The sequence below is a fragment of the Mercenaria mercenaria genome, chromosome 18, assembly GCF_021730395.1.
Source record: "Mercenaria mercenaria strain notata chromosome 18, MADL_Memer_1, whole genome shotgun sequence".
Lineage (NCBI taxonomy): Eukaryota > Metazoa > Mollusca > Bivalvia > Venerida > Veneridae > Mercenaria > Mercenaria mercenaria.
The window spans coordinates 18,661,448-18,780,854 of NC_069378.1; the positions used below are offsets into that span (position 1 = coordinate 18,661,448).

General features: G+C 35.8%; 5 protein-coding genes across 11 annotated transcripts; all 5 read right to left on the reverse strand.

Annotated features, from left to right (window-relative positions):
- Positions 1-4,894: 4,894 nt before the first annotated feature.
- Positions 4,895-13,943, reverse strand: LOC123538333 (innexin unc-9-like). 2 transcript variants are annotated; one of them, XR_006683684.2, is made up of 7 exons: positions 13,465-13,943; positions 11,473-11,746; positions 10,552-11,081; positions 10,176-10,287; positions 9,495-9,634; positions 6,104-6,783; positions 4,895-5,541 (listed from the first exon to the last, which is right to left on the reverse strand). XR_006683684.2 is itself a non-coding variant. In XM_045322353.2 (6 exons), exons 1-6 carry the CDS (start codon positions 13,473-13,475, stop codon positions 6,585-6,587), a joined length of 1,266 nt encoding a protein of 421 aa, XP_045178288.2. In that variant the 5' UTR covers positions 13,476-13,943; the 3' UTR covers positions 4,895-6,584. The 2 variants fall into 2 exon arrangements, 1 of the variants encoding a protein (XP_045178288.2); XM_045322353.2 differs by having other exon boundaries at positions 4,895-6,783.
- A 138-nt stretch (positions 13,944-14,081) lies between these two features.
- On the reverse strand, positions 14,082-19,327 carry LOC123538334 (innexin unc-9-like). Its single transcript, XM_045322354.2, has 6 exons — positions 19,089-19,327; positions 18,468-18,750; positions 16,802-17,331; positions 16,364-16,475; positions 15,299-15,423; positions 14,082-14,787 (listed from the first exon to the last, which is right to left on the reverse strand). Coding segments are annotated over exons 1-6 (1,245 nt in total). The 5' UTR covers positions 19,091-19,327; the 3' UTR covers positions 14,082-14,594.
- Positions 19,328-19,553: 226 nt separating this feature from the next.
- On the reverse strand, positions 19,554-34,251 carry LOC123538772 (innexin unc-9-like). Its single transcript, XM_045323135.2, has 6 exons — positions 34,093-34,251; positions 33,631-33,913; positions 32,559-33,088; positions 31,809-31,920; positions 23,348-23,475; positions 19,554-22,556 (listed from the first exon to the last, which is right to left on the reverse strand). The coding sequence occupies exons 1-6, from the start codon at positions 34,101-34,103 to the stop codon at positions 22,421-22,423; spliced, it is 1,200 nt and encodes a 399-aa protein (XP_045179070.2). The 5' UTR covers positions 34,104-34,251; the 3' UTR covers positions 19,554-22,420.
- A 19,805-nt stretch (positions 34,252-54,056) lies between these two features.
- LOC123539455 (innexin unc-9-like) lies at positions 54,057-79,566 on the reverse strand. Of its 5 annotated transcripts, none has more exons than XM_045324086.2 (7): positions 79,427-79,566; positions 77,651-77,703; positions 63,725-64,007; positions 61,439-61,968; positions 60,791-60,902; positions 58,080-58,207; positions 54,057-57,634 (listed from the first exon to the last, which is right to left on the reverse strand). In XM_045324086.2, coding segments are annotated over exons 2-7 (1,260 nt in total). In that variant the 5' UTR covers positions 77,653-77,703; positions 79,427-79,566; the 3' UTR covers positions 54,057-57,429. The 5 variants fall into 5 exon arrangements, with proteins under 5 accessions (XP_045180021.2, XP_045180025.2, XP_045180023.2 ...); XM_045324090.2 differs by lacking the exon at positions 63,725-64,007 and adding an exon at positions 64,057-64,339; XM_045324088.2 differs by lacking the exon at positions 63,725-64,007 and adding an exon at positions 64,789-65,071.
- Positions 79,567-84,942: 5,376 nt separating this feature from the next.
- On the reverse strand, positions 84,943-95,266 carry LOC123539456 (innexin unc-9-like). 2 transcript variants are annotated; one of them, XR_008368458.1, is made up of 3 exons: positions 95,002-95,266; positions 85,116-89,051; positions 84,943-85,077 (listed from the first exon to the last, which is right to left on the reverse strand). XR_008368458.1 is itself a non-coding variant. In XM_045324091.2 (2 exons), coding segments are annotated over exons 1-2 (1,248 nt in total). In that variant the 5' UTR covers positions 95,004-95,266; the 3' UTR covers positions 84,943-87,805. The 2 variants fall into 2 exon arrangements, 1 of the variants encoding a protein (XP_045180026.2); XM_045324091.2 differs by having other exon boundaries at positions 84,943-89,051.
- Between the last annotated feature and the right edge of the window lie 24,141 nt (positions 95,267-119,407).

The following is a 119,407-nucleotide window of genomic DNA, read 5'->3' on the forward strand; positions in this document are numbered from 1 at the left end:
GCTGGAAGAGATATTGTCTCGTCATTTAGATCACATTGTCAAGTATAGTTTTGCATAAAATCTTATTATAAACGTCTTTGGTTATCAGAGTCAAACCTCTCTCTTATAGCATACTACACGGAAGATTGACTTTGACACCACTGTTTATTTAGTTCTTTTTAATAGAAATAATAAAAAAACAAAAAACAACTTAAGTCTTGTTACACTGGAAAAAGGCTAGAAAGATTTTCTTGATTTTATCTTCATTTTCCATGTAACTGAATTCAGATTACCGGATATCAATGGGTATTTCTACAAAAATCTTCCACGGGCTATTGCGTGCAACTTTTACAGTTTAAAGAAAACTTGCCAGTTAAATTTCAGTAACAATTTTTAAATTATATTCCAGTAAAAGAAAAGAAAACAGGTTGCAACCAGATCGGGTGTTCTTGAAATCAACTCTCAAACACAAAGATTCTCCAATCATACTTTCCTATCTTTTCGAAATGTTTTTACCCAAATGAACCTTGGGCCATCTCTTGAACCTATCTACTTATCTATCTATCCTTTGTTTGTTAGATATACCCGAATCATCAGGTATGCATGTCTGGGCAGTGATACGTCAATTTATTTACACAGACCATGGGCAACAAGCGAGTGTATTTGTTTTAGGGTGCGATAAGCACTTGCCTATATTTTTGTAGTGGGCTTTGATAGTAAATGACGTCGATGAAATACTTTATTGTTCTTACATAAAGATTATATACTCAATACATTGCGTAATTTGGAAACAAAAGGCCATTATCCTTTAAATCCATATAGAACAATGCTCTACAATTTTGACTACAACTAGAACTATCAGAAAATTTTGACAAAAAAATTCTTTTATATAGCTACATGCGGTGTTTCTCATCTTGTAGGATTTGATTAAAAATCAGTCAGTGTTCGTAAGGCTTTTGGAGAAATTGTATGGAAAAAATCACTGTGTGGCTTGTGTTCTAAAATGGTACACCATTTTTCACGATTTCGGTTTATCTTTCGAACTCGAGTTTTAGCTTGATCGGCCTCGAACCTAACCACAGTGCCAGAATGACCCAGTAGAACTAAAATAAATATACTGTTTTGCTCCACCATAAACTGTAACAGGGTATTTCGTAACATGTGGTTTTATCGTGCAAGATTCAGATATAAGTTATTCTAAAGTAAAAGTAGTGGAACTTCTTTTTGAATTTTACAGATGTTTTAATGGCCAAAAATAATGTTTCCCTGTGTAAAATTCTGTACCCTGTAATTATATTTTGAAGAAAAAATGTTTAAGGTTCTCATTAATACCAGCACCGGAAGCGATGCTAACGTGACGTGGCTGCACTGAGGTGCACGTAGACAAGCGTCAACCCTTTAAAAATGTTCTTTTTTTTCTCTCTTGGAGGTGTCGGTATTAGTACTGGTATTGTTTATTCTTGCTACGCCCCTGTCCGGCTGAAGACCTCTAAATGCAGCCACTTCCGTAGTCTGGCTACCGACTAGATAATCTTTTTCATTTAAAAAAAAATAATTTCTCTTATATATTCTGACCAATCTTTCTTGGCTCTGATTATCTAGTGTTTTGAGAAGGAAATGGACATAATAATACAAAATTTGAATAGCCCCAGAAGTTATCTCCTGTGAACAAAACACAGGATCTGAACACACAGCTACCACTCCCGAAGTAGTCCTGCTTTTTTCGTAAACAAAATGTAAAACTAGTAGACCGTTGTGCAGTATTTACAGATCAGACATATGCTTTTTGAATGTAATGAAGCAAAGAATGAAAACTCTGAAATATGATAGTTTAAAGTTTATTCATCATTACAGAAAAATAAGCTTGGAAAGAAAACTACACACAATATTGCCACGAAATTAGGCGGAACGTAATAAAACGTCTGGGCTTTTGTACGATGGTGATATTGTCAGAAATGCAGCTATACAAATGTTATCTCATGATGCGAAGTATTTCCTATAATACGTAAACATTACATTCACCATTCTTGTAAACACTTTTAGTGCATTTTAATCACAAATCATCTTAAATAGACCATTCAAACTATTCAAACCAATAAATGAAGGGTATTGTATGTTTCAGCGTAAAATTGAAATATCTTTCACGTGTTGATAACAGAATGATGCAATATTTTGACGAGTGTCACGAGCGAAAATTTAAGACACGGCGTTCATGAATGAAAGATATTTTCATCTTACATGTAAAACAAGCAATTTATGTCTTGACTACCCGGCATTTTATAGTTTCTTAATATTGAAAGATATATTTAATATTTTCGCTGTGAAAATACCAGATATATTTCACTCTAATATTTCGGTAATTCAGTGAAAAACATGCAATAAATACTAATATAATACAAATACATAACAAACTGAAAAATAGTTAGAGGTAAACAAAGCCGAAAAACAGTTGTACATAAATAGATAACTCAAAATACTTTTTAAGTCGAGCCCATGCTTAACTCTAATACAATTATGCTTGAATCCACTTATTATGTTAATAGTTATCTCGAACAGTTCTACTTGGTCCAAATGACTAAGATGTCGAATTTCAACTGCATTTATGTGACACAAAAAAACTTGAATAAGTTAAAGATGATAAAAACTTTAATGTCAAAAACAGAACAAAGACCAAAACAAGCAAACAATAGTAAATAAATAAAAAAATAAATGTCGCATAAAAGACACAGCATATAGATAAATAATACTGCCTACGAAAATATCACAGTTTTGCGTTCTGAAGAAAAGTGGCAATCATGACATTGCAGAAATCCTTTCAACCCAATCGAAATAAAACAGCATTATGATATCACACAACCAGTATTTTTCCGTTTCCTTTCTGCGTATGCACTGTGTGAACTTTGTAAAAGTGCATGATTACATGCTATTTTAAGTTAATCCTGTTAATAAAATCACCAAAAGGCCTTGTCCGTACTTTAATAAAGCATTGTAAATTCTTATGTAACTGTGATCTCAGCAACTGAATTGACGAATTCTGTACAACCCCGGAAGTTGACAACGCTTTTGATAAACAAGAAAACGTATTCCTGACGGTATAAAATCCTCCATCCAATCAAGTGTAATTGGATCAATGACTTACTGTTCTTTGGTAGATGCTTTTTGGCTGTTTTAGTGACGCAAAATATACAATGACGTCTTTACGCTTTTGCTTTATGTTACGGTGCTATAAAAACAAATTGAAAATTTAATAAGTCTATACATCATACTAGCAACTAGATATTTTCAAAATTATGTATGCTATTGCGGATTATGTGAATGAGATTATTTATTTGGCAAATATGGAGGTGCTTACGGTTAGATAAAGTTTACTTGTTACACTATTAATAGGTTATAGATCACTTATTGACATCATTTCAAAAGATTCAGTTCTTGCGTTGACTTCGCTGCGCTTCATTACCGCAAATTTTTAATTCATTAGAAGTTAAATAAATGATCTATTACCTATACAGATAGGTAACTGATAATGAACCGACACAGAAGTGATGTCATAAATACTTTACGTGATATGAAGACACCATGGAAACGACGGTATGCTCCATTACCAAAGTGACATAACTACATCGAAGTCACAACAGTAACGATACATGGTTTGCCGACATTGTTAAATATTAAGCCACAGAACCCATGCCGCGTGATTCACGGGCACAAAAGATGACGTTGCTAAGCATTCATTTATATAACATCAAAGGCTTGACGTCATGGTTGGTTTGCTTTTCATAATGACGACAGAAATACGAGTTGGAATAGAATGCCTTACCGTACATTCCACCATTAAACTGCTATTATAGGAGAGTAAGATATTCCCGCACTCATACTCTGTTAACACGCCTTTTACATATGCGACTTCCAGTGCAAAGCGTGGTCAAATAACGGAAAATTCAAAATTAAATGACGTCAACGTGACCGAACAACGATGAAATTGCCGTTCATTTCATAAAAATGGACAAGGTATTCATGTTTAGCCTTTTTTTTCACGTGTAAGCTTGAATAGCGTTAACGTATGCTCGTTTCGGGTTATAACAAAATCAGAATCCCTCGGGACATGTTGTTATCCTTACCCTAACGAGCTCGGAAACAACAAGTCCCGCGGGGATTTTACAGATGTTATAACATGAGAAAACATGCATTTTCCCCACATATTGCAATATGACGTCGCTAAAAACATCGTTGCCACTTCAAGACGCCGTACAACTACGTCATGGCAATTGTGCATAGTGTGACGATATGTACGCTCGATATTTGCCAATATGCCTAATGAACTGAACATAATACTATAATTATTATACCTCACTTTTGTCTACAATGATAAAATCCCATAACCCGAGAAAGATATATTTTGATTATCAAACTTTTTGACACGTGACCAAGCGAAAGTGACTGTCAGGTCATGTGACCGCGCTAATATTTTGAATGTCATATAAGGGCAAATAACTGCTTCTATCTTTTAGCCAAATGATTGCCACCCTTGTACACGTATAGTAGTGATGTCACTATTCAATGTGTACACAGGTGATTCAGACGATAGTATATAAATACCATATGGCAGCGTGTGTGACATTGATATTGTCAACTCGAGGGCAGAATGTCACCCGAGGCGAAAGCAGAGTGGTGACATTCTGTTCCGAGTGTTGACAATATCAATGTCACACACGCTGCCATATGGTATTTATTTTATTATACCGAACAAAACTAAACACATAAAAAAAAGTTTTTAAAATGTTCTTGATTCATTTAATTCAATACTTTCATCTTTAGCGCGGTAATCAGTTGTGTACACATTGAATAGCGACGTCATTACAATATGATATTGTGTACAAGGGAGGCAATCATGTGGCTAAAAACTGAAGCAGTTATTTGCCCTTATATGACATTCAAAATATCAGCGCTGTCACATGACCTGACAGTCACTTTCGCTTGGTCACGTGTCAAAAAGGTTGAAAAGGTTTCTGATAGTCAAAATATCTCCTTTTCGGGTAATGGGAGTTTACTATTGTAGACAAAAGTGAGGTATAATAATATCATTTATGTAGGCCTACTTACTTTTATGTACTTACTTTTGTTCGGTATAATTAAATAAATATCATATGGCAGCGTGTGTGACATTGATATTATCAACCCTCGAAACAGAATGTCACCACTCGGCTTTCGCCTCCGGTGACATTCTGCCCTCGCGTTGACAATATCAATGTCACACACGCTGCCATATGATATTTATATAGTGACATCACGCAACCAGTATTTGTAACTTCCTATTTAACGTCTCACGCGCAGTGTATGCACTGAGTGAACTTTGTAAGAGTGCATGATCACTTGCTAATTTAAGTTTAATACGTGCTTAAAAGAACTAAAAGGCCTTGTACTTTCGTTATTTAAACATTTTAAATTCTCCAGAATGTACAGGTGAGTCAACTAAATCTCAAGTTTGTTTCCTGAGACTAAATTGACGAATTCTTTACAACGTCTTATCCGCTTCGCTTAATGTTACGGTGCTAGAAAAACATCCTACTAGTAACTAAATAACTCACTTATCTGTATGTTATTCCGTGTTACAGTAAGTAAGCATTTATTTAGCAAATATGGTATTGATGTGATTTGAGATTCGAAACGGAAATGACGTCATAAATATTTTACGTTATATGAAGATACCATTGAAACGATTGTATGTTCCATTATCAAAATGACATAAATACAATAACAATACATGATTTGCTGACTTGATTTGAGATTGTTAGAGACAGCGTTAAAGACAACGTCACAAAACCGACGCCGTGAGATATACCGGCATAAAAGAAATGACGTTACAAAGCATTCAATTATATGACATCAAGGATATGACGTAATGTTAGGTTTACTTGGTATATTGACGTTACAGAAAAAATATCATAGTACATTCCGCCATTAAACTGCTATTTTGCCGTGGGGTGGGGATGTTTAACAGGAGAATGAGCTGTGTTAACAGAGAGATTCTCGCACACACGCGCTGTTAACACGCCTTACATATGCGTGTTCTGTGACCAAATAACGGAAAATGCAAAAGGAAATGACGCCAACGTGACCTAACAACGATGAAATTGCCGTTCATTTCATAAACTTTAAATGAAGTTGATGTACAATATTTTCATTTGTTAGCTCTTTACACGTTTTGTGCTTGAATAGCTTTAACATATGTTCGTTTTGGGTTATAACATCTGCAGAATCCCTCCGGGGATACGTTGTTATTCTTACCCCATCGGTCTTGGAAACAACCAATCCCCCGGGATTCTACAGATGTTATAACATAAGAAAACATCATTACTACATAACCGTAATATGACGTCACTAGAAAGAACGTCGTTAAGGGATGTAAAGACGCCATACAATGACGTAACGACAATTGTGCATAGTATGCCGACATCTAAACTCGTTGATGTAATATGTTCTCAATGAAATTGCTCATTTAGATGTGATATTGACTAGAATATCTTGAGTTCAAGTTAATAATATTCCGCGACACGTGACAGTTTTCAACCAATCGAAGACAAGCACTCATATGTTAACATGTAACATCATTGATCGTCAGTTTCTTGATCAATATACGGCATATCCGGGTACTCATCCACTTCCTCTTGTTTCTCCTGTGATTTTCTTCTCAGTTCTCTGTCTTTCTGTTCCTTGAACATTTCCCAGAGCTGTTCAATAAGATCAGCGACTATAACATCGGAGGAGTTCAGGGCAAGTATTCTAAGCACAAAACACCCGTCATCTCTGAAGAACAAGATGAAAATTACTTATTGCAGGTATTGCACGTGTGAAAACATCGGTAAATACCGTATTAGATCGTATAATTCCGTAAACGGCAAACACGGTGAACACCGTGAAACTTCGATTGTCTCAGTGCAACAGAATCTGGTGGTGACGTTAGAGAAGAAGGTATTTCGTGTGTTTTATAGTCTTATGAGGACATGAAGTGTCAAGATTAAGAGCAAAATTGGGGCTCGTTTTAAAATCATTTAGCGAAACATTCAGCGCTATTCAAATAGCTTACGGTTTTACTAACTTAATTGCAATGCTGCAATTTAATCAACAAAATTAGAATGTGTCGTCTGCTTTAAATCGAAGGTTGTTTCCTTTTATTGCACAAGAATAAAAAACAGTTGTATCTGCATACAATCATGCTTTTGCAATAAAATAAGTGATAAAATGCATTCATATAGAATGAAATATAGCCTTTCATTGAATCGTAACAGGAGATTGCTGTTTTAATGTATATAAAACAAACTGACGCAAATCGTAAAATTTAGATAAAGATACGGATACATATTTTCTTAATGTATGGTTGCCGAAAAGGTTGAATAAAATAAGAAAGGCATTTTCATAACAACAACAACGACGACAACGACGACCACAACAACAACAACAACAACAACAATAACTGATCAAACTTATCAAACAGGTAATGAACACACGTAGGACTTCAATAATATTCATAAGTGTCAAAATTCAGAACATCGATATTTTAATCAAATATTTAGACGGACACATTCATAAAACACTTGATAAATGAATTCTGCTGTTTAAAACAGCTTGCATTACTGTCTTACCAAGCATTAAATGAACGTTTTTTCAGCAGACGCCTCTTATTATATATCAAGAGTTACTGTGTAAGTACACGCACCCGTAAAAGTATTGAAATCTGAACCTTTCTATTATGAAAGATGTTCAAATTTCATGCTTATCCATGGGTGAGTGCTTGCGAAATTTAAATTGTTATTTCAATAAGCCCTAGGATGTCAACATTCACAACATTGTTTATATTGCAACAGAATTAAGACGCTCACTTTAACAAAACGCTTGGATAAGACATTTCTAAAGTTCAAATTTACCACTGGACGTTTGTCAGTTATCAATTTGCACAAGGAGACTGTCCATTTGTTTTCTTTTTATTATTTTACTGTCGCTTTTTCAGATGTCCTTAACTGGATACCATACGTAAATGTTTAAATATAAGTTTGATATATCATTAAAGTTCTCCTACAAAATAATATAAGTTTATATTAAAACGACTTCTAAGAAAAACCTGGTGAATGTCGTAATATTCATTTAAATGTAATGTGTGTGTGTTTTTCAATGACAACTGATGGCTTGCCGTAAAATTTGGGACTTGAAACTGTAACAGCTTTAAGGCATAGATCTTGGACGTAACAGAAAGGATTTCTGCTCCAAAAAAAAAAACAGTTTGGGATCTTGCTAAAGTTGGCGGCCTAGCGGCCTGGCGGTCTAGCGGCCCGGTACACTGGTGTATTTATTTTGAAATAAACATTTAGAATATACGATAAATATAAGAACACTGGGAATACAAACGTTAGAACTCATTATAGCACTAAAAGAAATGTTGCTTAGCTTTGAAAATTTGCAACGCAGCTTATTAGAAAAAATATTAAGAAGCAGCCAAGTGTTTGGTTAACTTATGCTCAATGAATTACATAAAACACTTTTTTAAATTATTCTGAAAGTTTCCACGAGTCTGCCAGACCGCCAACTTCAGGCCGCTAGGCTGCCGACTTCTGGCCACCAGGCAGCCAACTTTAGGTCGCCATGCCGCTAGGCCGTTAACTTCAGCAAGTTCAGTTTGGGGCTGATTACTATCAAAGTATCGTTTCAATAGACTGTCTTTGCATATTGAAAAGTCTGTCAGTCTACCTTATAACTGAAACTTATTAGCCCCTAATTGTGCCACTGAAGACTAAAATACTTCGGCCCATTGCCAAGATGTAGGCCTTTATAAGAAGAAGCTGCTTAGCAGTGGTCCAGTGGTAATACTGTCAGACTATGAAACCAGGGGTTGTGAGTTCGAGCCCTCCGCTCCTCCAACTAAAAAGTACCTAACATTGGGATAAGTGTCCCGTTTATTGATTTATGGGTTCTTTACACCTGGCACGTTAAAGACCCAGGGAAGCTTCTGGAATTGTATCTTGCACTATCCTCCCACTAACATTTATAAAAGTCTTCTGGAGGAGTTTGTGTTCACGGTGGCGACTATAAATAAGCTTACAAAAAAAAAAAAAAAAAAAAAAAAGATGGCTGGCATCAATGGTTTGTCCGTATGTAAGAAGAACTTGTTTTATTTATTTGATATGTGCATCAATATTTACATTATATTACGGCTGCTAGTGAGCATAACCAATTCGTTCGTGGATTTTGTATCAATACAGGCTTAATTTTCGCAAGTAGCTGACAACTTTTCCATATGAACCAAAGGTAGATCAAAAATGACTTTAGATACATTGTCTGGCATTGCTATTTTGGTACATTACTGTGAGAATTGTGTCACCAAACAAAAAAAAAAGCGTTTATTTTCTAAAAAAAGACTATTTCATATATTCTACAAACGGGCTAACCAAACTAATGGCCGCCTTTTATTGTTCACAATTTAATATACGAGTTTGAGCAAAGTTCCTTTATTATTAAATACATACCTAAGATAATATTCTGCAAATCTCCGACATAGTTTCTTTTCTCCGGCTGTCATCACTTTATCGTCTCCGGTTATAGACAACTTCAGGTACTTTCTGATGAACATATAATTGTTTTTCCTCATCACAAGCAGCAGGAACCACTGCAACCAATTATTAAAAAAAAATGCTGCAGTTAAATAACCAAAGAATTATGAATACCGTATGTAAACATATTTTTGCTTTACGACTTGAAACATGGGGGAAAGAATTGCCAAAACCAATAAAGAATGAAATGAAAATAAGACTTCAATGTGATGAATATGAATAGATGAAATTCTAGAAATACTTTGCCAAAATATGTAATACCAAACAAATACAAAAGGTATCAAGGTATTCATTTGTTTTAACCGTTTCTGCAACATTGTTTGTTTCATGAAACACGATTTCATTGACCTTTAACCTGCTGGCGGCAAGTGATTCCGCCTTTGCGACCAGTGCAGACCAAGATCAGCCTGCACATCCGTGCAGTCTGATCATGGTCTGCATGATTCGCTATTCAGTCAGTAAATTTTTAGTGAACACCCCTTTGCATAATTAATGGTACTGCCCAAATTGAATGATGGACCAGTCCATTTTAGAAACTTAGCAGGGTAAGGGTTAAAGGTGAGCGAGCACTGTCAAACAAATCAAGGAATGTCGTACCCTAAAGAGGTTAATACATGACAAGACGGCGATAAAGAAATACCAGAACCAGAGAAAGATGAAGACCTTCTCGTTGAAGAGATTGATGGGAAGCACACACTGGACAGTGAACCTGTAAAAAAGAACATGACTTTACATCTATATAAAACGCATATGTGCAATGCTTTAGAGTATTTGTACATTTGTATTATAAAATAATGCAAAATTTATGTGTCTATATTCATAAATGGTGATATTCATAAAGATGCTAGCTATAGTATAGAACATCAGCAAGATGGTCAAAATGTGGCGACTAATACACGTTTGTACATTTACAATGTATATCTGTTGCAAAATTAACATTCTGAAAAATGTTAAACTACAAATATGAGCACACCTTTGGATATTTTGCAATTGGCGAATTCTGAAGTCACATAATGTTACTCGAGGGAATCGTGGACTTTCCCGCCAATTCTCCGATTCTGTAATACCGTCTAGGACATTATATCCAAGCGAGTTATAGTCCATTCCAAGAAATCCATTTAGGAGATAAAATTGTCCTATTACATTTGCTACATACATTGCTTTGATATTAAAATATAAAGCTGTTAGATACTTTCCTTCTCTTTTATTACATACAAAACAAAGTACACGAGAAACCCGTGATTTTGCACGTGTCACAAAGTTATGCTGATAATAATGATGCGACCGGAACCACATATTAAGGAAAATTGCCATATGTTTTATATGCTCATTCCTTTCGTCTTTGGATGACAACATGGTCTTTTCAGCGATGGAAACCATCTTGATAAGGTTGAGGCCAGTGTGGGTGTTCATCATCTTCCAGAGTAGGTTGGGAAACTTGAACATGAAAGCCATGAAGGTAAGGATAAGTGGAACCCACTGGTAGTAGGTAAGCTCAGCATTCTGAAACAGACCATAGGGAAAATTAATGTTTTTTGTACAGAGTTGTCGTTCTTTAATTTTCGCGGAAGAATAAAACTGAAAAGAAAACAATAATAGATACGAGTCGTTTAACAGTTTCGAGAAGCAAATTTGAATACAGTAGGAGCAGGAGAGTATTAGTGTGAAGTTCATGTGACAAATCAAAGTACAGAAAGTACGTCATAGATAAAGCATACAAAGGAATGAACTGCACCAACTGGACATGTGTACAAAAGCATAAAAGGGAAGAAGCGTGAATAAAGAAAATGTATATCTAAAATCTCCAGTACAAGTTTGGGAAGGGATGCGCAAGGCATAGACTTTTGTTTGATAATGCTGTCACGGTAGAGTAAGCATTAAAACAGGTGCTTACCGATCGGACATTGACGTCAGTCGGTATAGTATCACTAATTGGGACAAAATATGTGTTCTTTATCCAGCAGTACCACTTTGTGTACGCTTCATACGAGCTTGTAAACTCCGCCGGGACCCAGCAGAAGATTGGGTCCCCTACAAATTGGTTAGTTGTGATCACTGTTGCGAGGATGATCAGTATTGTCACGGTGTACACGTGGTTCATTTTGTCGACCCAATCATCCGTGGTACTACTTAGTAACTTTTTGAAGGTAACAAGACCTGTTACCGCGCTAAAATAAAAAAGAAAATCAGTTAAATTAATTAAGTTCTAGTAAAAGGAACTTTTAACACTATAAAAGTCTAAAGAAAAGATCAAGATTTATTACAAATTGGTAAGCTGAAATACACTGTATTTTCTTTCATTCTATCTTACTGTCTCAATCCAGTTTAAAAAATGTCACACAAATGACTGAAGTGAAGAATGCAAAACCTAACGAATTTCATTATACCACAGGAGAATCATTAGAAAAACGAAATAATGTCTTCATCAGTATGTTGGAAACAAATCTAAATTTGATTTGCTATTTAACCATGTGTTAAGTGAAAAACCAGTATTTACAACTCTGTATCCTTATAGATGAAATTTACTTGTTATATAACACAATTACTTTTATGTGTACTTAGTTAGTTTTAACAGTAAAATAAAATGGAGAGAGGTCTGTGCAGAATTTGATATTGTTGAAGTCCTAAAGTTATTAACAACATATAAAAGTTTGTCTAAATTTCAGAGACATTTGATTAATGTATACTGTAAGAAAGAGGAAAGATAATGCTAAAACATTGAGGGGATGTTAAAAGTCTTCTGTTCTGCATGTCTTCCTTTTCGCGAATAAGGATGGTTAACGAACATATCGAAAAAGCCTACCACGAAAATTTCTGATTTAAAGTACATTGTATTTTGTTAATACAGCGCTGTTGCACCTCAAAATGGTAGCAACGCAATTTGGCCGAGTTTTGGTATTCACTACCAAAATGAGTTACACTCAACGCAAATTGGTAGTTTACAAAAATGTAGTACCAAAATGCGTTGGATATATACACATCCAACGCAAAACGGTATTAATGATAATCTCATGATTTATAAAGAGAATATTTTGTGACGAATGAACAATATTATTTCAAAGAGAGTCATGATGGAACTTATTCGCTCATCCTTGACCTTTTGACGTTGTAGTGAACAATTGTGCCAAGTTCCTTCAATATCTCTCGATGTATGTCAAAGTCGTACGTCGAAGCATTATTATTTTTAAAAGTTTTCAGTGCCATTTGACATTCCTCGTCAGTGCGGCCTTTGACATTCCTCCACTCTTCAATCAATAGACTGTAAAACGCAAGACACAAGTCAAACCGAAAAAAACAAAAAACATTTAAAGACCACTCTTGGAAACTTGGGTAGAGTGGTATGAAACCGCATGTAGTTCTTTCTAACAGAACGAACAATTTATACACCAATTGTTTCGTTCTTCTGCACTACACAAAGGCATATGCATAGATTCTAATAGGTTTGAAACTTAGCGTCGAAATAGCGCTTACCATTGCCGACGAGGTCATGAGCATTTTAATTTTTACCGTTTACAGGTACCACATACAAACAGATTTTGTATTTTATTGGTTCTCATTTGTCTGCAGTGCGTTTGAATATCTGTCCATTTCCGAACGTCCAAAGCGTTTTATCCTCAAACATTTTTAAAACGTTTAATAGATAGCCCCAGACACGCCCATTAAGATATTAAACAAGAAACAGAAACTCACAGTTGTCAAAATGATATATTGCATTACTTTTGCATAATTAAATAATTACATTTTGGTGACTTCTGTTTCCTGGATGTATGCATTTTGCTTGTTGTTTCGTATTAATACAAACAGGAGCATTTCAATGAACATTCTGAATTAATTAGTCATAAAATATGAACTAACAATCAACAATAGATGTATATTTTATACTTACATTATTGTCATTGTTGGTTTTTGTCTATAGTCTCTTTCACTGTTTTCGAAAAGTAAAAATATTATTTAGTAAAGTCCTTTTCATTTTTTGAAACAATAGCGAATATTTGTTGGTAGGTTAAATCACATTTTTGATACATCTACCAGTATCTATTTCACAGTTGTAATAAAACACATTCTGTCACATAAAGTATCAATTTAACTCATACAAAATATGTTAGACTTTCCTCAACTGAGTTCAAAAACACGCGAATAATCAAAAATAAGAGAAGTGCTTGACACAGCAAAATATCAGACGAGTTAACAGTACCATAATTAGCACCTAGAGATTCCTAAATAGTTAAACCCCTGATATTTCTTAATAAATGCATTGTTTTTATTAAACAAAAAGACAATATAAGTCTGATAAATGTCAAAAAAGAGCTTAGATCCAATACGCAGATTAATCACAAAGTATCCCAGAGTTAAATGCCTATAGAAAATGACTCCAGAGAACATGAAATGCACGAACAGAAGCATCCAGTAGCAATATGCACAAGTTAACAAATACATTTCAATATCAAATCAAATATTTTCTGAATTTTGATTAACATCTTCCAAAAATAAACAATACGAATAAATACATTTATATTTATTTGCTCTGATAATAATCATTTTATATACACTAATTGTATGACATTTTATTGTTTATGCGTTGGTTATCAAGATTGGATGCTTGACAGAGGATTAGAGAATCAAATATATTTTCGATTAGTATCTTCAAAAGGTTGTGATTTGCTATGTTTATCATTTATGTGCATACCTCTAAACCTTATAATGATAACTCAAACTATTGTGTTACAAATGAGGTAATGCGATACTTATAATATAAATAACGAATGCAATACAAACATGCAGCTCTAACAAGTGTCACGTGACAGTCATGTGCATAAATAAGAAACAGGACAAACTCAACGGCACCATCTACATTATATTCGGTGGCATTTTCATCTTAATCATCTACATAGTTTTCATCAATATCAACTTCAATTCTATCAAAATCATCACCGTCAATCAACAACAATCATAGCAAACACTTTCCCGCACCTATTAATGAAATATACAACTGCTCAATGTTTCATAAAGTTTATTTCAATTTTCATAATTTTCTTTTTCCATAAATGAGCCTTCATCAGTGTCCTCATGCATGCTCGGATCCTTTTCGTCTTTTTTCGTACGTTTTACTTTTTGCTTGTAACGGTCAAACATACAGTCTAAGAGGTCTGCAGTAACTAAATCTGTTGTATTGAGCGCGACCATCCTAGCAACAAAACAACCATCATCTCTGAAGAAAGAGGAAACACGTGAGTAGAATTAAAATATTATTGTCAAACATGAAAGTATATATGAGCCGTGCCGTAGGAAAACCAACATAGTGGTTTTGCGACCAGTCTGGTCAGGATCCATGCTGTTCGCTAACAGTTTCTCCAATCCCAATAGGCTTTAAAAGCGAACAGCATGGATCCTGACCAGATTGCGCGGATGCACGGCTCATATACTAAATTTGATAGATTAACCTCACATCATACTGAAATGGTGTCCTGTGATATTAACCGCAGTGACTAGAATACAGTAAATTGAAGTAATTCTTCATACTACATGTTCAATTTGCTCTTCAATGTAAGGGACTTTTTGTTGTTAGAAACCTTAGCATTCATCTTGTCCCTAAGTGATATCTGATTCTTAACAGTACTATTTTTTATTTTCAGAGACAGAACGCAACAGTATTTAAAGTACAAACAGCTCTTGTACTTTCGTTCGAATCATGACTGTTGAATTGACACTATGACAAACACCTTAGATAGTTTTCCGCAAATTGCTTGCAAATCTGTTTGTCTTCTGGTCCCAGCTTCCCGGTCAATTTCAGATACTTTTTCACATACATATAGTTGTTCCTCTTCAACACTATCAAATAAATCCACTGAAAACAAAAAACAAAACAAGTTCTATACGAATTAACACGATTAAAAGAAGGAAACAGCGCCACTATAACTTCGAAAGCAGAGCTGGGAAGAAAAGACATACATAACTTAAGAAGCTCTTTGAAGAAAATGTAAAAGCAAGAACAGAAGAAAGTTTAAAGAAGAAAGCTTGAAATTGCTTTAGTACTTTCTCTACGGTACAACTCTATGAAGATTGTGTAAACACTGGTAGGACATGATAAGAGACGAAGAAAGCTCAAAGGAGTTTAAAAGAAACTTGAAATTGCATTATTTCATTTTTGCGAGAATTACAAACTTAAGAAACTCGGTGTGAAGAAGTTAAAAGAACTAGGAAGACAGTAAAAGAAAAGGAGAAAAGCTTACAGAAGAAAACTTGTAATTGTCATTACTTTTTTTCAATAGTTTGTATGAAATATTCTATAACAGAGTATAACGATCAAGAATCGCCATAAACTGTTTATATCTTCACAGCCTTCTTAGCGTTTTAGAATTAAATAAACAAAATCAAAAATATAAGGCACATTCAACCGAATTACTAGCCTACAGTTTTATCATTTTTCAAAATGCACCAGATACCATTATCAGGTACATTGATTATTTAATACCATACTTAATCCAAAGGTAAACTGACGGGAAAAGATATACCCCCAAATAGGAGAATCTTAAGACGTCCAGTTTTAAGGTATTTGATCGGAAAATTATGTATTCTCCGTATGCAATTTCGACATTCGGAATGCCATATAGGCGTTAAACTATATCTACGACCGACGAATGCAAATTGTCTAACGATAGTACGTTGTCATACTGAAATAATCGAGTATCAATACGGGCACAATGCCTTAAAATGGAAAGATGAAGTTGTTCAGATGTTGAGATAAGAAAGTCGCAATGGAAAGTCAAATGTGCTGGTAATCTTACCTTGACAATACTGTAAGCAGCCACGACGGCCATAAGCAACAGCCAGAACCAAACGATGATGAAGATTTTCTCGTTGAAGAGGTTGATCGGAAGGACACACTGGACTGTATAGCTAAAGAATAAGTATAAAAAATAGCTATGAGTAAGGGAAATACATGTTGATATAAAGCATATTATATTTCATGTCGATTTTAATTCTATAGTTCTATGACGTGTGTAACATTTGTGATTTGTTCTATTTCAACATTTAGTGACCACATGTTTTGCATACTCTGTCTATTATTTGTTCTTGAAATTGGCAATAAGAGGGCGATCAGAGTTTTCGTTGAAAGACAGAACATAAAACATTGAAACTTTTGTATCAGTAAGCATTCGATACATTATTAAGGATTGGTTAATAAGAAATAAGTGCAAAGTGTTTAACAAACAATTTCTTACTCTTTGATATTCTGCAAAAGCCTTATCTTGAAATCACACAGTGTCACTTTTGGAAATCTAGGATTGACTTTCATATCTTCGCCAGTTTCCATCATATGAATCCAATGGAAACCGTAGTTGTTATAGTCAGTGGCCATGAATGCACTAAGCATGAAAAACTGTCCCACAATGTTAGCGAAGTACAAAACCTTGATACATATGTACAACGCTGTGAGATATGTGCCTTCCCTCTTATTACAGAGGAAGAAACAGATGCGAGTGAGTTTGGATCTGAAGCGGACAATGCAGTTATGTTCATATTGCTGTTCTGTATCAAGCCATTTGTCAAGTGAAAAGCTCAAGTTGTCAATCAGCTCATGCCTGTCTTCACGTGACTTGTAGTGTGCCCAATCAGCGTACTTTACGATGTTCCCTATCTGTATGCCACTGCCTCCATGGATGATTTCCCAGAATACATTGGGAAGTTTGAAGAGAAATACTTGAAAGAGTAGAATGATGGGCACCCATTGGTAGTAAGTGATCTCAGCTTCCTGGTTATTGCATAAAATACAGATGAAATGAGAAAGCATGTATAGATACAGTCGATTCTTCATAGCTTAACCACTGCTGAGAAAAAAGAAGACAGGAGGTACTACCCGAATGAGTAGCCAAGGAAAGGCATATATAGAAACTCAGCTAGTGTTTCTGTCATTTTTCTCAGCAGTGACCTTAATGATAATACGTAATTCAAGAATACTTCAAAAGCGACATACTTACCAGTCAATTGGGTGCGATTTGTTTTTCAATTTGTTTAAACGGCCTAAAGTACTCTCATTTTAGGAGCTGATTTTTGCAAGTTAGAAATTCTAATTGATACAAACAGTGTTTGTACTTGAAAATATCTACATTTTAGTACATGTGAGTATGTGTATATAAAATGTAGGAATCGGCGTATTTCATTAAAAAGGTTCAAATCTAATTAATATCAAGTTTAAAATCGAACTGATTAATTTTCAGAAATCACAAATATAATATTTAAAAGGTCACACACTACACACTGCATCGCTGAGACCAGCACCATAAAAGCAACTGTGGTTGGGATGACGAGGTAAAAAGAGACTAGCTACACAGATAAACGCCAATATATCATATTTCTTCAAAAAGGCGAAATGTATACCATAAAAAGGAAAAAAAATGATAAGATAATAACGGATTTTTGTTTGTTTATGAATGTTTCTCATCAAGAAGTTGGAGAATTTCTATATCTTTAACGACAGCGTAGCGCCATATTAACAAAAGCAGACATAATTTCTAATTGATAAAATTAAAAACAAATAAATTAACAAAATATGATGTGGATTATATTTCACTAATGAACACAGTATTTTATCAAAAATTGATATTTTCTGTACAGTTTAGACCCTTACTGTTTTCGTTGTAGATTTTACCGCGTGACATTACGAGTATCACTTTTCTTCCAAACACTTCAAAACGTTCTGGATCAAATTTATTGTACAAGTACTCAAATGAAAAAGTGGTCGCTCTTTTCATGGAAAACGGCCAAAATTCATGTGTTTTATATAATTAAAACATTTTGTAAAGGACCGAGGCCCATCTTGGGACGGACATATGGACTGAATATCCCATTCATTTTCATTGGACTGAAGGTTTATAACAAACTGCTAACCTGATGCAGCTGAATATCTCGTGGTATATAGTCGTGCTGTGGAATAAAATACGTATTCTTTATCCAACAATAGTTGTGAACATAGTCTTCATACGCCCCGGTGAACTCTGCTGGCGTCCAGCATCTTATCCTGTCTCCAACAAGGTGAGCAGTGCTCACTAATACAGCAAACGCTAGGAGGAGAAACACTGTATACACATGGCTCATTCTGTCTGCCCAGTCGTCACTCCGACCCCGGGTAAGCTTCTTTATGTGTGGGAGTCCTTCCCATGGTCCTACTAACCTATCGTACACAAAAAAAGACTTACCCAATTAAATTTCCTTTCAACACTCTATGCTTTTCAACTACGAGTAAAATGTTTCATCTTTATTCTTATTTTTATGTATATTGTTCAGAATATAAAATGTATGAAAATACCAATGCTGAAAGGTAGGCACTGATATATACCTCTTAATTCGCGGTTATCGTAACAATATTCACATGATCTTCAATAAATATGTTTCTCCAATTTCCGAATAAGATAATTCTATATTACCTTCTAAATGTTTCATGAAACTCAAGTCTCGTTAACATATTATTTCGACTGATTAAACAATTAAAGATATTTAAGATTTACTTACATTTTCTTATGTTGTTATCCTTTCGTTCAGACACAGATGATCAGCTTCAGTATCAGTCTATGGATCAAAATTAATGTCTTATATTTTACAGAAGTTTTTTATTTCAATTTTATTCATCTATACATAAGCTGAAGTCTAAAGTTTTAAAGGAGGTTCCTTTAGTTTCATGTTTGATTCATTTATTGCAGTCTTTTATTTATTTTCCTTTGGCTGTTTTGGTTTGTTTACTTCGGTTCATTGTTTTAGCAAGTGTTAAGTCTTTAACTGGTTTGATAATAGTATAATAGATAATTGTAATTTGGGATTGTTATTGAATTTTGTAATGTATTCGTCATACAGGAGTATTAATACAGGTTATTCAAGATATCTTTATCTAAACATCTGTTTTGTTGACAATATTGAATGCAGAAACAATGCTACAAACTTGCCAAAGACATTGGTCTACATGAACCAAAGAAGTTGGAATGCTTTCATCAAAATTTTATTTCAGCTCAACAATAGTATATATACAGTGATACGAGTACGTTTGCATTAGCTGCAAGATGGGTTCACCGTGTCTTTTTTCCTGCGTATGAACTGTTAATCATCAAACAGTTATAAATATATAACATTTCAGAATCAATCTATCTGATCAATACACTGTTGTTTAGTTTTGCTTTGAAAATATCTCTGACATAATCACAAATTGTTTTCTTTTGTAAAACAATCAAATAACGGATATTCACACAATTCTAATATGAAAATTTGGTTTGTCATAACTCGGTGGGCCATACCTTAAAAAACAAGACAAATAACCAAAGAGGATAATATAGATGATCAGCCTTACGTTAAAATACGTATGGTTCGCATTTGTCGTGCTAACAAGCTAAATGAAGCTTCTCCGATATCTATTGGCATATTTGAAATCTCAGGCAAAACACATCTTAAAAAATCATCAAACTAGGTCTGTTTTTTTCCCTACCATCGGAAGACAAAAATGTATTTGAGGTTACTTTACATAAAATTATGCGTCTAAATTAAAAATAAGAGATCTTGCATCAATTCTGAAAAGTTTTTTCTCTCCATTGTTTAATTTTGCCGCTTAAAGGGTGGATATACCAAGAGGGTCATGTTGGCCCTATACCACTCACCTATGTTTAGTTGCTTGCTTGAATAAATTCAAAAATAAAAAAAAACTAGGCGAGTAGGTAATGTTAAAAAATATTCAAGATAACAACTGAGATCTGTCAAAAATTATACAAGTGGTCCAAATCTCTTTGCAGTAGCTTCAAAAACAAGAAAGTAGGTCTGTGGGTCAGGGTTAAGAATATTAAATAAGAGTATTGAAATCTGTGTCAAACGTTATCACGTGGTCAAAATTTCTATGCTGTACCTTCAAAAGCAGGCAAGTAAGGCAGTAGGTCAGATTAAGACTATTCAAGATGAGTACTGACGTCTGTATCAAAATTATACAGGTGGTCCAAATCTCTATGCTGAAACTTCAAAAACAAGAAAGCAGGTCAGTTAGTAGGTCACGATTAAGGCTATTCAAAATAAGTACTGAACTCTGTATCAAACATTACACATGTTGTCCAAAATTTTGCTGCAACTTAAAAAAGAAGAAAGTAGGTAAGTAGGTCACGATTAAGACTTTTCAAGATGAATATTGAAATCTGTGTCAGACATTATACAGGTGGTCAAAGTCGCTTTGCTATAGCTTCAAAAAACAAGAAAGTAGGTCAATGGGTCAGGTTTTGATATTTAAGGTGAGTACTGAAATCTGTATCAAAAGTTATAAACGTGGTCAACATTTATATGCTGCAACTTCAAAAACGAAAAAATAGGTCAGTAGGTCACGATTTAGACTATTCAAGATGAGTATTGAAATCAAACATTATACTTGTACTCCAAATTTCTTTGCCCTTGCTTCAAAAAACAAATAAGTCTACGTAAAACTACTAGTGTTAACAAGCTTTTCCTTTGATTTGAGAGAATGGCCTAGTTTTTAACCCAACATGACCTAGTTTCGAACTTGACCTAGAAATCATCAAAATTCTGACCAAGTTTCATGACGATAGGATCATTAATGTGACCTCATTTAATTTGACCGTGTGACATATTTTTTGACCCGATATTACCCAGTTTTAAATTTTTCATCGGAATCATCAAGATAAATATTCTGGCCAAGATTAATGAAGATAGGGTAATAAATGTGGCCACTAGGCTCTTAACAAGCTTTTCCTTTAATTTGACCTGGTGATCTAGTTTTTGATCCAACACAATCCAGTTTCAAACTTGGCCTAGAGATCCTCAAGATAAACATTCTATGCAAGTTTGTTTCAGTTCAAAGCATAAATGAAACCTCTACATGGCTGAAAGGGCCAAATTAGAATAGAAAAAGTGGAAACTCCACAGGTCGCTCAACACAACAAAAACGAAAATGTTGCAGGCTCGGATCGATTGAGCCTGTTCATGGACGGTAGTGGAAATGCATGCTACCGTCCAAGCCCTCTAGCCCCGGGTTGAGCAGAATTCAACATTTACACATGTTAGAAGTACAAAAAACAATTTAGAGACATCCGCAGATGTGTTCAAACTTTTACCCCTTTGAGGGGTAGTAACTCTAGAATCCATGCTGGAATCTAGCCGGATTTCGAATTGAACCGAGCTCTTATTGTGTGTAAGTGTGGTTTAAATCAAACATGAAATGTCACGACTATTGTGTTTACAAGGTAAAAATTAACAAATTTTGGCTCTTTCAGGTGTCAGTCAGAGGCCGTAACTCCAGGACCTATGACTGGATCTGACAGATTCATCATGCAATCCAAGATCTATAGTGGTTAAAGATATTTTGCAAGTTTGTATCAAGTCAAACCATATATGAAATCTCTATATGGCTGCAAAAAGCCAAAATAGCAAATTTTTGCCCTTTAAAGGGCCATAACTCTGGAACCCATGACGCGGTCTGGCCAGTCTTCGAAAGGAACCAAAATATTATGCCAATACAAGTTGTGTGCAAGTTTGATAAAAATCGATTGCAAACGGTGGTCTCTATCGTGTTTAAAGGAAATTATGGACGACGACAACGGACGACGGACAACAGACGACGGACGCGGACGAACTGCGATCACAAAAGCTCACATTGTCACTACGTGACAGGTGAACTAAAAATGATGCAACATGAAAAGCGACTATGAACACAGATTATAATAACAAATTAATTTACAACATTCGCTACAGTAAAAGAAAACAAAAGAAAACATAAAGGTATTTTATCACACACAAAAGTTATAATCATTTTATCAGATATTCATTCATTATGCATATGTATTTTGTTCAATGTGTATGTTTTATCATGTGAACGAGTTTTCCGGGTGTTTCCGTTCGTCTTTCTGTTTGTAATCCCTCCACATGTACTCCAACACATCCATTACAACCATTTCTGTTGAATTCTTTCCGATTGTTCTAGCCACAAAGCATCCATCATTTCTAAAAAGGAAATTGAAAACAAAATGATATATCATTGGATAACAACCGTATCTTCATTAGTATTCTTAATTCTAGATGGGCCCCAAGCGTAATGTGGTACTGTACATTCGGTCAGATACATGAAACAAAATCTACTATTGTTTTGTTGGGTTGCGTCCTGCTCTTGTTATTTATCTGACATATACGCAATCGTGTCTGATATATATTTGAAAGATATGCGCCACAATGGTTTTACCTGAACTCAACATAACATGATGAAGCTTTAATATACACAAGCTGTTCATTTTCAAATACAGTGACAGCAGGAAACAACTCAGCTAGTGTTAAGTATGAAACGATTAAAAATTCAAAAACGAATTCTCAAATATGAGAGAAAATAAATTAAAGCTAAATTCAGACAACCTGTTTTTTCACTCGGAATACATAATACTATTCCAATATTCAAAGTAATGATTCAGCGAAGAAAAAACAACAACAACAGCAAAAAAGAACAAGAAAGTTACTCATTAATCAAATATGTTACAATATGTACTTTGTGCTTCTTTTATAAAAAAAATACTACTGCCATAAATATAGTTACGGATTTTATTGATATCAATAAATCATTGATAAAACCAGGAAAACGTACTCTTTAAGTACTACGAGAGGCATTTATTGTTAACATATTTGTTTTTGTTCTTTAATTCAATCATTTACCATTCCTACATCTTGGCGGCAGTCTATGTTACCTATGCATACCGAACACATTTTATGACTGTGAAATATGGGGCTACTAAATTATGTCAACCTGCCTGAGATAATCTTCAGCAAACCGCCTGCAGAGTTGTTTATCAGACTCACTGTTCATCTTTTTCGTCAGTGTCAAGTATTTCTTCACGTACTGGTAGTTATTTTTCTTTATCACTATCAAATATACCCACTGAAATAAATATACCAAAACACGCACGTAGATCCAAAAACTTATAGGCTTATATAAATACTGTTACCATACAGGTGTTATGTTATCAGTACTTTAATCACAAAATGTTTAGGATTCGAAAACAATTCTTTTTCACATATTTTCTAATTATTTATCAATATTCAATTATTTAGTTTAATCTTAAGCATGTAGGTCAATATTCTATGGCACATATTTAAAAAACAAACACGTTTGATCAAAAATATAAAAAATAGTATTGCCTGTATGAAGATTATATGATATATTTCGAGCTGCGTTGATTAAATTTATAGTTGAATATCTGTAAAACGAAAACATTCTAAAACAAAAATTGCTTCTACTTTACAAATACTCACAACTATGTTTTAAATCGACAAAATAATTGAATTAATAAAAACAACATCAACAGCAGAAACAAAATAGGTATTCGTAGCCCAGTTGGAAACTAGTAATAATTTACTCAGCATTTACTTATTAGTTGGATAAACGCCAAGGTTTTCAAGAATTTCAGAAATGCCAAAAAAAAAAAACAACAAAAAAAAAACAACAACCCAAAAAGCATGGATTTGCTAATCCAAATTAACTTATTTTGACAGACGAACGCTGATAACTGTGAACATAATTGAAAAGTGTTTTATGTTTGATTAAAAGTTATAGACCGACTAATTGACTAAATACATGTCACGCATAAAATGGTTCTCATCTTTTTTATATACAATTTCTGTCGTGTTTCATAAACAAACTATAGGAACTTGTGTGTTGACTGCAGTTGACTGCAGTAACTAAGCACTTCTCGTCAATAAGATTTTTTTTGTACTTTACCATCCGTAATGTTATATAATTCACAGACTTAATAATTGATGTATTGATTTTACTTTTTGACGACAGAAATATTCGCTTGTCCGCTATCATACGTTTTATTAAGCAATACAGGATAAAAGATATAAGAACGTAGATAAGAAGATAATCATGTTCAAACTTGAATTGAAGAACACTACGAAAACACTCTAAGTCTGCACAAAGGTGGGGAAAGAACGCCGAATAATGACATTGAGTTGTGTATTATATGTCTATATTTACAATGTGTCAATGATTATTCAAACATTTCCTTCGTTTGATATACATGTAGTGCGAAATTTCTGAGACTTTTTTTTACATGCATTAGTGTTTTCAAGTAGAGGTTTCTGTTCTTCACTTTGTTTTCCAATTCTAATATTACGAGGAAAGAACAGTAAATCTAGATTTTTCCAGAATGTATATTCAAGCGATATTTTTCCGCAACTGTAAAGTTACAAAATTATTACAGTATTGCTTCTTTCCTAGAACTACACCATAATTTGATGACAAAAGTACCAGTTTGTTTCTGAAATATCACTAGAAGCTGAAAATGTTAAATTCATCGAAAGGTATCTGTATGAGAAAGGTGTTTTTGGTCCTTTGGGAGTGGTGTCCATCCATTGCATACATATCAGAGTTCCGCGTAACCAGGTGCTGGGGCATTCTTCATTTTCTCTCATAAACAAGCGAAGTCAAACCAAGTATGGTATTCTTTTGTTTTACTGGATGTAAGTAAGACTGACAGAGCTTAAGTTATATGGCGACTTTCAAGATTCTATAGGTAGCAGAAGACACTAGGCGTCACTTTGGCTTTATTTCAGTCACAAACGGGCGTCTGTGTAAAAACCATGGATCTGCCGTGAGCCATTTGGATATATTAACATTACATGTGTTTTTTTGATAATGTTTTTCAGATTTTTTTCTAAATTTAAAGACAATACTTAAAAAGGAATAAAAGAACTGAGTCATTTGCCTAGATATAATTTGAAAAAACGTATGACAAGTACATGTCACTGTAATACAAAACTTATTTGAAACATCAAACAAAACAAAGCCATAAAGGTATCGAGCAAACACGTGAAGATCTTAGAGTACAGCGTTGATATATTTGAAGATGATTTTGAAAGTACCTCTGCACTCCAACATGCTAACACTTCGACCGTAATATTATATTTATTACATAAGGGGTCAGGCAGCAAACCAGGCATAAATACATTATGATGATGGAAAGATTTATGTATGGTATTTTGCTACATCATTATATACGCGCTTAACGTTGTTAGGTCACCGGCATTTTTTCTAGTGTGTTTTGCATTTATTTCGTTTTAATTTGATATGACACTTCCCAACAATCTTCTTTTTTTACATTTTTGATAAATTTCATTGACTACATGTGTGTTTATACTGCTTAAGTTCTGTTTTTTAGAACCATACTAACGCGTTCAATTCACGCTTGCGTTTTAAGGGTTCAAGTATATTTCTCTTCATGAGATTTTTTTTATCAAATTTTCAGAAAAAAAAAATGGGGAAAAGTTTTGATAATTCACTTGATGGTATGACAAACTGACATAATCCTTAGAGGTATACTAATCCCCAATGATAACGTGATTCCCGCCGAAACGCGAGGACGAGTCTAAGTCATGATAACTGATGAAATAACCATTCATAATGCTTGCACATTACTTGACAAGCAAATATTAGTATTTCTTTCATTTTAAATATCCACTAAGTATATGGCAACATAGCTCAGTTGGGTAAAATGCAGACAATAATTGGGTGTAAGCAGATCGTTTTGTGGGTTCGAATCCTGAGGTTTTTTTTCCAGAATTTTTTGTTGTTTTTCCTATTCGTTTTCGTATTCGTTTTCATTTTTGCTTCCGTATTTTTGTTTTTTTCTTTGATGGTTTGTTGTCGAGCACGCTTGCGGTGAGCTGATACGGTCGCCACTTTCGGTATATGTGTGTGCGTTCGTCCGTCCGATTTTGTCCGGATCATAACTTTGACATGCATAGACCAATCTTGTTTATATTTTTAATGTTTAACTCAATGAGAAGGCGTGTCATGTGCAAACCCATGTTCCTATCTCAAAGGTCAAATTGAAGTCTGTCCGGAGCATTTCTCCTTCTTACATAGGATTTTGATGTAACTTGGCATGAATGTTCACCATTATAAGACGGAGTGTCATGCGTAAGAAGCAGGTCCCTAGGTCCAAGGTCAAGGTCACACTTAGAGGTCAAAGGTGCTGGTGGGCTCGACATTCTGCCCGTGGGCATACTTGTATTTGTATATATGTCTTTATATAACACAATAGTCTGTTCATTATTTGCATTAATCAATATCATCTTTGTTATATAATAAACTATTCTGATCTGCCATGTCGCCTATAGATACCTCTCTGTCGTGTTGTCACAGAGCTCATGAAGGAATCTTAATTTTTATGCAAAGTGAAATAAAAATTTAAAAAATAAATAAATGTCGATGCTGAGTTTCGAACCCACACGACAAAGGATCTGTTGAACATGGACTGTATGCTTTACCACTGAGCTAATTCGTAACTGGTATAAAATCTAGAAATATTTAGATCGTAACATGTTAGGAAAATGTTGAATTCCCTATGTTCCATTTTAATCTATTTATAGTCATGTTTGTAAATATCAAGTTATCGTTGGGGCATAGTACTATGTGCATCCTTTACTAAAACATTTTTCCATAACATATTTAACATTAATTTTAGGAAATGTCCATCAACTGTATTTATCTATTTAGCTTGACTTAAATATAAAGACTAACTGTGTATATATACCTGCTTTCACAAATGTCATGTTCAACTGCGTTTACTATCCTGTAATATTCCGAAATTAATTGCACACCATATCCATTTTCTAGGAGTCATAACTTTACAACCAGAAACACACTGGCCATAGCTTTATCAGATCAAGTGGTTCCAACGTTGTTTGAGCGGTGAATTTTACGCCGATCAGATGGAGAAATATGGTCGATACTATAAATTTCCGGTATTGTAAGTATGATTTAAAGGAATTTCTACCCGTTAAATAACGAATCAAATGAAAACGATGGGTGCACCTGGAGCGCAAATGTGTCTATGTTTTAGCACATGTGTCCATTTAGCTGAGATTTGTGCCGTTTATTCAAACACTTCTGTACAGTCCGGCGGGGGAAGGAGATTTTTGACAGTTTTTGACAATATCGCATAAAATATAGTGTTAATCGGGAATAAGTAACTGTTAAAACACTTTTTGTGTAAAGGACTATCTCTTTAAACAAAGCATGTGTATTTTCATAGAATTATTCAGGGTTATTTCTGAAAAATCGGCCGAAAACCTAATTCAACGCCGTTTCGAGTGGGTCGGTATGCAACGCAATCAAGTGGATACCGTTCTGTGTCTTACTTGCGAAGTCTTATCCGTCTTAAAAACAGTCATTAAAGCCTAACAATGAATAAATTTAGAGAGTTTTATAGCATTATAATGATCCCGCCATTTCTAATATACTGTACTTATACATTTCATGTTAGCTTAACATTTAACATATTTTTGTGGACATTGTCAAAAAACATCAACACAAAATATAAAGCAAGGATGAACATCGAACAATATCATTAAGTAAATAATAGTAATAGTTCGTAAAAACAAGAACCATTTCACAGATATTTTTCTCCTCCACGAATGGTACTGAACTGCATACCAAAAGCGGGTTGACTCTTTAAATCAGTATAGTTACAGTTGGTTACTTTTTAGTCCCTTAAAACCAGTATATTGCGATTTCATTACTGCCGATTTGTTGTGCATTTAAGCTGTTCATACAAAATAAATAAAATTTGGTCCATGATAAAAGTATTGATCAGTTGTTTGTATATATTTTCATTCATATTGTCGGTGTAGCGTTAATTTATTTTCAGAGAGATAAATCACAGAGAACGTTAATATTGGCAAGGGAAAAGACAAGATTTTATTTGTCCTCCATAAAACAGAAACGACGTGATGAACCTCTATGGTCCCGTTCAAAAATTAAAATACAAATGAAATACAGACACCAATGAAAGAAAATAAACGGACCAGCAATACTAATAGAGACGTGTCATCAAGCAAACGATTAAGAGCGTTTTCTGCATGTCCTCAAAGTGAATAATAATAAAAAAAACCGAAAAGACTGCTAACTCCAACTTCAAGCACCAAAATATCAAGAAAAAAAGCTGGTCACAATAAGGTATTAAAAGAAAGAATTTTATGTGATGAAATGTTTGAAGAATTAACAGAGGAAGAAACAGATTTTTTAGACATTGCAAGCGACAAGGCTGTCCTGGGACAACTTTCTGAAGCAAAAGATACATTATTTTACAATATTTCTAACTCTTATCAAATCGAATAAGTACGCGTTGGAAAAAGCTGTGGCACATCTCTATTAGTATTGCTAGTCCGTTTATTTTCTTTCATTGGTGTCTGTATTTCATTGTATTTTCATTTTGAACGGGACCATAGAGGTTTATTACGTTGTTTCTGTTTTATGGAGGACAAATAAAATCTTGTCTTTTCCCTGGCCAATTTTAACGTTCTCTGTGATTTATTTCTCTGAAAATAAATGAACGCTACCACAGGAATATGAATGAAAATATGTACAAACAACTGATCAATACTTTTATCATGGACCAAATTTTATTTATTTTGTATGAACAGCTTAATTGCACAACAAATTAGTAATGAAATCGCAATGTATTGGTTTTAAAGGACTAAAAAGTAACCAACTGTAACTGTACTGATTTAAAGAGTCAACCCGATTTTGGTAGTCTGTTCAGTACCATTCGTGGAGGAGGTAGATATCCGTGAACTGGTTCTTGTTTTTACCAACTATTACTATTATTTACTTAATGATATTGTTCGATGTACAATATATTAGAAATGGCGAGATCATTATAATGCTATAAAGCTCACTAAATTTATTCATTGTTAGGCTTTAATGACTGTTTTAAGACGGATAAGACTTCGCAAGTAAGACACAGAACGGTATCCACTTGATTGCGTTGCATACCGACCCACTCGAAACGGCGTTGCATTAGGTTTTCGGCCGATTTTTCAGAAATAACCCTGAATAATTCTATGAAAATACACATGCTTTGTTTAAAGAGGTAGTCCGTTACATAAAAAGTGTTTTAACAGTTACTTATTCCCGATTAACACTATATTTTATGCGATATTGTCAAAAACTATCAAAAATCTCCTTCCCCCGCCGGACTGTACAGAAGTGTTTGAATAAACGGCACAAATCTCAGCTAAATGGACACATGTGCTAAAACATAGACACATTTGCGCTCCAGGTGCACCCATCGTTTTCATTTGATTCGTTATTTAACGGGTAGAAATTCCTTTAAATCATACTTACAATACCGGAAATTTGTAGTATCGGCCATAATTCTCCATCTGATCGGCGTAAAATTCACCACTCAAACAACGTTGGAACCACTTGATCTGATAAAGCTATGGCCAGTGTGAGAAAGGTAAATGTTAATAATTAATTATTTCTAAAAATGTGATACAAGAAACAAGTATTTTTCTTTTTTTGTTTTAATACCATGTACTTTTATAAGGCAATTAGGCCAGACAAAATGTTCAGTTTCTAATACTTTCAACGAAACGAATATTTAACTTCAGGCCCTTGGCAGGATGAGCCTAGCAGAATACGCATGTCTATGTTCTATAATTATCAAAAAAACACAAGAATAGTAGATACATTCATGATTCTATATTAAGTTGAAGTGTTCCATATATCCAAAGCAATTGGATTGATACAAATCTTCAGACACAGTTCAACATATTGGGACGTCGATGGTGACTGGAAATTCATCTACCGGCTCTGTGAAGAAATTTTAGTACGAAATAAGAAAATAAAATTGAAATTCTTCTTGGGGACTTCAGTAAATGGAATCCTCATACCACAGAGATGATTGATTTGAACGCAACAAAGACTGAATACGTCGCACTGTGTCCGTGAAGCCTCTATTAGGCAAAAATAATTGATTTATACTGCTGCAGAATACTTTGACGTACCATTTTTTGGTTCAAATGAGTTAGGCACACTGATTTAAAATCAAACACAATTACTTGTAAAATAGAAAATAGAATCCAATACCGTTGAAATTTCAAAGGATATAGATATTTTATAGCTTAGCTCACCCAACCAAGGTTGTAAAGTTTAATATTCGTTTTATTTGAGGTCACCAAATATAAAAAAACAACATTTTAACGGCCTTAAATTCAATATTAACATTCGTTATTTTTATAAAATGATGATATTTCTATTGCAGCAATAAATAATCTTTGTCGCTCTAAGAAAATGGTAACAGCGTGCAAGTTATTTCGAAATATTACTTGGGTTATTTATAACTCAATGCAGCTGTACTAACATTTGGTTATTAAATGTCAGTTTTAAAATCCTAGCACACAATGCTGTTTATACATACAACAAATTCATTTTATGTAAGTGTTCTTTTTTTCAAATAGACGCATGATTCTAAAGAAAAGGGGGAAAAGAAATAAGATCTATATAGCCTTTTAGACACCCTGAAACGAAGAAGTGCACCACACGAAGAAGTATATTGGATTTGTTTGGCTTAAAGTTTCATCATTGCGTCAAATTATTTAGTTTTGCTTTAAAATTGTAATCAAATTTCCTCAAACATAAATAATAAACAAATTGCGTATAATTCTAAAGAGAAAATAATTTGATATGAGAAATAGAAACCTACATTAAATGTAGTTATTAAACGTTAGCGTTCCTGGTGGGAACGATGCATTTGATATTTGAACTCAATTCAATTAAGTTTTATAAGAAATTTATACATTTTGTTTGCGCATTTTTTTTTTTTCAAAATGTCAATGCTGCAGCGGACTAAAACCACAATGATAAAATATGTTTTTGTACATTTTAGTTATTTACATATCAATACATACACTACTGTAAGCTTTAGTTCAACAAACCAATGGCATTTTTCAAGGAGAAGAATTCTATAAGACACAAGTCTTTCATCCTTATCCTTTCCTGCTTATGATGTACATTGTATGTATTTAATTTGTACATGTATTTACTGGGAATAAAATATATTTAAACCAATGGCATTTTAACGGATGGTCATATTTTGTTTTGTTGCACAGAATTGCCAATAGACCAATTAAGCAGACAGTTCAAGGATCTGCAAAATACAAGATGGTCATTTTTTGGTGCTGAGAATAACTCATAAATGTATTTAACCCTTAGCCTGCTGGCGGCAAATGATTTTGCCTTTGCGACCAGTGCAGACCAAGATCAGCCTCCACATCCGTGTAGTCTGATCATGGTCTGCACTGTTCGCTGTTCAGTCAGTAAATTTTCAGTAAAAACCCCTTTGAATTATAAGTGGTACTGTCCAAATTGAATTGTGGACCAGTCCATTTTAGAAATATAGCAGAGTAAAGGTTAAGACTCACCCTAATGAAACTCAGTCCGGTGAAAATGGCAAGGATGAAGAACCAAAACCAGAGGAAAATGAAGATCTTCTCGTTGAAAAGATTGATAGGTAATACGCACTGGACTGTCCATCTACATACATGAAAATGTAAATATTACAGAATAACAAAAATGCATACAGTTCTTTGGGCTTCCAACTGTTATATTGTTTTAATTCATGAAGAAAATATATTTGTTGTTAGACGAGTAAACGCCCAAATGTCATTGAATTTTATATTTGTATTTGGAGAAAAGAAATTTATTGAGTACTTGAAGCAAAACTCTTAGATAATATTTTACTTTAATTTATGAAATGTAGATAACAGATAATAGATAAACTTTTGCGTAAGCTATTACGTAGATATATTTTATCATCAATGTTTGATTCAGGTAAAATGAAAAAGGGAAAGAAAAAAGCTAATATTGCAAACGAAAGCGAAACAGTCTTTTCGTGCAACCATCCGCATCAGATTTCCCGAACAATCGGTTTTCAAAAGCTGAGAAACCCAAATAAAAAAAATATGCAAGCAACATATATTGTGCACTTTCCATTAACGTTCATGAACAGAATCAAACCGAATCTGCCATTATTTTTTTTGGTTTCTTGGTTGCATTCTATGCTTGTAAAGGGACTTTATACAGATTCCATCAACTATCACAACGGCAATCTTTAAGTGCCATTTTATTTATGAATAACATGAAACAGAAATAAGGCAAAATATTCACTTTACCTTTGTATGTTTTGTAGCTGACGAATGTCCATATCACAGAGGGTGATTCTTGGGAACCTTGGGCTTTCTCTCATTGGAACACCATCCCGCATCATTCTAATGTACTCGAATCCATACATTCCAAAATCTGTACTCAAGAAGGAATTCAACATGAAGAACTGACCAATAACATTGGCAATATACAGCACTTTGGTGCATAAATAAAGTCCCGTCAGAAAATTGCCTTCTCTTTTATTGCAGTAGAAACAAAACACGTGAGAAAACCTCGCCTTGGCGCGTGCCACGAAATTGTGTTTATACTGTCGTTGAATTTCAATCCAACGTTGTAAAAGTTTGGATATATTTTCAACGACCTTTTCTCGCTCTTTTGGGTCTCCACACTGTGTTTGGTCAGCTAAAGCTCGGATTTTTCCAAGGTTGAGTCCAGAATTCAAATTGAGTACGTTCCAAATGAAATTCGGGAAATGAAACAGAAATGCTTGAAAGGCAAGAATCAATGGCACCCATTGGTAATATGTTATCTCCGCTTCCTGGAATTTGTAAAAAAAAATGAGTAAGTCGTTAAATTTAATATGTAATTTGATTACTTTAAAAGACTGTTGAATATAACCATAAAAATTAATATACCTGCTCATAAATTTATCAACAGAAAATAAACCATGTTTTCACACATTTAGAAAAGAGAGATAGTAATTTTGATTAAGTACTAAAATGTGTTTGAAAAAGTTCGGTAAATTGTTGACATATAGTCAATATTCCATACTGATCACATAATTATTTGTTTATATTCACAAATAAGAATAATATAACTAGGTATGCATTCCTCGAGATTGTCAGGAGAATGGGTGAAGGGCTGGAGTAAATTGTAGCATGTACTGAAATTAAAACTGATGTTTCTGTTTGGCGTAGAATAGAAGTGTGTTGATGTTCACCTAGGTAAGGTTCATGGACTCCTGCACAGAGTATGAAATGTTGTACAATTATATTCGGGTTTAAATTGTTTAATATGATTTTGTTTCATTATAAATAGCTCTGCTAAATACATGTGACATTAAACCAATGGTAAACTAACCTGGCGTTTCGGAATATCCGTCGGGATGCTCTCCAACATTGGGATGTAGTATGTATTACTTATCCAACAGTAATCATTGGTGTACTTCTCATGGAAGTCTTTAAGTTCTGCCGGCACCCAGCATTTGATCCGGTTTTCACCTACAAATTGAGCCGTACTGACAAGAATGGCAAAACATAGCAGGAGGCATGCTGTGTACAGGTGGTTCATCCTGTCCGACCAATCGTCCGTACGGCATGATTCTTTGAATTTCGCGTGTAGCGAGGAAAACGGGCCGATATGTCTGAAATTGAAAACCGGATGTTAGAAGTATATCACTTATGTTATTATAATTTACAAATTTTGCAATTTCACTCATTAAAATCATCACAGTAAGAATATTACAACATTTATTTTGAACCAACGTTATAAATTGACTCTTTAAAATAAAAAAAAAGGAAATAAATTACTCAAATTACTTACTTAAGCACCATGTCTACTTTTTGTTTTGTAGCCTCAAATTCATAATAATTTTATCAATTTCATTCTTATCAGTCCTTAAGGTGTACTATCTGTCACCGTTATCAGTTTTAAAGGCCATAGCTCCCCTATAAAATCTACAAAACGATAATTTCCATAACTTCCATGAAATCCCGCCGCTCGCGCAAAAACAAATACCTTATGTACAATACTGTTGATATACGGTATATTGGATTGACCACGGTGATGAAAAATGCGATGACCATGTATTCTTTAAAAACTTTTTTTAAAGCTAAAAAATGCTGTCTCTATATACAAAATAAAGCAGATAGGACCTTATTGCTGTAATCTATCAAAATTTATCTTTAGGTACATATATTTTCGTATTAAAAAATTGGATACTTATATGTTTTCTGATATTTGGAGAACTTGTTTGGTTTTATATTGTTGCAAAAAGACTTCTTAAGTATATCTTCTGCGTGAAGATGATTTTATTCTATTATAAAGTGTTTGATGAGTCCCAATTATTCCAAAATAGTATAAACATAGCCGTGCAAATATATACTCCATGCCGAGTGCCATATTTGACGTTTAGCAAAATTCTTTTGAATCAGCCGGTTGTCTATTTCATCTTTGGGAAAATTAAGACTTTAGGCAAATTTTATGAAAAGTTAATCTCAGCTATGGCATGAGGTACAAATCGATAGTTTTCGGGTGTATGTGATCTAGTCATGAACAGTGAAAACTGAATTTTTATCCAGTTTCCTTTACATTTCTGCCTTTTTATGTAGAATGCATTTGGATTTGCATTTATGTAATACTGGTAATTATTTACAATAAAGTGAATGTCGCTTCGAAGAAATAAAATTGACTCAGCTCTGAAAATGGTTTCTTGCCCCTCTCATAAATAAAACTTGATTCTTCTACTGAAGTATTAAAGGACGTGTGTGCCCTTTTTGTGACTTTACCATTTTAGTGATGATGTCTATGGAAGTACAATACTCGTGCAGCTTTTCAATGTGTCACCGAATAGCAACACAATGTGGACGCCATTTTCTGTTATACCTCCCCCCCCCCTCCCCCCCCTCTCCCCCCCCCCCCCCCCCCTCTCTCTACCTGACTAGCTGCATGTTTGTATTGCCTGTACCTTTATCTTTCAATTTTATAAAAAAAAATATTCAAGGGCAAGTAACATATAGGTTTCCTAGAAGTAAACAATATGTATTGCTGAATGTATTATAACACCAGGATCTGTTATAAACAGACATATATTAGTCAGTCATTCAGAACGTAAACAACATGTACTAGAAAACTTAGAAAGTATAATATTATTGCGTGGGAAGACAACAAACACGCACATGTAAATAATATATAGTTTATATTTATACTGGCGATATCTTTTGTCTAATGAGGGGCCTCCGTGGTCGAGTGGTTAAGGTCGCTGACTTCAAATCACTTGCCCCTCATCGATGTGGGTTCGAGCCTCATTCTGGGCGTTGAATTCTTCATGTGAGGAAGCCATCCAGCTGGCTTACGGAAGGTCGGTAGTTTTACCCAGGTGCCCGCTCGTGATAAAATAATGCACGGAGGGGCACCTGGGGTCTTCCTCCACCATCAAAGCTGGAAAGTCGCCATATAACCAATAATTGTGTCGGCGCGACGTTAAACCCAACAAAATAAATAGAAAGGAAAACTTCCGATGCTTTCTATGAAGCTGTTCTCGTTACATCACGTTTCCAGCTACCAGAACATAAATGGGCTATAAATACGTATGCTCAAGGGCATTCTTTGTTATGGAAGGAGGAAAACCTTTTCAAGTCTGGTTGCGCAAAACGTTTAGTTATATCATGTTCCTTGATATTAGAACATAGACCGGCGATAGATACATGCATTCAGGACGTCCTATATTTTGGAAAGAGGAAAACTTTTTTCAAGTTGGCTGCGAAAAGGTTTGGTTACATCCTGCTTTTTGTTATCAACATCAAAGGACATTTCCTTATATAAGACGGAAAGCTTCTAAATTACCTTTATTTCTGTATGTCCGAATTTAAATCGGCAATATTTATAATAACTTTATTTGAATAGAATAACACATTTTGCCATGAATATAATTATGGTCCTCGGTTAATAAATTGCATCACAGAGAAAATTACAGATAAAAGTCAGAATGCATAAAACTGAGTGAAAACAAACACACAAAGTATGTCATAAAAATTTAGTGTCTACAGGAAAATACATTTACAGAATAGCATATCAACGTATCATAGCTTTTTACAAAGGAATCTTTTATATCATTATCAAAATCCTACATAAACACAATTTTAACAACAACAACAACAACAGCAGCAGCAGCAGCAGCAGCAGCAGCAGGAAAATGTAGGATTGTGTTTACTTGCCATTATTCAATAAGAGCACTCAACAAAACTTGATGAACCAATTTGCTAGTATTGACTAATTCATAATATACGAGTTCCTGGGGGACTAAAACATATAATATTGAAACTGAAAGAGCTGAAAATAAAAAAAATAACTTTTTCTAATCAAGAAACTGAACCGAGAGAAAAATTATTGTGTATATGTGTGTGGAGGTGGGGGACGGGCGGAATTAGGGTGTGTGTATATGTGTGTGTGCGGGATGTGATGACGGATACTAGCAATTAAATAAGTCAATGACCCCGACACCAATAGGGATCTTTCTCAAAAGGTAGTTTGTCGAAAGCTCTAGCTATTATTATGATTATACTTCCCTAACTTTCCTTATGTAGCAAATATTCATTTCTTACAAATTTCATCTAACTGACCACTGAAGTAAAAGTATGTATTTTATATAAAAAACAAAGTTTTCAGCTGAGAACCTAGGTTCTGCTTGAGAACCTAGGTTCTCCACTAAGATCACAAATTTGGAAATTATTGTGTAAACGGCTTGCCATGAAGGCTTCCTGCTTCCAGATGGTTTCAATAAGTTACATAAACAATGGGCAGTGTATACCACTGAGTTGAGATTTGACATTGATTGATAACATCCCAAAAATTTGAATTATAAGTACATGAAGACATAGATTGGCTTCGTTCACAACTTTGATAAAGCAAATAGAAAAAAAATATATTTAGGAAATAGTGTAGGTACGCAGTGTTTTACCCACAAAAATTGGGTTCTAACCCAAGACAGACGATTTAATGGCTAACACCTTAACCACATCCACTCCCCTTTTATCAACCACTGGAGATAAATATCCCACTGCCTAGACATAAATAAAATTTGATTTTAATCGAAAGGATGGTGATGTTCATTTTAAGATCTGTATATACTGAGTCAGTGAGGCTAGAAATGTCTTGTATTGTGTTTAAAGTTTCAAATTCACACTGAAATAATTTATTTCATATGGCGGTTTTCCTGTTTAATATATGTACATGGTGGAAAAAAACCCGGGCACTACTTCAAGAATGATGGGTAACCTGGGTAGAACCATCGACATTTCGTAAGCCAGCTAGATGGCTTTCTCACATAAAGATCTTTACACCTCTAGCAAGATGTCGAATCTACATCGGCGAACGGCAATAGATTCGAAGTCGGCGACCTTCACCACGCAGCCACAGAAACTAGAATTAAGATTGTCAGATAGTTTAATACCTTTAAAGTGCATTTCGAGTTTCTTAACTTTTTTTTACTAATCTTGATTGACACTGGAATGTGAGCTGATGAAATGGCATTGCAAGTCTGTTATTTGATAATTGTGAGGTTAGATTTAAGAATGCGCGGCTAGTGTATTGTTCAGCATACAAATATCAATGGCTTTGAAAAATGTTATCTAAAATATTGTCGTGATTTTAAATCCTAGAAAGTAAAAATAGCCACTCCTATATGTTATAGAAAACTTTCTAGATGTTGTTATTTTCATAAAATATTTTATATAGTATCTTCCTGTTGGCCATTGCGAACAACAACTCATTCAGTTGATATTACATTTGCTAAATATTCTATGGTTAATGTTACAAGGCATGTCTACACAATAAAAGTAATATAATAACATTTATAAATGAATAGATTGTGGAGCAGACCGTTCGCCGATGTTAATATAACATATTTCTGTCATGTTTTAAAAAAAACATATAAATTCTTTTCGTCTTAATGAAACAGCATAACATGAAATCATCATTAAAAGAACGAAAATAAATTTCACTGCAATATCAAACTTTACCAGCATTGTGGTTTTCAATGCACAATATACACATTTAAAATAAAGTCATAAATATTTATTACCACATTTACAAATGCATTTTAACAAAATAATTTTAGGACTGCATAAAACGTTTACTTGAGTTGGAAGAGATGTCATATTTTCAGTGGTTCTGGTTAGTTATGTTATTTTTGTTTTTGTTTAGTTAAGTCCTTTTCGAAGGATACGGAAAATAAAATAGTTCGATTCTCAAGATCATTGTCACGTCTAGGTAAGATCTAATTAAAATAAAGATAGAGCAGGAAACGATGTGACACACCCGTAAGTCTTGTTAATTAAAACTGATCATTAATTTACTTTGAACACTTTTTTTAAAACTCAGTTGCCTAGCTGAACCATTTTTTGAAGTCCTCATATAGGTAAACTTAGTGCAGTAGTTGCATGAGAAGATACGCAGTCTTTATCCATCCCACTCCCCGAAAGAAAAGCACGAACCCACGACCTCCCGGTTGAGTGGCAAATACCTTAATCACCAGAACACCATAACCCTTTTGTAAATCTTAAAAAGTATAAATATGCGCAACGGTGCAGGAATAATTTTTTGATCCCAATGGCGGTCGCTGTTACGAATCCTGATAGGGAGCCGAATCCACAATCCCTATCAATCAAAAATCAATAAGTATAGTTATTATCTATAATGAACCGATTTCAAGTACAAATATCTCACTGTCCAGGCACAAGTGTTGGGTCATAGAGTCAATATATATTTGTTTAACGGAATCTGGCTTTTAAATGTCCATCTAGGGCGTACGTTTTTTTTCCCTGCAAATTTCATTGCCCCAATCTTTTAAGTTTTACGTTTTAAGTTTATTGAAGTTTGACCTTGTGATGTTACTTGATGAAATTTTCGTTAATGCAGACGTGACATTTTACTTACACTCCATATATTTGTTCACTTTTGATAACTGAGGTTAAACTTGAGGACGTTTGCCTTGTATATTTTAACGTTCGCAAACACCGATATATAAAAAAACCTCGAAGAAAACATGTTCTAGTAGCAAGAAATACCATGAAAAATTTGCAGTTTATAGAGAACATGTTATTTTTTATATTATTTTCGTACAAGTAAAAGTTTATTAAGAATTAGCTACTCAGTCTAGAGTACATCCTCTTTGTTTTTACCGACTTTGCTATTTCATGGTAACTTGTCAGTAAGCAGTGCATAAATTCAACACCTCCTTCTTCAAAGTAATATCAGATGAAAGAACGTAAACATAAAACTTCTCCCTATCTTTGTCATTCATATATGAGCCGCGCCATGAGAAAACCAACATAGTGGGTTTGCGACCAGCATGGATCCAGACCAGCCTGCGCATCCGTGCAGTCTGGTCAGGCTCCATGCTGTTCGCTAACAGTTTCTCCAATTCCAATAGGCTTTAAAAGCGAACAGCATGGAGCCTGACCAGACTGCGCGGATGCGCAGGCTGGTCTGGATCCATGCTGGTCGCATACCCACTATGTTGGTTTTCTCATGGCGCGGCTCATATAAGGAAAATGTTGATGTAAAATACCCAATGTCAAGATCACAATGAAGCAAAGACACGAATCATTTATTAACTTGAACTTTTCGGGAATATGAAAAAATTAGTCATCAGTAAGGAGATATTTACGACATTCCGGTAGTCTTCCGGCTTAGTCAGTTGAGTAATATTATTTAGAAATCTTTAGTCTTATGAAAAGGAGCGCTATGATTGCTTGGCCACTTGACCATTTTGACCGTTTGAGGAGTGACAAATAAATAAATAAATAAATATAGATACAATAAGTAACAATAAGCTAATGTATTTACTTTCAATGAATAAGTGAATAATTTGGGCTAGAATGTTTAAGCAAAAACCCATAGTGACTCTGAAACTGAATGTGCAGAGGTGTTAAAACAAACACCCATAATCAGAAACTAAAAGAAGTTTATATCTAATAGAAAAGGCATTGATGCTCATAAACTCAAGCCAAAAAAAAATAATAAAAAAAAAAGCCAGCGTTTCTGATACAAAAGAAAGAAAGAGATAGCTAAAGAGTGGTTAAATTATTATAACCATAGTGATTCTGAAACTCTAAAATTGAAAAAGAAACGGGCTATTTACTGACATGACTGGCCTCCTGCAAATAATAAAAGCAAAATAATAGTATGTTACTCCAAGACCGTAAATGGTTTACAATCAATCAAGTATAGATGTTGGTCTAGAACTTTAACGCAAAATGATGAAGCTACTATGAGACAAAAATGCATTTACGTCTTACATCGCAAAATTGGACTCGAAGCTTACAGTGACTCTGAGACTGGATAGAGTAAATGAAACTGGATAGAGTAAATGACCAATAACTACACAGGGTGGACAAGAATGTTAGAGCTAAAAGCCATAGTAAAGAGTGGATACTCAATATATTCAGATTTTAAAAAGCAAAAGCACGGGTATGAAACGTTGCCTGCGGCACAAAATGTGCCGCACTGAAATGAAGGCATCGCGCTTCCGACGGCGCAGGCATTGCGCAGGATGTTTACAAAAAAAACGAGCACGGTGAGAAAAATTGAATGTTTTTGGTTATTGTCTTGTTACAGTAAACACTTTTTAGAAATCGGGGAATGCAGCGGGATGTAGTTATGTCTTGCCGACAAATCCATGCCCAGTTTGTGAAGAAATATGTAATATTGTTATTTTGCGCGTGTTTTTCATCGGATACAGTAACGTGAAAATTACAAAAGCAGTGCATATGCCGAGTCATTTCACATCCTGCAGAAAAAGGAATGATGTATTTCTGTAGTATATTATAAAAAGACATGATATCTGATCGATTGAGATAAAATACATGTCAAGAAAAAGGCATAACCCCTCGTTCTGCCGACTTTTCAGTCCAGTGCCGCAGGCATCTCGATGGTGCCGCAGGCATCGCGAGAGGCGCAGTCATCTTGAATACCATCGTAGTCAGTAGTACGTGTAATTTCGACCAACTTACATGTATTAAAGTACAATAAAAAATCAATAACAATGTTGTTCCTCCAGTTATTGTGTAAGACAAAATTTTCTGAACCCGAACTTTGTAATGTTAATAGCTATTTTAAGAAGTTTGCAATATTTTTCCGCGTTGTTTTGTGGGATGGGGTCAGATCCCTTTCAGTTGAGAAAATCACGTCATTTTATATCGAACTGGGATTATTTCTCCTAAAATAACAATATTCAATTACAAAACATTTCCATTTGTAACAATTATTGATAGTTAGTTCAAAGCAAGGTATGAAAGGTATGAAAACCAACATTGGAGCACAAAAACTGTCATAACTTTTGTCATTTTTCAACCAATTTTTTTTGCTTTTGTTTCAGCATCGAGTGTTTTTTCTTTACAGTTCGGGCGTACTTTTTTTATAAGCGGTGAGCTGAATCCCTCCCCCCCCCCAAAAAAAAAGAAATAAGGTATTGGTGAGAATCGCTGTTACTGCGTTCCAGCGTTCCAAAAGAAAGGAACGCAAAAACAAACAAAAAATCGTAAAAACATGAAACTTCTTTGGCTCATCTCGCGCCATGTTTTTCTGTAACAGTACATCAGCACCAAATTTACTGTTAGGTCAAAATATTTAAATACGAACGAAGAATATTTAAAACTACTGTTCCCAAGTTTTGTGTGGAAAAGAACCAATGAAGTTGAGATCTTTCGAAAAATTTGTCCAAAAAGGGGCTTAACTTGTTTTAATTATTTCTGAAATTCTACAAAAATATTAACGTACTTTACTCACTCTTTGTCGTTCAAATATGATTTAGGTCTGTGCAATGACTGTACACATAAAGTTTACGTCTGACCATAAGGAGTTCTAAATCATTTTCTTTTCCCTTTTAATACACACTGAATGCACATCCATCTGAAAATATAAAATTAACAAGATACTTAACATTCGATAACTTCATAATTTGCTTCTTTTCCACATAAAATTTGTGAACAGTATCATTTTAAGGGAAGTTTCATGTTTTTACGGGTTTTTTTGTCTTGTTTCGTTCCTTTTCTTCGGAAAGCCAAAACAGTGATTTTTTTGCCATTTCTTTTTTTCGTTTTTCTTTCTTTTTTGTTAGGGTGGGGGTGGGGGAACTCAGCTCATCGCTAATCAAAATAGTACGCCAAAACTGTAAAGAAAATAAGAACAACAATACTTGATGCTGAAACAAAAACATCAAAACTGGCTGAAAAATGACAAAAGTTATGACAGTTTTGTGCTCCAATGCTGGTTTTCATACCTTGCTTTGAAGTAAGCAACAATGATTGTTACTAATGGTAATGTTTGGTAATTGAATATTGTTATTTTAGGAGAAAATAATCCCAGTTCGATATAAAATGACGTGATTTTCCCAGCTGGAAGCGACCTGGCCCCATTCCCCAAAACAGCGAGAAAAAATACTGCAAACTTCTTAAAATAGCTATTAATATTACAAAGTTCGGGTTCAGAAGATTTGTCTTACACAATAACTGGAGGAACAACATTGTTATTGATTTTTTTTTTGTACTTTAATATATGTTAGGTGGTCGAAATTACACATACTACTGACTACAAATAGTATTCAAGATGACTGCGCCCCTCGCGATGCCTGCGGCACCATTGAGATGCCTGCGGCACTGGACTGAAAAATCGGCAGAACGAGGGGATATGCCTTTTCCTTGACATGTATTTTATCTCAATCGATCAGATATCATGTCCTTTTATAATATACTACAGAAATACATCATTCCTTTTTCTGCAGGATGTGAAATGACTCGGAATATTCACTGCTTTTGTAATTTTCTCGTTACTGTATCCGATGAAAAACACGCGCAAAATAACAATATTACATATATCTTCACAAACTGGGCATGGATTTGTCGGCAAGACATAACTACATCCCGCTGCATTCCCCGATTTCTAAAAAGTGTTTACTGTAACAAGACAATAACCAAAAACATTTAATTTTACTCACCGTGCTCGTTATTTTTGTAAACATCCTGCGCAATGCCTGCGCCGTCGGAAGCGCGATGCCTTCAGTTCAGTGCGGCACATTTTGTGCCGCAGGCAACGTTTCATACCCGTGAAAAGCACAATTTCAAGAATTAATGATTTGAAGGTAAATGCAAAAAGCACAAGTGACTCTAACATTGCAAAGGATAAATGAATTATAAGTGCAGGCTATAGGCTGAAAACTTAACCTATAATTACACTGTAACTGAAAGGGCTTTACGATCAGTAATTGCAGAAAAAGCCTAGGAACATAATGTGGGTTAAAGAGTGAGGATTCACGCTACTTCATATCCCCCAGTGGTAGTTTTATCACTGAACGTTCCAAATCCGGGTGCCTTGCTGCGTTCCTTTGTCATGTATGTTTGTATCTGCCTGTTACTTTTATGTTTTTATTATCGCATTCATATGTGTTTATGTATACATGCGTTCGGTCGTTGTACACGTGACGTGTGTTCATCTACACATGTAGAGTAATGTAGGGGCGTATGTGTTCTTTGAATATTTCTTTTTCTGTTGGACATTTGTTCTTGTTAAAAACAAAACTACCAATAAGTTTTGTGGCCAACTCCATTGACCCCTATTAATATTTGGATTAGAAGGTCGAACTTAAAGATCGCACTGGCAATGAGACTTATTAGAAAATGAGTACATAGAAACATTTCTGCCATCGTAAATCAAACATCACTCGCTGTGATTCTTATTGGTTATACTGCAACTTTAATTTACTCATTAAGACAACTGTTGTTTGTACATACTTTCTGATGCAAAAATGATTCATATCAGTATGTCGGGAAAGATAAGTCTCGCGTACAACTTGAAAACGTGCCTGTAGACAGTGCGTTATTGCTCAAAATTACATTCGGACCGATTGTGTTGAACGAATGTTTTCGAATTCTAATGAATTGTCACGAATTTTCACGAATTTCAGCTAACAATAACCAAACCAATATTATGTACATGACCTCCGCTGAAAAATAAAGCCAAAATGAAACTTGAAATTAAGTTGTAAAACTATAAAGTAGCTGCATCCATAGTCCTTAAACATTGAAGCATGATGCAACAGTTTTAGAAAACAGAAGCCCAATAAACCTATTAACTTATTATTAAAGGAAATTGAATATTGCATTATAATTTTCATGAATTTCTAAATTAAGTACAAACTGAGCATCTTCAGTTAGTGCCTGCACTGTGTTTACAGGGACTGAGTCCGTCAAATTCGGAACAGACAATTTCAGAAACATTTAAACTTGAAAACTATTTCTAACGAAACAATATAAAAAAATAGAACTTAATTCTCTAGACACGACTGTGATTTTAAAGCAGTAAGGAACATTTTGACATGTAGAGAGCTATTCTGCTTTACTTCATATAAGAGGGCGGTGACGGACGGTCTAACAGACGGACATGTGGAGACTTATTCAGTTTTGATTCCTATAAGAGGGCGGTGACGGACGGGCTGACTGACGGACATGTGGAGAGCTATTCAGTTTTGTTTCCTATAAGAGGGCGGTGACGAACGGGCTGACTGACGGACATGTGGAGAGCTATTCAGTTTTGTTTCCCATGAGAGGGCGGTGACGAACGGGCTATCTGACGGACATGTGGAGAGCTATTCCGTTTTTGTTTCCTATAAGAGGGCGGAGACGGACGGGCGGACTGACGGACATGTGGAGATGTATTCTGTTTTGTTTCCCATGAGAGGGCGGCGACGAACGGGCTGACTGACGGACATGTGGAGAGCTACTCAGTTTTGTTTCCTACAAGACTGACTAACGGACATGTGGCGAAGTATTTTGTTTCTCATAAGAGGGCGGTGACGGACGGACTAACTGACGGCTATCTGGAAAGGTATTCAGTTTTGTTTCTCATAAGAGGGCGGTGACGAACGGGTTCACTTACGGACATGTGGAGAGCTATTCTGTTTTGTTCCATATAAGAAGGCGGTGACGGACAGGCGCTGACTGACGGACATGTGGAGAGCTATTCAGTTTTGTTCCATATAAGAGGGCGGTGACGGACGGGCGCTGACTGACGGACATGTGGAGAGCTATTCTGTTTTGTTCCATATAAGAGGATGGTAACGGAAGGGCTGGGCTGACTGACTGACATGTGGAGAGCTATTCTGTTTTGTTCCATATAAGAGGGCGGTGACGGACGGGCTGACTGACGGACATGTGGAGAGTTATTCAGTTTTGTTCCATATAAGAGGGCGGTGACGGACGGGCTGACTGACGGACATGTGGAGAGGTATTCAGTTTTGTTTCTCATGAGAGGGCGGTGACGAACGGGCTGACTGACGGACATGTGGAGAGCTATTCCGTTTTTGTTTCCTATAAGAGGGCGGAGACGGACGGGCTCACTTACGGACATGTGGAGAGCTATTCAGTTTTGATTCCTATAAGAGGGCGGTGACGAACGGGCTGACTAACGGACATGTGGAGAGCTATTCTGTTTTGTTCCATATAAGAGGGCGGTGATGGACGGGCTATGACGGAAAGGTATTCAGTTTTGTTTCTCATAAGAGGGCGGAGACGAACGGGCTCACTTACGGACATGTCTAGAGCTATTCAGTTTTGATGGCTATGTGGAAAGGTATTCAGTTTTGTTTCTCATAAGAGGGCGGAAACGAACGAGTTCACTTACGGACATGTCTAGAGCTATTCCGTTTTGATTCCTATAAGAGGGCGGTGACGAACGGGCTGCCTAACGGACATGTGGAGAGCTATTCTGTTATGTTCAATATAAGAGGGCGGAGATGGACGGGCTGACTCAAGGACATGTGGGGAGCTATTCGGATTTGTTCCATATAAGAGGGCGGTGACAGACGGGCTGACTGACGGACATGTGGAGAGTTATTCAGTTTTGTTCCATATAAGTGGGCGGTGACGGACGGGCTGACTGACGGACACGTTCAGAGCTATTCTGTTTTGTTCCATATAAGTGGGCGGTGACGGACGGGCTGACTGATGACGGACATGTGGAGAGCTATTCAGTTTTGTTCCATATAAGTGGGCGGTGACGGACGGGCTGACTGACGGACATGTGGAGAGTTATTCAGTTTTGTTCCATATAAGAGGGCGGTGACGGACGGGCTGACTGACGGACATGTGGAGAGCTATTCAGCTTTGTTCCATATAAGAGGGCGGTGACGGACGGGCTGACTGACGGACATGTGGAGAGCTATTCAGCTTTGTTCCATATAAGAGGGCGGTGACGGAAGGGCTGACTGACGGACATGTGGAGAGCTATTCAGATTTGTTCCATATAACAGGGCGGTGACGGACGGGCTGACTGACGGACATGTTGAGAGCTATTCTGTTTTGTTCCATATAAGAGGATGGTGACGGACGGGCTGACTGACGGACATGTGGAGAGCTATTCAGTTTTGTTCCATATAAGAGGGCGGTGAAGGACGGGCTGACTCACGGACATGTGGAGAGCTATTCAGATTTGTTCCATATAAGAGGGCGGTGACGGACGGGCTGACTGACGGACATGTGGAGAGCTATTCTGTTTTGTTCCATATAAGAGGATGGTGACGAAAGGGCTGACTGACGAGTTTTGTTCCATATAAGAGGGCTGTGACCGACGGGCTGACTGACGGACATGTGAAGAGCTATTCAGTTTTGTTCCATATAAGAGGCCTGTGACTGACGGGCTGACTGACGGACATGTGGAGAGCTATTCAGTTTTGTTCCCTACAAGTGGGCGGTGGCGGACGGGCTGACTGACGGACATGTGGAGAGCTATTCTGTTTTGTTCCATATAAGAGGATGGTGACGGAAGGGCTGACTGACGAGTTTTGTTCCATATAAGAGGGCTGTGACCGACGGGCTGACTGACGGACATGTGAAGAGCTATTCAGTTTTGTTCCATATAAGAGGCCTGTGACTGACGGGCTGACTGACGGACATGTGGAGAGCTATTCAGTTTTGTTCCCTACAAGTGGGCGGTGGCGGACGGGCTGACTGACGGACATGTGGAGAGATATTCAGTTTTGTTTCCTACAAAAAGGCGGTGACGGACGGACGGGCTGACTGCCGGACATGTGGGGAGCTATTCAGTTTTGTTCTCTTTAAGAGGATGATGACGGAAGGGCTGACTGACGGACATGTGGAGAGCTATTCAGTTTTGTTCTCTATAAGAGGATGGTGACGAACGGGCTGACTGACGGACATGTGGAGAGCTATTCAGTTTTGTTCCATATAAGAGGATGATGACGGAAGGGCTGACTAACGGATATGTGGGGAGCTATTCAGTTTTGTTCCCTTTAAGAGGATGATGACGGAAGGGCTGACTGACGGACATGTGGAGAGCTATTCAGTTTTGTTCGCTATAAGAAGATGGTGACGAACGGGCTGACTGACGGACATGTGGAGAGCTATTCAGTTTTGTTCCCTATCAGAGGGTGATTACGGAAGGGATGACTGATGAACATGTGTGGAGCTATTCAGTTTTGTTCCCTATAAGAGGATAATGACGGACAGGCTGACTGACGGACATGTGCAGAGCTATTCAATTTTGTTCCCTATAAGAGGATGACGAACGGGCTGACTGACGGATATGTGGGGAGCTATTCAATTTTGTTCCGTATAAGAGGATAATGACGGACGTTTTGTTTCCTATAAGAGGATGGTGACGGACGGGCTGATATACGGATATGTGGGGAGCTATTCAATTTTGTTCCGTATAAGAGGATAATTACGGACGGAAGGGCTGACTGACGGACATGTGGAGAGCTATTCAGTTCTGTTCCATATAAGAGGGCGGTGATGGACGGGCTGACTCACGGACATGTGGAGAGCTATTCAGATTTGTTCCATATAAGAGGGCGGTGACGGACGGGCTGACTGACGGACATGTGGAGAGCTATTCTGTTTTGTTCCATATAAGAGAGCGGTGATGGACGGGCTAACTAACGTACATGTGGAGAGCTATTCTGTTTTGTTCCATATAAGAGGGCGGTGACGGACGTGCTAAATGACGGACATGTGGAGAGCTTTTCAGTTTTGTTCCCTATAAGAGAATGGTGACGGAAGGGCTGACTGACGGACATGTGGAGAGCTATTCTGTTTTGTTCCATATAAGAGGGCGGTGACGGACGGGCTGACTGACGGACATGTGGAGAGGTTTTCAGTTTTGTTCCCTATAAGAGGGCGGTGACGAACGGGCTGACTGACGGACATGTGGAGAGCTATTCAGTTTTATTCCATATAAGCGGGCGGTGAAGGACGGGCTGACTGACGGACATGTGGAGAGCTATTGAGTTTTGTACCATATAAGAGGGCGGTGACGAACGGGCTGACTGACGGACATGTGGAGAGCTATTCAGTTTTGTTCCATATAAGAGGGCTGTGACGGACGGGATGACTGACGGACATGTAGAGAGCTATTCAGTTTTGTTCCCTATAAGTGGGCGGTGGCGGACTGGCTGACTGACGGACATGTGGAGAGATATTCAGTTTTGTTTCCTGTAAGAGGGCGGTGACGGATGGGCTGACTGACGGACATGTGGAGAGCTATTCTGTTTTGTTCCCTATAAGAGGATGATGACGGAAGGGCTGACTGACGGACATGTGGGGAGCTATTCAGTTTTGTTCCCTATAAGAGGGCGGTGACGGAAGGGCTGATTGACGGACATGTGGAGAGCTATTCAGTTTTGTTCCCTATAAGAGGATGATGACGAACGGGCTGACTGACGGACATGTGGAGAGCTATTCAGTTTTGTTCCCTATCAGAGGGTGATTACGGAAGGGATGACTGACGAACATGTGTGGAGCTATTCAGATTTGTTCCCTATAAGAGGATGATGACGGAAGGGCTGACTGACGAACATGTGTGGAGCTATTCAGATTTGTTCCCTATAAGAGGATGATGACGGACGGGCTGACTGACGGACATGTGCAGATCTATTCGATTTTGTTCCCTATTAGAGGATGACGGACGGGCTGACTGACGGACATGTGGGGAGCTATTCAATTTTGTTCTGTATAAGAGGATAATGACGGACGTTTTGTTTTCTATAAGAGGATGATGACGGACGGGCTGACATACGGATATGTGGGGAGCTATTCAATTTTGTTCCGTATAAGAGGATAATGACGGACGGACGAACGGGCTGACAGACGGATATGTGGAGAGCTATTCAGTTTTGTTCTCTATAAGAGGATGATGATGGACGAGCTGAATGACGGACATGTGGAGAGCTATTCAGTTTTGTTTCCTATAAGAGGGTGGTGACGGACGGGCTGACTGACGGACATGTGGAGAGCTATTCAGTTTCGTTTCCTATAAGAGGGTGGTGACGGACGGGCTGACTGTCGGACATGTGAAGATTTATTCAGTTTTGTTCCTTATAAGAGGGCGGTGACGGAAGCGGCTGACTGACTGACATGTGGAGAGTTATTCAGTTTTGTTCCCTATAAGAGGGCAGTGACGGAAGGGCTGACTGACGGACATGTGGAGATCTATTCAGTTTTGTTCCATATAAGAGAGCGGTGATGGACGGGCTGACTAACGTACATGTGGAGAGCTATTCTGTTTTGTTCCATATAAGAGGGCGGTGACGGACGGGCTAACTGACGGACATGTGGAGAGCTTTTCAGTTTTTTCCCTATAAGAGGATGGTGACGGAAGGGCTGACTGACGGACATGTTGAGAGCTATTCTGTTTTGTTCCATATAAGAGGGCGGTGACGGACGGGCTGACTGACGGACATGTGGAGAGGTATTCAGTTTTGTTCCCTATAAGAGGGCGGTGACGGACGGGCTGACTGACGGACATGTGGAGAGCTATTCAGTTTTGTTCCATATAAGAGGGCGGTGAAGGACGGGCTGGCTGACGGACATTTGGAGAGCTATTGAGTTTTGTTCCGTATAAGAGGGCGGTGACGGACGGGCTGACTGACGGACATGTGGAGAGCTATTCAGTTTTGTTCCATATAAGAGGGCTGCCACAGACGGGCTGACTGACGGGCATGTGGAGAGCTATTCAGTTTTGTTCCCTATAAGTGGGCGGTGGCGGACGGGCTGACTGACGGACATGTGGAGAGATATTCAGTTTTGTTTCCTATAAGAGGGCGTTGACGGACGGGCTGACTGACGGACATGTGGAGAGCTATTCAGTTTTGTTCCCTATAAGAGGATGATGACGGAAGGGTTGACTAACGGAGATGTGGGGAGCTATTCAGCTTTGTTCCCTATAAGAGGATGATGACGGAAGGGCTGACTGACGGACATGTGGAGAGCTATTCAGTTTTGTTCTCTATAAGAGGATGATGACGAACGGGCTGACTGATGGACATGTGGAGAGCTATTCAGTTTTGTTCCCTATCAGAGGGTGATTACGGAAGGGATGACTGACGAAAATGTGTGGAGCTATTCAGATTTGTTCCCTATAAGAGGATGATGACGGAAGGGATGACTGACGAACATGTGTGGAGCTATTCAGATTTGTTCCCTATAAGAGGATGATGACGGACGGGCTGACTGACGGACATGTGCAGATCTATTCAATTTTGTTCCCTATAAGAGGATGACGGACGGGCTGACTGACGGATATGTGGGGAGCTATTCAATTTTGTTCCGTATAAGAGGATAATGACGGACGTTTTGTTTCTTATAAGAGGATGGTGATGGACGGGCTGACATAGGGATATGTGGGGAGCTATTCAATTTTGTTCCGTATAAGAGGATAATGACGGACGGACGGGCTGACTGACGGACATGTGGAGAGCTATTCAGTTTTGTTCCCTATAAGAGGATGATGATGGACGGGCTGACTGACGGACATGTGGAGAGGTATTCAGTTTTGTTCCCTATAAGAGGGCGGTGACGGACGGGCTGACTGACGGACATGTGGAGAGGTATTCAGTTTTGTTCCCTATAAGAGGGCGGTGACGGACGGGCTGACTGACGGACATGTGGAGAGCTATTCAGTTTTGTTCCATATAAGAGGGCGGTGAAGGACGGGCTGGCTGACGGACATTTGGAGAGCAATTGAGTTTTGTTCCGTATAAGAGGGCGGTGACGGACGGGCTGACTGACGGACATGTGGAGAGCTATTCAGTTTTGTTCCATATAAGAGGGCTGTCACAGACGGGCTGACTGACGGGCATGTGGAGAGCTATTCAGTTTTGTTCCCTATAAGTGGGCGGTGGCGGACGGGCTGACTGACGGACATGTGGAGAGATATTCAGTTTTGTTTCCTATAAGAGGGCGTTGACGGACGGGCTGACTGACGGACATGTGGAGAGCTATTCAGTTTTGTTCCCTATAAGAGGATGTTGACGGAAGGGTTGACTAACGGAGATGTGGGGAGCTATTCAGTTTTGTTCCCTATAAGAGGATGATGACGGAAGGGCTGACTGACGGACATGTGGAGAGCTATTCAGTTTTGTTCCCTATAAGAGGATGATGACGGACGGGCTGACTGACGGACATGTGGAGAGCTATTCAGTTTTGTTCCCTATCAGAGGGTGATTACGGAAGGGATGACTGACGAAAATGTGTGGAGCTATTCAGATTTGTTCCCTATAAGAGGATGATGACGGAAGGGATGACTGACGAACATGTGTGGAGCTATTCAGATTTGTTCCCTATAAGAGGATGATGACGGACGGGCTGACTGACGGACATGTGCAGATCTATTCAATTTTGTTCCCTATAAGAGGATGACGGACGGGCTGACTGACGGATATGTGGGGAGCTATTCAGTTTTGTTCCGTATAAGAGGATAATGACGGACGTTTTGTTTCTTATAAGAGGATGGTGATGGACGGGCTGACATACGGATATGTGGGGAGCTATTCAATTTTGTTCCGTATAAGAGGATAATGACGGACGGACGGGCTGACTGACGGACATGTGGAGAGCTATTCAGTTTTGTTCCCTATAAGAGGATGATGATGGACGGGCTGACTGACGGACATGTGGAGAGCTATTCAGTTTTGTTTCCTATAAGAGTGTGGTGACGGACGGGCTGACTGACGGACATGTGGAGAGCTATTCAGTTTCGTTTCCTATAAGGGGTTGGTGACGGACGGGCTGACTGTTGGACATGTTGGTAGCTATTTAATTTTGTTCTATATAAGAAGATGATGACGGACGGTCTGACTGACGGACATTTGGAGAGCTATTCAATTTTGTTCCTTATAAGAGGGCGGTGACGGACGGGCTGACGAACGGACATGTGGAGAGCTATTCAGTTTAGTTCCCTATAAGAGGGCGGTGACGGAAGGGCTGACTGACGGACATGTGGAGAGCTATTCAGGTTTGTTCCCGATAAGAGGATGATGACGGACGGACGGACCGACGGACATGTGGAGAGCTATTCTGTTTTGTTCCCTATAAGAGGATGATGACGGACGGGCTGACTGACGGACATGTGGAGAGCTATTCAGTTTTGTTCCCTATAAGAGGATGAAGACGGACGGGCTGACTGACGGACATGTGGAGAGCTATTCAGGTTTGTTCCCTATAAGAGGATGAAGACGGACGGACGGACTGACGGACATGTGCAGAGCTACTAGTATTCAGTTTTGTTCCCTGTAAGTGGGCGGTGAAGGACTGACTGACGGACATGTTGGAATCTATTCAGTTTTGTTCCCTATAAGAGGATGATGACGTCCGGGCTGACTGACTGACGGACATGTGGAGAGCTATTCAATTTTGTTCCCTACAAGTGGGCGGTGACGGACGGCTGACTGACGGACATGTGGAGAGCTATTCTGTTTTGTTCCATATAAGAGAGCGGTGATGGACGGGCTAACTAACGTACATGTGGAGAGCTATTCTGTTTTGTTCCATATAAGAGGGCGGTGACGGACGTGCTAAATGACGGACATGTGGAGAGCTTTTCAGTTTTGTTCCCTATAAGAGAATGGTGACGGAAGGGCTGACTGACGGACATGTGGAGAGCTATTCTGTTTTGTTCCATATAAGAGGGCGGTGATGGACGGGCTGACTCACGGACATGTGGAGAGCTATTCTGTTTTGTTCCATATAAGAGAGCGGTGATGGACGGGCTAACTAACGTACATGTGGAGAGCTATTCTGTTTTGTTCCATATAAGAGGGCGGTGACGGACGTGCTAAATGACGGACATGTGGAGAGCTTTTCAGTTTTGTTCCCTATAAGAGGGCGGTGACGAACGGGCTGACTGACGGACATGTGGAGAGCTATTCAGTTTTATTCCATATAAGCGGGCGGTGAAGGACGGGCTGACTGACGGACATGTGGAGAGCTATTGAGTTTTGTACCATATAAGAGGGCGGTGACGAACGGGCTGACTGACGGACATGTGGAGAGCTATTCAGTTTTGTTCCCTATAAGAGGGTGGTGACGGAAGGGCTGACTGACGGACATGTGCAGAGCTTTTCAATTTTGTTCCCTAGAAGAGGGTGGTGACGGACGGGCTGACTGACGGATATGTAGGGAGCTATTCAGTTTTGTTCCCTATAAGAGGGCGGTGACGGAAGGGCTGACTGACGGATATGTGGAGAGCTATTCAATTTTGTTTCCTATAAGAGGGCGATGACGGTCGATCTGTCTTGCAGATATGTGGAGAAGTATTTAGTTTTGCTTCTTATAATATGAGGGCGTTGACGGACGGGCTGACTGATGGACACGCGGAAAGCTATACAGTTTTGTTTTCTGTAAGAGGGCGCACGTATGCACCGATTGTAGGGTATGTGGGGAGCTATATAGTTGTGTTTCTTGTCAATGGGCAGCGAATAAAAAGAAGACAAATACACCTTCAATTTATGGCTTTCTTTTATTATATTTTTCTTTTCTTCATCATTAACACAAAGTATTATCAAAAATGTCCATGCTAACTATATACATTTTATACATCAACCCCACGTGATATGTGCTTTAAAGTTGCAATGAGCTATGTAGCCATTTTTGTTTGTTTCGGAATAAATTATCTAGCACATTTAACTTAACAAGTATAATTAAAAATGCTTATAAATACTTAAAAATGAAACTTTAAAATCAAGGGATTAAACTTACTGCGATAAAACTAGACAAAAAAAAATAAAATTAATATTAACATAAAACAAGGCACTAGCGGCTTTGCCAAAGTTACTTTGCCATAGCAAATCGAAAAGGCAATAAAAAAACTTACTGGTATCATATTGAAAAGGTATATAAATTACAATCAATGAAAAATTTAACTACACAATAATATCAATATTTCTACACCTATGCATATATATAGATTATTAAAATCTAAATAAATTTCAACTGGCACAAAAATACCGTGTTCTAAAATTTAAAATCAAAACCGTTTCAGATATAACTTTTTTTTTCCACATCCAACCATCCATTACTTTTGATGTCTGTGTATTGCATTAAATACAGGGCAAACGTTCTTAAATTTAAACCGTAGGTAGTTTCATTAAATAACAAAACTAAATGAAGTGTAAACGATCTGCGATGTTGCATCAGTTAACATTTCATCAACTCAAATCTCAAGGTCGAACAATAAAGCCAGTAAAAATTTAATGAAACCTAAAAAAAAGCAACTTAAAAACTAAAATACACTTTTTAAAATACAAACTTTTACCAAAAACCTCTATGGCAAGTAACTAAGAAATAACTCCACTCCACTGACTCAAAATCATCAAGTAACACTTGAAACAATATGTACTTAATAATTGTAGTTATCAATGAATGTTGTAGAATGAATATACATGCATAAAAATGATACACATTACATAAACAGAAATTGTAACACATATTGCGCTTGCGTTAATGTGTGCCTTCTGAACACATATTCAAATTTTTCAGACATGCACTCATACATATACATAATGAAGAGATAAATCTGCAAAAAGCGGAGAATATTCAACCCTTTTAATACAATGCTGGGTGATAAAATGAAGTCACGCCTTTTAGGGGTATTTACACAGCAAATTTATTTATGAAAAAGTGATTCGTTTTCTTCTCAGTTTATTTAAACTTGCTAGATGCTTGCTTGCATAACTTGAAGTACTTTCTTTTAATTTGAAGCATTTAAGGGCCTTAAGGGCAGGTTATATAATACATTTAAAAGCTAATAATTTTATGTGTTCATAAAAACTAGGCTGGGGTGTCGTAAAAATTAAGGCTGACATATATGAAAACTATGTACTGAATTTATAGTGACCTGTCAAACGATATCTCTCTCCTTTATTACACGCCCACATCGTATTTGAACAGTAATGATAATGAAAATACTTTTACAATCATGGCAATTGCAGCGTATGTAAAAACTGAACACCTGTTCAAAAGTGATTTTTTCTCACATAAAATAACCTTTCAGCAATACACATTCTGTCACAACATTATCCCCTGTTTAATGAAAACAACTACTGTGACAAAAATGCTTGCACAAACAAAACAATTTGCCGAACCTGAATAACATACTAATGATGTATCTAACGTTTAACATGAAGCGATATTTACATCCGACACTAAAAAACAAATTCAAGTATTTATATGATTATTTACAATATGAGAGGCATGTAATATCAACTTCAGTCGTTGTTCGAAATGGCCAAACGAAGCTACTGTATGAAATATTTTTTTATGAATATAATGACAACATCTAGAAAGCGTTTAATATAGGAATGGCTAAGACACTGGTCCCAAATTCTGTTTTACATAAAGCAGTTATAACTGAGCTCGATTGGTTCGGTTTAAAATAATAAATAAAAAGTCTTTTGAAAAATTTGAAAATACAGCACCATTTATTCTTGAGTTTGGAAATATAAACAGTACAAAATATACATATCTGGAAGACTTGCCATTACATCCTCTAAAACATAGTCTGGTCAAACGTAGTTTGGCAGTGTAAAAATAACCCTTCTTTTCAGAAATTTTCACTTTATATATTCGCTGTGTGATTTCTGCCTTATATGAAGTCGTTCATTAAAGTAGTTTTTGCTCCCGATTCAAACAGACATGACCTTGACACTGGATGTACCTCATGTAACAGGTCATGTTAAATTGTTGATTGAAGGAAAAGTTCTATGTCATTCAGTATTCAAATTCTTTAGATTCTTGCATAGCACGATTAAATATCAAAAGCCAAGTCTGAACGTGACCAGGCCATGTTTTAGTTTATGCTAATAGAGCGAAAAACAACTTCAAAGGAATTGTAAAACATAACTTCATACACATCACTAGCCTTGCATACGCTTGAAATAATTACAACAAGTCAACACTTTTACTGGCATTTTATCAGTTATATCACAAAATTCTTTTTCCCATCAGTCACATCCTAATCCTTTTAGTTTTTGCATGTTTTTCGGCATGCACATTTTGCAGTAATTTATAGACATATTTCTTGATAACAACTGGTAATTTATAGGCATAAAATTGTAAGTTATAATGTTGTGGTAACTTACTTTTATCTATCATAGCATTAACCGAAAAGTGACGTTTACAATTACGTCATCAGAAAAGTAACGTCGACTATGACATCATAGATATTGACGTCTGCAATAACGCATGATGTGATGAAAATTATAGCGTATAAATCGTGTAAAGACATTTCATCGGTAATAAAAAGACTACTTTAAAATGAATGAGACAAAAATAATAAAAGTTTGACTAAAACATAATGACGTAATGATACAAAACATGAAACAGGTTTTACATTTTGTTCTTTTTATAGCCCAACATCTATTCCATGTGTATTGCGCAATGACTCCAGTCTTTTCTTGCCTTTCTATAATCCCGTTTCCTTACTCCAAGCCGTAAAAACTTTGCCTATTTACTAAGTCAAGTTTCTGTTGAATCCGAATCACAACCTTATCATGACCTGCTGTATCCAAAGTCGTACCAGTCCAATCACTAACATTTCTAAATAGTTTCATTAAAATTGATTGATCATTTTTCACTAAGACATATCAGAATGAAAAAAAAAGTGAGCAGGAATTTAGAAAAATGTACCGACAGATTAATTCTTAATGCCACTTGAAATATCTTAATTATTTATTTACCTAAACCCGAACACATTAGTATCAACTTCAGTAGTCAAAGCTTTTATAGTGAATATAGTCTACGCAAGTAAGGCTGGGTCAATTTTCATCACTGAATAATGTTTTTTCAGTTTTTAATTGTCAGTCATACAGTTCGATCACTGTACATTGTTTCCTCTAAAGTCCAATGGTGACGTATCTTTCTCCTTGTCCATCAACTTGGACTCCTCATCCTCCGGGTATTCCGGCTGTCTTGGCTCTTCCCGGAGCCTGTAATTTCTCCACATACAGTCCAATAGATCTGTGATCACCATATCAGTCGAGTTCATGCCAATCATTCTCGCCACGAAGCAACCATCATCTCTGAATACAAATATTATGAAATATGAGACATAAGCTGTAGCGATACAATAATATATGCATAAACAGGTAAGCAAACAAAAGACATCTCTGTATGTCTGCCTTTTTGGAGATGAACAACGTATATAACTTGGACAAAACTCACCTGGAGAGACAGTCAACCTATTGCATAATCACAGAAAAGAAATCGCCAACTTTGTAAATATAATGCCACATGGAGAAGCAACGTGAAATATAAGCTTATTAGAAAACATAGATACAAACGTGTCCTCTTTATAACTTCGACAAAATTCCCCCGGAGACACAGTCAACTTAGCTGCATAATCACAGAATAGAAATCGTCATCTTTCTTAATATAATGACAGATTCAGTTAGTTTAAAAGATGACGGATGGACACGTAGCCCTCACACGTTGCAAAGACAATGAAAAACAAAACTACAAACATACCTAAGATATTGGTCGGCAAATCGTCGGCAGAGTTTTTTATCCGACGCCGTCTGCATATGGTCTGTTATAGTCAGATATTTCTTCACATACTGGTAATTGTTCCTCTTCAAAACGATCAAAAACATCCACTGAAATAATAATAAAAACAGAAATATGAAACGTTTGAAAACTGAAAGTAAAAGGGGAAGAAGTAGGGGGAAAGTTCGACATGTGAACACAAAAGGTTTTCGAGTAAAAGGGGAAGAAATAGGGGGAAAAGCTCGACCTGTGAACACAGAAGATTTTCGAGTAAAAGGGGAATAGGGGAAAACTTCGACCTGTGAACACAAAATTTTTTCGGGTAAAAGGGGAAGAAATAGGGGAAAAAGCTCGACCTGTGAACACAGAAGGTTTTCGAGTAAAAGGGGAATAGGGGGAAAAGTTCGACCTGTGAACACAGGTTTTCGAGTAAAAGGGAAGAAATAGGAGAAAAAGCTCGACCTGTGAACACAGGTTTTCGAGTAAAAGGGGAAGAAATAGGGGGAAAAGTTCGACCTATGAACACAGAAGGTTTTCGAGTAAAAGGGAAAGCAATAGGGGGTAAGTTCGACCTGTGAACACAAAAGGTTTTCGAGTAAAAGGGGAAGAAATAGGGGGAAAAGTTCGACCTGTGGACACAGAAGGTTTTCGAGTAAAAGGGGAAGAAATAGGGAGAAAAGTTCGACCTGTGAACACAGAAGGTTTTCGAGTAAAAGGGGAAGAAATAGGGGGAAAAGCTCGACCAGAAGAAACTGAAAACAAAGACCTGAAAAAAAAACAAGAGGGCCATGAAGGCCCTGTATCGCTCACCTGACCTACAGACCTAAAGATCATTAAGATTAACATTCTGACCAAGTTTCATTAAGATATGGTCATAAATGTGGCCTCTAAAGTGTTAACTAGCCATTCCTTTGATTTGACCCCGTGACCTAGTTTTTGACCCGATATGACCCAGATTCGAACTTGACCTAAAGATCATCAAGTTTAACATTCTGACTAAGTTTCATGAATATACAGTCATAAATGTGGCCTCTAGAGTGTTAACAAGGTTTTCCTTTGATATGACCTAGTGACCTAGTTTTTGACCCCACCTGACCCAGATTTAAACTTGACCTAAAGATCATCAAGATTTACATTCTGACAAAGTTTCATTAAGATATGGTCATAAATGTGGCCTCTAATAAATGTGACCTCTAAAGTGTTAACTAGCTTTTCCTTTGATTTGACCTGGTGACCTAGTTTTTGACCCGACATGACCCAGATTCAAACTTTCCCTAAAGATCATCAAGTTTAACATTCTGACTAAGTTTCATGAAGATACAGTCATAAATATGGCCTCTACAGTGTTAACAAGCTTTTCCTTTGATCTGACCTAGTGAGCTAGTTTTTGATCCCACCTGACCTAGATTTACACTTGACCTTAAGATCATCAAGATTAACATTCTGACCAAGTTCCATTATGATATGGTCATAAATGTGGCCTCTACAGTGTAAACTAGCTTTTCCTTTGATTTGACCTGGTGACCTAGTTTTTGATCCTGGTCAAACTGGACCTTAAGATCATCAAGATTAACATTCTGGTCAAGTTTCATTAAGATTGGGCCAAAATTGTGACCTCTAGAGTGTTAACAAGCGTTTCCTTTGATTTGACCTTGTGACCTAGTTTTCGACCCCAGATGACCCAATATCGAACTCGTCCAAGATTTTATTGAGGGTAACATTCTGACCAAGTTTCATTAAGATTGGGCCAAAAATGTGACTTCTAGAGTGTTAACAAGCGTTTCCTTTGATTTGACCTGATGACCTAGTTTTTGATCCCAGATGACCCAATATCGAACTCGTCCAAGATTTTATTGAGGGTAACATTCTGACCAAGTTTCATTAAGATTGGGCCAAAAATGTGACCTCTAGAGTGTTAATAAGCTTTTCCTTTGATTTGACCTGATGACCTAGTTTTTGATCCCATATGACCCAATATCGAACTCGTCCAAGATTTTATTGAGGGTAACATTCTGACCAAGTTTCATTAAGATTGGGCTAAAAATGTGACCTCTAGAGTGTTAACAGTCAAACTGTTGACGACGGACGGACGGACGGACGACGACGGACGATGGACACAGGGCGATCACTAAAGCTTACCTTTGAGCACTTCGTGCTCAGGTGAGCTAACAAGAAATAACAATATGGCTGGGGATAAAATAACAGAGTTGCTGGAATTGGATAAAAAGGATTTGATCTTCTTAAAGATAACATCAGACAACCCATTGGAAATGTATAAGAACCATGAAGAAGGAACAAGCTAAAAGGAAAGGAATCAAAATAAGTTAGGAAAGGGGCTATAAGGTCCTAAATGATAAAATAGTAGAGGTAAAGCAAATGGAATTTAAAGAAAAAATAAGAACTGAAATGAAGATGTGGAAAAGGAGAATCGAAGTGTAGAAATATGGAAAACAAACCAAACTAAGTTGAGGGAATTGAGACACAGCTTAAATAGAAAGGAACAACAAATCTGAACAGTGAAAATAACAGAGAGAGAGGGGGGGGGGGGGGGGGGGGTTCAATGACATAACATTATTTTTGAACACACGGGCACTAAAAACAACCGAAAATGGACATTTTACACAGGAACAGAATTATTCAGGTACTAAAACATAAAGCTGAGTATCACGCATTGGATGCAAAATATAACTTACCTTGACGAGATTAAATCCACAGAGGAAAGCGATGAAGAAAAACCAAAACCAGAGAAAGATGAAGATTTTCTCGTTGAAAAGATTGATAGGTAATACACATTGAACAGTCCATCTGAAAGAAAAGTAAACAAGTGTGTAAAGCATGATCGCTAATATTTTTATTTGAAGATTATTATAATTAGTAAGAAATAAGACTTGTCAAAAACTATTTCAAGTCTCTGTTATTACCAGTAAGTAGATTACAAAACTAAAAATGATATACGTTTAGCAATGATTAAGCTATAGATGTTAAAATGTATACATCTTTTTATATTTAAACTGGTAAGTAGGTCTATTGTACAGTTGTTGAAAGTTGAAACTAATACTGTTGATATTTAATGAATAGACACTGAAGAAGTTTTTTTTATAGATGCTGCAGTAATAGTGTTTATCTTATGTGCGAACAAAAGTATGTGAAATATGTACGCCAGTACTTAATTCACTGAAAATAGTAACAATAACTATTTACCATATTGAAAACATTGTAGTTCAGAGGTAAAATGCACTATGCATTCTTTGTTAATATGTGAACGAGCGGTATTAACGAAACCACTTTGGCGTAAAATTATAAATGAAAAGGTCGGAAAAAAGTATTAAACTAGAATATACCTCTGTATGTTTTGAAGTTGTCGGATTCTGAAGTCGCAGAGGGTTACCCGGGGAAATCGTGGGCTTTCTCTCATGCTCTCTCCAGAATTCAGCATCTTTATATATTCAAATCCGTACATGTTATAGTCAGTTGCCATGAAAGCGTTAAGAAGGAAAAACTGTCCAATAACGTTTGCCAGGAATAAAACTTTGATGCACAGGTATAATGCTGTTAGGAAAGTGCCCTCTCTCTTGTTGCATAAGAAACAAAAGATACGGGAAGCCTTGGCCTTGGCGCGTGCAACGAAGTTGTGTTTGTACTGTCGGTGTGTCAACAACCAACGGTCCAAAAAGAAGCTCATGTTTTCAATGGCACCTTTCCTGTCGTCTGGTGATCCCCACTGAGTCTCATCGGCAAGCTTGCAAATCTTGTCAAGGTTAAGGCCGGATCCTCCGTTGAGCATCTTCCACAAAACGTTGGGGAATTTGAAGAGGAATGCTTGGAACAAAAGGATAAGAGGGACCCACTGGTAATAGGTGATCTCTGCTTCCTGTCAACATCAAAATATAGATACAATAAAGGTAAGAGGCTACTAAATGTTTAAGGCCAGAGGTAACTTAATTTCTTAGGTAAGAAGCAACTAAATGTTTAAGGTCATCAGAAAATTAAGACAATATTTAAAAAAATGATATATAAATAAACGCAAGATACAGCGACAAGTAACTAAGTTTTTCAGACAAAATTTTAGTTTAGTTTAGTTCAGTCATATTTTCTTGCATATCTTAATTACATACATATTATACACATATCTAATGCAAACGTATGAAAATAGCAAATGGGTTTCATACAAAAGCCTTCTTTACAACAAAATTAACTGGGTTGATAAAACCATATAATTACGTAGGCTTGTTTACAAGAAAATAATCATTTTCTTTGTCAAAGTTTGGCTTGCTAGAACTTACAAAAGTAATTTGTTAAATTGTTAAATTTATGGCGGCTGCAAAGGTGAACTACACAGCTAAGCACGCGGTCAAGTGGTGTAAAATTATCTATAAATGAACGCTTTGTTGACATGGTTTCGTTATCAGAGTTATTGAGGTCGTAATTCAAATCGAGTTAGTTTCTTTACATAAAATACTTCATCTCCCAGTGAATTGTATATTGTAATTCACACAGACGTAACAAATATTGACCCCGTTTAAGATTTTTAGGGGTTGCGAATGTCATAAAAACAAATTGTCTAAAAATAGAACGAAGACAACAATATCAGGGCTAAATTAAAACGTCAAATCGTACTTTCTTAACTAGTTTTCGTATGTGTTTGCAAATTTAACTCTACAACTAAATGTATTTCAATAAGTGCATAAAAAAACGAGACCCGTTTTCAGAGTCATTTGTGACACCATAAGATACATGGTGAATAGTTTTATTCTACAACGTTTGTTATGGTTAGTGAAATAGAGGTGATTTTTGTTTAATCCTATTTACATATTTAAGGCAGTGGACCCGTAACGGCTCTCGGCAATTTCCGTGTGATTACGTATTCTCGCGAGGCAATTCGGCATTCTTCGGAAGTAAATATAGCTCAATGTGTTTATGGCTTTCCGTAAAAAAAACGGAGAATGCCGAACTTGCATACGGAAACTGCATACCTTGCCAATCGTCATTTCGGGTCCATTACCTTAACACCATTCCTATCAATATCCCACATTAAATTTTATGATAATAAAATTATGTTATCTGATTACATACATTTTGACATAAAATTGAACCATGTCACACCAAAATAGATCTATCACATGTCTGTATTCCGATTTTTCAAGGTTTGTTACATAAGCTAACTTTTTGTATTCATATTCCAAAACTTAGAATAATTCTGTTGTAAGGTATCGTGTGACTCGGATCAACATTATGACGAGAATAAATCGTGTAAAACAAAATTAAAAACTATAGAAAGCTCGCTGAAAATGTAAAAGTAAAAGTCACCTGAATGGGAAGGGATGCAAAGAAAGAGAGCGATATAAATATTATTTACACAGCCCAAAAGGTAACCTAATTCTAAGACAGAGGTTGAGTACTAAAAGAATATCTGAATAATATCCGAAATATATGCAAGTACTGAATCAAACTGTGACCAATCAGAATCATTTTCAACCATTTTCACATAAAAGTAATTGTAACGTGGATTTTGATTGGTTGTTTTGAAATGGTATTAGAAAAGAAAGAAAGCATTCAAGCAAAAGAAAAAGAGAAAGATAATGAAATGCTACCCCATTCAGGTGATGTAAAAAGGAAAGAATTGTTACCTGACGTTTATGTATATCTATAGGTATTGTTTCCATCATAGGAATATAGTACGTGTTTTTAATCCAGCAGTAGTTTTTAGTGTAAGCTTCAAATGCTCCCGTGAACTGTGCGGGGCACCAACAATGAATAGGGTCACCCACAAATTGACCTGTGCTGACCAACACGGCAAATATGACTAGTAAGAACACACTGTATATATGGCTCATTCGGTCTATCCAATCATCGCTTCGGCTCGAACTGAGCTTCTTAAACGAGGGCACAGCCCCCAAAAGTCCCGCAACCCTAAAATAGAAAAAGTGCAATGCTGAAACATCCTGTGCGGATACTTCACCTGTCGCTTATGAATATCTATAGGAATGCTGTCAAGCATTGGGACAAAGTACGTGTTCTTAATCCAGCATACATTCTTAGTGTACGCCTCGAAAGCTCCCGTGAACTCGGCTGGGCACCAGCAGTGAATAGGGTCGCCGACAAACTGACCAGTGCTTACCAGAATACCAAACATTATGAGCATGAAAGTTGTGTATATGTGGCTCATTCGATCGATCCAGTCGTCACATTTGCTCGAAGTGAGCTTAGAAAATGAGGGCACCGCCCCTAAAAATGCTGTAACCCTACAAGGAAAAGATGGTTGTTACATTGTGGGGTTGACAAAAATCTCACCTTTCCACTGTGTTCGCCTGGTGGTAGTATGTGACCAAAGCATACAAATTATAATAAATAAATAGCGAGTCTGTTTAGTTGAGAATGATGATGGATTTTCCATTAGCTTGTATTTACTTAGTGCCTACGCTTTTTTTCAAACCGTTCTGAGAAGAACAAGACATGGTACAGAGATCATTGTAAAGCACGACATATTGTGTAAATTTCAAATGAAAAGCTTTGCCCTCATTTTTGAAAAAAAAGTAACTTTAGCATTTTCAACTGAATGTTTCTGATTTCCTCCGTCATTCTCAACCAAAACAGGGCGGTCAGTCTACGTGCGGGTGTTACATATATATGTGCAACGGGTATATACAAATATGCGATAGCTAGCCGCGACTGTTTGTATTTTGTTGCCCACCTGTCTGCGAGAGATGTCAACGGGTATAATGTCCAGCATGGGAATATAATACGTGTTCTTTATCCAGCAGTAGTTCTTAGTAAAAGCCTCATAGGCTCCCGTAAACTCGGCCGGGACCCAACAATGTATTGGGTCCCCAACAAATTGTCCAGTACTAATTAACACACCAAAAATTATCAGCAAGAACACGGTGTAAATATGGTTTAAACGATCAATCCAGTCGTCGCTACGACTCTGCAGGAGTCGTTTGAACGAGGGCACAGCCCCCAAAAGATCAGCTACCCTACAAACAAGAAATGGTGAAATATAACTGCAATGTGTTTCATAAAGCCAATAACTACAGTTAAAACTCAGTAACTCGAGACATTTATAACAAACTTTGTGATTGCAGGAATTCGATTTAAACGAACAAAACCTGGGTCAGTCCCACCTCGGGTTAAACATAAGTCAATTTACTGAGTTTTACAGCATATGGCGTAACTATGTTCTACAACTCTTCGTTTAAAAAAAGCTTGTTATCTGCGAAAAAATGTTGCTAATGTTGCTAATTAAATTATTCATTTTGATACACAACACGTATAGGTTAAAAGTATGGCCTCATAATACGTTTTATACTTAAAGATAAACAAGAGCACCGCCTTGCGGGTGCCGACGCTCATCTGATTTTTTTGTATAATAGAAATATTGTCCTACCCATGATTTTCTAAGTCTAAAAAGGGCCATCATTCTTGCAAAAAGCAGGACAGAGTTATGTTTCTTGATGTACAGCGTCGGCTTATGATGGTGAAAGACTGTTGAAAGTTTTAAAGCAATAGCTTTGACAGTTTATGAGAAAAGCTGACTTAAACATAATACTCAACCAAGAAAACCGATTTTCTAAGTCCAAAAGGGGCAATAATTATTGCAAAAAGCAGGATGGAGTTATGTTTCTTGCTGTACAGGGTCAGCCGATGATGGTGAACAAGTGTTGCAAGTTTCAAAGCAATAGCTTTGATAGTTTAAGAGAAAAGGTTGACCTAAACATAAAACTTAACCAAGAAATCTGATATTTTCTAAGTCCAAAAGGGGCCATAAATCTTGCAAAAAGCAGGATGGGGTTATGTTTCTTGCTGTACAAGGTCAGCTTATGATGGTGAACAAGTGTTACAGGTCTTAAAGCAATAGCTTTGATGGTTTAGGAGAAAAGCTGACCTAAACATAAAACTTAACCAAGAAAAACGATTTTCTAAGTCAAAAAGGGGCAATAATTCTTGCAAAAAGCAGGATGGAGTTATGTTTCTTGACGTACAGGGTCAGCTTATAATAGTGAACACGTGTTGTAAGTTACAAAGCAATAGCTTTGATAGTTTCAGGAGAAAAAGTTGACCTAAACATAAAACTTAACCAAGAAATCTGGTATTTTCTAAATACAATTAGGGCCATAAATCTTGCAAAAAGCAGGATGGAGTTATGTTTCTTGCTGTACAGGGTCAGTTATGATGTTGAACAAGTGTTCCAAGTTTCAAAGCAATAGCTTTGATAGTTTAGGAGAAAAGCTGACCTAAACATAAAACTTAACCGACGCCGACACCGATCAAGTGATGACAATAACTCATCTTTATTTTTCAAAAAATCAGATGAGCTAAAAACGAGTAAGAAAGAAAACAAAACTATTCTAAATTTAGGGGAAAAGTGGTCTAAGAAATCAAGCACTGTTTAGATTATGTAAGATTTTCCCCCAAAAATAATTGAAATTGATGTTCTTAAAATGAGGTTAAACAAATATGCTGTTATCAAGTTGTGAGAAATCTAGAAAACGCGTGTCTTTGTTGACAACCTTTCATATTAATCATTCATCTTTTTTTTATAAACTAAATCAAAATCAGCTGTTTATATTTCGCTATTAAACCTCCGCACATATTTTTTTTTTCAAATTTAAACATGCATAAACTTCATGTATACGTACATAAATTGTAAGTGAACTGTGTACTTTCCTGTTGAAATCGATCTTTAAGGATCACTGTGTGGGTAATTATACTTTTACAAGCGCTATGGGTTCAAGTGTAATAGATTATCTTTTGTTACGTCAATGTGATTTTAGTTGTATTAATTCTTTTGAAATTGAATCATTCAATGAATGGTCTGACCATGCACCTGTATCATTTTCTATTTTGTGTAATACTTTATCAGGTAATGACAGTCAGAGTTATGTACGTACTACTGTAAAATGGGATGAAAATCTGCGTGAGGAATTCCGAAGGTGTCTTATCTGTAAATTACCGGAGTTTAATAGAATTACTCAAAATGTAAATTTTGCAAATAGGTTGGACGTTAATACGTGTATAGAAAATTTCACACAGGTTATACGGAGCGTGGCAGATCCATTATTTTCCCAAAACATAATTTTGTCTGATAGGTCACGTGCTCACAGGTCGTTTGTGAAAAAGGCTGACTGGTTTGATAATGAATGTATTAATGCAAAAAATACATATTTAGCGGCCTTGCATATTTTCAACAAATGTAAAAATGATGTTAATCGTATTGATATGTGTACCAAAAAATCAATGTATAAAAATCTTGTAAAAATGAAAAAACGTAACTATGAGTTAAGAAAGATGAAAAGTATTGAGAAATTAAGGCACTGCAAACCTAGAGATTTTTGGAAACATTTTTCACGTAAAAATGGTGGTACTACAAATAATATTAGCACGGAAGAGTTTTACAATTTCTTTTCGAGTTTAAACTTGGCAAGCGACATTACCAATGTGGACGCTGAAGCTTTTTGTAGTAATCATGATTTCAGTACAGATGATTGTATATATGAGGAGTTAGATACGACCATAACAGTTGCAGAGGTTGAATCCGTTATACACAGTTTAAAAAGAGGCAAATCTTTTGCTGGCGATAACTTATTGAACGAGTATTTTATTGAATCTTGTGATATATTGTCTTCTCATTTAGTAGACCTGTTCAATGGTATATTAGATAGCGGAATGTTTCCAGATAGCTGGATGGAAGGTATTATTATACCGTTATTTAAGAAAAATGACCCCGATGATGTTAACAATTATAGGGGCATTACACTGGTTAGTTGTTTTTCTAAGATTTTTACGGGTATATTAAATAAAAGAATTAACACTTGGATAGAAAATAACAATATTGTTAGTGACTCACAATTTGGATTCAGGAAAGGACGCTCAACTGTAGATGCTATTTTTGTATTGAATGCTATTGTTAGCAAAATACTTAGTGAAAACGGCCGATTGGCGTGTGCCTTCATAGATTTTAGCAAAGCATTCGACAGTGTTTATCGTAATGGTTTGTGGTATAAATTGTACAAATTAGGTATCACTGGTAAAACATTAAGAATTATTCGAGATATGTACTCAAAGTAAAGGCCCGTATAAGGGGATGTAAATCTTACTCCGACTTCTTTGAATGCTCAATTGGCTTAAAGCAAGGGGAGGTAATTTCGCCTGTTTTATTTTCATTGTTCCTTGAAGACTTAGAGTTATTTTTGCTTAAGGATCATAATAGTGGTTTGACTTTAGATGAAATATCATTCATTTTAATGTTGTTTGCAGACGATATGGTCATTCTGGGTAAAACTCCAGAAGATTTACAAACAAGCTTAGATTTATTAAAGACATATTGTGATAACTGGGGTCTTAAAGTTAACTCAGATAAAAGTAAAATTGTTGTCTTTAGAAAAAGAGTCCGTTATTTAATAACGAAAAATGGCAGTTTGATGGTGCTCCTCTGGAAACTGTTAACGATTTTAATTATTTAGGTACTGTTTTTAATTATACGGGTAGCTTTTTGTTGAACCAGGAAATGTTAATTGGTAAAGGATTAAAGGCAATGTATGCATTATTATCTAACATTAGAAAATACAATCTACAACCGAAGACATTAAGTCAATTGTTTGATGCATTTGTTGGATCTACTCTGAATTATGCATGTGAAATTTGGGGATTTTCCAAGACAAAAGATATAGAAAGAATACATCTTAAATATTGTAAATTACTGTTACATGTTAAAACGGCTACCTGTAATATGGGTATTTACGGCGAACTTGGTAGATATCCTCTTTATATTAATAGGTACGTTCGTATTATCAAATATTGGTGCAAAATAGTATTGTCAGAAAATATTATTGTTAGACATTTGTATGGTACATTAGTAGATGGATGTAATCGTGGTGTAACCAACTGGGCCAGTAAAGTGAAAGCGCTGTTAGAAAATAACGGTTTTGGTTATGTATGGAGAAACCCAGAGAGTGTTTCTTTACGCAGCTTCTATTTACAATTTAAACAGAGGGTTATTGATGTATTTATTCAGTCTTGGAATAATAGTATATCACAGAGTCAGAGTCTTTGTTTGTATAAATATTTTAAACCTATGTTTTGTTATGAAACATATCTGGACTTTGTACCTGTGAAATATAGAATTGCCTTGTCTAGATTACGATTATCGTCACACCAACTACGAATTGAAACTGGTCGGTATGGTAATGAAAGAATTGATAGAAATTCGCGTACTTGTAGAATATGTAATACTAACGACATTGAGGACGAATTTCATTTTGTGATCAAATGTAACGCCTATAGAGAAATTCGTACACGGTACATTAAGCCGTATTATTGTGTTAGGCCAAGTGTATTTAAGTTTACTCAGCTAATGCAATCCAATAAGAAATCAGTTATATTGAATCTTGCCAAATTTGTATATCATGCTTTTGCTTTACGTCAGAATATGATTGTTGTAAATACATAGACATGATTGAACATAATGTGACTATATTATAATATTTGTAAGAACTTACAACGGGTCATACGGTATTTTCAAATCACCCTATGCATTCATAACCTTTTACTTAGTAATCATATTAACTAGCGCTATAATTGCGCCAATTTCAGTATTTAAGTGCGGTGTACCAGTTATTCCCAGAGCCATTGCACTATTTTGTATTGAAAGCTATGTCTGTCGAACCGTTATTACTCGTTGTATGCTATTGAATCAGATGTATGTTTTCTACTGCGGTTGTGTTATGTATGTTCATACTGTTTGACATAAATTAGAATTTTGTACGCGCTGATTTCTTTATGCAAGACATTACCTCAGCATTTATATGGATCTAACTTTTTGTGCCTGTACTTCATTTCGTTTAATATTAGGCCTATACAGCAAACCTTGTATTTCGTTTCGGCAAGCTTTGCTGTCACAGAGGCCTACAGTATAGTTAGTTGTCTATGTTTGTACCTTAAGCCTTGCTAACGTACGGTAAGGCTTATGATGTGGCCAGTGTGTTGTTATACGCTTTAATGCATCGCGTAGCGATTGTAATCGTTATGGGTTCAGTTCTGTATGCTTAATGTTATGTATAAAGAAATAAGCAGCTTAATTGTTTGTATCTATGATAGATTATTTGTCTGTAGAATTATACCTACATATCACAAGTTATATCTATATGCTCCATGTAGTATTGCAAGTTCAAATTATCATATGTTTAGTTTACCCTATTGACACTATAGTATATACTTTGTATTTCAATGCAGATTTACTACATCCCGTATCTGCAGGCTACGATTATTTATCATCTTAAAGGATATTATACGTGCGTGTTAAATACTGTATGTAACTCTTAATTGTATTTCATTAAACTCAGTTCGTGCCGTTTCAAATCATAGGAGATTATATGATTAATGACAATGTTTGCTTCATTTAAAGTACAGTAATGCCAGTTTAGAGCCAGTGCAATTGTTAGATTACAATGCAGTTCTTTAGTTCATCCTCTCTATTTAAGATATTAACGAACATACTTAGTTTCTCTATGCAATAATCAATAACATTTATATGTATTTCTATGTTTTTGTGTGCGAGTGTAACTATGTGTACGCTTGTGTATGTGTGTGTGTGTGTGTGTGTGTGTGTGTGTGTGTGCGCGCGTGCGTGCGTACGTGTGCGTGTTATTTGAATGTGTCACGTTGTATTTGTTAATACATCTGTTTGTAACAAGATACTTTATGTATACGTTACAAGAAATAAACTTTGAATCTTTAAACTGATTTTAAAATTCTTCGGTTGTTTGCCTTTATATACAATATGACTCAGAGGTAAACTGCTTTATTTGGTTATTTCAAAATACCAGCAACGAAAGTTAACGAGCCCCACTTAGCCGAGCCACTCCTCCGTTAAATAACGTATACATGTATCTGACAATTACGAAATACAGGATGCAGTCAGAATTTTTACAGTGTCAAGTAGTTTTTCAGTCATTTCAATTTAATCTAGGTTTGGGCTGTTTTCCGTTATATGAGAAAGTGAATACTAGTAGGGGGAATTAGGATTCATCATTATCGGTATCGGTATCGACATCATCATCATCATCATCATCATCGTCGTCAACATTATCAGTATTACAATTATTGTGATTTCTGCCGTTGTTGTTATTAGTAGAATTATCATTTTACTAACTTCCAATGTTGGAAAACATAGTAACCATTAGGAATTTCATGCTGACAGTTGAAAAGTATTGGAACTATTGTAACTACACTTCAGAACAATTAATGTGCAAAAGTTGATGGCTCTGACGAGGTATGAACCATAAAAAAAATTCAGTGAGAATAATATAACCAATTTCCTGCATAACTATCATTCATGCCAACACCACATGGTATTTGGCTACAGCCGAATCAGTTCTAAGGTTTAATAGCTGAAAATAACAATTTCCCTATGACATTACCTAAAGGTATGAGTACTATAACTATTGTTTTCAGACGTTTACAGGACTGATCGCATTGGCTCCTGCAGAGAGTAATAATACTATCTTCATTTCAACTTTTCAAAAAAAAGAGTATTAACAGTAAATGAGCCACGCCATGAGAAAACCAACATAGTGGGTTTGCGACCAGCATGGATCCAGACCAGCCTGCGCATCCGCGCAGTCTAGTCAGGATTCATGCTGTTCGCTAACAGTTTCTCCAATTCCAGTAGGCTTTAAAAGCGAACAGCATGGATCCTGACCAGACTGCGCGGATGCGCAGGCTGGTCTGGATCCATGCTGGTCGCAAACCCACTATGTTGGTTTTCTCATGGCACGGCTCAAATGATCTAGCTAGCATATAGCAAACGGACCCCCTTCTACAACAAAAATGTAAGTATGTGCCTAGCTTCAATTCGACTTAACAGAGTTCGACATAATTCACATCTCAAATGTTAAATTCTTATTTTAAGAACCTGCAGGAGCTAACCTTCTTGAGCCACAAAATAACCCCTCTCTACCAATTACATTTTAAAGGCCTCTGCGAGCTTTTCTTTCTATTCAGACAATATATATATATAACAAGCGTAAGATTAACCGTTAAAACTTTGCACGAGACAAAATTTTATCTTTTAAAACATTATCTGACTTTAAGAGAACAATGCGAAGCAGCATTTAAAAATTAAAGTCTTTTCTATGGTATAATCGTACCTGATTAGTTCAATATTTTAAAATACATTTAGCAATGTAACGAGTATATTCAGAAGAATAAACAAATCCCGTTATGTTCCTTATATCAGATTTTTTACTTTTTGTGTTTACGCATTAGAAACAATCTACTGTAATCAAAGGACATGTAATTTAGATAAAATTCTTTGTTTACTGTGGTATTTTATGTATTCAGACTGAAAAATATACATGACAAAAACAAGGTTCAAATACTAAAATAATCAAGCGATCCTAAACGGGCGGCACAATTATTCAAATTAATAGTCATTCCATATCAAGCATGCATTATGCAGACCGAGAAAAAGAACTTTCTGGAGAAATTAATCAGTGCATATACTGGTATTTATCCAAACTTGTTGAAATTAAAACAAAGACTTTTTGGCAAAATGGCAAAATGGCAAAACTCTTATCGACTTTGTGATTAGATTGTCCCAAGCTTTCGATAGCTTTGCAATATTGCTTTTAAATATATGATTAAAAAGCAGTGATCGTTAATAAATACACGTACCATGATTAATTATCATTTGTTGCCGTTCGCATGATTTTAGCAAAAAGCAGCAACCGTCTGGTATATGTACGAGAACCATTTCTCTATTTTGCATGATATGTGAAATAAGAATATAGTACCCCAATCCCCTCGTAACCTGATATGCGCATGCGCTGTTACAAGACTATTCGTTTTCAATCAATGTATTATGCTGGCTTTATAAAGAAAAGCTGAAAATTCTGTCATTTTACTTGAAAAAAGTCTTTATGTATATAGTATAAACGAGACTAACCCTAATGTACAATTTCAGACAATATATTATTTTGTAATTCAATTAAACAGTAAGAATATTGTCCGTGACCAATTTGAAAACAATGACACAGAAATATTATAATAACGTTAAAATACTCCAAAGATTTTGAACTAATTGGACAATGCAACATTTTCAGAAAAGACCATTGTTACATAAAATAACATTATACCTAAAAATGCCATCTTTTCATTCCTCTAATGGCAGAATTTATGAAAGACATTAATGCAATTGATATTTTTGTCTATAATCACTGTTTATACAGATATCGTATATAATTTACAAATTGAGTAGGGCAATTTAAGACAGTCCACGATTCTTTGACTGACTGGGTCATAACCCTTTTTTATAATGTATGATAAAAATTAATAAAATTACATTCAGAAACATTTCTTAGTTGTTTGGGGGAATCCTTATTCCTTATTTATGTAATATTCTAGCGTTTATTCTTATTATTTGTGATTTTTCCAAAGTAATTGTTTCATTTTCATTTGAAAGGTGGATTATATACATGTATACAGTACAGGACCAGCGTTATTTGGCCTCTTCACGTCGCGGCACCTATTTGCTAAACGCGGCGTTAACTATTGGGAAACCGTAGCGATATTTCCTCGTATGTCTGATCTTCCTTTGACTTGGAATTATTCGCAGTTATACTTTACATGGAGGAAATTTTGTTTACGCAATGACTGAATGAACTAATTATAAATGATTAACAGTCTGTTAATAGTCTCTGATCAATTAAAACAACTAAGTTAATTTCTCAACCTTGAAAAAATTGAATGTCTCGTGATTATGCATCAGATAAGTAATTAATTAAGCAGGAGATGACAATAAATGGGTGATATATTGGAGCACTATGCAACTGCAATAATATGCACTGTCAGCACGTTAATTAAACAGCTGTACCGGTGTATCTAACTTGCCTGTCACGATCAGCTGATTATCAGTGCGCTCATGAATATTCATGCTTAAATGACAAAAAAAAAAAAAAAGAAAAAAAAAAGAAAAAAAAATTATAATGAGAATTATTGATGCAAGTAATCAGTGTGGATGATACAACAAACATTTCCCACGTGCAAAAATTTCTGAAGCAATGCCATCTTAGTCCTAGATCCAGAGTATGAACAAAAATTTATGGAAATTATTGTTGTAAATATGCATAGTGCGTGTCAAAACATTTAATTCCCACGTGTAAAATTCATAAATTCATGTCATATTTGTCCTTTGGGGTCAATTAAAGAAAAAGTGAGAAGGTGAATTAGTTACTTCTCCATCTTATTTATTCATTTGGAAATTTCATGTCAAGTTGTCTGTACATACGGAGTAAACGAAGGCCGTTACACCAACATTTAAGATGGTCATATGCCTAAAGTCACGTCGTTACATATTGGACAATGCTGCTAGCTGTCTTGTAAACGTTCTAGGAGTATCAGTAACCGACAAAGTCATTATATCGAGCTCAATATTTATTTTAAAAATTCCTTTCCCACGCAAAGAGTCCATGGTTATAACTTAGGGCGTTATATTGCGGATTAAATTCAACAATATGAAGAGGAAACCTATACTTAGTATCTACTTGCACTATAAAAATATTCATCACCGCATTATTTTGTGATTTCCATGTGAACATATCGGTGATTTATCAAAAGTGCAATGTATGTAGGCCTTCATCAGCCATGTATGCTCGCTTTACGGTAACGTAAAGATTTTTGTTTGTTTGTTTGTTTGTTTTGGGCTTTTTCAACAGTATTTCAGTCATGTAACGGCAGGCAGTTCACCTAACCAGTGTTCCTGGATTCTGTACCAGTACAAACCTGTTCTCCGCAAGTAACTGCCAACTTCCCCACATGAATCAGAGGTGGAGAACTAATGATTTCAGACACAATGTCGTTTATCAAATAGTCACGGAGAACATACGCCCCGGCCGAGGATCGAACTCACGACCCCGCGATCCGTAGACCAACGCTCTTACCTACTGAACTAAGCGGGCGGGGTACGTAAAGATTAGGTGTGGGCGAGAGGTTCATTTTTTTCTTCATCAGACCTGATAAAGTGACGTAATTCGTTCCGGACGTATGAACACAAAATCATATTAAATTAACCTTTTAACATAAATCAAGAACATAGTAAAGTTTTCCAATGACTTTTATCAATATTATTACCATATAGCTTTAAAGACAGTATATATACATATATATGTTTACATTATTTGAAATGCACACATAAATTATATTTTGTATTCATTTATAGTACAAGCAGCGTCTTAACAACTGTCAATAAAAATCTGAAATGTCATAAATGTCATGCTACACTGATATTCAAAGGCATTCAATCTACAAAAAAAAAGATAAAAACTTAAAATATACATCCTATTTTTAGTTGATGATCACGCACAATTTCTAATATTGCCTAAAATGTAATCTGATTTGATAAAACCAACATACATTTGACTGTTACATCAAACTTGTCAATATTCTTATCATATTTTTAACATTTTTACTTTTTTTCATCGTACTTAAGCGCTTGACTTTATAGCACCCTTTGTGACGCATTATGAATAAATCATAATCGGAATAATATATGTTAATATAGAGCTTTTCGTGCAGTGAATAGCGCTGGGAGCAGTTAAATGGAACATAGAATTTGAAATTTCACTTCATGAATATAAATCGGTGCACAATTTATAAATGGAATGTCTTTTAAATAATTTATACAGGTGTGAATAAAATCTTAATCCGTTAATGACATGATATGTAAAATGTTTTAAAAGATGAAAAAAGAGTCTGTCACCCAACAACGTATTTATCAACAGCATTGCAATTTCGTGGTCGTTTGTAACGAAAAAATACATGCCAAGGTTTGAAACATGAATAAAAGCTTAAAATATGAATAAAATGTTTAAAAGATGAAAAGGAGTAGAGGTCTTAGTTAGTCACAAACTTTATTTGAAATGTACACAAGTATGTTAAAATTGTATGTTTGCTTTGTTCATGTATTACGGAACAGATTTAATTTGAATATACGTAATGTAGCAACAATAAAAACGGAATTTGTTTGATTAAACCCACTGTCCCTTACATTTTAAAGCAAGAGATACTAATCAAATATTTGATCACCCTTCTGTCTTTTGTTCAAGTTTTACTGCTTCAAAGATTTACGTTTCAATGCTATCAGAAGGTATAATTGCGTGTCTGGAACTTACGTAACATTACGTTACCGTTAATTTAATCTGTTGTTCTCGTTGACATGTTACATTTATGACACAGTATCAGTTACAAATGAACTGTGTATGTAATAATGACTTTCAAATTAACAGACCAGACGTGTAACACTATATATCTCATACCATGCCAAATAAATTATATGTAATTTATCAATCTACAACTTTATTGCCATAATCATAGACCTTGTAAAGTAATTTTGAGTACAACCCACGTCGACCGAATCAACTTGATTTAAAGCATATTTATAACGATTCAAAACGCATTTTTTTTGCCCGAGAAAATCTCCAGAATATTTCCTTCCATTTGATTAAGTTTCAGATTTTTTATGTATATTGGCTTATATTCTGATAGATCTTTTCCTCGAAGGAAATGATTTTTCGAGCTAATCTAATATATATTTCATGTGCATACATTTTGTTGTCAACTATTTCTATCGAATCAAGACTTACAATATGCATAATCAACAAGGCGTGCATCATGAAAACATAACAACGTTCATTTTTTCGGCTATAAAAATCGGCATTTGTTGGTTGTTTTGAGGAAATGATGACAGTTATTTATGATATAAAATGCTGAGAAACATATCCCGCGGCTATCTGAACGTTATCCGCTTGTACATTGCTAGGTCAAGCAAAATGACTGACCCTGGACGGTATACATGTATAGCATACAATCCTGCACTCATTATGCAATGATTAATGTACGAATAATGTATTAGTTAAACATGTGATGAATTTATGTTTGGATTTGTTTGAACTATCTAATTCATCACTGATCAAATGACCCACAGTCACTAACTGGCTCGCAGCAAAACTATCCTTTGTTTATAAATGATGTTGTTTTTGTATAGTTACCAGCAGGTAACATAGTTACAGTCCAAGTATTTTTCATTTTGTGGCTGGTGGTCATTTGTTCACAAGGTAATTTACTTACATACTGCTGTGGTTAATAGACGGGTTTACAGCGTTATCATGGAAGAACTGAAGCTAATATTACGGTGAATGACACTGGGTGGTCACGGACTTTGTGTTACTTTTCAGTAAAAAAAAAACAAAACATTTACATATACATAACTAGTTGTTTACATTCTCATTTTTTAAAAATATCTAATACCCGATTTAAAATAACAATATACATATCTTAAAACCCTTGAGGCATAAAAAGGACAATACCCTTGCATCGAGTTTCATTTTTATTACGTCAATCTACTTTCACGTATAGTGTTTTTCTACTTAAAATAATCACACAAGGAGCTATTGACACGGGCAAAGGACAAAGTCCTTTAATAAAAACACACATCAGTGTCAGTTTCATAAAAAACTATTTTAAGTAGAGTCATCAAGCATAAGAATAATAAGTATACTTACATGTTTTTTAAGCTCTCTGTCACTTGTATTTATTGTAGAAACTCACTCAAAATCTGAAGTAAACAACAACAAAAAATATAACTTATACTTCAACGCTTTAGATTATGTCCAACGTTTAATCCAAAACAATAAATCCGATTGAAGTGCCTAAATAACGAAATGAAAAGCGAATTATTTTAGTGTGGGTTTTCCGAAGGTTTGTGTATAATTTAACGTATAAACACGAATTCTGTATTAAAATTTTGTGACTTTATCAGCCTAACCCTTGATAACTCTTTGTTGACATTGTATTTATCATATTTTCGACCTTTAAAGCAAACACTGACATGACCTAATCAAATGCAAATTTGTAAAAAAAATCAAATTCCTCCAAAGATACACCTATTATAGTTAGCGTACCTATGTAGCTATGAATCGTGTGAAAATAAGGGCTAAGAAAATTACATATACTGGGCTTATCAGTGACTTAGATTAGATATAGCCACATGGGGTGAGTCAAGTTACACAGCAAGTTAATAAGTATACATGACCCGGATGTAAGTGTAAATTCATTTCCTAGAAAAGGATTTCAACATCTAGAAAACCTCTCACATCTTGCAAAACATCGAAAATACTTGAATAACTATTGAGATATTATCTTAAAATAAAATAAAAGGGATTAAACAGACAACCTAAAACTTCGAGAAACTGAATCGACTAGTCATATTATTCGTTCGAGTAAAGCAAGTGAACGAGTTTCACGTGGTTTGACAAAGTACTTTATTAGAAGATTGACAAGTATAGTTTGAACTATAGATCGTTTTAGCTCTTAAAATGTGTGCCCGCACATATTTCAGATTTTGATCGGTGACGATTAAAAACCTCGAGGCATTTAACAAACAAAACTAGAAGAATTGTACATAACATTCAAAGTTATTGTATAATTTTTTTTGTTATAAAATGCATCATACAGAAAATAAATTGTCTTTATCACTTGAATGGTAATTAAACTGTCATCTTTTTATATTTATTGTGAAACTGATAACCGAAACTCCTAAAGAAAACTTCCTGGTACGAACCAGTGCTACTGCTTAAGAAAAGTAAACTTATTTTGATCACCCTAATTGTAAAACTGAAAACACAAAAATCATGGTCATTTCCAGGTTTAGGTAACAGTACTCTTGATAATAATTTCTACTCAGATTCAAACCCAAAACTACCTCCATGTGTATGGTGGAGGAATATCATATACTTCACTTGAACATTCGTTCGACATAGCCGGGCACCTGCTGGTAGAACCATTTGACATTCCTCCCACGGATGGCTTCCTGGCATGAAAGATATCTGCCCAGGTGTGTATCAAAACCTTGAGTAATTTTGGGACATAATAAATTACAGAAATGATGTCTACCTTAACCCGATAAAATATTATAATGCTCAATTAACCAGTCATCGAATGATCACAAAAGATACGATTTTTTTGTGACGGCTACAATTTTGAAATAGCTCAAAATACTATACAGTATTAAACACATAATGCACTACAAAATCCTGAATTAATGCCTACAAAGCTTAAAATATCTGTTCACATTAATAACCGATAAAAATGCCCTATTTATAAATATACACAAAAATTACTCGTTAATATCACAAGCAATGTATAAGAGCAAATCCACCTAACATCAACTCTTAAGAGATTAAATGTTAATGGTTTAATATTTTCTATCAACGGAAGTAGAACTACATAATGAATAAGTTAGTTTGTTTAAAGGAATTCATGAATATTTTAAAACAAACCTGTGTTTTATATCCGAAAGTGAGAGTACGAAATCTAATATGGCGTCTTTTTTCGCCAACACAAAATCTTGCCTAGTACGCTTGGTTGCGCAAAAGATATACAAAATGTAGGTAAAATACCTTCTACGGTGTATACATCCGTAAACCTATGCGACACATAAGTCCTTTTCAACTTTTATCACATAAATTTAACAGCTTTTACAAACCTGACGCATAAGATTAGCAAACTGCAAAACCAAACTTAAGACGCTTTTATTTTAATTTGTATATAATCGGGACGCGATATATTCTAACGACAAACCAATTAATCCATTTCGTAAATAAGCAAATGATAGTTGAAGAAGTGGACAAAGGTTTATTATCATTACTATATATACAAAATGAAGTAATTTATACTTTGTTAAACAATGGATTAACGGTAACTGGCACGATCAATGCAGATCAACTTTCGGTGTTTTGTACATAAAGCATTGTTTTTGTTGACATAGATGAACACTTAAAGACAAAGCCGCCATTATTTCAAAACTGAACCCATGGTATATCGTTGAAAATTAACGTTAATAATTCATTTAAATCTTAAGAAATACATATTTCTGCTTCATTAAATAGTCCTTTATTGTTTCGAGACAGTTAACGATTCTTGTAGGTCTTTTGTGACGGAATATTCCATTAATGACACAATTTTATGTCAAATAATATTTCATGTTCCATGTAATAAAACATATTGTAATATATTTTGTTACCATGGAGTGAAATATTTTGTCGTGAAACGATATGTTAAGAGACTATTCAATAACACATTTATCCCACAGAGGAGGCGGCTTATAGATCCACTACTATATAAGTGTACCCCCTCCTCACCCCAAATCCAATAAACAACTCCCATCTTATCTGCTGCTTATCATGGACGGATTGGTCGAGAGCGCTAAGACGCTTTCCTATGGAGGTGAAAGCCCCGGGTTCGATTCCTAGCTACTCCCAATACGGTGTGTGCTTGGGCAAGGCACTTTATCACAATTGCGCTCAGCCGGACTATAGGTTTAACAGTTTGCTGGGGTAAGGCAAAGCTTAGGTTTTTCTATTTTCAAAACGTCGGTACGAAAAGCTTACTAGAGCTTTTATAATGTATCAATTTATTTTACAAAAACTCGGTAATAAATTTACCTATACCGCCGTATATTACTATAAACTGTGAGTAACCGAAATAAATGTTTGATTATCTGTCTAAATTAGTACGTTACGTTGATGCGCTTGCAGAAAGAGCAGAATTCATAAGCTGTTTAACCTTAATCAGTTTTCTCCCTTGTTTTACATGCCGCCGTTTTCAAATACAGTTTTCAGCTAAACGCGAAGAACTTAAAATACTGGTACACTATTTTCAGTGAGACTGTTGTATTTTCATAGATATTTAATCCGCTGCGTGATTATTTATTACTTATAATAAATTACAGTTCATCCCCTAAACAACATGTAGGAGTAACAATTAATATAATGACTTTGTTTATATTTATATTATTTATGTATATGTGATGAATGATGTACTTATTGTACACATCTGAAATAACATTATGCTCTGTTCTGTTTTGTTTAATATACCAGTATTGCTTCGGTAAAATAATGTCAATGTATTCATTTCTTAGATTTAATGAAAACTGATTGTTCATGGCACGTAAACAGCCTGCAGTGTCTTTTTCTTGGCCTTACTGGTTACACAATTTACACGTTAACCCAACACGTGTTATTATTTTGTTTGGCCTACTAGACGCTATCAACTACTTCCGAAATGCGACACCAGCGACAATAAATTGCGTGATGCATGCTTCATGCATTTTCAATAGACAAGAAGGCGTACACTATGCAAAGATTCATATTCGGCTGCATTATGTAATTACATTTTCCTACATTTATCAATGTAAATACACATTTATTTTGTCAACAGGCGTTTATTGCTACTAAAAACTCAGTTGGGAGTGTACAAGTTTACGTCAAATTCACCACAGCCAATCCGTAGCTTGTGGTAATACGATATTACACTCGACTAACACATTTTTTTCTTTTTCAGTTTAATGAGAAATACATATATTTTAAAATTGTAAAGATTTATAGAGAAATTATTATTTGATTATACAGTCTTACTGGACATTGACACCAGCCTACGGCCTTGTGAAGCAAAACCAAGGGTAAGCCAGATCACATTCATGTCGGTTTAAGTGGCATGCCGAATTCCTACGGCTTCAAATATTCTTAAAGCAGTAAGTCTAAATCCACCTATACCCTCTTGTTATCCCAAAATAACCCTTTCAATACAGAGATTCAGCATTTCACAGACATTCAGGAATGTCACATGTCCGTGACCTGGCTAATTCCTCAGTTTCTTCGTGACGCTTTGCGACATTATTTTCATATCCAAGACGCTCCGTAAATGCATGCCGCGTACAGCATTTTTCCTTGGTTTGTAAACATAGTGTTGTTTATTTATACCTTACATACCCGTGTAACTAGCTAATAGGCTATGCACGTAAGTTGTTGACAATATGCATTTTAATTTGATCGTCACGACAGGTTATGAACAAAAATTGAGTCCGGCTTCCTAACGATATATCAGTTACTCTTTTGTAATGATCGTTGCTCCGTATTTTGGAATAATGTATGTAACAGCATGCAAAAAAACGTAAACGATACTTCAAAATTCAATGGTTGAATGCATTTTCAATTAATATTTTTACTTATGTTATGCTTACTGTTTTATGGTGTAAGCAATACGATAGCATCGCCGTAACATAAAGCAAGTATTTTTTTGCACTATTTATAATATGTTTAACCTTAAACGGTATATAGGACAAACGTTGAAGCATCTCTTTTTTTCACTGATATATCCTTTCATAAAAGGACACGCCTCCACATTTATCAAATGATCCGAAACTTAAGACAGCGCAAACACTTTCAACAGCGTCTTGGCCTAATTTTTAACTACAAACACAGGTAGGTAAAAAAACTTTCTTAAAAGAAGGCTCATGTTTAAAGTGAATGATGAAGCAGACAAAAATAGTCGTTTTTAAACATAAACACGAAATATTTTATTTGTAGAAATCACTATGTAGAGACATGCAAAAGTCATACTCTTAAGTCAAAGTGACCCGAGTTACTTTGTAGTTAGGAACATAAGTTACCTGGCAGTCAGAACAGTTTGGTAATATGTTGTCATGATAGCAGGCTCAGGTAGTCATACATAGTGGCAGGGGATTTTCCTAGTAGTAATACAGAGTGTAAGGGAACTTTCCACGTAGTCAGTCAGAAAGGTAAGGAAATAATCCAAGTAGTCATTTAGAGTTTTAGGGAGATCTTCCAAGTTGGTCGTACAGTAAGGTAAGATTTATCCAGTAGTCATAAAGAGTGATTCAAGAATCTTCCGAGATGTCCTACAATGTTATCAGGGAATCTTAGTAGTCCTCGAGAATTGCAGGGGGTCTTCCCAGTAGTCATGCAGAGTGGAATAGGAATCTTCCTAGTTGTCAGTGAATCTTCTAAGTAGTCATACAAAATGGTAAAGGAATCTTCCTAGTAGTCATACAGAGTGGTAAGGGAATCTTCCTAGTAGCCATACAGAGTGGTAAGGGAATCTTCCTAGTAGCCATACAGAGTGGTAAGGGAATCTTCCTAGTAGCCATACAGAGTGGTAAGGGAATCTTCCTAGCAGTCATACAGAGTGGTAAGGGAATCTTCTAAGTAGTCATACAAAATGGTAAAGAAATCTTCCTAGTAGCCATACAGAGTGGTAAGGGAATCTAATCTTCCTAGTAGTCATACAGAGTGGAAGGAAATCTTCTAAGCAGTCACAACAGAGTGGTTGGGGTCTTCCCAGTAATCATACACTGGTCAGGGTAAGGGAATATTTCAAGTAGTCATACAGGGTGGTCAAGGAACCTTCCTAGTTGCTATACAGAATTGCAGAGTGATATGTTTAGTAGTCATACACGGTGGCAGTGGGGTCTTCTCAGTAGTCATACAGAGAGTGGTAAGGGTCTATTCTAAGTAGCCATAAAGAGTGGTAGTTGATCTCTGTTTATCATACATGTAAATCGTATGCTATTTTGTCAACTGAATTAGTCACCTAATTCATAGTCGTTAGCGCTCATTTTCTACTGGTAGTCATACATCATTTACTTAAATGTGTTAATCGCATGGTCGTACAGTAAAGCGGTTTGCAGTAAAGGAAGACGACTACTAGAACTGAAAGTTCTATCAGCAATAAGAAATGAAAATGTAGAGACACGCAGTGTTATAATCCAGGTAAGGAGAAATTCTGTTGACGAATGCACAACTTTTTTTAAATCGTTATCGTCATGCTCATTATTTTTTGACGTACAAATGCATCATCCGTGAATAAATGAGAAGTTTTCAATATAGGTATTATGTAGGTGAAGATCTTGATATTCAAAATGATAAATGGTACACGCAATTCACTTTTAATTTAGAATGAATGCTATCCTACAATCAATAACTTTTCAGCGAAATATATAGGATTTATTTTATACATTTGCATAAGACCGCACAAAATATTTGATATCAAGTAAACAAACTTTCAAGAAAGCAAAATATTTTAGTTTCCTATTTTAAAATATATAATCTCACTGTTTAATCGTTGGTGTCATACTCACGATGACCTTTTTTCGGAAACGCTTTCTGATTTTAATCAGATTACTAAGAAACATGCTTATACGCTATAAGCAACCGTAAACTGAGTTTGGTAGAAAACTGTTGTGTTTTGGTGTTTTTTTCCCGTTCTTTTCGGCAATATGGTGAGTTTCAAATTTATGGTCAAGGCATCACCTCACGGACTCTGTTTCAGGCCCAGCCGAGTAGCTGGATACAACTACCAAAAGATCTTTTTACAAATTTTATTAACTATCACAACACAGCAGTCTTTAAGTGCATGCCGTGTGGCGGCTGTGTAAAGTATCCCTGTACTTGGATTCAGTACTGTTATATTTTCTAGTCATTTGAGATCATGGAGCCCTTTCAATATCTGTGTAATAGAGTTCCGCTTCGGCCGGGGCTAGGGGACGTGATAGGTGTTGCACATTTCATTACCTCTCATGAAAAGACTCTGCTATTATTCTGCTTGGTTGCATTCTATGCTTCCAAATGATCTTTTTACAAATTTTACTACCAACCTTCCCTGTTTAGCTTCCTAAATTTCTATAATGGACTGGTCCATCATTCAATTTGGACAACACCATTTATTATTTGAAGGGGTGTTTACTGAAAATTTAATAACTGAATGGCGAACAGTGCAGACCATGATCAGACTGCACGGATGTGCAGGCTGATCTTGGTCTGCACTGGTCGCAAAGGCAGGGTCAGTTGCCACCAGCAGGTTAAAGGTATTGTTATTCAAGTTATTCCGTCAAATTCATTCTAGCTTGCTTAAATGGTTGATGGCAGATGAACAAATAGGGTTTAATGGATTTCTGCGGAAACCATAAGGTCTCGGTCACACAACAACAACAAACAAAAACTATTGACATTTTTTTAATAAAATATTCTGACAAAGTCTTAACACTGTTGTATATTTTTCATAAAATCACAAAGGTTACTGTTATCAACATATGATACTACGTATCTAGTCTAACTATGTATCATGTCACAAACTATGTATCATGTCACAAACTATGTATCATGTCACAACGAATTTTAAAATGATTATAAGACAGAAAGGCCAATACAAAATTATGCTTCTGGTATCTATTTTATAAGACCAAGTTGCACCTTTCGTATGAAATTAGCTATTACGCCCTTAACGTGCGTGAAATGATTTTCCGACGTCAAACACCGACGTACCGTCCGGCATAAAAATGGGAACCAGAAACAAATATATTTTTGGCCTTACCTGGCTGAATGGTTGAATCGATGAATGTATTGGTCCAATCCCAAAGGAATGTTTGGAACTTTTTTTGAAATTATTAAAATAACAAAAAATCCTAACCTGGGGGAAATAAAAAAAAAAACAACATGAAATAAAAAAAAATGATTACCTACGTATGAATTAATTTATCTAGGATAATACTATTAATACACATGCATTAAATGTACTAATGAGCTATGACTGAAACATAAGTCTATGAAATAGTGCAAAAAAGCGAATACAGTCAACCCTAGTAATATAGGCTATATTAAGCAGCCAGTCAAGGACGATAGCAAAAGTGGCCTTTTAAGACAGGTTCTTCTTTAATCAGGTCAATTTGCTCTGAAATTATAAAAATCAAAAACAGCTTATGTGACTGCTTAAGACAAGTGGCTTCTTAATGGAGATAACCGTATACAGGATTGACAATATATGAGCCGCACCATAAGAAAACCAACATAGTGGCTTTGCGACCAGCATGGATAAAGACCAGCCTGAGCATCCGCGCAGTCTGGTCATGATCCATGCTGTTCGCTAACGGTTTCTCTAATTGCAATAGGCTTTGAAAACGAACAGCATGGATGCTGACCAGACTGCGCAGATGCGCAGGCTGGTCTGATCCATGCAGGTCACAAAGCCACTATGTTGGTTTTCTCATGGCGCGGCTCATATATCCTTAAGGGTCTCTTTTTGCTCTGTGATCTAAGTACAGCGGTGATTATAACATAACAAAATCTGTTTTATTTACAAAAACGCGAACAAGCAAAAATGACAACATTATGTAGTAATTTACAGCACCACGGTTACGTTGACAAAAAGATCCATAACAAGCATGATGTCTTATAAAGACAAAAAAAAAATGCTATTATACATGTATAACCCTGACACCAGACAAATAACACGCAGTCTATATATAGCAACATATATTGCAATCGTACACTTTTGTTCATTTGCTCAAGAAATAGGGGTCACAACACGACAACAAAATATGTTATATAACCTGTTCTAGTGCATTTCTTTCGAAAAGATTTTAACAAAGTCAATAACTTTCGTATATAATATTTTCGAATTTTAGAAGAAAAAAAAACAACGCAGGTAAATATACTTTAAATCACCTTTACAAGTGCTTTAAACAGTCTACATGTACATGCTGAAAGATAGCAGTAAAAAATGTATTTGCATGTTAGCCCAGTCCTTCGGACATTTCTACCTTTTTGAATTATGAAAAGGCTATTCTTCAAGTCCTAAATATGCCTACATCAACAGCAATAGTATCTCTAACATATCTGTACTTGACAGAAAAAAAAATTATTTTTTTAACTTGACACTGATCGCATTCAGACATCTCCTCTAATACTCCCATCTCTTTCCCTTTAACACTACCTCAACTGGCACAAAATATATCACAAAACCATTCAGAATCTCTAGAAAAAACATCACATTTAAAACTGGCAATAAATTTAAAACATTTAAAATGCTATTATATATATAGTTAAATGCGCATGATTATCAATATGGTGAAAGAATCACATTTTTGCTATAAATATTTTAATTAAAATGCAGGAATAAATGACTTGTTTATCTTTCTTACGATAAAGCGTAAGTCGAAAATGGATCAGTTTCACATGGCAAGCTTTTTGAAAATATATTTGAAAAATAAAACAATTAATACCTGTTATGTTTTAAAAAATGCTTTGAAATAAATGCCCGGATGACGAACAGATAAAGCTTATTTAAAACTATTTGTAGATATAAATGCGTTTGATTAAAACCATCTAAGTAAAATATAACTCAATGAAATGAAATTGCCGTCATGCTCTTTTAAAATAAAATTAAAATCACAGTAATGTTTTTATGGTAACGTAATAATGGTAACGTAATTTGGAAAATTCTGACAACATGACACTCCCATACCGAAGAAAGACGTTCTTTACTGAAGATATGTATTTTAATACCAAAGTAACACAGTGAAGGACCTAGACTCAATAAAATATCAGATTATTTTCAGTATAAATTCTCGCCACTTTCTATATTTTTCAAAAGCAATTTTGGCAGCAAGTATAAACATTACTTTAACGCGAAGAATAAAATCAAATCACAACATTTTGTTGAGATCAATGTTTGTTTGTCTACTATTTTTCTTCTGTAAATGATCATGGTTTATTTTAAAACAGGTTGTTTGCCATACGTTCTTACCAACTATTACAAAAAGCATTTGTAACATCGTTACACTACTCTGTTACCTCACGGACCTGCACTTGAAACCCTAAGTATTTTCTGACATGACGATTCAAATTGTCGTAACTCGATTGTGCAGATCAAGACCTATATAACTTGCACAATGATTACTAAAGTCTTGTTCCCAAGTTCCTTTTACTAGCTTCCTAAAACGTTTTGGCAAGATCATCCTAGAAAAATCAGCCACTCTGGAAGTGTTATCAAATTTCAAGAACTTAAAATACTATTGTATGTAATCAGTCCACGGGCAAAGGCAGCTTTTCTTCATTTGTTGGTTTCATTTCATTTGGTCTCAATGTATCGTCGTTGTTGGGCATGCGCCGATTCTGCTTATCTTGAAAATTTCTCCACATCTGCGTTACCAAATCGGTTGTCACCAAGTCTGTTGAATTTCTCGTTATAACCCTTAAAACAAAAACTCCATCTTCTCTCAAATAATTGTCAGCGAATCGGTGGCACAGTTTCTTGTCAAATCCGTTTTGCAATTGGTCAGTTATTTTTAGATATTTCTTGACGTAATTTACACGGTTTCTCTTCATAACAATCGTGTAACACCATTGAAGAAGGTTGTAGACGGCGAGCGCGGCGATCAGGAAAAACCAGAACCATAAGAATATGAAAATCTTTTCATTAAAGAGGTTAATTGGTAAAACGCACTGAATGGTGAAACGTTGAACATTCTGCAGCTGACGGATCTCGAAGTCGCAAAACGTGACGCGCGGGAATCTCGGACTTTCTCGCCAAGGTGTGTTCGTCTGCAGACCATGTAAAACTTCGAAACCGTAAACATTGTAATCTGTTGCCATGAAAGCATTCAGAAGATAAAACTGTCCAATAACGTTGGCGACATAGACAATCTTTATGAAAAGGAAAAGGGCTGAAAGGTATGTGCCACTCCTCTTACTGCAGAATATACAGCAAACCTTGCTCGCGCGTTCTCGCATTGCCGTATACCGATTCCAGCTATAGTTACGTTCAGTGTCCAACCATTTATCAATGTGTTTGGCGAGATTTTCGATGAGCTCTTGCCTGGAGGAAGGAGACGTGAGCTGCGTCTTCTCGGCCATATCTACGATCTTGCTTAGATTTATACCGCAGTTTGGATGAAGCATTTTCCAAATTACATTTGGCATTTTGAAGAGAAGCGCCTGAAATGCCAGAATTAATGGCACCCACTGATAGTAGGAAATTTCTCTGTCCTTTCTTTCACCAATGTCCACAGGTAATGTTTCAGAAAATGAGACGAAGTAAGTGTTCGAAATCCAGCAGTAGTATTCCGCATACTTTTCATACCACCCCTTGAATTCTGCCGGATGCCAGCAATGTATTGGGTTGCCGACGAATTGTGAAGTACTCACGACGACGGCGAATATAATAAGGAGAATAACGGTGTATACATGACTCATTCGGTCAATCCAATCATCATTTCTCGACCCTCTCAGCTTCTTAAAGCCAGGGATGGATCCCAGGATAGCGCTCACCCTGTACAGAAAAGAAAGATAGACGAGAATTAGGGTGTTGTAAACGGAATGTCATTTTCTAAAAATAGATATACTAATTTAAAACGAGGCTGAACGGGTTAAATTCGTTTTCAGAATCATTCAATGAAGAGAAGAAAGCTGTCTAAGATCAATTTGTAAATAACGTCATCGCTTACAACACCCAAAAGAGGAAAGAAGAAAAGTAAGAAAGCGTAATTTAACCCATTTGGCCTCTCCGGGTATTTATAACTTTCAAGATGTAGTATTTTCGGACAGGACATTCTGTAACCTGTTAAAGGGAACACTGCTAAACTCTAGTAGAATAATTACATCTCAGAATCAGTATGTAACTATGTACATGTATTAATAGTTCACGTGACCAAAAATAAAATAACCCATTGAACATTCGGCGTGCAAATAATGCATGTGTGCCGTTTGTTTTAGTTTCATGTGTATAGTAACTTCAAGAAGACATGTTTAGGCAACGGCTTCAGAAGAATACATATGAGTCGCGCCATGGGAAAATCAACATAGTGGGTTTGCGACCAGCATGGATCCAGACCAGCCTGCGCATCCGCGCAGTCTGGTCAGGATCCATGCTGTTCGCTTTCAAAGCCTATTGCAATTAGAGAAACTGTTAGCGAACAGCATGGATCCTGACCAGACTGCGGGGATGCGCAGGCTGGTCTGGATCCATGCTGGTCACAAAGCCACTATGTTGGTTTTCCCATGGCACGGCTCATATTACTGAAACTGCTTGCGGAAGACGAGAAATTTCTACAAACCAAGATAACATTTCAAATATCTTTGAACAACAACCAAAATAATTTTTCAAACCTCTTAACTATAGACAATGTCTATATTCAATGTTTAAATTGCAGGGATCTTAAACATAGATAGGAACCCAGTGTTTTAGAATGTGAAAAGGGTAAAATCAATACATACAGGACAGCTCGGACAGATAAAATGTTTAAGTCGCTATGTATATTTACCTAACGTACTAGGTACATACTGATAAAAATTTTATTTACAGATTTTACATACATTACAATTTATTATGTTGATATTACGTTTGCTAAACACTTTATAAAATTGGACATGAACTTCAGATCTAGTCAATTTATGGTTTATTTAAGCACACTAATATATGAAATAGAGTCTTGGTGAATACTGATAGATTTTATTACTTTATTACGCGACCTATCAGACAAGACTGCATTATTCGCTTATAAAACTGTCCATACTTTCAGACTGCTCTATTTTCGGAAAACATGCTGCATAAAAGTCGGACCAGATGGTTCACATGTCGTAAAGACCGTGACTGGACATAAATTAAAACAAGCGTTCCAGACTATGATAAACATGTCATTTATGTACGTAATCCACTTGGGTATGTATGGTATACCACACGATATACAAAATAATAAAATATCTGATTGTACCCGTTTGAAAATAACGTGTAAATATGAAAATGGTATATAATTTAGTCTTGTAACAGAACTGAAGTAAGGACAAGTTAAACCTGAACTGTACTAAGTCTGAAATGTCCTAACTTTCTGAAGTATGAAATTTATTTCAAAATTAGATGGAAAAATTGGGGCAGTGAAAAGCCTGAGCTCGTGGCTATTAAAGATCTCTCTCTAGTTGGCTGGCTCAGAACATTGAATAATTGAAGAATGCATATAATCATTCTAAGCAGCTGGTTTAGAGCCCAAATGTAAGGAAAAATGAGTTCAGCAAAATTCCTCCAAACGCTAAATTTATCTCTTAATGCTCTACTTTATTTTTAGTTTAGACAACAGTCTATTTTTTGTTGACGCTGATTGCCCAGACGCGTGAAACGAGCCATGTCCATGACTTTGCCTCAATATCCCGTTATTTCCATGCTGATAAGATCTGTTTTGAATTACATTTCACAATTTCACCACCAGTTGGCAGCTCAGATACATATCTAATTCTTGTAAATAACATGATTATATCCGATAGCCGGATTCTGGCTTACGGCAAGAAAGGTAACTCTTCGTGCAGAAAATTGCTGCGTTCCTTGTGGCTCTCTTGAGATCAGAACTTATTCAAGTTATGCGCGTTAAAGAAGTATCATGATTTTATTTATTTATAATGTACATTTAATTCTATCAGTTTTGGTCAACCTAATGAAATGAAGTACTTTTTTGTCGTATCATGCATTATTTGCGATTAAAAAAGAGGAAGGTATATCGGTCCAATCAGTTTTGCATAAACAATGATTAATAAATTTGCTGACAAAACAGAAATTGAATTAGAAGGTCATATTAAAGCTCCTTGTAACAATTTCAAAATGTTTATAAGATAAAAAAAAGTCAATATTAAAATTCTCAAACTCGTTTTATCTACTTCGGAGGTATTTAATCAAGTTCGTGTTAAACTGTAGTAATTAAATTTTGTCAAAAGTCAAACAGACGGAATGATTTGACTGCAATATTAAAGTTCGAAAATCACATGGCTCAAATTCCCTAACCGGTCGAAGTATCAATGGCTGCCAGTGTTTTATTGTAATTTATGGGCTTTAAGCTTATATCAAGTTTCAACAAGGGTCAGTCATCGCACACATGCATTGTAATAGAGAACATAAAATAACTACTTCTCGTCTCTTTTTCCTTGAAAAGAAAAAACAAATTTGCGTCGTTCAGTAAGACTGAATTTATACTTTAACAATGTGACAAAAAAAAAAGCAAGCAAACAATTGTATAATAAAACTTCAAAAAAAAAATGAAGCTATGAATCTGCATAAACGAAGTACTTGGTTATTTAAACTGCAAAACAATACATTATGTATGTTTTTGTTTGTTTTACTCTCATATTATATTTTCGTTTTCTTCAAAACAGTTGTATTACACAATCACTTCCTTCAATCGGAAAAAAACTTATGTCTGTACTTATCTATAGTAAACTGTACATTTATGTCCCTATTTCCTTATATGGATACTGCATAATGAGTAAGATTTTAAGTAGCTAGTTGACATTTTGTACCGCCTGTCATCAATTCAATATTTTCCACTTAATTACCCAAAGCTACATCGAAATGTCACTGCTACTACATATACGAAGGACAAACAAAATTTAATACACAGAATATGTTCTTATTGGCCATATTTTCAATGATTCCAAGACTAAATTTTCTTTGCTTATAGAATAAAAATTTATAATTCATATCCGAAAAAGAAGTAACTACTGACAAATTAAGACTCGGTGACAAAGTAATCAATCTTTTTAATAATGTTTGACAAGGGGCAATTAATTACAGAAAGATGAATATTAATTTTAATATTGAGAGTAAAGCTGTTTCTATCCTTAAAATGGTTTCTGATCTTTTGAAAGATACAATACATCATAAAATAATTTTCCGTGTAACTGACAGCAAAAATCGTGATTATAAGTGAATGTTTGGTCTTTTCTACAGACGACAACATACATGAATTTGATAAGACACCGGAAGTGCTGTTGTAGCAGACGACAGAAAATGTCTATTAGTACAACAAGGTCAGTATATCAAATAGATAAAACATGAACCACGAAGTCTTGAATATGCGGCATATAAAATTTAATATACACATACTGGAGGATTTATAGCTGTGGAATACTTTCCGTGTAGCAAAGAAATTTCTAACAAGTCAACTTATATGATACACATATGGCTTTTATTTAAATATTAACACTGTGTCAAACGTCAGATACTTAGATCTTCTTAGATAATCTAAAATAACATAATTATGCCAATTATAACGGTGTCTGATGTCACGCATTTAGACATCACCTAATTGTTATCGGCATCCTTTGTGACATAATAATGTGCAACATTTGAAAGGAGCACCTGCTGATTCCGAACTATATATCCCAGAGGGGTTCCGCTATATTGAATAAACAAAATCTGGTGTGGGATTACGTAATTCGCCCAGTTGCATACTATGAATTAGTGCAGTTATAAAATCTAAAAAGCGTTGCTAAGCAGCCCCTTGATGATTATTGCGAAATGCTATTAAATACAGGGGCTTTTAGTGTCAAAATTAATTTAGAAGATAGGTTGTGCGTTTTTATTATCTATATTAGACTTGAAGTCTAATGTAAAATCTACAATTTTGTTATGTGTGAATGAATGCATTTTGTTTTTTACCTTCACATTCAGTAAGTTACAGTTGGATGCTTTCGTGTTTAATTAAGTTTTACACCAACCATTTATTTCGTTCTAAATATGAATCTTGCAGCGTGTGCTGAATATAGAAATTTGAATGCCTTTATTTCTGCACTAATGCTTGAATTTCATCAGAAAAAAAGCTAAAATGCACCAGTGGTCACTAGGTCATTTGGACGTGAACAAAGAAAACGCGAACGCTGGCCCATGCATGTATCATGCATTTATTGACCCCAAGAGATGTTCAGAATGTTAATGACTGGGGCTATGCAAATTCAATTAAAGTTTTTTTGGTTTCGTTTTATTGACAGTGACTTAAACGCACGGGCTGTCAAATTTGACTGATTGTACATCCTAATGTATCCATTACATATCAAGACTTTAATAAATATTAATTTTTATGATGTGCAATTATTAATCATTACTGACAGACAGAAATAATTTTCCATTTCTGGATAATTTTATTCTCAAACCCATTTTTATACATAAAAATCAGAAATTAGACAAAGGTTGTTACTTAAAAAAAATCGTCTGTAACATTTTTATAAACTGTGTCGTTTTAGACCTCAAATAAAGTTTTACTGGCTTGCCCTCCCGCTACCTACCCACAGAAATTGCCCCTACCCAAAATATTGGACCAGAAATATTATAGCAATATTACTTTTAAAGATGTGTGTGTGTGTTTCTAAAAGAATCTTATTCACCGTTAGTGTTGATATTTACAATCGGACCAAAGATAAAATTTACAGAGCTGTTTATGGCACTATTAAGATACAGGAGGCATGGACTGATGTGATATTCTAAATATCTGTACAAAAAGAACTGTATAAAGTATTTCCTATATATCCAGCTTTTATTTTCAATTTATGATTACAGCCTTTAATGGCCACTGGACGGGATACAAATATTTCTAAGTTTGGCCTTATTAAAAAAACTTGGTAGTTAATGTTAGCAGCGAAATCATGGACGGGATACAAATATTACTAAGTTTGGCCTTATTCAAAATACTTGGTAGCAGCGAAAACATTGCGTTTCCGCATACGATATTACCAAAGGAATACAATCAGGATTTCTAAAGCAAACTGTAAATGTGTTATATACATACATTTTTAAATAGGTATAATTAATGTTTCATTGAAAATCAATATGTATAAATTGGTTAACAAAGCCATGTGCCACAATAGGGATTTGACTTGCGAAAATTAATTCCTTGACATATTGTTAAAAAATCTGAACATACTAAATAAAACAACTTTCCCGGCTTTCCCAGCTGTTTTAGTCGAAATATATCATGAAGACTGAGTGAAAATGTTTTTTTTTATAAGAAATATAAAATATATTTGTTTTACACATTTATCTTTGAATATAGTGATAACTTAAGCACAAAGAGGATAACTTTCATCTTTCCAGCATATTTTGTAGTTGAACAACCGAAAATATTTATAAATTCACAACTTCAATTACATGTTATTCGAAATAAAAAAATATAGATGTTTTACTTTTGCGGAAAGACAAAATGATCGTTGAGTGACAATGGCGTATATATATATTTTTTTTCAGATACACACGCATTTTAAGCTTGAGTTACAATATTTATATCTACAATGTACATGTTGAGACCAACATCTCGCGGTCATGGGTCATTTAATGTAAACAGACTCTTTCTCAGTTTCACATTTTCATATGTACCAAATTTGCCAAAAAACTACATTACACAAAGACATAGACAAATAGATAACAAGTCACATGAGAAAAAACTGACAGTAAAATTAAATCAACTTACATTTTGTAAAGTTATCCGCCCCAAGCGGTGTGTGTGTTAAGCTGTTTCCCTATAGAAATAGTGTTTTCTTTACACACTTAAGATGTGATGTCCTTTAAATCGGCGTTATCAAGTTTAACAGTCCAAAGCTTAAAACTTTCGAAACTTTTCCAAAAACTTGTTAGTGTCCGAAAACAACAACTTGCGAAATTTTAGCTGATGTAAATGCAATGATGTCTTGCCGAAATTTTATCAGTCATCAACGAGTTTGTGTACACCGTCACAATAAAGGCGTGCTAAAACCTTTCAGCCAATCGTATCCGTCCATTTATGCCCTCAAGGCTTTTTTATTACAACAGCTTATCAGATAGGAAATTAGTATAGACTGGCTTTATGTCTCTGTCACTGGACCGATAAGTTATAATTGTATATTTTATTCCAGTACGAATTGATACTAATAAATTTTATAATAAAGCCTATGTGGACATCCTTTATCAGTGTTTGTGATTTTAGAAGTAAAAACGAAACATAAAATGAGTAAAATTCGGCGCATTGTCAGAAACATTAATTCACGATAAAGTTAATAATATGCATACTTCCTAAAATTTTGATGTCAGATCAGTTGCCGGGACAGAGATTTAAAAATGTCTTTTGAACTACTTCTCAATCATTGAAATATATCATATTGTTGTAGTAACGCACGTTTATGTATATAGATCTACAATGAAATAAATATATTGACTAAATTGATTTCTGATGGTAACCAACATCTTCCGTCTGCTAGTCTACGAAAAAAAGAGGGACAGTCCTCGGCAATGTAAGGGAAAACACTCGGTTTTCGTCAGCTCTTAACATTTTCATTAATTATCTCCCTTTAAACATTGACAGTTTTTTGGCTAAATGGTGTAAGGGAGACAATTCCTTTTATTTTCATTAATGACATATACGATTATGTCCCTTGTTCGCAAGTGACTTGGCTAGTCGAGGAAATATAGTACAAACAAGGCTATTGTTTCGGGTTAGTTAGTGTCTGGTGCTTGAAAATGTAATTTACGTACACATTAACGTGAAAATAGTTTTTGCCTATTTGTGCAAGCTGTAGAAAGGTGGTTTTTAAATCAACACTGTCCTATACACACTAATGGGATCGACCACAACATTTGGCATGTTCAGTACAATAAGGGCAAATTTTCATTGATTCTTCCTAGTATTGACAATGCATTAATGTATGCAGAATAAAAATGAAATAATCGTTACTGTCAATAAATTTCTTGCCATATTATTGTTGAAGCAGACAGCGGAGTCCAAATATTTCCCTCCTTGTGAGTTAAGTTGGTCTGCAGTTCGCAGTTTGCGATTCCAATCGCGAACTGCAAACTGGTCTGCAGTTCGCGATTCAAATTGCTAACTGCAAACTGGTCTGCAGTTCACGATTCAAATTTCAAAGTGCAGTCTGATGAGCACTGCCCTGCGAACTGCGGACTAGAATGCATTTCACAATTCGAAGGTCACTTCGGGATCGAATTGCAAACTGCAGACTGGTCTGCAGTTCGCGATTCGAATTGCGAATTGCAAACTAGTCTGCAGTTCACGATTCAAATTTCAAAGTGCAGTCTGATCAGCTCTGCCCTGCGAACCGCGGACTAGAATGCATTTCACAAATCGAAGGTCATAGCTTTGAAATCGAATTGCGAACTGCAAACTGGTGTGAAGTTCACAATTCAAATTTCGGAATGCAGCCTATTCGGCACTTTCCTGCGAACTGCAGCTTGAATGTATTTCACAACCTGAAGGTCATAGCTTGGGAATCGAATTGCGAACTGCAAACTGGTTTGTAGTTCATGATTCAAATTCAAAGTGCACTCTAATCAGCACTTTTCTATTTGAATTGCGAACTGCAGACTAGAATGCAGCTGACAGTTCAAAGGTCATAGGCTGGGCATAAAATAGCAAACTACCGATTGGTCAGCAGTTCACGATTTGAATTTCAAACTGCAAACTAGTCTACATTTCGCGATTCAAAATGAAAATATATAGGACTGTAATTTTAAAGCCAATTGACAATCCATGGCAGAAAATTTACATAGAGCTGAACCTGTACCAGGTGCAGTACTTAGTAAATGGTTGCTTAAAAGAGGTGAGAACCTGTTTATCGTGCATCCTTTTATGTTATGAAGATCGATTTGCGAACATTGCTATTCTCTACATTTCAAGATTGAAATAGGTCTGCACTTCCCCAAAAGAACTGCGAACTGCCGGCTAGTGTGCAGTTCGCAGTTGTCGATTTGAATTGCGAACTGCAAACTGGTCTGCAGTTCACTATTCAAAATGTAAGTACTAGGAGTGTTACTCCTATAATTTTAGCACTTAGTACATGGTTGCTAAATAGAGGTAATTGGTCTGCACCCCTACCTCCCCTCATTAGAATTGCGAAATGCCGGCTAGTCTAGAGATCGCAGTCCCTGATTCCGAATTCTGCAGTTTGCAATTCAAAATGAAAGTATATAGGAATGTTACTCTTAAGATTTTAGTATTAAGTAAGTCGTTGCTATATAGAGGTAATGTGACTGCGATTTCCCGTTAGAATTGCACACTGTCGGCCAGTCTGCATCTCACAGTTTACCATTCGAAATACGAACTGCAAACTGGTCTGCAGTTTACGATTCAAAATGAAAAAGAAAGGAATGTTACTATTATAATTTTAGTACTTAGTAAGTGGTTGCTTAATAGAGGTTATGGATCTGCACCCTCTCCCCTCTGTTAGAATTTCAAACTGACGGCTATTCTGCAGTTCGCGGTTTCCTACTCGAATTGCGAACTGCAAACTGGTCTACGGTTCACAGGACGTCGTTCACGAGTCGAATTTCGAACTGCAAACTGTTAACTGTTCTGCAGCTTGCAGTTAAAAAAGAAAGTATAAAGGAACGTTACACTCATGCCTTCAGTACTTCTTCTTCTTCCCTCCGGAGCGTGCACGTCGCGGAGAAGGCACAGGGCATCGCCAGATGTAGAGCCAATATGCAACTGTCGGTGTCCTGACTAATCCGGAGGGAGTGGCCCTAAAAGAGACTGTTTGTGAAAGGAGCTACGTACTTGGCTGTTGGCTTGCTGCTCAGACGGCCTGCAGAAACAGATGGCATGCGGAGAAGCCCCCGAGCTGCTCAAACTCCACGCTCAACGTGGGGGGCAAGCGGGAAGAGGCACAACACCTCTACGCGGCGGAGCGGCGGACACCAGCGACGACAACAGCGGCTTGCAGCACTTACCGCCCTTTTAAGGGCGCCTTCTTGCAACCACGTCTCTTTACGGGTCTCTGTCGTCTAGGTCTCATTGGCCGTGACAGTGATTCACTTTTGGCATCAAAATTATTTTGACTTTTTGGCATATACTCTACGGAAATTGCGTAGAGGTAAATTTTCTTCACCACTTTGACTTCAAAAATTATCTTTAACGTAATGCCTGGTGACCTGCCGGGGGTCTATACTCTTACATAGCTAAAATGCTATACTGTGCCTGAAAGGGCGGATGGACCCTTAAATAAACTCAAACACTGACTGACTGGCCTTCAGTACTTAGTAAGTGGTTCTTAGTAGAGGTAATGGGAAGGCAATTTCCCGTTAGAATTGCACACTGCCGGTCAGTGTGCAGTTCGCATTTTACGATTCGAATTGCGAACTGCACACTGGTCTACAGTTAACGATTCAAAATGAAAGTATATTGGAACGTTACTCTTATGAATTGCGAACTGAAAACTGGTCTGCAGTTCGTAGTTCGCAGTTCACGATTCAAATTGCGATCTGCAATTTGGTCCTCAGTTCACGATTCAAAATGAAAGTATATTTGAATGTTACTCTTATAATTTAAGTACTAAGTAAGTGGCTACTAAATAGAGGTTTATGGTTTGCACTCCCTCCCCCTCCATTATAATTACAAATTTCCAACTAGTCTGCGGTTTTCAGTTTCCGATTCGAATTGCGAACTGCAAACTGGTCCGCAGTTCACGATTCAAAATGAAACTACAAGGACTGTTTATATTATGCGTTCAGTACTTAGTAAGTGGTTGCCAAGCAGAGGTTATGGGTCTGCACCCCTTCCCCCTCCATTAGCATTGCGAACTGCCTGCTAGTCTGCAGTTCACAGTTTCCGACTGCAAACTGGTCTGCAGTTTGCAGTTTACGATTCGAATTGCGAACTACAAACTGGTCTGCAGTTTGCAATTTAACATGAAGATATATAGGAACGTGACTGACGCACCTATATACAGGGGTAGCTCTATATATGCTACAACCTATTTCCAACAGCAGTGACATAAAAGGTCCTTAAGAGGATATAACTCCGCCAAAAATAATCATAGAGGAATGTGCCAACGATATGAAAATCTTCACTTTATGCTGATCGTTGCTTTCAAGAATTTAACAAGAGTTGGTGACAACCCGGACAGTCAGATAGACAACTTCCTTGGATCAGTGGAGACATAATAATAAGAGAACCTTGATGGTCCTAAGTCGCTCATCCTAGTTTCACAGCTGAAAAGGGTAGTACTTGTGTCAGAGAGTCATGAAGAAGTCATTTTTGCCAAAGTACTTTGAACGACAGACTATCCGGCAGTCTGCAATTCTAATGTGGGGGTGGAGGAGGGTGAGCATATTAGTATAATAGTAACATTCCGTAAACTTAAACTTTGAATCGTAAACTGCAGAACAGTTTGCAGTTCACAATTCGAATCGCGAACTGCTAACCAGTCTACATTTTGCAATTCGATTCCAAAGCTATGATCTTCGACTTTTATAATGCATTCAAGTCCGCAGTTCCCAGGGAAGTGCCGATCAGGCTGCAATTTGAAATCTGAATTGTTAAGTGCACAACAGTTTGCAGTTCGCAATTCGAATCGCGAACTACAGACCAGCCTGCAGTTAACAATTCGATTCCAAAACTATGACGTTCGAATTGTGATTGAACTGCATTCTAGTCAGCAGTTTGCAGGGCAGAGCTGATCAGACTGCACTTTGAAATTTGAATCGTGAACGGCAGACCAGTTTGCACTTCGCAATTCGAATCGCGAACTGCAAAATGCAGACCAGTTTGTAATTCGCAATTGAAATCGCAGACTGCGAACTGCAGACCAACATAACTCAGATTTGCATGTTTTTACGTACAAAAGAAAATACACTATACCATCGACTTATGAACTTATAAACGGCTGATAGTGGTACAAATGGACATACATGTATTTGTTATATGACCATTTTAACAATCGTCTTCAATAACACATTTACAGTTATGCTGCGTTTACACTTAGCCACGATGTCCACGATTTAAAGAAAAGCTCGTAGCTCCACGATTTATTGCACGGATTTTGTATTACTACGCTTTCCTACGCTTTCTTACGCTCTCAGTATGTTTTGTTACTACCTGCAGCGTTTTATTACGAAGCCATCACGATTCTGGTCGAGATCTGCCACGATTTTCATCACGTTCTCTGAAATTCTCTTACGATATCCACGAATTGCTATCACGTTTTGACACGTTCTGTTTAATCCCTCACGTTATCACGTTTTGTTAAGCTCTCCTCCGATTTATGGCCACTATTTGATCAAGAGCGTCACGTTTTCAGCAGGATTGAAGTATAAATAGGAGGCATGGGTCATCCTCACATTCTCTGCAGAGATTCCAAAAAGGAACGAGCTATGCATCAAAGAGCTGAACAATATGCTGAATTTGCAACTTTCGTGTATGCCTATAACAGTTACTCGTCGGCAGCAGCAACAAGGGACGGATCTGGGCAGGATAGAAGGGAGAGGAAGGAGAAGAAGAAATAGAAAGTCTAAGACCTGCTGGGTGAGACCATAGTTAAGTGGAAACCGAAGGCATCAACTGGGACATTACCCTCAACTTTTCAACACAGAACTAAGGCGTGAAGATGTTGGCTCCAACGTCAACTATGTAAGGATGCCTCAAGATCTAGTGGAACTTAGAATCGTGTTTCCAAGTTCACCAAGATCCCCATACGACGGAGCATCAAGATCTGATGCGCTACGTTAAGGCCTGTTAAGCTGCATTACACTCTACAACGATTTCCACGTTCTGTCACGCTCTCTTAAGATCTAAGATAAATCGGGATAATCGTGGCAAAATTTTTGACTGTCAAAAATTTTGTCACGATCCTTACGATCATCACGATTCCATCAAGTTCCTTCAAGATCACCACGATTCGATCCCACGAACCCCCACGCTCACCACGCTTCTCTCAAATCGTGGATATCGTGGACATCGTGGCTAAGTGTAAACGCAGCATTAAAAGAGCATCTTCTATTCAATTCTAAGTTCTCATATTTCTCTGTCGCAATTCTCAGGGGTGCAACGTCACGGTGTATATGCATATCGGATACCTCTCTGTGGAAAATGAGAAAACGGATCCCACTCTGTTCGCGCACAGGACACTCTTTGTGGTAAACAATGAACTCCAACGTCATTGAGCTCGGAAAATTGAAATTTTCGTCCTGAACACATTTTTGTGCATAAAAAACATATTGTGGAATGTAGACGGAGGGTACTGGCTTGGATGAACACCCTGCTATGTTAATGAAACTTAAATACGACTTTTCTTGAATATAGCAAATGTCTAGTACCTTAGGTGTGAAGTCGTTGATCCCATCTTACTTGTAAATACACTTTATGTGGTTATTTTCATCATGTATCAAATCACATTATACAAACTGGCGTTTAAAAGTTCCTTGAGTATCACTAAGGTATAGGTAAATTTGATAATAAAATTTAAATATGCATGTTATGTGAAATTGCTGATTTAGAAACAGATGTTGTTTTCAATAAGAATACCATCTAAAAATTCTAACATTGAAGTTGAGGGTGCCGGTGCCGATAGGAATTTTTTTCGAAGAGGTATCCCGTGCCGTGTGCAGAGAGTCAAGAGGGATCCTGTGAGGCAAAATTGAGTCGACGGAGAGGAATCCCGTGCATTAACGAAATTGAAAGTAGAGTGTTTTTAAGGAAATATGATGAAAATAACCACATATTGTGTATTTACAAATAAGATGGGATCAACGGCTTCACATCTAAGGTATTAGATACTTGCTATATTGAAGAAAAGTCGTATTTAAGTTTCATAAACATCGTACGATGTTCATCCAAGCCAGTACCCTCCGTCTACATTCCATCTTCGTTTGGACTTGTGTCAAATGATAACACAATTGTAACGATAAAAAGCAATGGTATATAGTTACGGCTTTCCGTGGTTCATATGTTTTTATGCACAAACCTGTGTTCAGGACGAAAATCTTGATTTTCTGACCTTCCTGACGTTGGAGTTCATTGTTTATCAAAAAGAGTGTCCTGTGCGCGAACAGAGAGGGATCCGATATGCATCTATATACACCGTGAACGTCACATCTGAAGTTTACAAAAGCTATCGACAACTAAAAGGTAATTTCTTGTAAAGATAATCTTTTGTAGAATATTATGTTTAAACAACATTGTTGCCACCCAGTCAACGTAACGCTTGATTATTTTCTAACATGGAATTCCACTTTTCTTTTTCAACTTCAAACAATTTCAGTTAAATCAACAAGATGAACGGTTTAATATTTGTAACCTTACTATCTATAGTATTAACAATTGAGAATGAGATCCATTAATTTGTACAGTGACATAAGAAATACCCTGTTTTTGAAAGAGCCAGAGGTTCTGTAACTAATTTTATGAGGTTAAGTCATAGTGATGAAATGAAATTGCTTTTTATTGCTAATAACATGGTAAGAATTTAGCCAAAACAACAAAGAAGACTTGTTTAATATTTATAGGTTATTAGCTTTGTATCGGGAAATATGCACGAGTTCTCAGCGGAAATATTGCGCGACTTTAGGAGCGCAATATTCTTCCGCTGAAGAACGAGTGCATATTTCCCGATGCAAAGATAATAACCTTTTTATTACATACACATCTACACGTATAAATATAATGTAAATATCATAAATTTGTTCAATAGCCTGAATAGGATTGACAATACTGAACTAAATGAAAAAAAATAGTGCAAGAACAAACACTGAATTACGTCACGCACCCGATATGAAAATCAGGCGTCAGTGTATGGAAAAATATTGACGTTTCCGGTACCAGTGAAACATAACGGGGAATAGAAACGTGTATGTAATAAATGCATTTATGTTCTCTTGTAGAAATAAATTATGTTATTTTTTGGTGATAAATGTGCACTTTTTCATGTTGTAAGAGATTACTTGTCTGCTATTATTCAACATCAGTTGCATTCCGTTTTACGGTTTGTTTCGTAAGTTTATAATCTACACGCTTGGCGGCAAAAAATACGAGAAGTCCGTGCATGTATTTGCCACGCCATTGAACCAGTTAGCTGAAATCGTAAGAACAACATCGACAGAAAAATTGCTGTATAATAGTTACCTCGTAGTATGAATTTAAGCTGTTACGTTGGTTGGATGGTATTCTGGAGAAGGAATGGTTGCTGGGACACGAAAAGGAAGATAAGTTTTATATAATTTTTACCTCGTAGTATGAATTTAAGCTGTTACGTTGGTTGGATGGTATTCTGGAGAAGGAATGGTTGCTGGGACACGAAAAGGAAGATAAGTTTTATATAATTTTTACCTCGTAGTATGAATTTAAGCTGTTACGTTGGTTGGATGGTATTCTGGAGAAGGAATGGTTGCTGGGACACGAAAAGGAAGATAAGTTTTATATAATTTTGTTTTTGTCATGCATAACAAAGCTTATTTTAGAACAATGTTCAGCTTTGCATAACCATTCATTCAAAATCTCCAGATTTGCGCACATGTATGTTTGTTAATAGTTGGACAATTATCATGTAACAAAAGCTTAATATACTGTAATTGGAGATAATCAAAAGTGCTGGCAATGATGATAACGATGATTAAAATACCGATATCAAAAGGGGCTACACTCTTTGTTCAGTTTCGTCAGCATGATATAAAGTGGTGACACGTTTTGTAGATGATAATGACGATATGGATATAGTAGGATAATGTTATTATGATGGTGATGGTGATGATGATTATGGTGGTATGATGATTGTGATATGATGATGATATGACAATGTTGATGCTATTATGATAATATGGTGATACGTTGTTTGTGTCTATACGATCATAATGATATGATGATGATGGTATGATGGTGATGTGATGACAATATGGCGTTGATAGTACAATTTGACGTTACGACCATAAAGATGATAATAATTATAATGATGATGTTGATAATGATATAACATGATGATGATGATGATATAACAATGCTATGATGATAATGATTACGATGGTACGTTATGAGAATATGATGATATGATATTACACGACAATAAGATTTTGATTACGATGATGATATGGTGTAATGAATCTGATATGATGATGATGATGGCATGATAATGATGACAATGATGGTTGTGGTATTACGGAGTGATAATGATATGATATCAGGTTGGTACATTATGATACGTTAATGACGATGGTGACGTCAATGATGGTAATGATGACGATGGTGATAATATTCTGATGATGATATGACAACAATGGCGATGATGATGATGATGAAGTTGACAATTACTGATCTGAATAATTGTGATACTAATTCGTTTTAATGTAATCATTAAGTATTTCAGTTTGCTAGCGATACTCAAACATTAGGAGGATACATCAGGTAAAATGAATAAAAGGTAAAATTACGATTGACTTGGTTTTGAAGCTGTTTGAAGCTGTTTTTCATTGTTAAATGTTTCAGAAACTTAATTTTATAAAGGAATGATAATAATATATTTATGAAAATATTAGAGATAATGCATTTTAAGTAGGCCGTTGCGGTCGACAAATTTATGTCATAAGGTACGGATCACTTGTCCCTCTCTGTTGGGTGTTCGAACCACGTTCAGGGCACAGGTGGCAGTAACGTACCTAGGATACAGTATGGGTCCATGAGCTATATGCACTTAAATTTACTACAATTATAATGTTTTCTTAGGAAAAAAATGACAAAAAGACGTTTTGAAAAAAAAATGCACCTGTGACAATGAGTCATGGTAAAGGTGATCAAGAACAGTTTGACATGTGCATTGCTTCCAGGTCCGTATATTTTTTTCAAAACAATATTTGCCAACTAGGAATGTTAAATGTTAGAGACTCGTTCATAGTTGATTTTACAGGAGTGTTAAACACAGCTTCATTGAATATTATGAGTGGACCAGTTGAACCTGCCTGCAGGAAAAGGTGCTTGAAATGGCAAATATATGATCCCTTATTTGTAAGTGAATTTCTTTTCTTATTTGATTTTACATGTGTTTAAGCTTTTTATCAAAGGACTTACTCTAAATTCACGGCTGGAGGACTTGCTTGCAACTTAACATTTTGACCCTTAAAACAATTACTTCGTAACCTTAAAGGTTTTCTTGACGGGGTTTATGTGAGGGTGTTAGTTGTTTGCTTATTTTTTATTTTCATTTCTTTTTTGTATGAGCTCGGAAAAGTTCCTCCCTATGAGATAAACTCAAGTGTCACCAATGTCAGTGATGCACGTGTAAATTCTATATCACTTTCCAAACAAAAAGCATTTAAGTAACATAGGAAATTAATGCAACATTTTACGTCTTTGTTATTACATATATTTTGCTTGTGTAACAACATTAAAATATATCGCACATTTAAGCCGCATAAGGAATTTTACTATAGTGTCATATCATGCAACATACTTTCCCGTTTTCATTCAATATTCTTCAGGACAGGTGCCGTAGATTGACATGTCCCATGAGCTCTAGTGCGTTTTATGGAGAATGTCTCAGCAAATATGAGAATACATTTGGGTTCAGCATGAGCATGTTGATTGACCTGAGGCCCGTCCTGAACGACCCGAATATTCGCGTAAGAGATGTTTTGCTTGATTATCCGGACAACTATAATGATATGATTACACTTGCGTGGGCAGTCGCAAACACAACAGACCATTTTAAGAACAATTGCGGTTTTTGTGACACAATTATTGCAGAAACCGGAAATGACGCAGACTGGCATTTGGAAGCACTCGTCACTTTTCATACCAACTTGAGGTGCGATATCAACACTTTATTTGAAAGTGCATATTCCTACGCACAGAACCAAGAAAACTTCATTACCGTTGATATAAAGAATAAGTTAGTATACAAGGCAAAAGTAAATGTTGACTTGACTGCCAGGTACATCTATCATTTATATTATTCACACAGAGTCAGAGATAAGAAGAAGTTATGTGGCCTGCCCTTACCTTTTAATGGAGAAACTGTTTGCCCAACAATAACGCTGAACGAAACTGAGTATAGCATATTGCTAAAACAAACAGAATTCCGAGGACCTGTGAAACGTAAGACACGATTGCAGAATACCAACAAAGATGAAATATCCGGAGAAAAGCGACGGGATGTAGCTGGAATGGGTTTCAGCAATGCTTTGAAGAGCAACAAAGAAAGAATCCGCTTTGACTATGACTTGTGTTTAGAGGACTACATGAAAGCGGTCGGCAGTTGTAACAGTATTCACAAGGCCTCTTTAACGAATGGCCTCATTATTTTACTCGGTGTCCTTGCATTTTGTTAAAACACAAAATAGGAATATGAAATATTTGAAGTTAAACACTGAACAGGTGTGCAGCATTACATTAAACTGTGTGCTAAAAACAAGCGTTTCTGATACACATGCAATCCATTCTTAAAATGACTTTATTTGATATGAAACAATATTGAAAATTGTCCCTGCCTCCTTCCCCCCACCCTCCCTCGATCCCACCATAATGTAAGATTGAAAGCGTGAATTGTCCTCACATAGTAAAGAAAATTTGTACTTTTCCCTGTTGCAAGTTAAAGGGAAAGGCAATGTTGTTTTGAGGTTAATTCCATCTGCTGGGAATCCTTTAATCATTTAAAGGAGTGAAAGAATGTTAAAAATCTTCTTAAAAATGAGAAAGTTATGAGCATATAAATAATTGATAAAAATGGCGGCCATTTTGTTTCAATGGCAACAAAAAAAGCAGATTTATTAAATTTCTAGACACATATTTAATGGTATTTATTTATTTTTGTAAAATGATTTCTCTATTTTTACCAGCTATAATAAAAGAAATTTTATGATGTTTTACATCTTACACGCAAGAAACATATAAAATTCTTATAGTGTGTAACTTTACATGTCAAGAAAGACAGTTTATATAATGTTAACAAACATTATTAGCCCCATGAAGGCGTGAAAGTAGTAAGTAAAACAGAAACATTAATAGTCTGAACTTACTACTGGAATAACTGATAATATTTATAAAATATGCTGCATCTGATTAATCAACAATCCTACCAAATGCTTTAGATTCGCTACTTTAGAACCAGATGTCATAATGACTTCCATACACGGTCAATTTCCATCGTGTACTCAAATACAATTAGCTTAAACTTGTTATATTAACTTCGCCCTGGGTATTTTGTTAGTATTTCATAATAGTTCCCGATGCTCCGGGGAATAATTTTGGGGAACGTTTGGAGCGCTCTTGTTTGTTTTTCTACTGCAGTTTGTTTTATTTGTAGCTGCATATGGAGAATCAAAGCCTCGATGTCGTTCTTATAATATTACAGAATATGTTGTTTAGTTTTCGATGTTAAAATCTTCAACAACTTGTCATTTTGCGCTAAAAGGTTTTGAATATGATTGGAATGATATGTAATCCACATTTCATTGAAATGCTTTAAAAATGTACGATCTTTTATATTTGAATGACAGTTCAAAGATCGTATACCTATTTTTATATTTATCTTCTCCTTTTGTTTTGTTGTCGGAATCTTAATTGTTTTTATCTTGTTGCCCTGCCTCCTGCAAAGTTACACAGTATATGCGTATTTGACCTTTTAAGTTTTGTATGCATTTCAACGGGTTTTATCGTCATTTTACGGGTTAGAGAAGTATCCAGTGGGGACAAGTTTTATTAACACTGTGCTCTAACTTTTCACCGTACTGGGTGGGGGTATTATGAGCATTGTGTTTTATGTACAATAAATTGGTTTGTAAACTCCCCGGTAGTGATACACCACTGATCTTCATAGTCGGTGCCTCGCTGTGTTTCTTCATTTGCTTTCATCCGCGCTGTCTATATGCTTTACTTTATCTATGATGCGTGTGTATGTGCGTGTGTACGTGCGTACGTGTGTGTGTGTGTGTGTGTGTGTGTGTGGTGGGGGATGCGCGGGTGAACACGACTTTTCCTCTTGACACTTTGTCACTGTTATGAAACTTACAGTACTGTAGCAGTGTATAACGTATGGTATTTTAATGCTTTCAAAGAAAGACAAATCATCCTTGCTTGCATATTAGTGTCTGTGTGATGTAGGGAGTTAAAATTCTTTTTCTGTCAGAATTCTTTTGAGAATGTATGCATAACATATGATTGGTATTGCAAGATTTATTCAAGTCAATATGATGTATATGCATGGATATTACAGAATTAATAAGTAAATAATAAAGAAAATAATAATAAAAATAAGTCGTGGAGACCCAATTCAGGAAGTGATATTTGATCATCACTTCATTTGTAACAAATGAATCTTTTTGCAGCCCGCCCGCTTAGCTCAGTAGGTAAGAGCGTTGATCTACGGATCGCGGGATCGCGAGTTCGATCCTCGGGCGGGGCGTATGTTCTCCGTGACTATTTGATAACCGACATTGTGTTTGAAATCATTAGTCCTCCACATCTGATTTATGTGGGGAAGTTGGCAGTTACTTGCGGAGAACAGGTTTGTACTGGTACAGAATCCAGGAACACTGGTTAGGTTAACTGCCCGCCGTTACATGACTGAAATACTGTTGAAAAACGGCGTTAAACTCAAAACAAAAAACAAAGAATCTTTTTGCAGATCTTTGAACATAATAAGGTCTTAAGTTTATGCTGAAATTTGAAACACAGATTTAGGCGTTACTATTCTGCTTTTGGAAATAAAGTAAACGACTTAAGGTAATATGCGCCACCTAACGATTTTCAACGGACTGTTAAGAAATTTTGCCAAATTAAAGTTGATATTTCCGATTGACTGGTATTATTTCCAGTTCTCTGTTATTCTCCATTTTGCAGCTGTAAATCATTAACATCATTTTTTTTTTCAGCAGAGCGCAAAATGACGTACTTGACAGTTTTTTTAAGTAGCGTATACAACAAAAATACGGCAAAAATTCTTTATTTTCAAGTTTGTATTAAAATTATCTCTCCAAAGGTCCTATTAAAACAATAGATTATCGGGGCTAAAAGTGCAGTTTGGAATTATAAAGTCTGATTCTTTATTCTTACACGCTCTGCTGAAAAATGATGTTAGTGGTCATGTTTGAAAATTTACAGCTGCAAAATGGAGAAAAACAGAGAACTGAAAAAAATACCAGTCAATCGGAAATATCGTCAACTTTAATTTGGCAAAATTTCATAACAGTCCGTTGAAAATCGTTAGGTCGCGCATATTACCTTAATCAAAAGGTTTTCGTCCTTTAATTTTAGACAGTGTGGGTAAGGTCGATAACTGCAAATAGCTTGCCTATCACTACTTGTGGTTCGAAAACTTGCTTAGAAGGTAGAATTTACTCAGATGCTAAACCGTGCCAAAATAGCACTCTTATTGGCGCCCGTGGGAGTTATTCCACAATAATCAAAAGCTTAAAAGTCGCATGAAGACTGTAAGAACCAGCAAAAAGGACCGGCTTTGACACTTAATTTTACGATATAACTAACAATCGTACGATAAGTTACGGTATGTAAATGTGACCGATTCTACTGTTAGATATTCAATGCTGAATTAGGATCAACTTTAGATTGATAATATCATGGTATATATCCATAAGCCTATTACACCTTATATCATGTTTTCAAAATATATTCTTAATTTGTGAATACGGAATGATTTAGTGTTAAAAACCTGGCATGCGCATTCATAAAAGATAAAACTAATATAATTTGAACGGATATTAAAATATATATGAGCTAACGTTAGGAAATGATAGCTCTTGGGGTGGGGAGTTGTTAGGGGAGCGACTTTAAAGGATTCTTTGAGGGATAGTTATTTAGAGATACACTAGCTCTATCATACATATATGTCACTTTCAAGTTTTCTACAGAGGCTTATCATGTATTATTATAGTCACTGTTTTTAATTTAAACACATTTTTTCCCTTTCTACTAGAACATGACGGAACCCGGTTAGTTCCATCTCGGATTTCAGATTTTATGGCATAAGCAAAATAGAATTTTGCAAACTTGTAAACTTGGAATATTGCCTTTAGAGTATTACAACACAAACAGCACGAAAATTGCGCGACCAATTAAAATTGTACTTTGCACATTATTGTTGTTCTACATTACGCCATAACGTGTTAGATCTGACAAACGCGGAAGCAGTGATCCAGCGGTAATACTTCTTGATTCCGAAACCAGAATTTGTGAGATGACGGCTGAAATAAGCTTACATAAGCTTAAGTGCACACACAACACGTAACAGTTAACTTTACATAATAGAATCCTCTTAAATCGAGCGAATAACATTATTATAATTATAAAAATAAAAAATTGATGGTATAATTGTAATAATTGTTTGAACTAAATCATGAAGGAATTTTCCAGTTTTAATAGGCAATGTGATATATCGGATCAAACGTGTTTTACTCTTTATCGGGCAAAGAGTACCATTCCAATAGTTATTGATTGCAAGTGCAAACACTCTGTTTAGCAGTTTACGTGCATCAGACGTTAGAGTCCTTTAAGATAAATATCTCTGGCGTATAATCCACTTAAATATCACTTTCTGAAAAAAATGACAGTATCTGTAAACTCTGTTGAGATGAGCCTAGAGATAAAAGAGTTTTTTTCTGAGTAAATGTCAGTGTAAGTATGAAGAAAGAATAAACTTTATTACAGATTACTTGATTTCAACAGACTTTGTGGCTAGTTTTCTATAATAATGTCAAAAAAAAAAAAAATAAATGAATAGAGAATATTTGTTTGTTTGCAGTGAGATATCGAAATATATCATCACCGATAAGGGAGACAATTAAATATTTTCACGAAGGCGGAGCCTGAGTGAAAATATCAGAATTGTCTCCCTTATCGGTGATGATATATTTCGATATCTCACTGCAAACAAACAAATTTTCTTTTTATTTTATGCTAGTTTATGAAGAACAACGAATTTTCTGTTTATTACGTGCATAAATGTTCATATAAATCCAATATTTCATGACGAAATTCGGATTTATTTAAGCTAGCGTTTTACATATGATACATCCGCTAAATTACCATGGACACTTAGGCACATTAATATCGAATATTGGTGATTAGGTTCATTAAATCAACACGACGCCATTTTGTTTTGTTTTTTAAAAAAACTGCATTTAAATATTTTGTGTAAAAAATACACAGTCCGCGGCTAACAGAGACATTGACAAATACCGGTAGTTAAGTAGAAGCATATTTAAAACTTTTCGGGTCAATCCGTCAGTTCGTTGAATAACCGGAAGCTTGCTTTGTTTACCAAACACACGCTGAAGGTCAGATTAAAAAAAACAACACTAAAAATCTAAACAACTGTGGAATATGCGTAAGTCCTTGGAAAATCAAGCTGCAGAATTAAATATCATCATGGATTCAATAGAAATAGCTAGGAAATATTGATCTAGGAGCTGCATAGCGTAACAAAATGGATGGAAGTTGGAACACAACTGGCTGGGCTTGGAGTTGAAGTGGGAAATTACTTCGACGAAAATGCTGGCATATTACGAAAGGGTTGAGTTGATGTTTGTGATAATTACTAAGACAATACCAATCAAATGTGCTGTCGCATAATAATCTACCCAAGTATGAACCAATGGAAAAAAGTAGAGGAAACGACATATCTGTAGCTACTGAAAAGGCCTAAAGGCAACAAGCTGACAAAGGTATACAATTTAGAGTAAAGTGTACTCGGTTGCAAGTTCGGTTCGCACACCAAAGATTTTTCCGTTTTTGTAATGAAATACTTGCCAGAGAAAATTTAACTGGTGAAATCAGGGACCAGTTTCCTTTTAGATGTTCTATAGTTTTTAACGACAAGCTGGCATCCTGATAAAGACAAGATTTATCAAAGTTTTATAAAAGTATCACCCAGACGCTAAAATTAGACACATGAGGGTACTCGCTTGTGCAATTGTAAGCGATCATTCATTTGATATAGACAGCTAAAAATACAATTTCTACAGAAGTATCAGTGTTGTGCACATTTTCGTTTCACAACCATAATCCGTATTACAAAGATTAGAGGAATTTAGTCACGGATGTTGCGAAACCGGGTCAATTGTCGATAATGGGTCATTATTTGCTATATTGGAACTAACAGTGGTGAGCAGTTATTCACATGAAGAATACCTAGTGCATAAATAAAGAGCCATGTATCTATTCTTCTGCTGAAATGCAAATAATAAAATTGCTTCCACATATTTCTAGTTTAATTCAAGAAGTGTGTAAAAAGTGTGCGAAACCAGGTACACTGACTCTAATTATATAGCTAGCCTGTTCTATACAGGATGGTCTAGCAGTTCATGACTCGTGTAAGGCTTGAGTATTAGTATAATCCAGTTAATTTTTAAAGGCAGCAAATGGGAGGTAATTAAGAAATTTTTCATGGGAGATAATTTATCTGGAAAAAAAAGAAGTTCGGCACTGTGAGTGATATCGATTTATATCTCACTGCTATTTTCCAGTATTTCACCAATAAGCATAAAATAAAACGCTGTAGTTTACTTAAGTTAGAAACGGACATATTTTTGAAGAATAAAAATAGTGATGTACATGCTGTTTCCTTTTTCATAAAAGTAACATAATCATCAACGTGATAATAGCAGTATGAGATGCAGACATGTCTATTTTATTTGAATGCAGTGTAAAAGTAAATTCCTGCAACTCTACTGCGATTATAGTGTTCATCTGACATTTGTGATAGGATTTAATGTAAATAATCTTATCATCTTTTATTACTTTGTAAAACTTGACGAGGGCCTTCGTTGCCGAATCATTAAGGTCGTTGTCTGCTAATCACATGCCCTTACCACTCTGGGTTCGAAACCTCGCTTGATTGTAAATTCTTTCATGCGAGGAGTCATCCAGCTGGCTTATGGGAGGACAGTGGTTCTATCCAGGTGCCCATCCGTACTGAAATAATATCCGGAGGGGTAACTGGGGACTTCCTCCACCTTTAAAAGCCGGAAAGGTGCCACCTGACCTATGATTGTGTCGATGTGACATAAAACCCGATAAACAACCAGTTTCTCTAAATATATTGACATTGTTACGCAGCATTTATTAAACATTTCTGACAGTCACCGTACTGCCATTTGGTTTGCTGTTATTTGTAATACTTCAGTGGCGTAAATAATACGAGACAGGTTTTAAACTTTTCCTTGTTTTAAACATGACAAAAGGCCTCTAAAATCCTGTAAACTCGGCTTCCACATTATAGTGCCGACACTGTTGAAATGTTGATAAATTGATCAAATAAGCCCACGTTCTGTATAATTTTACTTTTATTATTTATGATGTTGTTGGATATTGAGTTTGAAACCAGTCAGGTTATTAAATAAATGAATATTTTACATTGCAGCAAACTGCTCGAATTTAAGACCTGTAATGGGTTATTCGTCCAGAAGTAATGTTTTATTCTGACAGATTCATATGCAGTGAAACACAATACGCGAGTTTGCAGGATATCAAATTGCATAAACAACAAGTACTTGCGTATTCCGACGGGTCGGCATTACCATAGGATTTTTTTTCTTTACAAACAACGCAATAGATCGAAGCATTAAAATCACATGAAGGCTTTGTTTTACCTTGCTATCTGCGCAATTGCATTGGTAAACTGAGAACCATTAGACGCAACATAGACATTGTACTCGCGTAGAGACTGTTTGTAAATAAAAGTTATTTTCATTTTGGTTGGCAGGTCAATGTTATACCAGTACATGTATGTAGTCTCACTTACGTTGAACGTCAGCATAATAAACGGCCCCTGACTAACTTTTACAAAAGGCTACTCTTGTGTACAAATCTAGTACAAAGTATCTGGTATACTTAAACACTACGGAATGCAAACTACTTGTACGAAATTTTAAAGCTGCAAAAGACATGTATTTTTTTTAGAATTACAGTCATGATTATTTCAAATTTACACCTGTAGATTTTATATAAATTAAATGATTTTATAGCTGTAGATTTCAATTTAAATCTGTAAAACGACTGCAAAACAGTTCGATTTATGCAAATGAGATACAGCTTAAAAAAAATCACGCTGTAAAAATGAAAAAGTTAGAGCTGTAATACGCTAAAGTTACAGTGTGGAATATAGGGATGAAAAGGACGAAACATGTACAAATGTTTTAGGATGAATTGTAATTCTCAGAAAGCGTAGCAATTACTACAAATGCATGCATTGCAAAATACACGTAGGTACAAGAGAGATATGCATGAGATCTTGTTTGTATATTTTTGTCATGAAACATTGACGTATTTCATATTTTTCTTTTAAATTAATAGCTTCAATTGTGTACATAGTAATGTATGTTCTATGGCTGTTTTGGGGTGCTCTGTGTTCGGAAAAATAGTACATTATATTCTAACACTATGTAGAGACGGTTGTTCAAATCTAGAACAACTTTATAGCACGTCAGAAGTATTTCCTAAAGATGAAGCGCATTTGCTACAGCTCCTTTTCTTGTCTTCAATTTCCATGCATCGTTTGTACTCGGTATTTTAACTTAGTGATTGCCATTTCTAACACACAAAACCATGACTGATGATAGTTGCAGAATTTGTGTAGTATAGCTTAAATTTAAACTACATATTTGTCATTACAAAGCAGTGAGAATCAGGATTGATATGAACAACGTCGAGAGCGTCAACTTTCATCGTTTGCCCGCTGATAGTTTTCATAATATTGAATGTCATACATAAAACTACAAAAGAGTAACGCTGAAATTGATGTTATATTCAAAAAGAACAATGAATATATAAATTATTCAATATATTTTATTCAATGCTAAAATCAGTGGGTTGGTAATATATGATTTGTCTCATGATTACTTTTCACATAAATAATAACAACTGTTCCAATGATAATTTAATGTCTTCATATTTAACCAATATCTGCCTCACAAAGTCATATTAAATGATTGCTGAGTTTTATAAAGCTTATATAAAATCTTTAGTGTCAATTCCAGATCACAGTCTTTACATCCCATAAAAGTCCTTGTCCGTTTGTATCTGAAAATAAAGAAAAGAACAGACCACATAATCATTCTTCTTATAGTTGGGAATGTGTACCAAATAAGATCGAGTACAACAATGGAGTCCCCAGTGAGGATCGAACTCACGGCCCCTGGTTTACATCTGTTTAGATTTTTTATAGTAAAAAAAATAGTTCTGATGCCATGTGATAAAAAAATATTGTATGGTTTGTCCGTCAGTAGACAAAACTATATGCACTCGGTTATTCAGACCTTGGACAATAATTTTAATATACTGACCAGCAAATCATTTAATAAGTGTATATTTATTTATAGTTATTATATATCAATTATAGATCTATTCTTATATCTGTGGTGGAAGTCATTGTGACTTGAAACATGAACACTTTGCAGGCTTTTGCGCTTACAAAACAAACGTACAATGTTAAGCATATAAGTGCTTTTAACTCCTTAAGAAACCATATTACAGTATATATATATATTCTTTTGTAATATCCCTTTACAGAAAATTTCGTTGTTGGTTTCTAAAATATGTGTTACAAGAAACAGTATCGAAGTTAATCTCCAATCTTAATTTATCAACTGGATTTCAAAAAACAGTTTAGTTACTGCAGAAAACTGCATGTTAAGCAAATATACAGATAGCAGAAACGGCGTAGTTTGAAATATATTTTTTAACATTATGCATCAGTGCATCATGTATAATTCAAAGCATGTAAACGTGTAAAATACATCAGAGGATAGGTGCTTTTCAATTTATTGAGTGTTGTTTAATATTTGACAGAAATTCAAATGACAAAGGATTTCATCTAACCGTACCCATGAGAGATTACTGATATTTGCATAATTAAAACTTATTTATTTATTATATTGATATGAAAATTGGAATCGAACAGATCCGTTTAAAAGCTTCCAAGATGAACAATTGCTGAAGTAATAAATTATTTATTGCATTTCATTGTAGGAAAAGCAGCAGTCGGCAAGATTGAACGTTTTGGTTCAGAACTTTGTGTAGAATTTCCAGACGATCGGAATTGTAAATATCTTTCTTTTACATAATAAAGTAGGCGATACTAGTATTTGATGCATTGACCGATGATAAAATTTATTGTCATTTTCCAAATGAATTTCAAATGATTCTAAGGTTTTAAACTGAATTCTCCCATACATAGTTAACCCTTACCCTGCTAAATTTCTATAATAGACTGCTCCATCTTCCAATTTGGGCAGTACCACTTATTATTCAAAGGGGTGTTAACTGAAAAATTACTGACTGAATAGCGAACAGTGCAGACCATGATCAGACTGCACGGATGTGCAGGCTGATCTTGGTCTGCACTGGTCGCAAAGGCAGAGTCAATTGCCGCCAGCAGGCTAAGGGTTAAAGAGCGTCTTTGTTGAATCGGTTTTACGTCTGTATATGAAAGCTCTTATAATAAGTTCTGACAGACAGACGAAGATATTATATCTACAACGTCACTTGTCCATATTAACTCTCCAATAAACTTAACTCCTAATATCAGCTGAAGGACATACATTTTACCAAATCTTTATTTTGCTGTTCAGCTTTTATACTCTTATACTGTATAAAAACTCGGAAGTTACACATTTGAAAACCTAACGTTATACAGTTCAATTTGGAGAGCAGTCCAAAAGCCCCATCGCTTAATTTTGTTTGCAATTATGCAAACGGTCTATGAAAGTATATATGCTGAGACTGTATATAGCCTGATGAAATGAGAATATAGTCTGATGAAAAGAGAGAGCGATATCTACAAAACAGTTGTATTTGTGCGATTTTCAGACATGTTTAAACTTTTACTACATTTTAACAAAATTAGATAATATTGTTGCAACTACTTGAAAACAGGTGAAATTTAGATAATATTTCCATATCAACGAATATTAACTAAAGTTCATGCCCTTTGTGATCACTGCCCTTTTTTAGGATAATCTCATTTTTGTTCTTGCTTTTTTTCCATATATTTGTATCGCTTTTAAACACGATTGACGTAAAATGGAAAGACAATTGAATGTTTGGGCGACGAGGCGATCTGATCAATACAACCCGATAAATAACGGAGTTCGTGTGACTTTGTTTTATCACTTTTAATAAATTGAAAACGATTATTCGGTGCAACCGACCACAAAAATCTATTCTGAGGTCCGAAACTTTTGCCTCGTCCATAAGATAAAATAGCGGAAAAAGCTTGTTTTTAAACGGTGGATTTTTTTTCATATTTCCACATTTTGTGCAACATTTATAAACAAAATGATTAATGGAAAAAAATATGGAGGTCATCGCGTAAGATTTTTCGCTACACTTGTTTCAAATTAAATTTGACATTAGATTCCGTTTTTTTTAAATATTGCAGTCAGAGCATAAGTGTTTCGGCCAACTTATTTCTGAAGTCAAACGAAATACAAAAAAAAAAAAAAAAAATACACTTAAGTTTTTTCTTAAGGTTTTAATTGATATAACTTGTTCAAAAATAGACAATTAATAAATCACACATTTTATTACGAGTAAACTCATTATAATCATTTTTGTCTTCTGTAAAAGAATGAAGGAAATATGTATATATGCAAGGTACGTACATGTTCACTTAAATTGAGATATTATGATTACTCAAGTTGTTCATTTCATATATAACTATATATATAAACAGCAATACTGATTCCTGGCTTTACGACCGACACTATTAATATTCCGTTTCGTCTTTTTCACTTTGCAAATACAGTCAAACCTGTAAACAAAGACCACTTTCCGGAAGAAGCTGAAGAGGGCTTTGTTGACATAATAGTTCCATAGTCGTTATTCGCAGGTGTTGCTTCTTTTAAATTAAAGGAAAAGTGCACTGTTTTATCTCTGTTGGTCTGTATTCACATGGTTGTCCTTGTTCGGATGAAGTCTTTAACACAGGTTTGACTGTAGGTGAAATTTGGAAGTGTGTTCGAATGTATTTGATTTGACACCGACCTACAGAAAATGAATACATAACGAACAAGGTGTCTATCATTTAATTCTAGCGACTCTGTTTTGTATAATGATCACAGTAAGTCTTCGTATGATATTCATAAATTATGTAATATCAAGAAAGGCGTCATCCACGAGAATCAAGTAAAGTCAAATCAAGTCAATATTTGAGCCGCGCCATGAGAAAACCAACATAGTGCGTTTGCGACCAGCATGGATCAAGACCGCGCAGTCTGGTCAGGATCCATGGTGTTGGCTTTCAAAGCCTATTGCTGTTACAGAAACCGTTAGCGAACAGCTTGGATCCTGACCAGACTGCGCGGATGCGCTGTCTGGTTTGGAGCCATGCTGGTCGCAAACGCATTATGTTGGTTTTCTCATGGCGCGGCTCATTTATTGTCGGTAGATTTGCATTTGTATTATGTTTCCTCACAATATAGGCGAATGAGGAACACAAATTAACGCCGGGAAAAGTTACTGCCGCCCGATTCGGTAATCTTGACAAAAAAGGAGTGGCTAAAGCTTTTTATATTAAGATGTCGTGTCAGACGCATGACAAAGACCCCTAGCTTCAAAGTCAAGGTCACACTTGGAAGTCAAAGGCTAACACTGTATGTTTCTTGTCCGGTCAATAAATTTGCAATTCATCAATGTGAATTTTCAAAAATTACCAACCTACCCACCCTAATTTTTTTTAATATGTTACCGGAAACAAACTATCTTGTTTTTGGCCTAAGGAACGCCCCCCACCCCCTGGATATTTTTGCTATGTCTCACAAGCTCTCTCCAAATGGCGGATACGCATGATACCGCTATGAAGGATTCTCTTCTATAAAGTATCTAAATCTCATACACATTGTTGTAATGTACTGCAACATCTGCCAAGAATTACTTCTGATATTCTTAAGGAGAAAAACCAAAATTTAGTTTAAGGATATTTGGCAAATAAATTCCTATACAAAATGTATAAGTTATATTTGCCTTAAATGAATATCCTTTTCACGTGTGCAACGTCGAATGAAAATCGTGTGACACCTGTATGACAACAAAATAAAAAATAGCTGTAATTTTTTGAAATGATAAACCTGATAAATGAACATTATACGAGGGTTATTGCAATTATTTATTACATGTGTTC

Excerpts from the sequence above, each read along its gene's own strand:
- LOC123538772 (XM_045323135.2), bottom strand. Across the intron at positions 31,921-32,558 it reads CAGCTACAAAACATACAAAG|ATGGACAGTCCAGTGCGTAT; the intron begins GTAAAGTGAATA and ends TCATGTATGTAG. Across the intron at positions 23,476-31,808 it reads CCGGACTGAGTTTCATTAGG|TGGGTATATTTGATAGTGAT; the intron begins GTGAGTCTTAAC and ends TATTTATTTCAG.
- LOC123538334 (XM_045322354.2), bottom strand. Across the intron at positions 15,424-16,363 it reads CTGCTTACAGTATTGTCAAG|TGGATTTATTTGATAGTGTT; the intron begins GTAAGATTACCA and ends TTTTGTTTTCAG. Across the intron at positions 14,788-15,298 it reads TTTGCGGAAAACTATCTAAG|AGATGATGGTTGTTTTGTTG; the intron begins GTGTTTGTCATA and ends CTCTTTCTTCAG.
- LOC123539455 (XM_045324086.2), bottom strand. Across the intron at positions 60,903-61,438 it reads CAACTTCAAAACATACAGAG|ATGGACTGTTCAATGTGTAT; the intron begins GTATATTCTAGT and ends CTTTTCTTTCAG. Across the intron at positions 58,208-60,790 it reads GTGGATTTAATCTCGTCAAG|TGGATGTTTTTGATCGTTTT; the intron begins GTAAGTTATATT and ends TTATTATTTCAG.
- LOC123538333 (XM_045322353.2), bottom strand. Across the intron at positions 11,082-11,472 it reads CTGACGTCAATGTCCGATCG|AATGCTGAGCTTACCTACTA; the intron begins GTAAGCACCTGT and ends GGTCTGTTTCAG. Across the intron at positions 9,635-10,175 it reads CATGTATTAACCTCTTTAGG|TGGTTCCTGCTGCTTGTGAT; the intron begins GTACGACATTCC and ends AATTGGTTGCAG.